At 53.4% G+C, this 136774-nt stretch overlaps 1 protein-coding gene across 3 annotated transcripts; it reads right to left on the bottom strand.

The window, feature by feature from the left end:
* Positions 1-37730: 37730 nt before the first annotated feature.
* Positions 37731-116250, bottom strand: SPSB1 (splA/ryanodine receptor domain and SOCS box containing 1). 3 transcript variants are annotated; one of them, XM_009447858.4, is made up of 3 exons: positions 116053-116250; positions 50698-51540; positions 37731-39811 (listed from the first exon to the last, which is right to left on the bottom strand). In XM_009447858.4, exons 2-3 carry the CDS (start codon positions 51389-51391, stop codon positions 39684-39686), a joined length of 822 nt encoding a protein of 273 aa, XP_009446133.1. In that variant the 5' UTR covers positions 51392-51540; positions 116053-116250; the 3' UTR covers positions 37731-39683. The 3 variants fall into 3 exon arrangements, with proteins under 3 accessions (XP_009446133.1, XP_063642727.1, XP_525174.3); XM_063786657.1 differs by lacking the exon at positions 116053-116250 and adding an exon at positions 92435-115766; XM_525174.9 differs by lacking the exon at positions 116053-116250 and adding an exon at positions 92453-92508.
* Positions 116251-136774: the final 20524 nt, after the last annotated feature.

Raw genomic sequence — 136774 nt, forward strand, 5'->3', positions numbered from 1 at the left:
ATCTTGGGAGCTGGTCCAGGAACCCCAGGTTAACCTGGACTGAACAGGTTGGAAGGGCAGGATCAGGGCCTAGGTGACTTCTTGTGGTTGGGGTCAGGGAGAGGCCTTGAGGAGCACACTCTGAGTGAGCCCAGCCCAGCAGACAAAATTTGAGCTCTGGGTCATTTGCACTGAGTCATTTGTTCATTCGTTCAAACAGCATTCAAGAAGCATCGTTCAAACAGCATTCAAGAAGCATCTGGTCTGCACCAACACTGGGCTGGGTCACACAGCTCATTTATGTTTTTTTTTTTTTTTGAGATGGAGTCTTGCTCTGTCACCCAGGCTGGAGTTCAGTGGTGCCATCTCGGCTCACTACAACCTCCACCTCCCAGGTTCAAGAGATTCCCTTGCCTCAGCCTCCCGAGTAACTGGGACGACAGGTGTGTACCACAAATTTTTGTATTTTTAGTAGAGACGGGGTTTCACCATGTTGGCCAGGTTGGTCTTAAATGCCTGACCCCAGGTGATCCACATGCCTCGGCCTCCCAAAGTGCTGGGATTACAGGTGTGAGCCACCGTGCCTGGCCATTTATCTTTCTTGATACTTAATATAGACTATTGTTACCTTTGCTGATAGTCTGTTGATACTGGAATGGATTGTTATGGATGATTACCATGTTCCAGACCAGGCTCTGTGGTGAACAAGGCTCTCATGGAGCTTGTAGTTTCATGGGAGATAATGAGGTAACCAGGAAATTCCAACATCGACCTGGGGTCTATGAATGGGCTTGGAAGAGGGGTGTCTGTAAATCCTCTGCAGTGGGGATTGTGTGTGTGTGTGTGTGTGTGTGTCTCAGGAGGGGGCTCCCAGGCTAGGACCTTCCCAAAGTCCAGACACAATTGTAATAGAGTGTAATCAGTGTGATGACAGGAAGTTCAGGGTGCAACAGACGGGCTGGGGGTGCGGGAGGGCTCCCAGGAGAAAGGCAGAGTGGAGAGCAAGAGTATTCTTGGCGAAAGAAACAGGCCCTGGAAACTTGAGAGGGCTGCTGGAGTTGGTGGTGGTGGTTGTGGGGTGATAGCAGGTGCAGGAACAGACGGGCCTGATCAGGAAGATATGTAAATAGTGACTCTAAGCGCGGCTCTCTAGTTAAGCACATAAGCACATGTTGGTTGAGTGAAAATGATCAGGAGACAGGAAGCTTGCACCTGAACGTCTACAAGGGAGGAATGAAAGATTCTTGAATATCTGAGGACACCCTTCCTGGGGAATTTCATCCAAACCCCCTTCTTATGCCCCCTCATAGCTGAAATCCCCTCACAGTGTTCTGCACCCCTACCCCTTAGGTAGCTAGATTTAGCAAGTATACAGGTCACTCAGTTAAATTTGAATTTCAGATAATCCATAAATAACTTTTTTTTTTTTGAGATGGAGTCTCCTTCTGTCACCCAGGCTGGAGTGCAGTGGCACAATCTCAGCTCACTGGCACCCCTGCCTTCAGGGTTCAAGTAATTATCCTGCCTCAGCCTCCCAAGTAGCTGGGACTACAAGTATGCACCACCACGCCCTGCTAATTTTTTGTATTTTTGGTAGAGATGGGGTTTCCCCGTGTTGGCCAGGCTGGTCTCAAACTCCTGACCTCGAGTGATCCACCCACCTTGGCCTCCCAAAGTGCTGGGATTACAGGCGAGAGCCACTGCAGCCAGCCCACAAACAACTTTTTAGTGTATGTGCCGTACAACATTTGGCAACTCTACACTGCCAGCGCCTGCCTGAGCTGGTCCCTTGGCCAGCGTTCCCTCTCTCCAGCCATCCCCCTGGGTGGGTTAGCTGCTGAGTGAGATGAGCTGGGCTGAGCTCAGCATGAAAGCAGGAATCTGGGGTCAGAACCAGATGCAAGGAGGAGTCCAGGATCGGGAGGACACAGAGCAATGGAGGTGTCAGGCCAGGCCTATAAGGTTCAGAGCTGGACCTGAACAGGATGGGGCCTCCAACTCTATCACCCCCACCCACCAAAGGGCAAGCTGGACTCTGGCAAGTTGCAGGCTGAGAGTTTGGAAGTACAGGCCCCAGGTCTGAGTTCAAACCCTGACCCTGACATTTATAAGCTGTGATCTTGGGTGGCCACTTACCTTCCTTCTCTGAGCCCCTGTTGTCCCATCTATCAAACGGTAATATTAATACTAAACAGAGGTGGTTGTGAAGATTACAGGGGACATGGGGCACTCAGCACAGTGTCTGGTGTATCCTGAGTGCTCAATAAATGGTAGGCATGATCCTCACGTATGCTATTATGTATCTTTATACGATAATTATTTATGACAGTAAGAAGTTATTATTCCTATAGACTGGACTTTTATTTCTGCTATCTTCCCAGCATCTAGAACGATGCCTAGAACACAGCAGGAGCTCAGCAATTATGTGCTGAAAGGCTACACGATGGCAGAACGGGCTTCGCCTGCAGGGAGCTGGTACGGGACCAGACACCCAGCATTTGGGAGGGTGGCCCATCCCACTCCCACGGACCAAACCACCCAGATTGCCCCAAGGATAAATAAACAAGACACAAGGGGACATAGAAACCCAGGCTGAAATGTGTGGCCTCCTTTCAGTTGAGTTCTGGGCAATCAGCTCCTTTCCAGCCTGTGACAGGAGGTGGGTGGCTGCAGGGGGCAGCTCTGAATCCTGACTCATGTCAAGGGCCTGTGAGGTGAACAGTCTTGATCCGTTCCTCCAAGGCAGACAGAGAGGAGCCAGCAAAACAAATGCAGGATGAGCAAGGCACAACTGGCTGTTCTCACCTGGCCCCACCTCTGTGGCTTCCACCACGCCTGGCTGGTATGGCCACAAGACGTCCCCAACACCCATGCCTGAGGACAGAGTACTGGCTCCATGGTTATTTGGACAAACACACCTTCAAATTCCTGGTACCCCATTGGAGATGCCCCACAGGCCTGGCATGTCTGAAAACCGAGCCCTTGACCTTCTCCCGCTCCAACCCTGGTGCTCCCTGGGTCTTCCACCTCTGTGAGTGGCACCTTCCTTCTCCCGGTTCTCCTGCCAGACAGCATGAGTTCTCTCCCCTCCCATACCCTCTTTCCCCATATCCTGGCTGCTCCTGCAGATTCGACCTCCTAAATACCTCCTAACTCTCTCCACGCCCATGACCACCCTCCGGGTCCAAGTGTGCCTTCCTTGTCGCCTGATTACTCCCTGCCACGACCTGGCCCTGTCCCCCAGCCTCGTCTCCAGCAGCAATTCCTGGGCATGGGCCCTTGCCGGGCCACCCTCGGTCCTTATGCACACTGTTCTCCCTGCTTTGCTAGGCTACTTCCTGCTCAGCCCACAGGAGTCTGCCTTCTGGAAGACCACTGAAATATTCAAAAGTCAGTTGCGGACACAATGACACGTCCCTTCTCAATATTTCAGCAGGTACCTTCCAAAATCAAGGACAGTCTCCTGCATGGCCAAAAGTCCATTTCCATACTCAGGAGTTTAGCTTCGATGCAGGGATATTATGTAACATGCAATCCATGATTAAATTCTCCAAAAGACCCTGAAAGCAGCTGCTTCTTTTGCTTTAATGCACGTTCCACTCAAGAATCACACACTGGGGCCAGGCACGGTGGCTCATGCCTGTAATGCCAGCACCTTGGGAGGCCGAGGCGGGCAGATCGCTTGAGGCCAGGAGTTCGAGACCACTCTGGCCAACATGGTGAAACCCCGTCTCTACTAAAAATACAAAAATTGGCTGGGTGTGGTGGCTCACGCCTATAATCCCAGCACTTTGGGAGGCCAAGGTGGGTGGATCACCTGAGGTCGGGAGTTTGAGACCAGCCTGACCAACACGGAGAAACCCTGCCTCTACTAAGAATACAAAATTAGCCAGGTGTGGAGGCACACACCTGTAATTCCAGCTACTAGGGAGGCTGAGGCAGGAGAATCGCTTGAACCCGGGAGGTGGAGGTTGCAGCGAGCCGAGATCGTGCCATTGCACTCCAGCCTGGGCAACAAGAGTGAAACTCCGTCTAAAAAAAAAATACAAAAATTAGCCAGGCGTGGTGGTGCACACTTGTAGTCCCAGCTACTCGGGAGGCTGAGGCAAGAGAATCACTTGAACCTGGGTGTAGCTGGGAGGCAGAGGTTGCAGTGAGCCAAGATTGTGCCACTGTACTCTAGCCTGGGCGACAGAGGGAAACTCCGTCTCAAAAAAACCCAAAAAACAAAAAACAAAACCCCAAAAAGAATCACACATTGCATTTGGTCGCACGTCCCTTTAGTCCTTGTGAATCTCCCCGCAGCACCCACACTCCTCACTGGGGAGCTGCAGTCGCCTGTGTACAGCGGCTTCCTGCACCACCTGCGTTCCCTCTGGACTGCAAGCTCTTGAGAGCAGAATCAAACCTGTCTTGGGTTTGGTGGCCTCTCCACCGCCCCAGAGTGCTTGATGTATGGAATATTCTTTGAAGTAGAATTGAGGAGATGACACAGATCCTGTGTGCTCATAACCGTTCTTTGCTTTCATGATAAAATCTGTCGTCCAGTAAAGAGGGCTACAGTTGTGGTGTTTTTTTTTTTTTTTTTTTGAGATGGAGTCTTGCTCTGTCGTCCAGGCTGGAGTGCAGCGGCCCCATCTCAGTTCACTGCAACCTCCGCCTCCTAGGTTCAAGCAATCCTCCCACTTCAGCCTCCCAAGTAGCTGGGATTACAAGCATGCATCACCACGCCTGGCTAATTTTTTTAATTTTAGAGACGCGGTTTCACCATGTTGGCCAGGCTGGTCTCAAACTCCTGACCTCAGGTGATCCACTCGTCTCAGCCTCCCAACGTGCTGGGATTGCAGGCGTGAGCCACCATGCCCAGCCGTGCTGTAGTTGGGTTTTAATTCAAACTCTCCCTCAGACTAAACTGTGGAAAGTGTGAAAGTGTGGAAGGAGGAAAAGCAGCTTATCTTTGCCTGGCATGTTGTGTTGGCGTGAGATGCGATGTCCTTTTCTAGCGAGGAGAAAGGACAAGACACCCAGGCAGAGGTGTAGGGGGAAGGGCAGGGGGGGCCAAGGTGGCAGCTCCTTTCTGGCTCTTTCTGAGCCAGGGCCTCTGATGTTGCCCATCCTTCTGCACTCAGGGTCATTCCCAGGAGGTCTGGGGAGTTATGGTGAAAAGGAGCAGGCGAAGCAAGGAGACAGAAAATGCCTTCTGAGTTATCAGCCTGCGGGGGCCATTCGATCCCCAAGGCCCTCTCACTGGCACAGAGCGCTATACGCTGGCTAGAAAAACAACAGCCTGGACGGGGTCTTTGGAGGGGCAGGAAGGCCCACATGGCCCTGCGAGACGGAGAGGTCATTAAAAGTCACCAATATTTATTGACACAGTCATGACTGTTCCTGGGACAGCTGTGAATCAGAGGAACTGCCGGGAATAACATTCAAAGGCCAGACTCACACTGTCTGACCAGCCGCCTGCCGGCCTCCCTCCCTCCCCTTCGCCCCCAGCACCAGGACGGGAACCTCGGCTGGGGCGGGTCCTGCCAGGCCCGAGGAGTCCTGGGTCCTGTATCAGGCATTGCAGACACAAGATGAAAGCAACAGGCCACCTGCTTTCTAGAACTCACTGCATGGGGCTGAAGACAAACTTCATTCCTTCTTGTGTTCGGCACATGGATTGTGAGCCTACTGTGTGCCAGCCAGGTTTCCAAGCACTGAGCTTGGTTATTCACTCTGCATTCTTTGAGCATCTACTGTGTGCTAGGCATTGTCTAGACACTGGGCGTCGGTACTTATTCTTGGTTTATTTTACTTTTATTTTGTTTTATTTTTTTTGAAACAGAGTCTCACTCTGTCGCCCAGGCTGGAGTGCAGTGGCACAATTTCGGCTCACTGCAACCTCCACCCCCTTCGTCAACCTCTGCCTCAGCAATTCTTGTTTCTCAGCTTCCTGAGTAGCTGGGATTACAGGCGCGCACCACCACGCCCGGCTAATTTTGTGTATTTTTAGTAGAGATGGGGTTTCACCATGTTGGCCAGGCTGGTCTCAAACTCTTGACCTCAAGTGATCCGCCCACCTTGGCCGCCCTAAGTGCTGGGATTACAGCCGTGAGCCGCCGCGCCCGGCCTCCTTTTGTTTTAGAATGCTTACTCAGGGCAACCTGAGGTGGTGAGGGGAAGCAAAGACCCAGCCTCCGTCCCCAGTCCCTTTGGGTTCTGGCAGCACTGACCCAGGCTGGGAGAGGGCAGTTTGCCCCATGCTCTAGCAGGGATCTGTGTCCCCCGAGGTCAGTCTGGTAGGGCGGAAGTACCTGGAGGGGACCGCACGCGTGAGCTCAGGCTGAGTGGCTGGCTGCTGCCCACAAGGGCTCCCAGGGCACCCCGCTCCCCATTGGAGTGGCCCCCGTTGCCAGGAGACACTGTGCAAAACAGTGCTGGCTGTTCTACAAACTGGCAAAGCCCCCAGGCCCCTGGGCTGCTACGAGGAGCCCAGTCCCCTAATTAGAACCGGCCGGCTTGGCCTGCACCCTCCTCAGGCCTGAGCTGGACCTCACTGGCCATAAAACCTGCAAACTCTTTCCTGCACGCTCCCCCAGGAGGCAGCCTGCAGGAGCCTCAGAGGCGAGTCACTTCCCCTGGCTGAGGGACGGGCAGGTGCAGCTGCGGCCACCTACCTCCTGGACCACAGACTTAGCAGCTTTGGGGTGCAGAGCTGGCCCTCCCAGGGCCTGGCACTGTGTGGGTGCTAGGAGGGGACTGCTGAAGAAAGAACCCCCACTGCCAGAGACCTGGCCTCCCGCCTCCCAGGCCTCTGCCGCACTTTCACCCACTTCCTGCAAAGCATATCAGCTCAGCTCAGTCCCAGGCTGCTTCTCTGGGCCTCTGCCACGTGGGCACAGACACACTGTGTGGCCGTTATTTTACCTGACTATGAATTCCTCTAGGGTAGGCACTGAGTTTTGTCTATCTCTGCATCTTGGCACCTGCCCTGGGTTTGGCATAGAGCAGGAACCAGGGAGGTTTGCCGGGTAGCTGAATTAAAATCAGCTGGCTCTGGCAGGAGGGCGCCCACCTCCTTTTCTAGGAGCCAGAGATTTCTGAGCTGAGCTTCTTTTCCCTGCAGACCCCATGAAGCTGGTGTGGCCTGGGCCATCAAAGACTCCAGCCAGGTGGACTGGGCTGATTCCAGCTCGTAAGCCAGCTCTGGCTAAGCCCAAGCCGAGGTTTCCACTTGGAGAAGGTCCCCATGGTTGGGCTGGCGGAGGACACAGCTCGGAACCTCTGACTAATCCCAGCTGTCCAACCTCTAGTCCCCAGTGCAGAGGGAACAGCTGCCACTGAACTTCCTCTGCAGCCTCCCCTTAGCCCAGCCTGTGTGAGAGGTGGCCGGGACCTGGCTTCTAGGTTGAGGCCACCCTGATGTCTTCTGGCTCTATTGCTGCACCCAAAGGCCACGTTAGTTTGCAGAAAGCCATGGTCTCAGCCCCAAGAACCATGTGCAGTGGCTTCCAGCAGGGCTGGGCCAGGCTGAATATTTTCAGGAAAGGTGGCTACACTTTTCTGAGCTTTGTGAGTGTTTGTCCATACCAGAGGCAGTGGGATTCCCTGGTGGGAGGCGAGAGGGGAGGGCTGTCAGCTGAGACAGGGACTTCAAAGGGCTCCCTGGGCCCCCTGCTCGGGCCTCCAGCTGCAGGATGGGCTGAGCTGCCAGCCGGCAGCTGGCAAAACACAGCTCTGCTTGCCCAAAGCACCAAATAGCAAACAAGGATGATGCGGAAGCAGTGGCAGCTCTGGATCTCAGTGACAGCGGGGATCCTGCTGGAAGCGGGGGTTTGAGGGCGGCCTCGGACTGCAGCACAGGCAGGGTCTGCAGCAGCACCTCCCTGGGGCAGAGCAGGGCAGGGCCCCCCCGCCCCCCGCCCAGCGTCAAGTGGCCTCAGCTGGTCCTCAGCTGCCTCTTCCAGGGGCGAGCGACTCAGCTTTTGCTGATGATTTAGTTCCTAATTTGGGCCAGGTGTAGTGGCTCACACCCGTAATCCCAGCACTTTGGGAGGCTGAGGCAGGTGGATCACTTGAGGTCAGGAGTTCAAGACCAACCTGACCAATGTGGTGAAACCCATCTCTATTTAAATATACAAAAATTAGCTGGGCATGGTGGTGTGTGCCTGTAATCTCAGCTACTTGGGAGGCTGAGGCAGCAGAATCACTTGACCCCAGGAGGCGGAGGTTGCAGTGAGCTGAGATTGTACCACTGCACTCCAGCCTGGGTGACAGAGTGGGACGCCATCTAAAAATAAATAAATAAACAAGTATATAAATAAGTTGGGCGTGGCAGCTCACATCTGTAATCTCAGCACTATGGGAGGCTGAGGTGGGCAGATCACCTGAGCTCAGGAGTTCGAGACCAGCCTGGCCAACATGGCGAAACCCCATCTCTACTAAAAATACAAAAATGAGCCAAGTGTGGTGGCGGGTGCCTGTAATCCCAGCTACTTGTAATCCCTTTAGGCTGTGGCAGGAGAATCGCTTGAACCTGGGAGGTGGAGGTTGCAGTGAGCCAAGATGGCGCCACCGCACTCCAGCCTGGGTGACAGAACAAGACTCTGTCTCAAAAATAAATAAATATAAAAATAAACAAACAAATAAAATAGTTTCTAATTTGTCCATGTCCTGAGATGAGCCTACCAGGCAAGGTGAGGATCTGAATAATCTCTGTGTGGTGCAGTGGAGGAAGGAAAACTGGCATTTATTAAGCCCTAGCTGTATGCCCAGCTTGTGCGAGGTGTTGAGGACAGGATGGAGGGGGAGGCTATCATCTAGAAGCCACGGGTGAGGGCAGCAGCCCCCACGGGTGGGAGAGCAGAGGGAGGTGAGGCCAGGCCTCATGCTGCCCTGAACTCAGCTGGGGATGGGGAGCCCCAGGCCCCTGCCCTCGTGGGTGGGACCTGGCTGCGTTTCCCGAGGATGAGGTCTTTGGTGGGCCACATGGCTGGAAAGGAGGGAGGGGTGGGAGAGAGGAAGTGGTGTCTGGGCTTGAGGCTGCAGCTGTATCCTCCTCAGCCTCTCTCCAGCTCTCCTCGCCCAGCTCTGGGCCTGTCTCTCCTCCTGCCCCCACTGGGATCCTGGCAGAGGCTGCAAAAAAGCACCCCCCCGTCCAGTCCCCCGACCTGCCTCCTGGTCTCAGACATTCCCGTGTGACTCAGGAGGGTGGAGAAACGCCTGAAAGCTTCTCAGCATCCTCTTTCGTCCCCTGCCCGGCTGCTGGCCAGAATTCCCCACCTTTTCTATGGGACCCGGATAGCCTGCTGGACTCCTCAGTCCTGCAGGGCACATAGGGCCTGAACCCTGCTTCCACTCAGGAAAAACCTGGCCGGTCCAAGGGTGTGGCTGGCGGGCCCAGTGAGAGGCCCCTGCCAACTGAGCTGCTGCTGCTGCACGGCCCGGATTTGTATGCCACGCATAGGGTTGGCTTCTGAGCTCTCTCACGGACTTAATTGAAAAATATTTTAAAAATCGCTCCCATCGCTGGGTCATCCAGGCCTGGACAGGGGACCCTGGGCTCTAGAATCCATCCCAAGGCACACGCCTGCAGGAGCCCACCTCCTCTTCCAGGAGCCAGAGGGATCAGAGCCGAATTTCTTTTCCCTTCCGGCCCCTCGAGGCTGGCGTGGCCTGGACCATCGAAGTCTCTGGCCAGGTGGACTGGGCTGATTCCAGCTCATAAGCCAGCTCTGACCAAGCCCTGGCTGAGGTTTCCACTTGGGGAAGTGGAAGCCCCCGGTCCCATAAGGCCCTTGTTCCTCCCGGAGGAAAGAAACAGCAAGGGCCAGGCCAGGTGCGGTGGCTCACACCTGTAATCCCAGCACGTTGGGAGGCCAAGGTGGGAGGATGGCTTGTGTCCAGGAGTTCGAGACCAGCCTGGGCAACATAGTGAAACCCCATCTCTACAAAAAAATTGAAAATTAGCTGGGTGTGGTGGTGCATGCCTGTGGTCCCAGCTACTCGGGAGGCTGAGGCAGGATGATCGCTTGAGCCTGGGAGGTTGAGGCTGCAGTGAGCCATGATTGCACCACTGCACTCCAGCCTGGGTGACTGAGTGAGATCCCATCAGAAAGAAAGAGGGAAAGAAAGAGAGAGAGAGAGAGAAAGAGAGAGAGAGAGAGAAAAGAAGGAAGGAAGGAAAAAAAGAAGGAAAGGACAGGACAGGACAGGAAAGAAAAGGAAAGGAAAGGGCAAGAGCCATGCCCAAGCCTGGGGACTCAGCTCGTGCGAGGCCTCAGTCCCCGTGGAGTCCGGTTTACCAGGACTCAGGGAGGCCCTAGGCTTTTGTGGGGTAGGCAGCATGGCAGCTGGACTGGGGGCAGCACGCCTGCTGGGCACTGTCTTTGGGCAGCATTTTCCTTCCTCTCCTCTTCCTGGGAGTAGCTGAGAGCATCCCGGGACGTGTTTGGCAGGGCCCAGCCCCTTGTCAACAGTACCTTTGCCAAGGCCCAAACTGTCCAGGGATGGGAAGCCAGAATCCTGCTAACCCCACGATCCCACGTTTCTTGGAATGAGGAGAGGGAGTCGCTCCTGTTGATGTCGGCTCTAGGAAGGGTGACCTGTGTCAGGATTCACCATTCCTTTCGTATCAGAAATCATTTACCATTTTAAAAACAATACGTCTTTTTTTTTCTTTTTATTCTTCTTTTTTTTTTTTTTTTTTTGGTAGAGATGGTGTCTCCCTACGTTGCCCAGGCTGCTCTTTTTTTTTTTTTTTTTTTTTTTTTTTTTTTTGAGACGGGGTCTCGCTCTGTCGTCCAGGCTGGAGTACAGTGGCCAGATCTCGGCTCACTGCAAGCTCCGCCTCCCAGGTTTACGCCATTCTCCTGCCTCAGCCTCCTGAGTAGCTGGGACTACAGGTGCCCGCCACCACGCCTGGCTAATTTTTTGTGTTTTTAGTAGAGAAGGGGTTTCACCGTGTTAGCCAGGATGGTCTCAATCTCCTGACCTCGTGATCCGCCTACCTTGGCCTCCCAAAGTGCTGAGATTACAGGCGTGAGCCACCGCGCCCGGTCCCCAGGCTGCTTTTGAACTCCTTGGCTCAAGTGATCCTTCTGCCTCATCCTTCCAAAGTGTTGGGATTACAGGTGTGAGCCACCACACCCAACCAAAAAATAAATGTGTGTTTGTTTTTTTTCTTGAGTCAGAGTCTTGCTGTGTTGCCCAGGCTAGAGTGCAATGGCACGATCTCAGCTCACTACAAACTCTGCCTCCCGGGTTCAAGTGATTCTCCTGCCTCAGCCTCCTGAGTAGCTGGTATTACAGGTGCGTGCCACCATGCCTGGCTAATTTTTGTATTTTTAGTAGAGATGGGGTTTCACCACGTTGGTCAGGCTGGTCTTGAACTCCTGACCTCAAATGATCTGCCTGCCTCGGCCTCCCAAAGTGTTGAGATTACCGGTGTGAGCCACCACGCCCGGCCTAAAAATAAATCTTAAGGCTCTGTATTGGACCTGGAATTCTGGCCCAAGACCCCAATGCAAGCGGAGGTGAGCAGGCCAGTGGAGTTCTCTCCTCTGCCCAGGGATTCTTCTCCATGATTTTACCTTCCTGTGACTTCCTGGAGAGCTAGGACAGTGACCTGAAAGGACACAGTTCCCCCTGGGTCTGGCCACTGGGCCTCTGACCCTGCAACCCCTGGCGCTTTCTGGGGAAGGTTCTCTGTCTGCCACCGGACCAAGTGCTGGACCCTGTGTGCATAGGTTGAAGGTCAGGGGTAGGCTTCTCCACTGCAGGGGTCTGACCTACCAGACAGCCCTCTGAGGCAGGGATGAATAACTTGCCGTGGGTGAGAGTTAGGGCTTCACCATAAGTATATGCAGATGGAGGTGAGGCTAATTCTCACTGGGACATGGTAGATAGAATAATGACCCTGTGAAGATGTTTACACAGCAAAAGGGATTTTGCAGTCATGATTCAATTAAAGACCTTGAGATGGGATTACCCAAGTGGTCCTAACGTAATGTCAAGGGTCCTTATAAGCTAGAGGCAGGAGGATCAGAAAGAGAGAGGGAGAGAAAGGGAGAGACAGATGAGAGAGACACACACACGCATATAGAAACAGGGTCAGAGAGAGACAGAGACAGAAAGGAATAGAGACCAGAAGATGTTATGCTCTGCTGGCTTTGAAGAGGGAGGATGGGGCCAAGAGCCAAGGAATGCAGGTGGCCTTTAGAAGCTGGAAAGTGGAAGGAAACAGATTCTCCCTTAGAGCTTCCAGAAGGGATCAGCCCAGCTGATGCACTGCTTCCAGCACTTCTGGAGTCCAGAACTGTACGTTAATACATTTGTGTTTTTCAAGCATTGATATGTGTCTGTTTGCTACAGCAGCTGCAAGAACCTCACAGGGGCCGCCGTGGTCCTGCCTGCCCTGCTGGGTATTGGTTTCTCCTCTCCTGGTGACAGCTCCTGGACCTTCTTTTGGGAACCTCCACTCCCTACTCTCAGTCCTGGGTTTGGGTAGAGCTGGCCCATCATGCCCCGGCTCCTCGGTGCATGTGACAGAAAATTAATCAGAAGAGGGCATCTCCCTGGTCACAGTGCAGGTGGCCATGAGTCGACAGGGCTCTGTTCAGGGACATTTGCAGACACCGTGGGGAAGAGAAAATCACTCCTCCCTCAGAGCTGGCTGAGGATCAGTGTAAGCCTGGAGGGGCTAGCAGCTGCCTGAGCACTGTGGTGGGAGAGCCCACCTCTAGACGGACCCCACACAGGGAAACCAGGGGCCCCGAGCTGAGAGAGATGACAGGGTGGGTGCTCCCTGGCCACCCTAGTCGAGCTTCAATCAAACTGATCTTGAGCTTTTCTGATACACAAAACGCTAACACCCCTGTTTTGCTTAACCCTGTTTGAGGTAGGATTCTGTTACTTGCAACTCCAAAAGCCCTACCTGAATGTCACTTCCATCCATTCCTATTCTCAGGTGGGAGAGAGGGTGGAGTTCTGGCCAGCTGTGTGGGACCCTCGGCCCACCTTTATGTCAGTCACTGCCATTTAGTGTTTGTGGGGGTAATTATGAATTACTGTACTGCTCTCTGAACAATTTTATTTTGGGAACTTCCATTAAAATTGGAGTGTACTTCCTGCATGAATGTCTTCCATCTATCATGTCTATTGCATGGGAAAAAATGGAGAACTGCAATTTTGGAGGCCAGAGAGTCGGTGGACACGTTTAGCCTTTTCCTGGCAATTTGTAATCAGGAAACGTGTGCAGAACTCAGTTCCTGGCACTCAGCGGGAGCCACTGGAGCTGGCGATCATGAAACCAATTGGGGGCATGTTCACTGCTCTCCTGGACACTGGCAGGGGGTGGCTGAGGGGCTCGGGGTTTGGTATTTGGTGGAGGAGCTAGCAAAAGATGATTGAAGCAAAACTGTTGCAACTCTCCTCGCTTTGCCCCTTCCTGGTGAACACCTACCTCAGTTCTCTCTCCTGCCAATGGAGACCCTGTTTTCTGATGTTTTGTTCCAAGATGGTCTAGAACAGCATGTGGGCATGGGAGAAGAAAGCAAGGGTGGGTCTCCGGAGAAATCTCGTGGATGCACATGTGATAACCAGCAGGGAGGAAATAGACCAAGGTGCCCACGTTCTCAGCAGCAGCAGCATGACAGCCAGGTAGCCAGACAAGGGGCCATCAGGGTCTCTGTGGATGCAGTAGGAACAGAAGAGCCACAGACCTCCTGTAGACATCTGGGTGGGATGTCACTGCAACAGTAACTCTTCTCTTTTACCTTTCTCTTGTCCCTCCGGATCCTGGCTCTGCCTTCCCCCCTCTCTCTCTGTGTCCTTTCCTCCTCTTTTTTTAGACAGTTTCACTCTGTCGCTCAGTCTGGAGTGCAGTGGTGCAGTCTTGGCTCACTACTCACTACAACCTCTACCTCCCAGGTCCAAGCTATTCTCATGCTTCAGCCTCCCAAAGCTGGGACTAAAGGCATGCACCACCACGCCTGTCTAATTTTTGTATTGTTAGTAGAGATGGGGTTTCCCCACGTTGGCCAGGCTGGTCTCCAACTGCTGACCTCAAGTGATCCGCCCACCTTGACCTCCCAAAGTGCTCAGACATGAGCCACTGCACCTGGCCCTCTCCTCTTCTTATAGGGACACCTGCCATTGGATTTAGGGAACCGCCCTAAAACCGAGATGACTTCATCTCTAGATCCTTAACTAGTTACATCAGCAAAGAACCTATTTTCAAATAAGGTCCCATTCTGAGGTTCTGGGTGGGTGTGAATCTTTGGGGATATGCATCAACCTGATGCAAGGGCCCCTTGGCCTGGCCGTGTCCCTTGACTGAAGGGCACTGCTCCCCTGAGGGTGTCCTGCTGTGCCCGGCTTGCATTCTGGTTTGGGTAATTGCTCCCCACCATCGTTCTTTTGGGCCTAGGAGTGGAGACAGTGCTGCCATCGCCAGCCCTGGGTTCCTTCATGTGCCACTTCTCTTTTGGGGCTCCCCTAGGGCCCCATCTTATAAATAAGCCCTCCTAGAATTATCCCGAAGGTGCTGTCATTTCCTGTTGGGACACTGATGGGTACAGTGACCGGCATGGAGCACCGTCTCCATCTCCTTCCATCCTCACAATTACTGTCATTCCCACTTGAAAGGAAGGGACAGAGGCCCCAGGAGGCCAAGGTGCTTGCCTGAGGCCTTGCAGCTGAGATGGGGCCACAGTTGGCCTCAAGACTTGTGCTCTTGGCCATGGGGCTTCAATGCCATGGGCAACGTCCTCCCTCTCTCAGGGTCCCAGGAAAGCCAGTTCTGCCTCTGGGAGGGGTCCTTCCGGTCCTTCAGGAGGAGGGGGGTCTGACTGCTTGGTTGCTGCAGGTGAGAGAAACCCAGCTCTAACTCGCTTCAGCAAAAGAGAGAATGTATTGGCTCCTGTGCCTCAAGGTCCTGGAGGTGGCCTGGCCTGAGGCACCTCTGGATTCAGGTGTGCACGTGCCGGCCTGGAATAGGCGCATCCCCCGTCTCAATGCCCTGTCTCCCCCAGGAGCTGGTTCCTTTTGCAGCAGTGGGGCTATGATGCCTCCCGGTGTCTCCAGACCCTCATCCTACCAGCTCCAGAGTCTCAGCAGAAAGAGAGTTGCTTTCCCCACAGTGCCTGTGAAGGTCTCAGGGAAGACACTGGTGGACTGGGTCACACGCCTGAAAGGTGGTTTCCCAGAGGACCATCAGGGTACCTCCGAGACTTCTGGGAAGAACAGGTGCAGCCTGGGCTCCAAAGCTCTAGTGTGCCAGGGAAGGCAGACAGAGCTTTAATTGGTCAACTGAGGGGAAGGGAGAGAGTGGACGTGGGAGTGGGGCTTCTTCTTCCATGTTGCAGTGTAACTGTCCAAGGGGTCACCTCGCCCGCTGCCTAGACAGAGCCGATTCCTCAAGACAGGGGATTGCAATAGAGAAAGGGTAATTCACGCAGAGCCGGCTGTGCTGACCAGAGTTTTGTTATTACTCAGATCAGTCTCCCTGAGCATTCAGGGAACAGAGTTTTTAAGGATAACTTGGTGGGTGCGGGAAGCCATTGAGCCAGGAGTGTTGGTTGGCCAGAGATGAAATCACAGGGAGTTAAGGCTGTCCTCTTACGCTGAGTCAGTTCCTGGGTGGGGGCCACAAGATCAGATGAGCCAGCTTATCGATCTGGCTGGTGCCAGCTAATTCATCAAGTGCAGGGTCTGCAAAATATTTCAAGCATTGATGATTTTTTTTTTTTTTTTGAGACAGAGTCTTGCTCTGTTGCCCAGGCTGGAGTGCAGTGGCAAGATCTTTGCTCACTGCAAACTCCAACTCCCAGGTTCAAGCGATTCTCCTGCCTCGGCCTCCCAAATAGCTGGGATTACAGGTGCCTGCCACCATGCTGGGCTAATTTTTGTATATTTAGTAGAGACGGGGTTTCACCGTGTTGGCCAGGCTGGTCTTGACTTCAGGTGATCCAACTGTCTCAGCCTCCCAAAGTACTGGGATTACAGGCATGAGCTACCGTGCCTGGGTTCAAGCGCTGATCTCAGGAGCAGTTTAGGAAGGGACAGAATCTTGTAGACTCCAGGTGCATGACTCCTAAACCATCATTTCTAATCTTGTGGCTAATGTTAGTCCTGCAAAGGCAATCTATTCCCCAGGCAAGAAGGAGGTCTGCTTTGGGAAAGGGCTGTTACCATCTTTGTTTAAACTATAAACTAAATTTCTCTCAACGTTAGTTCAGCCTACGCCCAGGAATGAACAAGGACAGCTTGGAGGCTAGAAGCAAGATGGAGTTGGTTAAGTTAGATCTCTTGCACTGTCTCAGTCATACTTTTGCAAAGGCGGTTTCAGCAGGGGTCCTCCCATGCTGAGGAGGGGTAAGGGGACAGTCAGAAGCTGCTTGGGGAGGGACAGGCAAGCACCTGGATGTTTTGTGTTGGATGGAGAAGACACAGGCTACCACATGGGAATTGTCCCCCTGTTGAAAAAGCCAAACTCTGTAAAATATTTGAAGAGATTTGTTCTGAGCCAAATGTGAGGACCAAGACCAGGACATAGCCCAGGAGGTCCTGAGAACTCGTGCCCAAGGTATTTGGGTTACAGCTTGGTTTTCTGTGTTTTAGGGAGACATAAGAGGCATCAGCAACACACGTGAGGTATGCATTGGTTCAGTCCAGGAAGGTGGACAACTTGGAGGGTGGGAGTGTGGGGCAGTGGGGGCGTGGCTTACAGGTCACAGGTGAATTCAAAGATTTTCTGCTTGGCAATTGGTTGAAAGAGTTATATTATCGAAAAACCTGGAATCAGTAGAAAGGAGTGTCTGGGTCAAGATAAGGGGTTGTGGAGACCAAGCTTCTAATAAAGTCTCCTGGGTGAGTGCCCTTAGAGACAGTAGATGGCAAGTGTTTCCTACTCAGACCCTTAAAATGTGCAAGACTCTCAGTTAATCTCTTCAGGATTGGGAGGGCCTAGAAGGAGGTAAAAATTTAGTTATGTTAATAGAGATTCTTTACAGATGCAAATTTCCCCACTCAGGCTGGAGGGCAGTGGGTGATTAGGGCTCACCGCAGCCTCCACCTCCCAGGCTCAAGCCATCCTCCTACCTCAGCCTCCCCGAGTAGCTGGGACTACAGACATGCTGGGACCACCATGTTGGCTATTTATTTTATTTTTTTTTGTAGAGACAGGGTTTCACCATGCTGCCCAGGTTGGTCTTGAACTCCTGGGCTCAAGCAATCCTCTTGCCTCAGCCTCCCAAAGTGCTGAGATTACAGACATGAGTCATCACGCTTGACGGATTTCCTTCTTTATCTGTTTCTTTATCTGTCATGTGATGTTATGTTGGAGTCAGGTTGAAAAGTAAGCCACATTATATCAGGTTAACTAAAACCCATCTGATGAGATTCTACGGTTTCTAGGGTGTGACTCCTGTAAACCAAAGGGTATCTGAGACAAGTCTTAATTTAGGAAGTTTCTTTTGCCAAGGTTAGGACATGCCTGTGACACAGCTTCAGGAGGTCCTGATGACATGTTTATTATACAAGGGGATCAGGGCACAGCTTGGTTTTATACACTTTAGGGAGACATGAGACATCAGTCAATATATGTAAGATGTACATTGGTTTGGTCTGGAAAGGTGGGACAATTCGAAGTGGGGAGGGGGCTTGCAGGTCACAGGTAGATTAACAGACAAATGGTTGCATTCTTTTGAGTTTCTGATGAGCCTTTCCAAAGGAAGCAATCAGATATGCATTGATCTCACTGAGCAGAGGATGACTGAGTTCGGTCTGTCCTTTGTCCACAAGGAATTTCCTTGTGGACAAATTGTGAGGGAGGTATGTAGCCTTTTTTTTTTTTTTTTTGAGGCAGAGTCTCGCTCTGTTGCCCAGGCTGGAGTGCAGTGGTGCGATCTCGGCTCACTGCAAGCTCCGCCTCCTGGGTTCACACCATTCTCCTGCCTCAGCCTCCCGAGTAGCTGGGACTACAGGTGCCCGCCACCACGCCCGGCTAATTTTTTGTATTTTTAGTAGAGATGGGGTTCCACCATGTTAGCCAGGATGGTCTCGATCTCCTGACTTTGTGATCCACCCGCCTTAGCCTCCTGAAGTGCTGGGATTACAGGCATGAGCCACCGTGCCCGGCCATTTAGTTTTAGTTTTGTTTTTTTTAAATCTTAGTAGCTGTTTTTTTAAGGAATAGAGTGGGAGGCAGGTTTGCCCTAAGCAGTTCCCAGCTTGACTTTTCCCTTTAGCTTAGTGATTTTGGGATCCCAAGATTTATTTTCCTTTCACACTCCCTAGGCCCCTTAGGTAGGAATTTGTGCAAGAGAGAAAAAAGGCCAGAATTTAGTCCTCACCCTCGACCTGGTCCCAAAGACTTCAGCACCATAAACCTTCCCCAGGGACAGATGACTCAGCTCCACCCCAGCTGGCCAAGCTGCAGCTTCAAAGTGTGCCCTTCCAGCTTCAGGCACTGTGGCCCCAGATGCTCCCCACAGAGGCTCTGGAGGAACCCTGCCTACCATAATCAGGCTATGTGACCCTGGACCACCCTTGAACCCTCCGGGCCTCAGCTTCTCCTGCTGTAAAAAGGGGACTTGCTCCCCTTTTTTGAGAGGCTCTAGTGGGACTTCGGATGTGAGCGGATTACCCAGGCCTTGGGAGATATTCAGCAAGTGCCACACCCAAATCTAAAACCCCAGCCTCTGAGCTTCCCCAGGGGTGCAGCGGAGTGGGGCACTCGACACTTATCCTGTCTGTGGACGTCTCCCTTTTGTCACCTCTCAGATCAGCTTGTGCCTGGCCGGACTGGAGGCCCAGGAAGTCAGAGCGGCTGGCCAAATGCTGCCTTTGTCACCCTCAACATCCTCAACAAATGCTTGTTTGAGGGGCTGATGTGCGAGCTGGGAGGGCTTTGTTTATTCCAGATCGTGCATTGAATAAACATGTCTTGAGCTAACACAGTGCCAGGCAGTGCGGGGCACAGAGAGGCTGAGGGGACAAGGCACGGCTCGGAGTCAGAACAGTCTCTGTCTGAAGCCTGGCCCTGCCTCCTGACAGCTGTGAGTCACGCTTTGGTCAAACCTTTCCCCTTTTGTGCCTCAGTTTCCCCCTCTATAAAAAAGAGGACAGAACTGCAACCTCGTAGGAGTGCTGTCAGCATTAAATGAGGTGGAGTGTTCTGGGGGGCTTTGCGTGGGGCTTTCGGAGCTGGTTTATGGAATAGCCTGGAGTCTTTTGATTTTTCCTCCAGTCCCTGCCTGCCAGCTGTGCAAGGTCAAACTACTCTCCCTGTTCTTTGACTCACAGATTTTCCTATCATTTTCATTTTCTTTTCTTTTTTTTTTTTTTGAGACAGAGTCTCACTTTGTCACCCAGGCTGGAGTGCAGTGGTGCAATCTCGGCTCACTGTAACCTCTGTCTCTTGGGTTCAAGCGATTCTTGTGCCTCAGCCTCCCAAGTAACTGGGATTACAGGTGTGTGCCACCACGCCCGGCTAATTTTTTTTGTATTTTTAGTAGAGACGGGGTTTCCCCATGTTGGCCAGGCTGGTCTCGAACCCTTGACCTTAAGTGATCCACTCGCCTCGGCCTCCCGAAGTTCTGGGATTACAGGCGTGAGCCACTGCGCCCGGCCCCCATCATTTTCAAATGTAAAATGCTCAGGCCTGTGTATTGAAATGCTCTGGTCTCTTCTTCAGTCTTCCCTTCTGCTTCTGTTTTAGCTCTTCCCGTGTGTTGGGGAAGGGAGGGTTGGTGACAAGTCAAGAGACCTGCCGGTTTGGTCCTGCCCTGGTCCTGGTCCTTTCTAGAGGGGCCATCTTCACCCCCATTCTTCCCTCCATTCCTGTCCCTGGGGAGGAGGGATGAACGGCTGGTCTTCCCTTCTTTTCTTCCCCCTTCCTTGTTTCGTAACCCACTTGCATCTCCCAGTATTTTCTCCGACTCCCCTCCTCACAGCTGGGACGGGGAGACATTTGGTGGGGCAGGAAGTTGGGGGCGCAGCAAAGCTGGTTCCATGGCCCCCACAGGTGAGGGGACACCTGGCCTGGTGATCAGTCTCTGTGTCATGACGTGGGTAGAAGCTGGGGCCACAGGAGGCTTTCACTCGCTCCTCTTCTGACATCAGTACTATTGAATACTTGGGCAGAGAGGCATTTTCTTCTTGCTTTGTGCACTGTTGGTGTAAGGGGAGAGAGTGAAGGGAAGGAGAAAAGCCTCCAGTGTGGATAGCCCCTTTCATGAAGGCCTGCAGGCACCCCTCCATCTGAAGAGCCCTGTCCTGAGCTGGGGACTGGCAGGATGGCCCCTCCCCATTGCAGATCTGCTTGGTGTGATTTCGGGAATTCCTTACCGAATATTCGGATCTAAAGATTCCATTTAGGCTGGGTGCAGTGGCTCATACATGTAATCCCAGCACTTTGGGAGGCTGAGGTGGGTGGATCACCTGAGGTTAGGAGTTCAAGACAAGCCTGGCCAACATGGCAAAACCTTGACTCTACTAAAAATACAAAAATTAGCTAGGTGTGGTGGCACACCCCTATAGTCCCAGCTACTTGGGAGGCTGAGATGGGACAATCACTTGAACCTAGGAGGTAGAGGTCGCAGTGAGCTGAGATTGCACCACTACAGTCTGGGCAACAGAGCGAGACTCTGTCTCAAAATAAATAACAAATAAATAAGCCATTTAGATAAAGAAGGTCAGCAGAGATCCCGACAGAAGGACGCCTGCGTCTTCCTGGCTGTTCTTGAGCGGGGGAGGGGCTCAGGGCCTTCTCGGGATGTGCTGTGCTGGCGTTGGCCCTCCGAGGGTCAGCCCGTGGCCCCCGTTTTCCTCTGGCTTGGCTCTCAAGGGCTCTGCTCTCTGTGACATGGGGGGCAGGGTTTGGAGAGCCCCAGGGCTGTGGATCAGGGAGTCAGCGTGGTGTTACCAGGTCCCACTCGGGAAGCCTCCCTTCCAGGATGGGCCGGAGCACTGGATTAGAGGCCTGCATGGCAGGGACCTGGTCCCCTGGTCAGTCGTAATGAAAACAGAAGCTCCACCCCATCTGTAGGGCACATACGGTGTGCTGAGTCATATCCACCCCACGGCCCCATTCCCCACCTTCAGCCGGTTCCATCTTACAGAATCCTCTTCGTTCTGTGTAACTCTCCTTCTTCTGCTCACCCACTGTCCCCTGTGGCTCCCCGCACCCATATGAGAGGCCGAAATGAAGACTCTACTGACCCAAAGAGCAGCCAGGACTTTTGTTCACGAGACTCCATCCGAATGGGGAAGGGAGGGAAGGTGGTGCAGGGCTGCCTTGAACAGGTATTCAGGTTGTGTACTGCACGAGGGTATCTCACCCAGCAGGGCGCCATTCTCGGTGTAGATGTAAACTAATCGATTGAGAGCATGTGGGTGAGTGTGGAGACTTGGGCCTGTGCCTGGGGCCTGGAGCAGGAAGCTCCACACTGGCCTGGACACACAGGGAGATGCCAGCACACCCTGCACTCCCTGGCACAACCACATAACGTGTGTAGCAGCACTGTGGCCACTGAGCTCAGGGGACACCCCACTCCCTCTGCCTGTCTACTGCCCTGAGACCTGAGCCCACCCTATCCAGCTCCTCAAGGGCAGGCATTCAGCGTTCAAGGAGCAAATAAAGGAACAGTCAGTGAATGAGCAATGGAGGGAGTGAGGACCATGAGAGGAGGGGCGAGCAACTCAAAATCTCCACTGTGAGCCTTCATTTCTTGGGCTGAGCACCTTTTGTCTTGGGTGTAATCCCAGGCAGTCCCGGGTCTGGGTCCTGCAGCCTATCCCAGGGCAGGCGGGGCCCAGGAACAGTGGGTAACGCCCTGACTTTGGAGTTCAAAGTTAAAGCCCCAAGGCCGGGCGCGGTGGCTCACGTCTGTAATCCCAGCACTTTGGGAGTCTGAAGCAGGTGGATCACTTGAGGCCAGGGGTTCGAGACCAGCCTGGGCAACATGGTAAAGCCCCATCTCTACTAAAAATATAAAAAATTAGCTGGGCATGGTTGTGCACGCCTGTAGTCCCAGCTACGTGGGAGACTGAGGCACGAGAATTGCTTGCACCTGGGAGCCAGAGGCTGCAGTGAGCTGAGATCACGCCTCAGCACTCCAGCCTGGGCAACAGAGTGAGAACAAAAAGAAAAACAAAGTAAAGCCCCAGATGACTGCCTGGGTATCCATTGCCCAAGCAGCTTCCTCAGGCCACGTGGAGTGGGAGCTTCAAGGAGAGATCCGACGGATGCTTCACCAACGCGGCCCCAGTGGGCCATTGCAGGAACACCGCACTCCTCCCTCCTGCCCACAGGTGGTGCGGGCTCTGCCAGGCTCCCCCGGGCATGGGGTGAGGGGCAGAGCCGGGCAGGGAGACTGGGTGAGCTCTGGCACAGCCAGCCTGCAGGGAATGTGCCGGCCCCTCCCAGGCTCTGGCAAGAGACTGGAATACAAAGCTATTTTTATTTATGATAGTGTCAGTGTGCTGGCCTCCGTCTAGACGGCTGGTGTTATCATTCGAGGCCATCCTGGAATGCGCAGCCCCATTTATTGAGAACAGAGGACAGTGTGCAGATTAAACAGCTCGTAAAAATAAGCTGGGAACCGACACTGGGCCAGGAAGACCAAGGTAACATTGGCTAGGTCAATTGTCCTCATTGGTTTTGGACACGGGAATGTTTTCAGAGAAAACAAGGAGAGATGTGGCCCTGGGAAAGCCATCACAGTCCTGCTGGTCACAGTCCTGCTGGTCACAGTCCTGCTGGTGCCCCCTCAGCAGAGACATTGTTGATGTAAGGGGAGGAGCGAGGGGAAGGAGAGAAGCCTCCGGTGTGTATAGCCCCTTCCGTGAAGGCCTGAAGGCACCCCTCCATCTGAAGAGCCCTGTCCTGAGCTGGGGACTGGCGGGATGGCCCCTCCCCATCGCAGATCTGCTTGGCATGGGAGAAGAGGAGGAGGGTGGGATGGAGGGGGCCACCTTGCCTGGGACAGACCATCCAGAACTGCTTAGACTCGATGGGAAGCTCCGTCTCCCCTGGCCTGGAAGCCAGGACAAGCAGCTGCCACCCTCTCCCTGGCTTTCTGCCCTTGGCACGGGGGCCATTGCTGGCTACCCCAGTTATCTGGGCTCCATGGGGGAGCTGGACCCTGGGGATTGATCGAGGAGTCCCGTGTCCTAGTCAACTTACCACTTTGTTCACTTATCCATCCACTTGCTCATTTTTTGGCCCAATCAATCTACAAATGTGTAATGAGTGCTTACTTACAAGGTGCCAGGCAGAGGCTTCCAGACAGACATGGGGAAGAGGGACATGAAAACACAGACTGGCCTGGTGTGGTGGCTCACACCTGTGACCCCAGCCCTTTGGGAGGCTGAGCGGGAGGATTGCTTGAGCCTGGGAAGCAGAGGCTGAAAGGCTGCAGTGAGCCACAGTTGTACCACTGCACTCCAGCCTGGAGACAGAGTGAGACCCTGTCTCAAAAAAAAAAAAAAAAAAAAAGGGCGGGGGAGTCCCAGTGAGAAATACTGGAGATGCCCAAATCTGGGCGTCACTCTTTTAGTTCTTTTTTTTTCTTTTAGCTTTATTGTTTTGGAGACAAAGCCTCACTCTGTCGCTCAGGCTGGAGTGGAGTGGCACGATCTTGGCTCATTTCAACCTCTGCCTCCCAGGCTCAAGTGAGCCTTAGCTTCTCAAGTAGCTGGGACTACAGGCATGCACCACCATGCCCACCTAATTTTTGTATTTTTAGTAGAGATGGGGTTTCACTATGTTGCTCAGGCTGGTCTTGAACCCCTCGGCTCAAGCGATCCTCCTGCCTCGGCCTCCCAAAGTGCTGGGATTACAGGTGTGAGCCACTGCGCCCAGCCTGATTTTTCGTTTTTTTGTAGAGACAGGGTCTCCCCACGTTGCCTAGGCTACACTCTCTTAGTGAAAGAGCAGCCCGATGCCTGTGAGAGAAGGGGGGGACCCCTGGGCCCAGGCTTCCTTGCTGTCAGCCTTCCCCTTGCCAGTTCCCACCCCTCTGGTCTGCAGCCCCAAGCCTGGAGGTGGCTTTCCTCCCTCCCCAGGGCCCATCTTCCCCTCCTTGGAGCCCCCGCGCCATCTGCTCTGCACAAGGTCCCCGCAGGTCCCCCCTGGGAAATCCATCCCAGAGTCCCCCCTCGGGGAAGCCCTGGCAGCTGGCACCCCAGGCCAGGGTCCTGGAAGCCCATGGGCTGTGGCCACTCTATGTCTCCCTCCCTTTCCTGGAATTCCCGGGAGGCGGGGGCTGTGGGGCTGAGCACAGCATGCGTGGGAGCCCAATGGACTTGGGCTTGACCTGTGGCCTCAGTGTGCGTTTAGCTGCCCTGAGCCCCGGTGTCTTCATCTGTAAAGTGGAGATGAGCACAGACCCTCTGTCTCAGGGTGAGGACTGCAGGGATGAGGGGCTAAAGGAGGTTAGGCAGTGCCAGCACACACAAGGGCGTCACTGATGCCAGCCAGTGTGACCCTGCCTTTCCCTCCATCGCGCTGCCTCCTACCTTTAGAGCCTGCCTCCGAGGGTGACCCACGGGGAACGAGCGAAACTGTTCAATGCCTGCATGAGCAACGCGAGAGGGGGAGGTCGGCTGGGAAGATCCCCTTGCTTCTGGCATCCTCAAGGGACCCGTTTCTCAGCTCCAAACAGAAAAGTCAATTCCTGGGAAAGAAAAGGAAGAGAAGGCAGCAAGGATGGCCTTGACCTAGCCCTTCCCAAGGGGCCAAGCAGCTGCAGTGAAGGCTTCTGTGTGGACACTGCCTGGGCAGCACGAAGAGGGACCCAGGTCTGGTCGGGAGACAGCGCTCCCCCCGGGAACCAGCACAGCAGAAGGGGAGCGCTGGGCTGCAGCTCTGTCCTTTAGCAGAAAGTCACGGTGCCCCTCTGAGCCTCTGTTTCTGCTTCTGAGAAACAGGTACAGCAGCAGCTCCCCTGCAAGGTCCCGAGGCTTGCCTGGGGTGGAGTGTGCCTAGTGTCCAGGGAGCGCCGGCTGCGGTCTGAATGCCTGAGTCCTGTCCTGGCTTCTCCTGAGAACAAGAAGACAGGCCAGCAGCAGAGCCCATGCTGGGTGAACTCTGTAGGCATGGCGAGCCCAGCACTCAAAGACAGCCTCTCCTTTGCGCCAAGGGAGAGAGGAATGTGGTCCTTCCGGATACCTGGTGCATGTCCCGTCCCCATCCTCGCCCTGGCCCTGGCTGGAGGTGCCAGTTCATTCTGCATCGCCCGGAAGGCGGCCCTGGCTTTCAGTGTGGAGTCCTCCATCCTAACCTGCCCCCTGGCCTCCTCCCTTGGCCTGGGCCTCCTTAGTCTTCATCTTTGGCAAAGACCAGGGTTTTTTGAGACGGGGTTTTGCTCTTGTTGCCCAGGCTAGAGTACAATAGCGCGATGTCGGCTCACTGCAACCTCCATCTCCCCAGTTCAAGTGATTCTCCTGCTTCAGCCTCCTGAGTAGCTGGGATTACAGGCGCCTGCCACCACGCCTGGCTAATTTTTTGTAATTTTAGTAGAGATGGTGTTTCACCATGTTGGCCAGGCTGGTCTTGAACTCCTGAGCTCAGGTGATCCACCCACCTCAGTCTCCCAAAGTACTGGGATTACAGGCGTGAGCCACTGCGCCCGGCCCAAAGCCCAGGGTTCTTTTCTGAGGTCCTCTAGAGCGAGTTTGCAGCCCTGCCTTCCTCCATTCAGCTGAGCTGCTCCTGTCCCATCCTCTTTTCTTATTTATCCAACATGGTTTTTTTTTTTTTTTTGAGTCGGAGTCTTGCTCTGTTGCCCAGGCTGGAGTGCAGTGGTGTGATCTCAGCTCACTGCAACCTCTGCTTCCCAGGTTCAAGCGATTCTCCCACCTCAGCCTCCTGAGTAGCTGGGACTACAGGTGTTTGCCATCAGGGCCAGCTAATTTTTTTGTATTTTCAGCAGAGACAGGGTTTTGCTATGTTGGCCAGGCTGGTCTCAAACTCCTAACCTCAAGTGATCTGCCTGCCTTGGCCTCCCAAACTGCTGGGATTATAGGCGTGAGCCACGGAGCCCAGCCCATGTGCATTTATTGAACGCCTACTATGTGCCGGGATCAAGCAAGGGACCAGAGGACACAGCACCACCCCTCCCATTCCTGTGGCAGGAAAGCCCCAGGGCAGAGTTCACTCGGTCTCTAGGGGCCACATTCAGAACCCAATACACTGTCCTGCACAGAGCAAGGGTGAGTGAGTGCTGAAGGAATAAGAGCAAGACTTCTGGGTCTCAGGAAGCCCTTGACTGCCTGCAAGCTGCCTGGGATCTGCTGAGGAAGGTGGCGTAGCATAGGGTCAAGACCTCAGGGTTTGATGCCAGTGAAGCCTGGTTTTCAGTTCCATCTGTGTGACCTTGAGCAAGCGAATGAAACTTTCTGAGCCTGTGGGGTCACAGCAGCACCTGCCACGGATAGCTGGTAGGGGATTACATGCATTAATGCATGCAAAGTGCTTTTGCTAGACAGGGTGAGTTCTCAGAATTATGTCATTGGCAAGATGTGAATATTATAATCATGCCTGTTTGGGAGGGCAGGTTCGGAGGCTCAGAGAGGTGCGGTCATTTTCCTAGGCCCACAAATGAGTGGCGGAACTATAGCCCTGTCTTCTACCCGTGTCCTAGGTCTTCTACCTGGATCTCTTTTTCTGAACTTACTACCCTTGGGAGGAGCAAACTCCAGCTCCTCCTGGGATCCTTCCCAGGAAATGAATTCAGGAGGATGGCAGTCTGGGTTTGCTCTTGGCCATTCGGGAGGCTGGGAGGTGCTGAGTCCTGCTCCCATCCACTGCTAATGCTCCATTGTACAGCATCTCTGGGCTGGCCCACCGCACACTCAGAGTGCCTGAGGGGCTCATCTCCAGGCACACACAAGGTCTGGGATCCAGGACACTCTGGGGCTAGCCGCCCCACATGGCATTGAGTGGGCTCCAAGCAGCCACTGTGGCTACTCCCAGAAAAATGAAAAACCAAAGGGAGCCACCCAGAGAGGCCCGCGTTCTTCTTCTTCTTCTTCTTCTTTTTTTTTGAGATGTAGTCTTGCCCTGTCGCCCAGGCTGGAGTGCAGTGGCGCAATCTCCACTCACTGCAACTTCTGCCTCCCGGGTTCAAGCGATTCTTCTACCTCAGCCTTCCGAGTAGCGGGATTATAGGCACCCGCCACTACGCCCAGCTAATTTTCGTATTTTAGTATAGACGGGGTTTCACTATGTTGTTGGCCAGGCTGGTCTCGACTTGCCTTGGTCTCCCAAAATGCTGGGATTACAGGTGTGAGCCAACATGCCTGGCTTCTTTTTTTACATTTTATTTATTTATTTATTTTAAAAAGAAAAAGGTTTTAACCTGTCTTGGTCAGCATGCCTCCAAGAACTCCGACTTTTCTCTCTTTCTCTCTTTCTTTCTTTCTTTCTTTCTTTCTTTCTTTCTTTCTTTCTTTCTTTCTTTCTTTCTTTCCTTCCTTCCTTCCTTCCTTCCTTCCTTCCTTCCTTCCTTCCTTCCTTTCTTTCCTTTTTGAGACAGGGTCTCGCTCTGTTGCTCAGGCTGGAGTGCAATGGCACCATCTCTGCTCACTGCAACCTCCGCCTCCCAGACTCAAGCGATCCTCCTGCCTCAGCCCCCTGAGTAGCTGGGACCACAGGCATGCACCACCACACCCGGAAAAGTTTTTGTTTTTTGGTAGAGACAGGGTGTCGCCATGGTGCTCAGGCTGGCCTCCAACTCCTGAGCTCAAGAGATTCGCATGCCTCGACCTCCCAAAGTGCTGGGATTACAGGCGTGAGCCACCACGCCCAACTCAGGTTCTTCCTATGAGCAGCTGGGGCTGGCCTCTCCAGGGAAAACACTTGGGATATAGACTGCTAGTGGGTTTCACAACTGGAGCACCCAGTGGGAATTCAGAGTCAGGGCCCAGACCAGGAGCTGCCTGGAGGCAGAAGAACCTCTGAACTTAAACAGAATAAATGACCCTGGAGATCTGAAGTTCTGGGTTTCAGGCACCTTCAAGGTGCTGCCCATAGGAGGCAGAGAGGCTGTGGGCTTAGATAGTGTGTTATTACTGCTATCATCATCTTAAATGGCACCATGTGCCAGGCCCTGTTCTCAGTACTTTACAAAAAGCCATCCAGCAAGGTCCCCACTTTACAGAGGAACCTAAACAAATCAGCTCACTTTCCTCCCCTGGCAAACTCCTACTCATCCTTCAAAACCTTGCTAGCACATCCCTGTCCTGATTGCCTGGCAAAGTTTATTGCTCCCTCCTCTGCATCACTTGAGACCCCTTCTCCCATGTTTCCTGGTCTGTGCCCCGCGCTGGACTCCTTGCTCAGAAGCCTGGTTTTCTGAGTCTGAATCTTTTGTTTTTTACTTATTTATGTTTTATATATATTTTTTGAGACAGAGTCTTGCTCTGTGGCCTAGGCTGGAGTGCAGTGGTGCTATCTCAGCTCACTGCAACCTCCGCCTCCTGGGTTCAAGCGATTCTCTGGCCTCAGCCTCCCAAGTAGCTGGGATCACAGGCACATGCCATCAGGCCTGGCTAATTTTTCTATTTTTAGGATAGACGGGGTTTTGCCATGTTGGTCAGGCTGGTCTTGAACTCCCAGTCTCAGGTGATCTGCCCGCCTCGGCCTCCCAAAATGCTGGGATTATAGGCATGAGCCACCACGCCCAGCCCTGAGTCTGAATCTTGATGTCCACATGTATCTGGCACAGAAAAAAGGGTCATGATATGTTTGCCAAACGGGACGATGGAGACTGTGGGTCTGCAGCAGCACCTGTATGCCCCACCCTGACAGGACCTCTCAGACTTGGGGGCTAGGCCCCGAAAGGGAAAGGCGCTTGCTGGCTCGTAAGTGGCCAGGACGTCCTCAAGGTCCGTCCTCCAAAGCGGTGTCTGGGCTGGGCTTCTGCCTCGGCCTGGGGGCTTCCCTCGGGGGAAACGGCATCCCCAGCTCATCCTTCCAGCAAGCTGGGGGTGGGGTTGCTCAGAAGGGCCCCCAGCGTCCAGGGACGGCTGCAGGAGACCCAGGAGGAGAAGCTGCTGGGCCACAAGGAGGGGTCTCTCCAGAAGGCATAGACATGCCTCGGGATGCTTATCTTTCCCTCTTTCCCATAAACAGATGTTATTAGATTAAGACCTTGGGGCCGGGTGCCGTGGCTCACACCTGTAATCCCAGCACTTTGGGAGGCCAAGGCAGGCGGATTGCTTGAGGTCAGGAGTTCGAGACCAGCCTAGCCAACATGGCAAAACCCCATCTCTACTAATAATACAAATACTAGCCGGGCGTTGTGGCGGGCACCTGTAATTCCAGCTACTCAGGAGGACGCAGCACGAGAATCACTTGAACCCGGGAGGCAGAGTTTGCAGTGAGCTGAGATTGCACCACTGCACTCCAGCCTGGGCAACAGAGTGAAATTGTGTCCCCCCCAAAAAACAAAAAAACCCTTGGGCAGTGTGGGCTTTGAAGCCTCCCAAGGCATTGCCCCATACACAGACCTCATTTGATCTTTACAACGCCACAAGCTTGGCTGGAAGGTGTCATTATTCCCACTTGAAGGCAGAGGAAATTGAGGCTCCCTAGTCCAGGGTCCTGGGACCAGCAGTGGCTGGTGTCCTAAGTCCAAACCCCAGATCACCTGGGCCCTGGCCTGCATTTCTGTGCACTCCTGCAGCCTTCACCCCTGCAGCAGGCCAGCCTGGGAGCTTGCTAAGTTCCACCACCATTTCTGGGCTCTTCGGAGAGGGCGTCCTGCTCATGATCTCCTCTCTTTCTGATTCTCAGAAGGATTCAGAAGCAAAAAAAGGGAGCCGGGGCTGGGGCTGGGTAGTGCAGAAAGAGTTCCTTAGGGCTGCCGAAAACACAGGCTGGAGGGGTCTTCTTTGGCCCCAAAGGGAGGCAGGGTGCACGCCCCCTACACCCCGTCCTGCAGCCACTGGCTCGCTGCTCAGATCGGGGCCCTCTGAGGTGTCTCCTGCGAGGGAGAGCCAAATTCGAGCACATAAGCAGAGGATGTTTTCCTTCCTAGTGGACAAAACATTTCTGGCGCTTTCGGGAGGGGACTGAACACTCTGTCCACTTTGGCGAGTTCGGGATTCCTGGACGGACACAAGTGTGCTTTCACATGCAACAAGATTAATGACACAACCTCCTCCCTCCTGGGCCTTGCCCGCCCCACCTCCCGCCCCACCCCCTTCCCTGGTTACCCGCTTTGCACCCGAGCAAATCTTCTGAGACGTCCATTCCAAGTGGCCTCAGGAAGTGAACACTGAGTCATGTGCCTCTCGCCACAGGCCTCCCCAGAGTGAGGAGGGGCTGAGAAACACCCTCCAACTCCAAGTGAACCCCTATAGTCTCTCTCGGAGAAATCCCACCGACCCTGACAGGGTGGGTCTGGCCTGGACACAGTGGCCTCCATCCATAGGTTGGTTCCACTGGTGCCTGCCTGGAGCTTCCCTGGTTCACCGGGATTTCCAGAAGATTGGGATACTTCCAGAAGTCCCTAGTTGAACTGGGACTGAGTTCCCAGCCCTGGTCCCCTGTGACCTTCCATGGTCCAATTAAAGAGGCTGGCATCAGCCAAAGTGAAATGAGGGGGAGGGACCGGGATGGAAGAACCTGCCAGTCTGTGCCACACCTCCCAGGCCATGCTCAAGGGGTTGGGGACGGTCCTGCTATGGAGGATCTGCTCCAAGGGGTGCCTCATTGCAAAGCTGTTTGTGAAATTTCTGCCTCTCCCAGAGGGTCCTGCAGGGAGCTCAGACAGAACATTCCAGAGCATTCTTAGGGTGCCTGAAGGATGTACTGAAATCAGGGCCCCAACACCACCCCAGGAAGGTGGGATGCTTCGGAAACCAGGCACCCACCCCCGCTGCACTCGAGGCAGAATAGGCTCGGGCTGAGTAGGAGGGATCAGGCTGCCGAGCAAAGGCCTGTGGGCCAGTGCCAGGACCCTGAACCCGCCGGGGCAAGCTGAACTCTGGCGGGAGGCAGGCTGCTAACCAGTAAGCAAGTTGTAAAAACCCAATTCAGACACAACATCTGGCAGCTGCTTCAAATAGTTCTCTGTCTGAAGTTGGAGTCACTCGCAGCCCTCCTGTAAATCAAACCGTGTGCACAGAGGAGACCTGTGCCGATCCGAGGCACCCTGGCTTGGCTGGGCCCCCGCCGAGCCCCCAGTCTCCCTGGCTCTTTAAATAGCCTGGGGTTCACATTCCATTTCCTTGTACGATGAATTCAGAGCAGGCCTGGCCGCAGAAGCTGCAGGGATGCAAGCTTCATCCGTCTGTCTCAGTGAAAGATGGGGGGAGGCGATGCTTGGCACTTGGGGCATGATGTCTTGAGCTCAGCCCCTATTTCCAATGACTCCTGGGCAATGCCCACCCTTCGCAGGGCCCAGGACCCACTCACTGTAGCCTGTCAGAGGAGAGATCAAGAGAGTCCAAGTCCTCTATCCAACAAGTTTCTGGTCTGAGCCTGGTCCTGTGGCTTCTTCTGGCCCTTGGTACTCATCTCTTAGAACATCGACCAATTAATTCTAGAGCAAATCTGGTCTCAGGGGACTGGCTGCAAGAGGCCAGGACAGGAGGCAGATGGCATGTCACGAATAAGGATGGGAGTCATGGACTGTTGGGCAGCACCCACCATCGGCCTGGTGCTGAGCTCTTTTCTACCTGCTTGGTTTCATCGGTCTTCATGGCCACTCCAGGAGTGGGTACTATTACGCACTCTGCCCTGAAGGTGTGTGTGGAGGGTTGCATGGTGGCTCCCCAAGTCAGTGGCATGGGGGTAAGAAGAATTTACCAAGACAATTGTAGGTAAAGAAAGGCAAATTTATTAGAGAAAATATGGAAATACGTTGCAAGGGTGCAGATCAGCAAGAGAGGAGTTGATTGCAATGAGACAAAGGCTTGCTGGGATTTTACAGGATGGTGCTTGTGCCATGTGCTGAAGAGGGCTTTGTGAAGTACTTATATGCCAAGGTTGCAGTGAGCTAACCTGTATTTTCCTATCAGCTGAGGGTCTGGTGATAGTTGGGCACGGGAAGATTGAGAGTTATTTGTGCAGGAGGGCACTGTGTCCTGGACCATGAAGAAAGGCAGATTTACAGCTTATCTGCTTTCTCATCTTGCTTCCCCTTGGTCCCGCCAGCCTGACTCCTTTTCCCTAATTAGGACTCCACAGGTATGTCTTGTCCTAATCCTGAAAACTGTGAATGTGACCTTATTTGGGGAAAGGGTTTTAGCAGATGTCACTGATTTAAGAATCTTGAGATGAGATCATCCCGGATTATCTGGGTGGGCCCTAAATCCATGACACGTGTTCTTACAAGACAGACAGAGGCACAGAGGGGAGGAGGCCATGAGAAGATAGAGGCAGAGATTGCAGCCATGCAGCCACAAGCCACAAGCCATGCAGTCAGAAGCTTCGGGAAGCTGGAAGAGGCCAGGATGGATCTTCTTTTTTCTTTTTTAATCACATTTATTGTTATTATTATGATTATTTTGAGACAGAGTCTCACTCTGTTGCCCGGGCTGGAGTGCAGTGGTGCAGTCTCGGCTCACTGAAACCTCTGCCTCCCAGGTTCAAGTGATTCTTGTGCCTCAGCCTCCCGAATGGCTGGGATTACAGGCGCACACCACCACACCTGGCTAATTTTTTGTATTTTTAGCTAAGTTTTTGTATTTTTAACAGAGACGAGGCTTCGCCATGTTGGCCAGGTTGGTCTCGAGCTCCCAGCCTCAAGTGATCCACTCAACTCGGCCTCCCAAAGTGCTGGGATTACAGGTGTGAGCCACTGCGCCTGGCCATAGGCCAGATCTTTTTCTAGAACTTCTGGAGGGAGGGCAGCCCTGCCCACGCCTTGATTTTGGACTTCCAGCCTCCACAGCTGGGACAGAATAAATGTGCATTGTTTTAAGTCACCCAGTGTGTGGTACTTGGTTATAGCAGCCCCAGGAAACAAATATAATTTTGAAACTAGGGATCAGAGGAGCTGCACGAGGCCACAGAGCTCTTAACCACCCAACTCTCTGTTAGCCCTGGTGACCAGACTGATTTTTAGAAAACTGGATCTGATAAACTGAGACCCCTGGGCTCAGGCAATTTCCCTGCAAGATGCCCTCTAGGAAAGGGTCATTCACGGACTAGGTGACTTCGGTGAGTTTAGGAGCATAAACAAGGGTCTCTGGGTGCCCTGGGGGGTGGAGGAGTAATTATACTAGCTATGTTTATTGATTGCTTCCTGCGACCAGCGACCAGCTTCTAAGCACTTTACAGACATGGCTCACTTAATTCTCACAATAACCCTAAGAAGAGGAAATGTTCTCCCATATGATGAAATAAGGAAACAAAGACACAGGGAAGTCATGGGGGAGGGGCCAGGGAGTAGCTCCTTAAAAAGCCAATTGGAAATGAAAGACGCCAGACACAGAGGGTCACCTATTGTTTGAGACCATTGATAAGAAATGTCCAGAATAGGCAAATCGAGACAGAAAGTAGATTAGTGGTTGCCAGGGGCTGGGGGAGGGGAATGGGTAGTGGCTGCCTAATGGGTGTGAGGTCCCCATTGGGGGTGATGATAATGTTTTGAACTAGACAGAAGTGACAGTTGTACAATATTGCGAATGTACTACACGCCACACTGATGTGCATACTTTAGAACAGTGAATTTGATGTTATGTGAATTTCACCTTAATTACAAATAAAAGAGTGAGATAGGAGTACCCTGGGCTCAGGCCCTGATGTGCCCAGCCCTAAGCATGTGGGTCTCAGTGGCCCCGCTGGGGGGCAAGTGCTGTTCCCATTTCACAGATGGAGACGCCAAGGCTCCAGGCTTTAAAGCTACCATCCTGGACAGGAAGTGGGAAGCCAGGCGTCAGTCCTGAAGCCAGGCCCCTTCTCCCCAGTCACTCAGCCTCCACACATGGCCAGCCTGGAAGGTGAGGTTCCTTTTCCACTGGAGTTGATTCCACCTGTGGACATCAGAAACCCTGGCGGCCCCACTTTGCTGAACAGAAATCACTGGCAAAGCTGAACATCTTTCAAAAGGTAGGGCCCAAGGATGTAGGTGGGAGAGGGATTAAAATGTTTGCTTCTTAGGCTGTAAAGAGAGAGGAAGACATGCTCTGAGAGGCACAGTCCTGGGTTGATGAGGCCCTTGTCCCTACATGCTGTGCTGAGGTTGTGGGAAATACCCATGAGCAGCTCCCATGGGGATAGCCCTGCTGGAAGGGTCTTGCATGGGCCGTGGCTTGTAGACCCGAATGTTGTCTCCAAGCTCCTGGTTCAGCTTTCCAGGGTCTAATTTCCTTGGGGAAACTGAGGCTGAAGGCTAGCCCTCAAGGTTTCCCTGCCTGGACTCCAGTATTTCTCCCTTGGACCGACTTTGTTCATTCCTAAGATGAGCACTTTTGTGCCTGGGTGAGAAGTTTTAGTGCCTGGCGTTGATGCCTTGATCGGCAGCTCGGGGAGTGCCTGTGCTCTGAGACACAGAGCAGAGAGAGCTGGGAGGGCCACGCGAACAGAATCTTCTATACCCGTGGTCTCCAAGCTTCTGTGGGTCTCAGCCCCTGGCAGGACTCTGAAGGACCACAGGGATACAGCAGAGAGGTCTGCATAGGTGCAGCTCTGCATGTAACTGCATGCAGCTCTGCATGTAACTGCATGCAGCTCTGCATGTAACTGCATGCAACTCTGCATGGATGCAACTCTGCATGGATGCAACTCTGCATGGATGCAACTCTGCATGTAACGCTGGGACCCCAGCAACCTTCAGGACAATGTTATCTGCATCATCTATGGGTGTTCAAAGATGCCTATTCGCAGGCCCATCCTATTGCATATCAAGCTTACCAGGATTTTGCTTTCACCCCCTAGGTTCCTCCGGGCGATTCAGATGCAGGGAGCATCTGTGAACTTCAGGGTGAAATCCCCAATTAGGTCCTGGTACTCACATGCACTTGTAAGACACATCTTTGGGGACAGCTGTAAGGTTCACCCCCAAACGCCACCAGGGAAGGGAGCTGGAGGAGACCTTTGCCTTTCCTGCCTATAAAGCAGACCCAGTAGAGGCTGCAATTGGGGTGGGGCGGGAAGACAAACCCTGCACAAGGTCAGTGCCACCTCTGTCTAGCTAGCTGCCCTCAGCCTGAGCTTTTCCACGGAGAATATTCCTCTACCCAGGAAAATCATTATCAGCCCGGCAGCAACAGCAGCAGCTGTTCTCTGGCCCAGGAAGAAAGGTTCCAGAGAAGAGTTAGTTTTCTCTTTTCTTACCAAAAAAAAAAAAAAAAAAAAAAAAAAAAAAAATCAGAACCCAGGAGAGAACACCACGGTCTGAGTGCACCAGGGAGATGGTCGGCCCCAGTCCTGCCTGCCAGCAGCTGAGTCTCGAGAAACCCGAGGAGAGCCATGAGCGGCTTCCTCTGCATTTGCTGGGCCAGGACATCATTTGTTGACTCTAGAGCCCAGTCCCTAGCTCACGATTTCCTCCCTGGTTGCCATGGCCCCATACAGAAAACACAGCAAACTCCTGGCCCTGGGCAGCTCATTTATTTCAAATATTCCTTGCAGCTGGAATCCAACCATGTTTGGGTGTCTGGACTGGAGCATGAACTAATTGCTCTGTCTTCGGCCCCCTCCCCAGCTCCCCCGGCATAGTTTATGGTTCAGTAAATTCCACATTCCTCATCTCGTCGAGGAGCGGAGAAGGCGGGAGGGAAGCTTCGTGCTGAAGGGTGGGGACGGGAGGACTCTTCCCATCTATGGCCAAGCCCTGAGAGTCTGCTACCTGCTTGAAGGCAGGGGATTAATTACAACCACATGGGCCAAGTCTGCACAGATGGTTTTATTAATCCCACTCCCTTCGGCACAAAACCCTACTCCCCGAGAAGTCTCCTGGCAGCACAAGGGCCCTGATTTTTCCCTGTGCCTCCCCCTGCCCCCAGCGCCTGACCCCAACCCCACTCCTCCCCTGCTGCCCCCTTCAAAGGAAGCGGAGTTCCAACTGCAACCCAGACATGAACTCCAACCTGAAAATCATTTTAGACCACGCCTTTCATCCAACCGCATCTGGGAAAGGCATCTAGGGGACCCTCTTCCCAATACCCACCTTGACCTTTGGAGACTTTACCTGGGAAGGAAGATCATTATCAGGAAGTTGGTTAAGAATGTCTGGTCCATTCTTTTTTTGGAGGGGACAGAGTCTCGCTCTGTAGCCCGGGCTGGAGTGCAGTGGTGCGATCTCGGCTCACTGCAGCCTCCGCCTCTCAGGTTCATGCCATTCTCCTGCCTTAGCCTCCTGAGCAGCTGGGACTACAGGCACGCGCCACCATGCCCAGCTAATTTTTGTATTTTTAGTACAGACGGGGTTTCACCATGTTGGCCAGGATGGTCTTGATCTCTTGACCTTGTGATCCGCCCGCCTCGGCCTCCCAAAGTGCTGGGATTACAGGTGTAAGCCACCATGCCCGGGCATCTGGTCCGTTCTTAAAGACAAAGTCGCAACCCAGAAACTGCCATTTTCCAGAAATTCAGGAGCTTTTAAAGCATTTGTTTGCACACTCGCTAAGACTCCAGGTCCTGTTCGGAAAGCCTCATCTTACCCTTGCTATCCTCCTGTGAGATAGGTACTACACTACAGTGACTGCTGTTTTCCGGAGGCTCATCCAAGGCCACAAAGCCAGTATTTGAATCCAGGTCTGACTCAGGAGCGCATGCGCTCCTCATTGGGCCAACCCACCAACACCATGGAATAATTTCCCTCTACCCAGCAACTTTGCAAAACAGCTGACACTGTCACAAATAGTGGTGTGCAAACTCTCTTAGGCAAGGTCACCTAGGGAGTTGAGGAAATGCATATACCTGGGCCTGGCCCTAGAAGTGTTGACTTGGTACATCTCAGGTGGGACCCTGGAATCTGCATTTTCACAACCCCCTCCCAGATGCTGCTGCTGTGTGTGGTCTGAGGATAGCTGGTCAGGAGGCTCTTAGAGAAAGGAACATGGGTCTTTGGGCCCAGGGATCTTGGGCCCTCAGGCCAGGCACTTTTCACGGCACTATCAGGTCCCAACACGCCTTCAGAATGAAGTGTCCCCACCGCAAGCTTAATGTGCTCTTGCTAATTCTTTGGAAACTAGCCGTGACACGTGATCACATCTTAGTAAATTTCTTGACTGTCATTTTATCACCCATTGATCCCCTAAATAAGCCAGAGTTTCCTGTCCTTTCTGTTGGGGGCTCTGCCCACGTGGCTAGCAGAACAAGTTCACTCTGCAACAGTTCAGCAAACATCACCGTGCACTCAGCCCCAGGGGACACAAAGACAAATGAAGGATCTGCTCCTTCCCCTAGAGCCTGGACTCTGAGGACGCCCACAATGGCTCACACTCTGCTCCTAAAAAGCCCACGGTCAACTCAAGTTCTACAACCCCACAAACCAACCTGATGCGCTCACGAAGGCGCAGAATCACTGTCTGTTAGACTTGGCAAGTTTCTGCAGCTTGGGCTGCCAGGGTGAGGAACTTCTGAAATGGGGATGAGGCTGTTCTGGGGTCCTCCCTCCAGGACTCTCCTTCTCCTTCTCTGTCTGGGGCTTTGCCTGGCATCCCACCCTCTGCCAAGGGGTAGTAGGGAGTCAGCCCATCATCTGCTGAAAACTGTGGGCCGTGGAGCTGGCTGGACCCAGGAGGGGTCAGCTATGTCTCTTTCCCCTCCCCCGAGGCACAAACGAGGAACTCAAAAATGGTTTGATATTTTAACAAACGTTCCTTTATTAGGTTACTGACTATTATCAACCATCATAAAATAGAACGGGAGTTTCAAAACTGTACAAGCCACAAGGCTCTGGGCTGGTAGGAAAGAAGGGTGGGGTCGAGGGTCCCAGGGCGTCGGGGGGTGGGAGATGCAGAGAGAGCTAGAGGGTCACCCGGCATCTGTGAGGACGGCTGGGTCAAGGCCATAAGCTGGGATCTGTACAAGGGAAACATTCATCAGAATGTGACCCACCTGAAACAGGAGGGAGGAAAATCTTTAAAAGTCTTACAGGTAAGGTCCCCTGCCCCGAAAAAAAAACCGTCAAAATAATAAGGGGGTAATGTACATTTCTCACCCAGTCTTGGCACCAATTTTGTGCTTTAAAAAATATACTCCACTGTAAGATTTACTTAAAAAAAGGTACTCTACAGCAGCTGTTTAAAACATAATTCTTACAGACAAATATATATATATGTATGTATATATATTAAACATTTTAAACAAATAAAGTCATCTATTGTACCTGTGCAGAAATGAACCAAAGTTAGACTCTAAGAGAGTTAACTTCAAGCTCAAAGAAATGGCAAAGGCGGTGGCACGTGCTGGGGTATGCTACGTGGAGGGGTTGCCAGGGATAGGGCACCCCTCTCTTCCGGCAGCCGAGCTACCCCTCTTGAGGCTCTGAGAGGGGTTGGGATGCACTGGGGCTGTTACCCTGGGTCCGGAGCCCCAGCTGGGGTGCTGAGCAGAGACCCGCGCTGGCTTCTGTGAGGCTCGACTCTGCTCCTGGTCTTCCCCATCCCACCCTGCCCCTGGCTTCTCAGGGAATGGAGACCCACTCGCCCTCCCTTCTTAGTTCTGGGGGTCCTCTGGCACACCCAGAGCTTCTGAGGATGCACTTGGGAAATCTCAGCTAGAAAGCAAAATCAAAATCAAACCCACACCAAAAGACCCACAGAAGACTAAAGAAATGCAACCCCGTGCAAGGGTGCCTGAGCCCAAGAGTTAGCTGGTTACCTGGAGACACAGGGGAATTGCTGCAGCCCTTCCAGACGGGCCCCCGAAGACACCCAGATTGCACGTGAGGCTATTTCTCCCTGAGGGGCCCGCTAGGGAACTTGGAGCAGAGCCCCCTGGAAACTGCAGGGCAAGGGACCCAAAGACATACTTGTGCCTGGGCACGTGTGCACATGTGCCCAGGGAGGGCGGGCGAGGCATACATATCCCAGGGAGGGCACAGGTGGAAGGAAAGTAACAGAACAGCCAGAGAGAGGGGACTGAAACAGGGTTTCCTTTCTAGATGGAATAAATAAATGGCTTTTGTTATTGTTAAAAGAATAAATATAGGGTACGGGGCACCGGCAGCCAGGATGGGTGCTGGGTGCTTATTTGCCTGCAGACAGTTCTTGGTTTCTGCCTTGGTGTCCATGGTGAGTTTTTGACGTCCTGAGCTTTATCTGCCATGGCATGGCCCCGCTGGGCACCCTGGGCCGGGCACCAGCCCTTGTCTAAGCACCTCTTAGTACCCCTGGTATCTGCTCTCAGAGCTGTGGTACCACCTGCCACCCCCACCACCCTGGGACCCCCAGGTGGCTGCAGCCTTCTCCCGGAGATGTGGGAAGCACCCGTCCCACCCCGAGCAGATTGGAGCTCAATGTAGGGCTTTCGTAGGAGTTTATTCTGTGTCTTTTTTCAAAGAGGGGTTGTATATGGACGGCATGCAGGGATGTTGCCTTCTGCTGATGTTGGGAAGGGGGAAAGAGGAGCCTGTGTTGGAATTGGTCCTTGTCCCATGGAGGCAGCCACGGAGGATGAGGGAAGGCCAGGGACCTCTGTCCATGGCTATGGATGCCGGTCCAAGGTGCAGGGTGCGGCGGCCCCAGCGGCAGGCGGCTCAGTGAGTTGGCACCAGGTGGCTGTCGCGCTGGCGGTATGATGGCAAACGTCACTGGTAGAGGAGGTAGGCCTTGAGGGAAGCCGGCAGCGGCAGCGTGTGGATCTCCCCCAGGCGCTCCTTCCCCAGGGCCAGGCGCACCGAGCGACGGCACAAATCCATGAGCGGCAGTGGCTCGGCTGGGGAGACAGAGAAACTGCAGGTCAGCGCAGCTTGGGTGGGTGTTCAGCAAACAGCGCTAACCACAGCAGCAATATTATCACTGATTAGTATTCATTCAAATCAGTAAAGAAACAATGAAAAATGCAATGCTTTTTCATTTTAAATTTAGCATGTGAATAGCTGCCACCAGGAGCCCACCCTGGGCTGGGCACCTGGGCGAGCCCTCTGCTAACACTCATTTAATCCTCACAGTGGTTTCTTATGAATGACTTAATAGTCACAGAGACACCATTACCTTCATCCCCATTTTACATATGAGGAAACTGAGGGACAGAGTCTAAATGACTTGCCAGGGGTCGCCCTGCTGGCAGGACATGCAGCTAGGATTCGAACCCAGGCGATCCCTGCTCTTCCCCACTGGTGACTCTGCCTGTCCAGGCAAGCAGCTGCCATTGGGGCCTGTCGGTCGGAGCACATGGGAGCCAGCTCTTCCCGGCACGTACCCCCAGCACTGGCTTCAGGAAGGGAATCATTTTCTGTTACCAGCTGCTCTCAGATACCATTCTCACCTCTGTTTTAAAGCTGAAGACTAGCTGGGCATGGTGGCTCACGCCAGTAATCCCAGCACTTTGGGAGGCCGAGGTGGGTGGATCATTTGAGGCCAGGAGTTCAAGACCAGCCTGGCCAACATGGTGAAACCCCGTCTCTACTAAAAATACAAAAATTAGTTGGGCGTGGTGGCATGTGCCTGTAATCCCAGCTACTCAGGAGTCTGAGGCAGGAGAATCACTTGAACCTGGGAGATGGAGGTTGCAGTGGGCTGAGATCACACCACTGCACTCTAGCTGGGCAACAGAGCAAGACTCTGTCCAAAAAAAAAAAAAAAAAAAAAAAGAACTGAGGACACACACAGGCACAGAGGGGACACCCAGTGTGCCAAGGTTCAGGGCTGGGATCTGAATCCAGGCAGCCTGGGCTCAGCATCCATGCCCTTAGCCACTAACCATGCTGCAAAGGAAGACATGGTAAACCCTGTCCTGAATCATACGTGACAGGCCTGGCTGGCCCCACGGCCTGAAGGTGTCATTTCTGTGCCACATGGAGACAGAGAAACCCCGGGTGTCTGTGCTTCTGTCTGACAGTGAGGCTGAGGGCCCAGGCCAAGCTCAGGACCTGGGAAACTGGAAATGCCAGCCCAGTTTCAGCTGATCCCCCAGAGCTGCCTGGGCCTTCTCCCCGCAACTGCCCCAGGCACATGGGGCTCTCTCACAGCCAGGGGAACTTGGGCAGAGCTGCCTCAGGCCCCAGGGTTACAGAGCGCTTCCAGCTGCAGCCTCCCGGGCACCTCCGTCCTGTGTTCCCAGAGCGCCCAGCCTTGCCTTCCTACAAAGGAGGCTGAGTTCATTCAGCTGCATCTCAGATGAGCCGTCAGCTTCAGATCTCAGGAGTCTGAAACTCATGCCTTCCAAGGCTTCTGAGCGTTGGAAGGCTGCGCGGCCCTGCTCACCCGCTTCGCCAGAGCAGACCCCTCTTTGCTCTCTTTCCTGAAACCAGGTAGGAGTGAGCACACCTGGACCTTCGTGGGGCCGCCCACGCTGTTCCGCAGATGGAAAGCCCTGAAACTAATGGATCTGAGGCTTCATCCACGGTCTCCCCTTGACTTTGAGACTCCTTTGTGAGCAAAATAGTCAGCCCCCAAAACTAAAAGGAACCCACAAAACTCCATCCTACCAGTAAAAAGTGGATTAAAGTTCTTTAATATTCACCAATGTGTCTCAAATATACGAAAATCAATTACTGAAGACCAAACACTACGGGTGGGGCATGGCAGAATGGAGAGAGGCTGCTTATGGGTATAGGGTTTCTTTTTGGGGTGATGAAAATGTTCTAAAATTCTTTCCTAGATCTCACCACGCAAGAGGCCACTGAATTGGATACTTTAATGGGTGAATTGTATGATATGTGAATTATAGCTCAGTAAAGCTGTTACAAAATAAAAGAATGGACCTTAGGCTTGATAATGCATTTACTAAACCCCAAGCTTTAAAAGAAGAGGGACCAGGTCAGGCACAGTGGCCCATACCTGTAATCCCAGCACTTTGGGAGGCCAAGGATAGAAGACTGCTTGAGCCCAGGAGTTTGAGACCAGCCTGAGCAACATAGGGAGACCTCATCGCTACAAAAAATAAAAATCAGCCAGGACTTGGGAGACTGAGGCGAGAGGATCGGTTGGGCCCAGGAGGTCAAGGCTGCAGTAAGCTGTGATTGTGCCACTGTATTCCAGCCTGCGTAACAGAGACCTTGTCTCAAAAATGAAAAAAGGCCAGGTGTGGTGGCTCACGCCTGTAATCCCAGCACTTCGGGAGGCCGAGGCAGGCGCATTACCTGAGGGCAGGAGTTCAAGACCAGCCTGGCCAACATGGTGAACCCTCATCTCTACTAAAATTAGTATACAAAAATGAGCCAGGCATGGTGGCATGGGCCTGTAGTCCCGGCTACTCGGGAGGCTAAGGCAGGAGAATCACTTGAACCTGGGAGGTGGAGGTTGCAGTGAGCCGAGATCACACCATCACACTCCAGCCTGGGGTGACGGAGCAAGACTCTGTCTCAGAAAAACCAACAACAACAACAACAATACAACAAAAAAACCCCAAAACTGAAAAAATAAATAAACAAAAGAAGAGGGACCACCGCTCTTCATCCCCCGTGGACGGTCACAGCCACAGCTCCTGACAAGGAACTGAAATGTTCTGTATTTTTAGTGGAGAATTTTGAAAGGGGGCCTTTCGTGGCCAGCTTAGGATGATTAAGAGGAGCTCTGATTGGAGACAAATGGAGGAATGAAATAACCTTGGGTTCTTTAAGGTCAAGGATCCCACAGACCCCTCGTGATGGGGTGGGACTGGGTTCCACCCACCCGGCTCCTCACAGGGTTGGGTTTCCCTCGGGTAAAACACCCAGCCTGGTGACTCCAGACCCTGCCCCGCAGCCTGACCTGGAGCACATCCCTCCGTCTGCCCGGACTTGTTTCCCCATCTGTAAGACATGGAATCCAGACCAGATTCTCCCCAAAGTCCCATGCAGCCAAGATCCTGAAGGCCAGAAGTGCTTATCGCAGCCTGCGGCCTGGCCTGGCTGTCGGCAGTGGGCCTTCTGCACAGAGGAGTGGGGAATTTGCAGGTGTGTTCTCTTCTCTGCTTGGGAGCGCGCCTGCATCTGGCCTTCATCAGGGCCAAGGGGTCTGGGCTGCCCTGAGCTCCCTCCCGGGAGAATGTGGCTCAGCCCCCGCCGGAAGGTGGAGGGGCTCTCCCTCGTGGCTGGAAAGCACCTGAGAAAGCTCTAAGAGCCACTGAATGTGGCCCAAGAGCCCTGCCAGGCTGCAGCAGTGAGGGCTGAGAGGGAGTTCCGTCACTACCCTCTTGGTGTAATGGGTTTCCAATCAACCCATGAAGAAATGTTTCTAGGCTGGACGCGGTGGTTTATGCCTGTAATCCCAGCACTTTGGGAGGCCGAGGTGGGTGATCACCTGAGGTCAGGAGTTTGAGACCAGCCTGGCCAATGTGGCAAAACCTCATCTCTATTAAAAATACAAAAATTAGCCGGGTGTGGTCGTGCATGCCTGTAGTCCCAGCTACTTGGGAGTTTGAGGCAGGAGGATTGCTTGAACCTGGGAGGCAGAGGTTTGCAGTGAGCTGAGATTGCGCCACTGCACTACAGCCTGGGTGACAGAATGAGACTCCATCTCCAAAAAAAAAAAAAAAATTTCTAAAACTGCAGAGGTCCACATGAGCCCCCAGCTCCATCCAGCGCCTTATTTTGAGTGGCTGACACCGCAGCCCCAGCCCCAGCCATGGCCTGTGGGGCACCAGTCGTGTGCCTGATGGGGACTGTGACCCCAACCTACAGATAGGGAAATGGGCTTGGGGAGGTGAGAGTTACAGGTCCAAGGTCTGAAAGCCATGGACTCCAAAGGGATGAGGCCCTCCAGCTGCCACAATCCATCCCCTGTGAACGCAGCTGTGTGGGGTAGAGGACTTGCCACAGCCTGGCCATCTCTGGATCTCACTGAATAAACCAGTTAGGGATGGGTCATGGGATCCACCAAGACGGGCTACAGAAGTGGCAGTGAATGGCTGCAGTGATGTGTTATGAGCTGAAATAGGACCAGAGTCACCCAGGCATCCTGTGAATGGGTCTATTCTCTGGGTCCTCAAGTACATAAACAGGTCACACCTCCTTGATCTTGCAGGAGGAAACTGATGGCGCATAGGGCCCGGTCTAACTGCTTTCCAAAGGCTGGGCAGAGACCAAGAATGCATGGCCACAGAAACAGACGTGGGCTTCGTGCCGTGAAAAAATGCCCAGCCCCCATTTCAGCTGGTCACTACCAGGACCAGGGAGTTCTCCCCAACCTCCACACTCTTGACTGGGGGCTGCCAGCTTTGCACCCAGCTCCAGCCACAAACCCAGGTGCCTGCTGAAATCTACCGAGGGGGTGGGCACCCGCACTGTGGCCTGGGGCCTCTGGCTGCTATGCCCATCCCCGGGAAGCTTAGGCGCTCATTCATTTAAATAATTTCTGTGAATGAGAGTGCAATGCTGAATGAGCAGCAAAGAAATCAGGAAGTCAATCAGGCGCTATTTCTGGGAGCAGAAGCCTGAGGAACTGGAAGAGACAGTGCACCAGCTTCCACATTTCTGTGAGAAACGGCTACCTGGTGGCCCACGTGAACATGCACAGCCCCAGAGCCCCAACCCACAACTGTCTCGCTGTTCCCCGAGAGATTTCAACCCAACTCAAGCCTCAAGAGTGTGGTGCTGTGCCCAGTTCACGGGCTGAGTGAACGAGCTGCAGAACGGTGAGGTCAAGGAAAAATGTTCCGCATCAGAGAATGCCCCGGCTTCCACAATGTCCTCGCCGACAGCTGTCATGGCTCCTGTGGCTGGCCCTGCAAGCAGCTTGTGGGGACCACGCTCCAGGACATGGATTCTAGAATGTCACGGGTCGGGTGGCCATCATAGGATGTGTGTGTGTTTTCCTCTACACTACGCAGTTCTTACGAAAGAGCACAGCCAAACACAACGTGGAGCCTTTGTCCTTGTCAACTGGGGAAGGACGCCTGAGATCCACCTAGGTGATCAGACACCCTTGGTCCCCTATCCCCCCCAAACTCTGAGAGCCTGCGGTCCTCATATGACCAGACCTTCTGGAGGGCGTGGGGAATAGGGTCTGGAACAACCCCTCCCCGACATGGAAGGAAGGAAGGAAGGGTGGGTGGCCCTGGTGGCGGGGGTATCAGTCTCCCGATGAGTAGCTCCCGGCAGAGTCCAGCTGGAGTGGAGTGCAGGAAGGAGGCACCCGGGAGGAGGCTCTGATCTTGAGGAGACGAGCTGACCTTCCCTGAACCTTCAACCACGACAAACCACACCAAACCCATCTGGGAGCCGTTAAAGAAAATTCGAAAATGCTGAACTGCATGGAAGATGCCTCCTCAGTGGGAGATGTTTTTAAAGCAGTGGGGGTAGAGCCAGAGGACCCACAAGGTCAGGGGCTCTCCCTGGACAGCCTGCCAGCCTGCTGCTTGCAAACAGGCCTTTCCACATCTCCAGGTAGGGTGGCGGGCAGGCCCGGGGTCAGGCCAGGCCCTGTGTCTCCCCACTCAGCAATGGCCATCTCCACTCCTGCCCTCCAGGAGAGAGAGGGAGAGTGACACAGCAGCCTCTCTGGCTGCATCCTCAGCACAAGGCCTTGTGCCTCGAGCCTTGAGGAGGAATCAGAGCACGGGGCCTGTGGCCCCAGCAGGCTGGACAGTGGGGAGGCCGCACAGGGAAACGTCGAGAACTCAGTACCCCTACTTCTGCCCGGCCACGGCCCCAGTGTAGAAGCCGGGACTCTGCTGCGGGGGGGTTCTGCCTGGCATGCAGGAAAGAGGCCGCAGGGGACAGTGGGCTGGGAGACCCCCGGGAAGGCACACACGCAGGGAAACTGCTGGAGCTGCCCTACAAACAGCTGCCCCTCGCGGAAGTCGAACCCAGGGGTAGTGGGGACACTGATGATTCTCCAGATATCCCAGGGAGTGGAACTACCTCCACCTCCAAGACAGAGACAGCAAAGCCCCAGATCAGGTCTGCCACCAAGAAAACAGATCCGGCTGGGCATGGTGGCTCAGGCCTGTAATCCTAGCACTTTGGAAGACCGAGGCAGGAGGACCACTTAGGAGGCCAGGAGTTTGAGACCAGCCTAGGCAACATAGTGAGACCCCATCTCTAAAAAAAAAAAAAAAAAAAAAAAGGAAGATGACAGATCCAGCCAGGCCTGGCCAGAGCCTCCACCTGTCATGCTCTGCTCCCAGGCAGACCCTGGGATTCGATCTCACCAGGACACCCCCATTCTTTAGTTGTATTGGAAGGCAAAGCCAACTCTCCCGGGACGGGGGACTTGGGTGGGCTCTGACCTCACTATGGGCACCCCAGCATCGGTAGGGGTGACGTGAGGGGATGGAGCTCCGGGCTCATCTTTCACCCCCCACAGGTGGCAGCACAGGGAGAGGAAGGCCTCATGGAGATGGTCTACACTGGCTGCCTCCACATCTGAAGCGGGTTGACCAGTGTCCTCCAATTCATGTTTGCCCAGAACTTCAGAGTGGAGCCTTATCTGGAAACAGGGCCTTGCGGATGTACTTCATTATGACGAGGGCATAGTGGATTGGGGTGGGCCCTGAATCCAATGGCTGGTGTCCCTCTAAGAAGAGGAGGGGCCACGGAGAGACACATACACAGGTGGAGCACCCTGGGGAAACAGAGGCTGGGACTCAGGGAGGCATCTACAGACCAAGGGATGCCAAGGATTCCCGGCAGCCCCCAGGGGCGAGGGGAGGCCTGGGGCGGGCTCCCCCTCAGAGCTCGGAGGCAGTCAAGCCCGCTACCATCCTGATCGCAGACACCTGGCCTCCTGAGCGCTTCTGCTGTTTTCAGCTGTCCTGCTTGTGGTAATGTGTTCAGCAGCCCCAGGAGACGAATACCCTGTCTGTCTTCCTCCAGCCACTCCATCAGGCTCCTCCCGTGCCCCCTGACCCAAGTGACTCTCCTCAAGGTCAACTGCCAATTCCTTGTTGCCAAAGCTGATGGACGGTTCTCAGCCGTCCATGTACTTGACCTGCTGCTACTTTGCCCTTCTGAAAGCCCCTTCCTCACTTGGCATCCAGGACACCAAAATCTACTGGGTCCCTTCAGCCCCCACCCTCCTGGCCTCTAAGCAGGGCTCAGCCTCAGCCCTCTTCTCCTCGCTCCCTAGCCCCTACTTCTGGTGACCTCGCCCAGGGTGGCAGCTCTGAAGTCGCCTATGTGCAGACAACTCCCCCACTGACCGCTCTCTGAGACTAGGCTTGCAGGGCCCCCTGGATGTGTCGAAGAAGCGTCTCAAATTTAACACCTGCTCCTCCTTTGGGCTTTCCCATCTCGGGTCAGCAGCCCCCGCCTTCGCCTGCTCAACCTAAACACTGCGAGTCACCTTGCTGCTTCCCTTTCTCGTCACATCCGGTCCATGGATGAGCCCATTCCAAAGAGTCCCGGAACCGGGCCGCCCCCGCCACCCACCCCCCCGGCTTCCATCCTGGCCCAAGCTCCCATCACCTCTCACCGGGACAAGCCTGGCTCATCCCTGGCCTGGCCTCTCAGAGGCCACTCTTGCCTCTGCCATCCATTTCTATAGAGCAGCCAGAATGATACTTTTTTTTTTTTTTTTCCCAGAGTCGGAGTCTTGCTCTGTTGCCCAGGCTAGAGTACAGTGGTGCAATCTCAGCTCACTGCAACCTCCACCTCCCGGGTTCAAGCAATTCTCCTGCCTCAGCCTCCCAAGTAGCTGGGATTACAGGTGCATGCCACCACGCTCGGCTAATTTTTGCATTTTTAATAGAAATGGGGTTTCACCATGTTGGCCAGGCTGGTCTCCAACTACTGACCTCATGATCCACCTGCCTCAGCCTCCCAAAGTGCTGGGATTACAGGCGTGAGCCACCACGCCCAGCCGCAGAACGACACTCCTAAGACACAAGATGCTGCCTCAATAAGCGTCCAGAGGTGTCGGGTTAAGCGGGTTGAGGCTGGCAGCGCTAACACCCGCGCCTCACCCTATCACCACGCTGCAGCGGAGCTGTGACAGTGCCCCCCCTCCAATGTTTTGCTCAGTGTCCCAAGAACGACTGCATCTATTTTCCAATCTGGAACCTCTAAAGTCAACTGACCACGTGGCCCAGGGCCCATTCATGTCTGACCAGGACTTGCCGGGCATCTGATGCTGGTGGAGAGGAAAAAGCATCCTCGTCACTGACTAATAGCGCCCGGCTGTGATGCTCTGAGTGGCCATCTAGATTCCAGCTCACAGATGCGGTTCCCGAATCCTGATTCCCATTCTCGTATCCCCCACTCACCCAACATCTTCAGGATTTTCCAAACAAGGAAAATTATGAAAGCATCCAACCTCCCATCTCATGCAGAGCTAACTAAGCAGGAAATCGCCTATTCACAGGACATGTGTCTGCACCTCCAGGACTGGGTGGGCGGAACCCTCTGTTCAAATAGGCTCCAGTCCCCTCCCAGCCACTCCAGCGGTCTGTGTACTGTACTGGAGCTATGATACATAATCGTGAAGCTGTGCAAACCCAGAGCTCATGACAGCATCAGGGGGCATGTTCCTGGAGGGCACAGGGCTGGAAATCTTCATGGGGCCCCACAGTCTCAGTGGGCAGGCAACAAGAGCAGGTCTGGCAGTCCCCTCATCTGTCTGTCTGCAAAGAATGGACATTAACCTCCCTGGCTCCGTGACCACCCCATGGCTGGGAGGAAGGAGGCAGGGCTGAGGGTCAGGGCTCCTCAAGATTCTAGGTCCTAGGCAGGATAGGCCCAGGGCTCCCAATCTGCAGCCATCCCAGTTTGAGGCAAATTTGGCTGTGGACGTGGTGCCACTCATTTCTGACACCTAGGGAGACAGACACAGTACTCACTCTGCTGGTTCCATTTCCGAGGTGACTTCCCCGGGGAGGCTACCTGCTGGCTGCAGGCCTGGTCACCCACCTCTTCCAGGAGTCCCATGACCTGGGGGCGCCAGGCTGCACAGACGAGGACCAAGCAGCCCTGGGAGCCTGCACCACAGACATCGTGTGTGGCTGTCAACTCACTGCCATCACAGTCAAAGTCACAGCAGAGGACCAAGAGAAAGAGGGGCGGGGAGGCTTCCAAAGAGAAATGTGTAAGCGTTTGCGCATGCCTAACCACCCCGACACTTTCCCCAGTATCTTTCAAAGGCTGACGTGGGGGAGGAGGGGCAGGAGGAGGACCTCCCTCTCCAGGAGGAGAAGCTGCAGGCTTGGAGACTTCAAGACAGAGTCAGCATCTGTAGTCCTGACCTCTGGTGGGGGGCCTCACCCCCCTCTGCCTCTTGCCTGGCCTGCAGGGTGGGGTTAGAGCTCAGGGTGCTGAGCTGAACCTGCCCTTTAAGGACAGTCAACCCATGGGTGGATGGAGCTTTCCAGCCCACTTGCTTCCCGACGTGGGACTTGCAGGCGGTAGAAGGGACTCATGCAGGCAAGGAACTCTGAGAGAGGGCCGTACACGGGGTGAGCCGTTCTGCAACGCCAGGCCCTCCTGCTACCACGGACTCCCAGCTGGGCAGCCATGGAGCCTTCACCTCCCACACCAGCACGGTGCCCCTACACATGGGCTGCATTCACAGTCTGAGAAAGGCCACTCCCCTTCCCAAAGGGACAGGTGGAGTTCGCTGTTGACTCAGTCTGTTTCTGATCTGCATGCTCCTCCCCAACTTCATGACTGAAGAAGTCCCTCAGGACTGTATCTCAAAGGAGCCCACTCAGAAGCCTCCGGCAGAAGAGAAAGACTCTAAGCCTGTCTAATGAGTGAGAGAGGTCACTAGCATTCATTTACCGGAGAGGCCCTAGTATCCCCAAGGTTACAAACCCCAGCTCGATGATATGCTGGCAACTGGGCTAGAATTTGGTCATCTGAGGATCAAACCTGGAGGCAGGTCACCCAGAGAAACAAAGACCACCTACTTATTAATTCATCCATCTATCCATTTACCCATCAATTCATTAGTCTATCTGCTTATCCATCCACTCATCCATCCATTCACTGATCCATCCACCCACTCATCCATCCATCCATCCATCTACCCACTCATCCACCTGTTCATTTATCTATCCATCCATCCATCCATTCACTGATCCATCCACCCATCCACCCATCCACCCATCCACTCATCCATCCACCCATCCATCCATCCACCCATCCATCCATCCATCCATTCACTCATCCATCCATCCATCCATTCACTCATCCATCCATCCATCCATTCACTCATCCATCCATCCATCCATCCACCCACCCACCCATCCATCCACCCACCCACCCACCCATCCATCCATCCGTTCATTTATCCATCCACTCATTCATCCATCCACTTGTTCATCCACTCATCCATCCATCAATCTAAACACTCATCCACCCCCTACCCACCCATCCACCCACATCCATCCGTTTGTTCAACCACTTATCTATCAATCCAAACATCCATCCATTATTCACTCATCTATCCATCTATTCATCATCCATCCATCCAACCAATCATTCATCCATCTATTCATTCATCATCCATCATCCATCCATCTGTCCAGTCATTCATGAGGCACCGTTAGGTAATCTAGCAGACTCTGGGTAGAATTCCTCACTTAACCAGATGCAAAAGTTGCCTCTGAGGGTCTGAATACACTGGAATATTGTCTTCAAAACACTCTAGTTCCAATGACTGTATCAACTTTTGGCCTGAGCCCAGCCAGGACCATGGGGACTGAGGGAGGGCATTGCCTCTGACAGCAGAGGAGACACTTACGATCGAGTCCGTTCAAGTAGCGCATTCGGATCTCACAGTGGCCCCAGACGGCACTCACTACAGGATACAGTTTTTTGCCCTTGAGTCCCCGAAAAGCCACTCCCATGTACTGTCCATCCACAATGAAGCTCAGAGTCCCGTCGTCCATGTCCAGGGCTACCAGGAAGGAGTCAGGGACAATGAATGTCTCATCTGGTTCCAGAAAGGCTGGGTATGTTTTGCTTGGCTGGTTCTTGCCATCGTGGTAGAGCCGGTTGCGCCCCAAGTCCCAGCCCCAGGACTCGTGGTTATTCCCCACGAGGGTTGTGTACCCGACAGAGTGCAGGGGGGCGTCTGCCGTCGCCACCCCCACCACGGCGTGTGTGCCCCGCTGTCTCATGGCCCACGTGATCTGCCACACGTGCAGCCCACGGGTATACCCGACTTTGCCCCTGATAGCGTCCGTGCTCTGGGCCACCGGATGCCGGTGAAAGATGAGCTTGTCGTCCTCCTTCACGAAGACGTTGAGCGATCGGTCGTTGTTGTTCCATGAATGCAGCAGCTGGACATCATAGGACACGGGGGGCATGTCCAGTAGCAGATCCAGCCGGGTGGGCTTGCAGTAATCCAGACCCTGGAGCTCCTGCTTCAGGGGCCTGTACGTGGGGTCCCTCATGTCCACAGTCTTGATCCCTCCAGTGACCTTCTGACCCATGTTCACCCCTGGTTTCACCTTCTTACCGACTCCCAAGGCAAACTCATCAATCTCGTGGTCTCGTCTCCAGTATTCTGATCGGGGCCAGACAGAATTCCTAAGGAGGGCTGCCAGGAGACCTCTGCAAGCTGCGCAGTGTTCAGTATTGCCTAATGGACGGAAAGACAAACAACTGGTGAGCAGGACTGTGGGATGAAGGGGAAAGTTAACCCAGAGGGCAAGACGACCACATCAGCATGTCCCAGCAGCCTGCGCCTGGGCTCCGTCATGCCTGACACGGGCAGGCTGGAGCCTTGGCGCAGAATGAAATCCCCCGTTCCCTGGCTAGCTGTCACAAAGGAAAGGGTCTATCTGTCCACGCGGCCGACTGTGTGGAGAGGTGGGCTTGGGGGCTGGGCATCACCCTCATCTGTGTTGGGTACAGACACATGGCTGATGCCCACCAAATACCTCATCAGGGTTCCACAGGGCGGAAGGCCATGGTGCCACAGAACCAGGACTCAGCCACGACAGTGGGCATTTGCTTGGTCAAAACAGAGGGAGGTGCATGGCCCTTGCCTTGCGGTTCAGAGGGGAAGTGGAGCCCCAGGTAGCAGCAGAGGCTGCTGAGGATGCCAATCCCAGCTCCTCCTCCCTGTCTCTGGCACAGCTACCTCCAGCAGACGCACCACCAGTTCACTGCAGAAAAGGGCCTTCTGGTGCAGCTGGACAGCTCAACTCAGGGGTCTGTGTGCGCTTGGCACGAAAGGCACCAGGAGCCTCCTCCGCCAGCTACATTCTTCTCAAGCAAAGGCCTCGATTCAGACAGCAAGGGGGGCTCATCCCCTGACCCCCGGGATTTCTTAGATGACCAACCACCTTTTTCCTGCCCATACCCTTCAACTAGAAGCCAGGGTTTCGCCCTCTGGGTCTCAACAGCACATCTGGGGAGGAAAGTCCGACACTAGGATGCCTTGTTCCCTCTCTGGCCTCACCATCCCCTGGGTCCTTCAGGAGGGAGAACAGGGACTCTGGGTTGGGGGAGAGATCTCACTGCATCATCTACCCGATCCCTCTCCACTGGTAGCCCAGGAAGAATTCTTTTTTTTTTGAGACGCAGTCTTGCTCTGTCGCCCAGGCTGGAGTGCAGTGGCGTGATCTTGGCTCACTGCAACCTCCACCTCCTGGGTTCAGGTGATTCTCCTGCCTCAGCCTCCCGAGTAGCTACGATTACAGGCACCCACCACCATGCCTGGCTAATTTTTGTATTTTTAGTAGAGACGGGGTTTCACCATGTTGGCCAGGCTGGTCTTGAACTCCTGACCTCAGGTGATCCACCCGGCTTGGCCTCCCAAAGTGCTGGCCAGGAAGAGTTCTATTCAAGGAGAAGGATAAGGCAGCAGAAGATTTGAGCCTCGTTCAAGAGAGAAGTTTCTTTCTGCCATCAAGAACCTCCTTGGCCTCTGGAAGGGACCAGGGAGGCCAAGGAGAGCAGCCTGGTTTGGGGTCAGGCTCCTAGGATCAACTAGGCCAGGGGCAAGGCAGGCTCCCGTTGAAGAAATGGAACTAAAGGAGCCTGTGGGGGCGCCTGGGCGGGAGGCCGTCGGAGCCTTGGCTGCCGGGAGAGAGTCACGCTGGGTCGCTTGTTACTAGGGTGCCCGAGTAAAGGAGACAAAGAGAACCCAAAGGAACCCGGGATAGGGGAGGCTGCAGGCTCCCAGACACACGGAAATCCAGGGACCTCAGAGGGCTGGCCTCCCCCTTCAGTATGGGGCCAACCAGGGCCAGGCTCTGCAGTGGGGCTGGCCTAGAGCTCCCTCTCAGCTGGGAAGAGGCCCCACGAGACCCTGTTCCCGGGGCGGCCAGGTCTCCAGGAAGTTTGGTCCTGGCAGAACCTTCCCATGTGGGAACACTTGGTGCCCCGACCCCCTTATCTCAGGGGCCAGGTCATGCTTCTCGCCCTCCCCTTTCTGATGTGAGACACAGGGTTCCTTTTTTTTTTTTTTTTTTGAGATGGAGTTTTGCTCTTGTTGCCCAGGCTGGAGTGCAATGGCGCTATCTCGTCTCACTGCAACCTCTGCTTCCTGGGTTCAAGCGATTCTCCTGCCTATGCCTCCCAAGTAGCTGGGATTACAGGCGCCCACCACCACGCCCAGCTAATTTTTTCTATTTAGTAGAGGCCGGGTTTCACCATGTTGTCCAGGCTAGTCTCGAACTCCTGACCTCAGGTGATTCACCCACCTCGGCCTGCCAAGTGCTGGGATTACAGGTGGGAACCACTGCGCCCAGCCATAGACAGAGGGTTCTGATCTCAGGGGCACAGTCATCTCTTCAGAGCAGGGCAGGACTCCTTGTGTCCAGTGTCTGCAAAGCCATTACAGAGCTGAGGTGTCCCCTCTGCAGCCTAGAGGGCTGCCCTGGTTCCAGAGAGTTCTGTGAATACTGTGACCTCACATCCATGATCTACCAGGAAAATCCCATTTTCAAGCTTTTAGTTCCATCTCCTCTCCTGGGAGCCACTGAAACCTCTACGACTCCCTCTATGGCGCTGCAGAGGGACACCCTGTGGCCTTGGGGCCTGCGCCTCAAGCTGCGGGAGGGAAGGGGGAGAGCACTGGGTCTGGTGTGGTGCGGGTGTGGCCGTCCCTGAATTCCCCTCTTCCCCAACCCCCACTGGAGCATTTTCTGAGCTGCAGGAAGGCTGGGAGGGCCGAGGCGGCTCTCGAGGGGCCGGGCGGGCTGAGGCGGCTCTCGAGGTCAGAGCTGCATGGAGCGGGGGTGCAGAGTACCACCCTCCCATCTGTCTGGACACCCCCTCCAGCTTGGTGCCCAGGAACCTCTCCATATTCTCAATTTTGCAGGGTCCTGTGGGCACAGAGGTCAGCTCCCTGGGAGGACGGGGCGGGAATTACTTTCTAAGAGAGTTAGTTCATGTCACGCTTCCTGCAGCGTAGCCCCTCCACAGCCCCCCTGCCGCTCAACTGTGGCGGCAGGGAGGACCTTTCTCTCGGGATCTCGTCTGTCATGGAAGATTCACCCTCTCTCCACGTGTGGGAGCAGGTGGGAAGAGTGAGGAGGAGGCTGGGGGAGGGGGGGAGGGTGGGAGAGACAGGTGGCAGGGAGAGGTCCTCCAGCAGGTAATTGAAAATGCCAGGAGGGACCATAACAGGGAGGTTGAGGGGGGAAGAGGCAAGGAGAGCAACACCTCAGAGGGGGAGAAAGGGTGAAGTGGGGTGAGACAGGGAGGGACGGGGAAGGAGGGGGAGGCAGAGGAGGGAGGAGGAGGGAGGAGGAGGGAGGAGGAGGGAGGAGGAGGGAGGAGGAGGGAGGAGGAGGGAGGAGGAGGGAGGAGGAGGGAGCTCTCAGGCTAATAAACCCAGGCCTGAACACACAGAACGCCTGTCTCAGCGAGACCGGAGATCAGCTTTTTCTGAAATGGGCGAGATAGTAAATGCCTGGCTTTGAGGGCCAGACAGTCTCTGCTGTTGTCGCACAAAAGCAGCCACAGACAGGACATAAATAAACGCGCGTGGCTGAGTTCCAGAAAACTTTATTTATAAGGACAGGCTGGCCTGGGGTCCGCCAGCCAGAGCTTAGACAGGGCCCTGCATCGTCTCCACTTAAGACACAGCCTTGTGGGGCTGCAGCAGGCATTAGCCGGATGGTGGGGAGGGGGGGATCCCCAGAGGCTGGGCCAGCCCCGTCCCAGAAAGAGCCACCAGAAAGGACGGCTTCACCCTGATGTGGGACATCCACTGTCTGTCTGTCCAGGTCGGCTCCACAAGCTCTCCTAGTTCTGAGATGTCAGCACCTCAGGTGGCCCAGCAAGTCCTTAACACCAATGCTGGGCTGAGCTCCCTAAACGTAACCTGACCCACAACCCCTCCACCTCCACCCACCTTCCCTCCACCCCCTCACCCCAGCCCAGGCCTTGGACCACATGGCTGTGAGGGATGGGAGTCTGTGGGAGGGAGGGCCTGGGAGGAGGGAGGCTGGGGAAAGAGGGTGGGGCGTTTTTCCTGGGCAGGGCAGGCAGGTAAAGGGGCCTGCAGCACTGTGGGGTGATTCCCTCACAAGGACACCCCAGGGCCTAGCCAGGGAATGTGGCCCACACACCCGGCCACTTCTGCCATCTGAGTCACCTCCCAGGTGGTCAATCACTATGGTGGCCCTAGGGCTACTCTTGACTCATCTGTCACCCACCCTGTGTCCAGGCTATGGTTAAAGATGACAGTGCCTTCCCAACTTCCTGTTGTTCACACCTAGCCACCTCCTTGCTGTGCAGGAACACTGAGGCCATCCATCTGTCCTCTTCCTTCTATTTTAAAATGTGGCCGCACAGATCCACCCTTTCTGCGGGTCCCCAGGAGCTGGACTCGCCACCTCCCCTGGAACTGCAGCCTGCAGGGTGCTTCCCCAGCCCTGCTTCCTGAAGCTTCCAAGCTCATGCGCCGAGACAGTAGCTCCGGCCACCAAGATCCACCCTGAGCTTCTCCAAGCTTCTGCTCGTTCGTCTGTCACACACTTACCCAAAACTCAGTGGAGACAGTGTTCCAGAGAGGGCTGGCGTTATTGCATTTCCACTTTCATTTATTTCCTAGCCTGTGCTCCATTCACTGATCAAAGATCAGTGTTCTCCTGTCTTCCTGGTCACCACATCTGGCCCTACAGAGGGACGCTGCCTTTGGGCCAAGACCCAAGGACTTGGAAGTCTGGGCTAGGGCAGATCAAGTTTAAGGTCCCTTCTAAACCAGGGGTCAGCAAACTTCTTCCATCAGGGGCCAGATAGTAACTATTTAAGGCTCTCCGGACAATATGTAAATCAATGGGCATGGATGTGTTTCAATAAAACTTTATTTACAAAAATAGACAGTGGGCCAGATTTGGCCCAGGAGCTGTAGTTTGCCGACCCCATGCAAAACTGCTAATACCATCATCACAATTCCTGGACATGGCGCTCAGGACAGGGGGTATGTACCACCCACAGGTACCGAGTAACATTCACAGGTGCCTGGATGGCTCCTGTTAACACTGCACCAAGACAGACATCCCTGGGCCAGGAGGGCATCCAGCACCGGGCACTACACTTCAGGCAGGAGCTGGGAGAACAGCACAGCTCTGGGACCACCCCCACTTACTGCTGCTCTGAGAAGCAAATGCAGATGCCTAAGCCTTGTGGGGCCCAAGCAGTGCCACAGAAGCATCAGGGCCTGGGACTGCTGAGCAGTTGGTGAGTTTCCAGGAGGTGGGAGGACTCAGCCTTCATCCCCACCCAGGAGGAGCAGACGCAAAGGGCGTGGTTCGTACTGCCCTGCAGGGCTGGAACGGGAGAGCAGAGGACAGATGTGGCCCTGCTGCTGCCACCGCCACCCACCACACACACGCATGCACGCATGCCTACATGCACACACATGCACACACCCATACACACACGTGTACACTGTGTGCCTACACAGTGAGAGCAAGGGCAGCAGCTGAGACTAACAAGCAGGACAGAGGCGTCATAGTCCAGGCAGTGCCCTGGCCGGCGGCGCCTGCTCTCCATTCCCTTAGTGAAAGTTTTCATCCCCAAAAGCACACTCTTGCATTAGTCACCGTGTCCCCAGGACCGCGCCTGCCTCCTCCTCTGCACAGCTGTCTCAGCCAAGCCCCACAACAAACCAATGCCTGGCCTGTACCCCTCCTGCCCCACCAAACTCTACTCACTCTAAATAATGACAGTTCTCCTGTCCGCAGCCCTCAGGCTGCAAGGCTCAGCTGTCACACGCAGGGGTCCAGTGTCTGGTGCTTCCTGAAGACCAGGTTGTAATCTCATCACAGGCATAAATGCCGTGAGGGTATTTCAACCAGGAGAAAGAATGTGTGTGTGTACCTGTGCGGGTGGTAGGGGTGTGTGTGTGTAGATATGTGAGGCGTGTATGCATCTGTGTGTGTGGTGTGTCTGGATGTGTGTATATGTGTGTGGTGTGTCTTCATGTGTGTATATATGTGCTGTGTGTGCAAGCACGTATGTATGTGTGTGTGCATGTAGGTACAAGTGTGTCGTGTCTGCCTGTGTCTGTGTGTGTGGCGTGTGTCTGTGTGTGTGTATGCATATGTATGTACAGGAGCTCTAACTGCAGGACCCTCCTCCTCATGGGTGACAGGGAGCTCACCAGTCACTCTGGGTTGGGAACTCCTAGCAACATTTTCCCACAAGTAAGATCAGATTAAAGTAAAGATCAAGAAGGGTCAAGAGAGAAAAACAGCCATAAAACGGTGGGTTGGGAACTCCCAAAAGGACCTTCCTCACACAACTGGCCCAGAGGCCGTGAGTCACGGAAGACAGCTGCATCTCATCTGGATCGAAGAGTCGATGCTGGTGGCGGATTGTGTGTGGCACGAGTTCCCTGACACTCGCTCAGGACATGTCCCGTGGAGAGCTTCCTCCTGAGGAAGGCAGGCAAGCCGTCCACCCACCCACGCTCCTGCACGCCTTGTGTCAGAGATCAGCTGTCAAATCTGACACGCATCTACGGCGCTGGTGCCAAGGCCTCGGCCTCTCAAGCTCCACGTCCCTTGGCCTCTCTGGTTGAGCTCAGCTGGGACAGCCCCCTGACCCCACACTCACCTACCCCCAGTCCTGGCCCGGCACAGCTCTGGCCCCATCGTGCCACAAGCAGGTGGGGGATAAAGGGAGAGGACACGTCACCAATATCAAAGTCGAGCACGTGGTGGGAGCGTCTGTCTCATGCACGGGAGGGCTGGGCTCGGGGAAGCAGAGAGGAGCGCAAAACGGGATGGAGGCAGGAACCACGGCCTGGACCCTCAGAGCCGGAGAGCAGCCACGGGCCCTGGAGTCACCTTGGCTTCCCCTGCAGAGGGATACACACCCTGGAGGAGATTCTGCCTTTCCTACAACACAGTGAAGGCCATTAAAAGCTCTGGAGGAGGGGGAGGGGCTACCTGCGGGGACACCAGATGACACGAAGCCCTGGAGTTCGGCTTCAGTGAACTTCTTCCCCCAGCGGGAGGAATACCCCACCACTACACACACACACACGTGCACACACGCACATACACACACACACACACATTCTTGCACGAGTGAAAGGGGATGTCCCTTACATCCTTTGACGGCAAAAGCCCTCAACCCAGTGTTTCCAGAGCAGCCATGGGACGGGGTGGGTTGGGGTTCCAAACACCCATCAGAGCCGCGTGTCCCTACTGGATTTCTCGGTGGCAGCCTGGGCTCTAAGCAGATGAGCTTCTGAAAGCCCCGTACTCCCTCGGCCAGCTTCCAACAGCCATTTAAGGTTGTCTGGGTCCAGGGAAAAGGCCATCTTTGGATTTGCTGGGGGCCCCAGATCTTAGTAGGAAGGAAGAAAAGAACCTCGCAAATCCCTCCAGTTTCGTGGGCTCCTCCAGGTGGGGGCAGCCAGGTCTGCAGATACAGAGGGAAGGAAGCCTGGAAATGAATGCTGATCCCAGGGGATGGGGAGGAGTCAAAATCATCCCCAAAGTGCACTGTTTGGGAGTCCTAGACCCGGGACAGGTGAAGGGCACCTGTCTTCAGCCTTTAATGATCTAGGGCAGCCATTCTCTCTGAAGGCTGAGGGAGCCTGGAGGGGCAGGAGAGGCAAGGCAGGTCCCTGTGGTCAGAGAGCGCCTTCTGGATACAGCCACGGTTTGCTTTCATTATGCAAGGCACAGAGGAATGTGATGCTAGACACAGCACTACCGCCGAGACAGGAGCGAGACAGTGCTGTGGGATGCCCAGGGTTAAAAAAAGTTGCCGCGGTGGCTCACGCCTGTAATCCCAGCACTTTGAGAGGCCGAGGTGGGCAGATCACCTGAGGTCAGGAGTTTGAGACCAGTCTGGCCAACATAGTGAAACCCCATCTCTACTAAAAATACAAAAATAAGCTGGGCCTGGTGGTGAGCACCTGTAATCCCAGCTACTCGGGAGGCTGAGGCAGGAGAATCACTTGAACCCAGGAGGTGGAGGTTGCAGTGAGCCGAGATCGCACCACTGCACTCGAACCTGGGCGACAGTGCGAGATTCTGTTTAAAAAAAAAAAAAAAAAAAAAAAAAGTTGCAGGGAAACTGCAAAGAATGTGGGGAAAGGACACTCCTACACACTGTGGGTGTGTGTTGAAGGGGGACAGACCCTGAACTGGGGCAGCCTTCTAGGTGTGCAGGTACAACGAGGCAGTCCCTGTCCATGTGCAAAACGCCCGACAATCACCCAGCAACAGCCCTTCCAGGGCTCTTGTCTACCAAACCCTATAGGCCCGCACAGGGACATGAGGATGAAGATGCTGGGGACAGCATGAGTCTCACCTCATCTACACCACGGAGCTCCATGCAGCCCCTCCAAAGTGGTGACGCAACAGAAAATGTAACGCGATGCTGTCGCATTTGTAAAGCAAATTGCAGAACAATATGCAGATCATGATGCCGTTTCTGAAAGAACAGAATTTAAAAAGATTCTCTCTGTGCCTATTTATGTTTGTAGGTACAGAGAAAGGTCTAGAAGGATAAACATCAAACCTTTCACAATGGTTAATGATTGTGGGTGGGAGGGAAAAAACGCTTTTTGAATTGAATTTTTTAAAATGCATGTATTCCTTTTCAAACTAAAATGATTTTTAAGCACACAAAAGAGAATCAAAGGCTGAGAAACAATGATTTCACGCACTATGTTTGCAAGAACAAATTATTCCCAAAGCAATTCCTAAAGGTTCTGCACCTGTGTTGCTTTTATAAAGCAAGCACAGCGTAATGTGTAAGCACTATTGTCCTGAATGCTTTATCCATGAAGGTACGTGTTAAGGATCCATAACTGGCAGAAGGGCGTTTAAAACGCTTTTTTTTCTTTTAAAGAGACAGGGTCTCACTATGTTGCCCAGGCTGCTCTCTTAACTACGAGGCTGAAGCAATTCTCCTGTCTTGGCCACCCAAAGTGCTCGGGTAACAGGTGTGAGCCACCATGCCCAGCCTGGCAGAAGGGTATTTAAATAAAGGATGAGAATCCTGGGGAAGCTTTGGGGCCATCCCGAAGAGGGACATTATTTCTACAGTGATCTATCCCGAGACTTCCGATTATACTGTTTCAAAATTACAGATTTTAATTAGCCCCGTAAAAATGGGGCGGCTGTCTCTCTCTACTGACCCAGAACACAAGAAGAGAACAGCTGGTCCGTCCCCATACCCAGCCAGGTGGCAGCTGCACAGCAGCTCTGCATGTGGCAAAGGCCAGGTGAGGTGGCCCCATCAGAAACACCGGTGGCTGTTCCACCCCTGATAGACCAACGCCAGGGAAGAGGAGGAGGTGAGGAGGAATGAGGCACTGAGAGCAGACCCTGGGGGAGGCTGAGACAGGCCAGACTGCACAGCACCTGCCGGCAACCCCCCGATGGTGTTTCAATTAAAGCCACAACCCTGCAGACCCCACCTTCCCCCAAAATGCTTTCAGATCAATTGTTCCCGAGCCTTGCTTCCTCTAAAAATTACCTGTTTGTGGTGGTGTTTTAGGAAGAGGTATGTTGAAGGAGCGGCTACACCCTCTTTTGGGGATGTAGCCAAAGCAACTGGGGACAGACAGACAGAAAGGGCAGGTAAAGGATGCACAGAGGTGGGTCTGTCACCAGCGAGTGGCAGACACTCACCCACCTCCTTACACCCAGTTCCTCCACAGTGTGTCCGACTGACCCCAGAACAGTAAAACCATTGTTTTGCCCCAAGATGGGGACAGAATGAAATTCAGGATGTGGAACAAGGTGACCTATTTATAAAGCCTCCTTTCACCTGAAGATCACGTAAGTTCCCTCCCTCTGCCACCCCGTCTCACACATCAGTGGTGGCAGCCCAGGATTTTGCAAGAGAAACATGCCCCGAGCAATCTGCTATTTTATCAGAATCAATCTCTGCAGCCTGGCTCAGCCGCTGCCTGGGCTCTGCCCGCTCACTGGGGTTCTGTGCTCCCTCCAGCATCCTTAGCATGAGTGGCAGGGACACTCTTGGTGGTGGAAGGGCTCGGGGCATGCTCCGTGCTGGCTGGGCCATGGAGCCCCTGGCAAAGGGGCCACCACCAGCAGGGCTTGTGACACATGGTTACCACCCTCCACCCCTCACCCTGCCAACTGCCAACTTGAGGAGGGACCCCTCAAGCAGGGATATAAAAATAAGTCTGTGCCCCTAGAATCAACAAAAAAGAACAGGATCCTTCTGGAAAGTTCTGACAAGTGATTTTGGAGAGACAATTCCACACGGTCCAGAGCTCTAGTCCCTGACCTCAAAAGACCCAAAATGCACCTGCTGTAAACACCTATGGAAGGGCCCAGATGACTCACAGCACTTTCAGAGGGCTCGAATCAGTGGAGCCATGGCCTGGGAAACCAGCATGATATTCAAACAGACTGAAAATTACAATAAATCGCAGCTGTAGCTTAGTCAGGGTGGCGAGGACAACGGACTGTGCCTGATGCAGACGAGAAGCCAGTTCTTGAGGGACCCCAGGGACACACAGCAACCTTCCCAAAAGGTGACCCAGACAGCAGCAGACATGCCCTCCCACGGCAAGAGGAATAAAACGTGGACTATGGACCACCGACACTTGCCTAGCCTTGGCGGGTAACACACTGGGCCCATCTGGTTCACACAGGAGGTGGGGCGCCCCCAAAGAGTGGAAGCAGAAAGGCAGGCCCAAAGGCAGCCCCACGGCCATCTCCAAGAAAAGAGCCACCAACAGGGTACCCACGGGGACAGGCTCAGAGACGCTGGTGCTCTTTGCCCTCCAACCCCCAGCAGCTCCCCAGAAGGCAGGAGACGGGGGCTTGAGGCAGGGTGGATCAGGTGGGCCCAGTGACTCCCAGGAGGAGGCTCTGCAGAGAAGCTGGTTCTCTGGAAGGGCCTCGCTCCAGCCTAGCCTCCTGTGGGACTCCAGAGTTCAGGGCTGCCTGGCCTGAGAGGAAGAGGCTGGAGTGCATCCAAAGTCTGCCACTTTCCCCCAACAAGGCAGTCTCTTGGACATAGGGGATCCGACCAAACCCAGGCTTTCAGGGTGCCAAGGCCTCAACGGGAGCCAGTGACACTCTGACCTCTCTCCATGGGATGTGCCAGCTGGCAAAGGTCACCTCTGGGAGTGGTCCTTGGGTCACCCTCATGTCCCTCCAGGGATAATGAGCAGCAGGCTGACCAGGAAAGGACCGGGGAAGGCATCTGAGGACTCAGGAAGCATCAACCCAGAGAGATTTCAGGGGCCATCACCCAGCCTACGTGACAGTCAGGGGGCCGGGCATCCACTCATCCGCCCCCTGAGGCCCAGGTGGCTGCCCTCAAACCACCTGGGGGAATAAGAAGGGCAGCGTTCATGATTTCACCATAGAATTGCCTAACTAAAGCTCCAGGCACAAAGTAAGAGCTTCATACATGCTGCTCCCTGCCCTCCTCCTGCCGCCTCTCAACACCTGAGGCTATCAGGGGACACCTGATAGCTTGGAATCGTGAATGCCAAGTGCAGGAGAGCGCTCAGCCAGGGAATGCCATGGCAGGTGCTGGCCCTACAACTCACAGGGGTGACCCAAGTTGCTCGGTCCCGTCACGAGACCCACAGGCCTCCCTCTATCTGGCGGTGAGGAAAGGCAGATGGAAAGGCCCTGTTTTATAGGAGTGGTTCTCAAAGTGGGGTCCCAACCAGCAACATCAGTCAGCGTCACCTGGGAACTCAGAGATGCAAATTCCTGATCCCGTTAGACTTTCTGAATCAGAAACTCCACGGGGCAGCCTGCATTCTAATGAGCCCTCCAGGGAACTAGGATGAGGCCAGAGATTGAGAACCACTGGTTTCAAGGAATTATGGCTCAACAGTTTAGAATCTCAGATGCCTATTAAATGAAAACCATCAGGATTACACTTGTACCATAATTTTTAAAAACTTATCTTGGCCAGGTGCGGTGGCTCACGCCTGTAATCCCAGCACTTTGGGAGGCCGAGGTGGGCGGATCACAAGGTCAGGAGATTGAGACCATCCTGGCTAACACGGTAAAACCCCATCTCTACTTTTAAAAATACAAAAAATTAGCCAGGCGTGGTGGCAGGCGCCTGTAGTCCCAGCTACTTGGGAGGCTGAGGCAGGAGAATGGCGTGAACCCAGGAGGCGGAGCTTTCAGTGAGCCGAGATCGCGCCACTGCACTCCAGCCTGGGCGACAGAGCGAGGCACTGTCTCAAAAAACAAACAAACAAACAAACAAACAAAAACTTATCTTGATATGAGATATTTCAAATGTTAGGCATTCTCATAATCTCAATTACAGAAATGTAAAAAGTATAAAGTGTTTCCTCTCACCCACTGCCCAGGGAAGCACAGAGGTGTGTCCTTCTAGAACATTCTGGTGCATATGAGAATAGTCTGTTTACATCAAAAGATCACACCGCAGACACGAATCCACAGCTTGCTTTTTCCATCACAATATATTAGCTCCTTCATCAATTTTATGTTAGTGGCTCTGTAATATCCCATTGTGTGCTATTATCATAATTTTGGTGACATTCCCTCCTAGATGGACATCTAGGCTGTTTGCTGTAATCACGGTCATGTGTGGGGAGTTAATTATTTCTCCATAACAGGATGGCCTTAGAGCAGCTTCTTTTAATTCAGTTCACGGCCACCTCTCTACTTACCACTCTCAAAATCTCAGGACCATCCGCCCCACTATCCACTTTTAGTAGAAGAAAATCAAGTGTCCAAGTCACCCACCTCCAGGTTCCTGATCTTTGCAACTGACTGAGGCAAGCCCAGGGTGGTGGGGAGTGTCTGTGGAGACAGCCGGACTGGAGGTTTCTCAACTGGACCTCGACTGGATCTTGGCCAATGAACCTGAGAGGATTCTAAAAGGAATTAGGCTGTGTACCTCCTTGTGCAACCCAATCGCCTTTCCCTGTGTGAGATTTCACGGAACTGAGCAGGATGCCAAGGCAGGGGTAAATCCCGGGGCCTCCCAGGCAGGTGGTGAATAAAAAAGGACTTCAACATACTTTTCAGGTCACAGTAACCTTCGGGCACTTCCTCTTATATGCCAGTGGCCTCCTTCCTCCAATTCTGTCAACCTGGAACACGGGTCAACGCTCAAGAGGGGAGGGAGGGTCCCAGCAAGTTCAAAGGCAGTGAATAAATTCATCCTAAACTTCCCAGGCAAGCAGAAGGGCCTGGGGGCCAGAATGGCACGGCACCAGCTCGGCACATATAGGATAAGGCAAAGAGTGTGGAAGTGACTCCCAAGCTAGCATATCAGTGGAGTATTACCCGCCAAAAATGCTAATGGGGGCTGGGCGCTGGGCACTTTGGGAGGCTGGGGTGAGCAGATCTCTTGAGACCAGGAGTTCAAGACCAGCCTGGATAACATAGGGAAACCTCGTCTCTACAAAAAATACAAAAATTAGCTAGGTGTAGTGGTACATGCCTATAGTCTCAGCTACTTGGGAGGCTGAGGTGGGAGGATTGCTTGAGTCCAGAAAGTTGAGGCTGCAGTGAGCCAAGATTGCGCCACTGCACTCCAGCCTAGGCAACAGAGCGAGACTCTGTCTCAAAAAAATAAAAAACAAAAAACCTGCTAATGGGAAGGATCTCTGTACAAGAGCACAAGGGAAAAGGTTTCCCATGTCAAGTGAAAAAAAGGTCACAACTGCATCTGCCCTGAGACTAAAACCTAGAAAAAACTGTATCGGCATACTCAGGAAAGAGGTAGAAAGGAGCCCGGAGAAATGAAAATGTCGCTGTGTTTAGAGTGATGAGCTTATGAATTCCCTGCCTTTTAAACTTCTTTACTGTTGTCTTGTTATTGTTGCAAAAACATAAATGGATGAGCCCAAATGTCCATCAATGGACGCATGGATAAACAAATTGTGGTATACACATTCAGTGGAATATTATTCAGCCATAAAAAGGCATAAAGTACTAGTGCATGATACAATGTGAATGAACCCCCAAAACTTTATATTAATGTGAAGGAAGCCAGATATAAAAGGTCACACATTGTACGATTCCCTTTCGATGAAATGACCAGGAGAGGCAAATCCATAGAAACAGAAAGCAGACTGGCACTTGCCTGGGGCCAGGAAGCAGGGGGATGGGAAGTGACAGAGGTCTCTTTTAGGGGTGATGAAACTGTTTTGGGACTCGAGCCTCTTTTAGGGGTGATGAAACTGTTTTGGAACAAGACAGAGGTGGTAGTATACTATATTGTAAATGTACTCAATGCCATCGAATTGTACTCTTAAAAAGGTGAATGTTATGTGAATTTCACCTCAATAAAAACAAAACACATAAATGGATGAAAGATGTCTACCTCTCCAAGATCTATCTCTATCTCTCCAAGATCCACATGGACAGGGGGTGGGTATGGATGGGGGTGCAGGGCAGAGAGAGGCACAGAGCTTACAGAGACCTGGCTGTTTCAACTGGGCTTATTAGCCAGGGTTACACAAAAGGACACCACTGATGCTCAGATGTGGGGAGTGAAGAGCCTTCGAGAGCAGACTTGCTGCAGTCCAGGCCTCTGCCCCCTCCCCTTTCTGTTCTCCAAAGGAAAAAGTGCAGGGCTGTGGTTTGGCAGCCCTTGCTGCCCCGAGACAGCACCTGTAGATGGAGTTTCTCCGGAGGAGTCTGGGATGTGTGCCTGCATCTCCACCCCTGGGCCCAAACTGTGGTCTGGGGAGGGGATGACCCCGCGGGCTGGCGGGGGATGAGGACATGGGAGAACCGATGTCAGGGCGATCCCTACACTGGGAACGAGGCAGGATGAGGCGGGAGAGGGACGTTTGGATTCCTAGGCGCCTACTTTCTCACTGAGCAGGTCAACACCCTGAGGCAGCTCCAAACTGGCAAAGGCCCTACCTTCTGCTATCAGCGAATTGCCCAGCCACTGGGATCCTCCGTGCTCTCCCACGGTTGACGCTGGGGCCTGACTGCCACTATGAGCTGCACCATGGAGCTTCTGCCCACAGCTAGGGGTGCCCCAGGCTGATGCACACGGTTTCTGGACTTGTCACTATGCAAACCTCTTCTCATGGGTTACATTTCTTCATTCTCGCGGAGGGATCGTCACTCACAGGCCTGGCACAGCCCAGGTGTCTCATGCCGAGTGCTGCCACTGCCCACGGATCCTCTCCTGGCCAGGCTCACTCACATGGAACATGGGAAGTCGGCCGAGAACTCGACCATCTGAGGCCTGTGCTCTGAGTCGCTCGCTCACCCACCCCACAAGTATCTGCTAAGCCCCTAAGACAGGTTAGAATGAGCTTCTCAAGACCTTGCTTTGTTTCTCAGTCCCTGAGTGCCTCAACAAGGTGGCCAATTCAAAACACAGGCCAACTAGGCTGGGTGTGGTGGCTCACGCCTGTAATCCCAGCACTTTGGGACCCTGAGGCGGGCGGATCACCTGAGGTCGGGAGTTCGAGACCAGCCTGACCAACATGGAGAAACCCCATCTCTACTAAAAATACAAAATTAGCTGGGCGTGGTGGTGCACGCCTGTAATTCCAGCTACTCAGGAGGCTGAGGCAGGAGAATCGCTTGAACCCGGGAGGTGGAGATTGCGGTGAGACGAGATCGCGCTATTGCACTCCAGCCTGGGCAACAAAGCGAGACTCCGTCTCAAAAAAACAAACAAAAACACAGGCCAGCGTGGTCACTGTTCAGGAAGGGAGAACAGGCCTTCCCCCGAACTGCCAGAAAACATCTTTCCCAAGAGGAAACTGGAAAGAACAAACAACATGGCAAGATGTCACCGGCAGAAGTGACCCAACCAGAGAGATGGTCTGGCAATGTTCAGCTGGTGAACAGTGGGAAAACACCCAAGTCCAAATAATGTGCCTCAGGGCTGGAATTCATTCCAAAAGTATTAAGCACCTACTGGATACACAGAACAGGCAGAACTTGCTGCCCTCAGGGAGCTCAGTCTAGTGGGGGGAGGCAGGCAACACCCAATCATTTGAACAATGAGTGCAAGCTTCAGGGGAAGGGGCTGCTGGCGGAGGTTCTACCTGCATCTCCGAACTCTCCCCCACTGCCTCCCCCATGCCCTTGGGAAGGGGTGGCAGCTTGGGCATAGGTCTGCAGTGCCCTGGTGGGGAGAGGTGTGTGTACCGTGCTTCTCTGTTCTGAGGCCGGGGGGCCAGGACCTAAGTACTGCGGGAAGTTTCTCAGAAAAGCAACTAGGATCTGGGGTGTGCCTATTCCATTTATCACATTTTGAGAACACAAGGGGAAAAAAGGGAAATTGGCCCAATATCCATTGAATGGGCTAGTCCAGGACAGCAATCAGGGCCCGAGGAGGAAGAGACAAGAACAGAGGCAGTTGCTTGTCCCAGCGGAGTCAGCCCAGTGTTGGAAATTGAAGCCCAGGACTGGCCTTTTGAGCTAGACCAGTCTTCTCCCCTTCCCACTCTGCCTCCCCGCACCGCAGCCAGGTACACATGAGGACTACAAACGTGCGTTTCATGTGCTCGCCTTGCTGGGCAGAGCTGCTCCGCGGCATCAGACAGGCTGCGTTGAGAAAGGTATTTCCTCTGCAAGCTGGACTTTCCATAAAATAAAAAACAGCAGCATGTTACCTTTGCAGGCAGAGGGGCGAGCAGGGGACGGGTGCATCCCACGCCCCTCGGTGGCAGGGAAGGCCGGCCACATCACAGCACAGGCGGCTCAGACCACAGACCCAGGTGCTGCGGGGACCCTCCCCAGCCCCACAGGCTGCCGTCTTCCCGCCAGGCGTGGAGTTGCCACAGCTGGAGGAGGACCAAGGTCCTCTCTGCCGAACACACTATTTCTAACATGGTCCCAAGTTTCCGTTCCCATATCAAAAGCGCCTCTTTTCTGCTGAGGCAGCAAGACCTGCCAACAAAACAAACCTCTGGGACCCACGTTTTCATAACACAACGCCTTGCCTTGACATGCACTACAGTGAATCACTGAGGTTTAATTGTATCGGCAGCTGGGCTGGTGGCAGGAATCCGTGTGAAAGTCAGACCGCGGGGCTCGGGCCAGTCCCCAAACACCAGTGTCCCTGCCTTCCCCCCCAGGCCCCTCCTCTGCTGATTGACAGCACCCCTTCTCTAGGCCCCCAAATGGAAAACCAGACAGGAGAGAAAGCCTGCCCAAGGAGAGTCTGTCTCCTTTCTTGAGAACAGTTCCTACAGGGGCGAGGGAACTGCTCACCCTGCGTGCCCTGCACCCGGTGACCCTAGGGCGGCCCACAGACCATCACCCGGGAGCTTGCTGGAAATGCAGAGTCTCGGGCTACTGCCCCTGAATGGCACTAGCCCCAGACCTCCGGGTGACCTGCATGCCCAGGTGGTTCAGGGCTGTCGGTGGGGGTCCTCCCGAGGTGGGGGGCTGGAGGAAACACACATCAGAAGAGAAAGGTGGAGGGGCTCCCATCCCTCTCCAAGCCAATCCTAAAATACAACTGACCTGAACCAGCCACATCTAGAGGCCGACCTGTGCCACGGAAGGAGCAGGCAGCTTCCCCTGTCCTGCCACCAGGTCCACAAGAATGGGGGGCAGGGCACATAAACAGGCTGCCGATCCCCTTGCCCAGACCCCGTAGAAGCCGTCAGTCACTCGGGGTCTGGGAAGACAGAGGTCAGGGTGACCCTGCTGGAGGCCCCTCCCCTCCTCACAGGGTCCCTGCTCTCCACCCTCCAAGCCCCTGACAGGCCCTCTCAGCTTCTCCAAAGGTCCCTTAGACACCAGTGGCCACACCAGCCCTGCTAGTCCTTAAGAACCACGTGAGTTGTAACGATGTTCTTTTCACGTCAAACAACTCCATCTGACAGGAATCCCATCTGTGTGGGATCTTCCAGGGGCCCCTCCTCCACGGAGCCTTCCCTGGTTGGCCTCCACTGCAGCCGTCTCAGAGCACCTCTCCTTCGCCTCCAAACTCGCCCCGGAATTACCTGAGGACCCTGGGTCCTGCCAGAACCTGGCCTGGCGGTGAGTCACAGCCCTGAGTCCTAGCTGAAGTCCACGCCCCACCCGAGACCACCCACATGTGGCTGGCCAGTGAGCATTCTCAGGGTGTCCCAGATACCTACCGGGGGATCTGGAGTTCTCGAATATTCTAGGCAAGTGCCTGGGAAAAGACCCAGGAGAAAAGCCCCACAGGTCCTCACCGCTGGGGGGAGAATGACAGAAGAGGGGTGAGGGCAGCACCTCCGGAGCCCCCGCAGTAGGAGGGGCCTCCCTGCCGGGTCCCCAGGCCTGCCTTGCCTGGGCTGGATCAGCCCTGGCCGGAGCAAGCTCCACTGTCTCCAAGGGGAAGCGGCCCTTGGTTACCACTGGCCTGGAGAACCAGAAGGCAAAACAAACACTGGAGGCCGCTCCCGGGCCCAGACTCGCTCCTCACTGCTGGGAACAATTACAAGGTAATCGGCCGGGTTTTCCAGAGTCCTCCAGAATGGGGCCAGGGTGTCCACGCTCCTGTTCTGTGGCTGCTGCACCCTCCCCAAGACCCAGAGACCCCCTCAACCCATTCAGGAAAGCACAGCAGAGCAAGGCGGGAGCGCCCCCAGGAAGCTGGGACAAAGGCAGAATCGTGGCCCACGCCACCCACGTTTCACAGCTACGAAGTCATATGGGGGAGGTGACGCCCCCTCAGACCTCAAAAGGCGGCACTGAAGACCCCAGCCCTGCCTGCAAGGCCAGACTCAAAGGTGAAGCCAGCACGATTCCCTTCCCAGACCCTTTTCCAGCCGTGACCCACTCTCTGGTTCCCAGGCAACTTGTCCTGAAATGAACAGACACTCACCAGCAAAGAGGAAAGTATACTTCCTCCTGGGCGAGGCCGGAGCTGGCAAGAGAGTGGCCAGGGCAGCATCTGGCTGTGCCCCCTGCCCTCCCCAGCAAGTGCTGTCCTGGGTGGCCTTAGGTACACTGACCCCCACAAGTGCTGTCCTGGAGGGGCCTTAGGCGCAGGCAATAGCCCAGGCACGGATCCCCAACTGCCTCCTGTCACAGCACACCCGGAGCCCCCAGACAGTCACGAACTTCCTCCCTGGGGACAGGGTCTCCCCTGGGCAGGGGCACCCCACAAAGGGGTCCTGGGGAGCCCACGGCCAGGGCCTTGGCTGTCTCCCAGGTCTCCATGAGCAGAAGCCTGAAGAAATGGGGTAGGGGAGAGCTGAGTGGCACCCCCCAACCGCCAACCTCCATGTCTCCAGGTCTGGGGGGAGGAGGGAGGGGACAGGGGACCTGCAGGGAGAGATGTTGGCCCCTCCCCCATCTGAGCACTCAATGTCTTCCAGGAACCAATTCAAACCTGCTCTCTTCCCTGCACCCCAGCTGAGGAGGTGGGGACATCTCCATCCCTGCCTTTTTTCAGAGACAGGCTGCTGACCTTGGCCAGAGCGTTGGCAGCAGACACACATCCCTTCCTCACCGGAAGAGCCACCGGGTCACTCTCTTAAGTTACCCCTCCCGCCCCTGAAGGTGCTCTTGGGTCTGTTTTTCCCCACGCTGGTCTTCGGCTAGAGCAGCTGCCCTGGCTTCACGGGGCCTCCCAGGAGAGAGAGAGACAGAGTGAGGGAGCAAGAGAATGAACGGAGGCAGGGAGCAGGGAGGTTCATCCTTGCCAGCGGCTCTGCAGCCTCCACGGATATTGGCTCAGGGCCCCGGTGGCCAGGAGGTCCCCATCAGGAGGGTGGCCTGAGGCTCTGAGCGGGTGCCACCCCCAGAGAGGCACCTAACTGGTGATCCCACCTCAGCAAGGCTGGAGGCGCTGCACTCACAGCTGAAGGGGAGAAAAGCCCGCAGAGGGCTGGGGTGTGAGGTTAGGGTGCACCCCTCCCCTACCCCCAGCCTCGCCCTGTTCTCCCATCCCCCCAAAGAGGGCTTCCTGTCCCCAAACCATGGAGGCCTTAAAGTTAAAACGAGTGAACAATCTCACTGGCTAGGTGGGCAGGTGGCTGGCCAGGTGTGAGGTGCCTGCCCTGGCCACACTCCTCCCCTGAGTGTCAGGAGCCCTCTCCTCTTTCCCCCACTGAGCCCCCGTCCTTGGCCTCTTAGAGGGACTTCAGGGCCAACTCTTGTCCTCCACTCTGCCTTGGAGGGGGAAGGCCATTGAGCAGGAGCTAATCCCAGGGGTTAGAGGCTCAGATCCTGACTCTGATGTGCTGGTAACATAAATGGACCGTTTCTAGGACAACCAGATGGAAACGACCAGAAAGCACCCCTTCCCCTCTCATGTAGGCCCCTTGTCATCTCTTCTCATTGGGACAAGCAGAACTGATGGAGGAGTTTCTTAGAATGCCAGGAGCATTTGGGGCAATGATGCCAGAGAGAGCTAGAAACATGGTCTGCAGCCAGATGCCAAGGGCCTTGAATGCCACGATAGGGAGTCAGGCCCCAGCACTGTGAAGCGGCCCCTCAGTGGGGACCAGCAGGCACCAGAAGGGGAGGTGGCAGGTCAGAAGGCTCCTTCCCCAAACTCACCCGTACCCGCCTGGGTCTCTGGACAGGGACTATAGAAAGAACTATAAATGGAGATGGAGGGCTAGTGTCCCCCTCTTTCCAGGGAGCAGTGCAGTTTCATCACCGAATGAAAGGCAGCAAAGGGCAGTGGCTCCCTGAACACAGCAACTATGCCCTTTTATTGTCTCAGAGTGAGGGACCTGCCCGAGCCAGCCAGGAGTTGCGTCCTCACTAGCCCAGCGCCACGGGTGAACTCAGGCAGCAGCCTCCTGCCCCTGCCTCTGCCCCAGACTCTTCCTTGAATGCACGCGGGCAGAGGATCCCCCTCTCCTCTTTCTTCCTTTTGCTTTGGGGGAAGCAGTAAAGAACCAGGAGGAGGAGCCGGACGTGGTGGCTCACGCCTGTAATCCCAGCACTTTGGGAGGCCGAGGCAGGTGGATCACCTGAGGTCAGGAGTTCGAGACCAGCCTGACCAACGTGGAGAAACCCCGTCTCTACTAAAAATACAAAATTAGCCGGGCGTGGTGGTGCGTGCCTGTAATCCCAGCTACTCAGGAGGCTGAGGGAGGAGAATCACTCGAACTCGGGAGGCGGAGGTTGCAGTGAGCCGAGATCACACCATTGCACTCCAGCCTGGGCAACAAGAGTGAAACTCCATCTCAAAAAAAAAAGAACCAGGAGGAAAAATTAGAAAATTTGTTTTAAGTAAACAGAAAATTCAAAGTGAGTTACCAACCCGAGAAATAACATTTCAAACCAACAACATGAGAGAGCACTGCTCACTTTCCACCTACAGAGACGAGAACAATAAATGCCTACCCTGGAAGCCTGCAGAGAGCCTCAGAGAAGAAAATGGACAGACACGAAGAGTCTTACGGTTCCCAGCACACACTAGGTCCTCAAACAGTGCTGGATGCTTACACAGCTCTGCATGGGGCATCTCTGAGTACCTTGTACTTGATACGTATGAATGCATTAGGTGGTAGCTATCATTATTACTGTGCACATGACATTCGGAGGGTAAAAACTCCAAAGATCATCTTCCAGCCACTGACCAAGGGACCAGAGAACCACAACATTCTTTCTTTCTTTTTTTTCACAGACAGGGTCCTGCCCTGTCGCCCAGGCTGGAGTGCAGTGGCACGATCATGGCTCAGTGCAGCCTCAACCTTCTGGGCTCAAGTGCTCAAGTGATCTTCCTGCCTCAGCCTCCCAAGTACCTGGGACTACAGGCATGCGCCACCATGCTCAGCTAATTTTTTAGTTTTTGTAGAGATGGGATCTCCCCCAGGCTGGTCTTGAACTCCTGGGCTAAAGTAACCCTCCCACCTTGGAATCCCGAAGTGCTGGGATTACAGGCATGAGCCACTGCACCCGACCCCACAACGATCTTTTTTTTTTTTTTGAGACAGAGACTCGCTCTGTCACCCAGGCTGGAGTGCAGTGGTGTGATCTCAGCTCACTGCAACCTTCACCTCCTGGGTTCAAGTGATTCTCCTGTCTAAGCCTCCTGAGTAACTGGGATTACAGGTGCTCACCACCACACCTGGTTAATTTTTGTATTTTTAGTAGAGACGGGGTTTCGCCATGTTGGCCAGGCTGGTCTCAAACTCCTGACCTCAAGTGATCTGCCCACCTCAGCCTCCCAAAGTGCAAGAATTACAGGCGTGAGCCACTGTGCCTAACCCCACAACATTCTTTTAAAGCACAAAGATACCTTAAAGATCACCCAACGAAAATGCACCATTTTACAAAATGGTGCATTTTACAGGCCCTGTAGAAAACAATATGGCGATTCCTCAAAAAACTCAAAATAGAATTACCATATGACCTAGAAAATCCACTTCTGGGTGTTCACTCAAATAAATGCAAAGCAGGGCCTTGAACAGATGTTTGTACACCCATGTTCATAGCAGCATCGTTCACAAGGGCCAAAAGGTGCAAGCAACCCGCGTCCACGGACAGATGAACAGAGAAGCAAAATGGGGCCCATCCCCACGATGAAATATTACTCAGCCTTAACACGGAAGGACATTTTGATACATGCTATACGAGTGAATCTTGAACACATTATATGAAGTAAAATAAGCCAGTAACAAAAAGACAAATACTATATGATTGCACTTACATGAGGTACCTAAGACAATCGGATCCATAGAGACAGAAAGTTGAATGGTGGTTGCCAGGATCTCCGGGGAGCAGGAATGGGGAGTCAGTGCCAGGAGCTCCAGGGAGCAGGAATGGGGGGTCAGTGACTAATGGGCACAGAGTTTCCGTTGGGGAAGATAAGAAAGTTCTGGAGATGGACAACGGTGATGGTTGTACAACAATATGAAGGTACCTAATGCCACTGAACTCTTAAAAATGGTTTTAAAATGGTAAATTTGGCCAGGCACGGTGGCTCACGCCTGTAATTCCAGCACTTTGGGAGGCCAAGGCAGGCGGATCACTTGAGGCCAGAAGTTCGAGACCAGCCTGGTCAACATGGCGAAATCCTGTCTCTACTAAAAATACAAAAATTGACCAGGCACGGTGGCTCATGCCTGTAATCCCAGCACTTTTGACAGGTTGAGGCGGGCGGATCACCTGAGGTCAAGAGTTCGAGAGCAGCCTGGCCAACATGGTGAAATCCCATCTCTACTAAAAATACAAAAATTAGACAGGTGTGGTGGTGGGCGCCTGTAATCCCAGCTACTCGGGAGGCTGAGGCAGGAGAATTGCTTGAGCCCGGGAAGCGGAAGTTGCAACGAGCCGAGATCGCACCACCACACTCCAGCCTGGGCAACAGAACAAGACTCTGCCTCAAAGAATAAATAAAATAAAATCTTAATTTTATGTTATATGTATTTGCTACAATTGAAAAATGCTTTGGTTTATATAAAAATAAACAGAAACCTGAGGCATGGAGATTAGGTGATGAATGGAGTCCCTCTGTCCTGATGCTACTGGGACAAAAGCGAAAAAATGAGAAGGAATGTGGCAGAGCATCCCTGGCCAGGCCCCACCTGCCTCTAAGCCAGCCAACAGCCAGGTCCTCTCTACCTTGAGCTGTTTTCCCCGGAGCCGCGCTGGAGAGGAAAGCCAGCTGGGCAGAGGGAGAATGTTGCTATTTATTTGGCCCGTGGGCTCCTTGGGCCTCTTTGGCAACCTCCTTTCCTTTCCATTGGAATAAAAAAATGACTGTGCTCTTCCCCGGGCCGCTCTGGGGTCAGCCTACACTGGATGAGGCTGTTCACAGTAGGCTCACACCGCAGGCGCTTCAGGAAGCTGACAAGGAGGGCTGGGCATGGTGGCTCACGCTTGTAATCCCAGCACTTTGGGAGGCCGAGGTGGGCGGATCACCTGAGGTCAAGAGTTCGAGACCAGCCTGCCCAACATGGCGAAACCCCGTCTCTACTAAAAATACAAAAATTAGCCAGGCATAGTGGCATGCGCCTGTAGTCCCACTTACTCAGGAAGCTGAGGCAGAAGAATCGCCTGAACCTGGGAGGCGGAGGTTGCAGTGAGCCGAGATCACACCATTGCACTCCAGCCTGGGCAACAGAGTGAGACTCTGCCTTAAAAAAAAAAGAAGCTGACAAGAAGACAGAACTGACAGGAAGTAGAAGTGGACTTGAAAGAGGAGATAAATGCATATAAGACCAGGCCCTAAATGGCTAAGAATTAGGGACAGGCTGCTGTCCAGGAAGTGACACATGGCTGTGCTGGTCCCTCTGGGAGCAGACACTGAACGGGGCAGACCAAGGTTCTCACCGAAGAAGGTGGGTTCCATGTTTCTGGCCATTTTCCCGTGGAGTGTGCACCTGGGAGGCTGATTCCTGGACCCTGGGGGTTTGCTGGGTGCCTGACGCAGCCCACGAGGGCAGGAGCTCAGTCAGCACTTGCTGGTGGAGAGCACTGAAACCAAGTCTCAGCCACGGAGCCCAGGATGGGGCCCAGGCCAGAACCACCCGCGGCCGATGCCCTCTCCTGCTGCCACCACACTTCCTGTGGTCTCCGTCACCCTCTACGCACTCAGGCTGCAGAAGCAGCAGGCTGACCTCAGGCCTAGACCCTGCAGGGAAAATGCTCTTCCAAGATCATGACCTCCTAATCGATAAATTGAACGGGCCCAAAAAACAAGCATCCTCTCTCTACCTCTCAACTGTATCTGAAAATACCACCATGCCCTTGACCTGAAACGCTCCTAGTTTTGTGACAGTATCTGACTCTCTCTCTAAGGTTCTGTCCCAGCTCCTCCGCCTGTTCTTCCTGCTCCTTACACACAGATGTTTTTGAGGGTCTCTCCCTCCACAGGACCTCCCTCCGTGGGATCCTTTGCTCTCATGGCTCCAGGGAGTGTCTGCCTGTGAACCTGATGTGTCCACCAAATATCATCTCCCCAGCAGTGACCCTGCCCCCACTCATACATCCCTTGTAGACTCAAATGGCCCCCTCCTGGCCTCTACAATGCTGCCAATTTCTATCATCAACCTCTAGTTCACCCAGATTCAAACCCCTCATCTCCCTCAATTCCTCATCTTCTTGGCTTCCCACATTAGCGCCAAACATTGTAAATTGCTGCCCCCATAGTTGCTGAATCCCACCTTCACTCTCACTGTTTAAGTCATCACTTGCAAGGCCACTGCAAGAGTCTCCAAGTCCCTTAGATCTCAGCCCACTCAAACAAATCTTCCTAAAACGCTCTGAGATTTTTTTTTTTTTTGGTAGAGATGGGATCTCACTATGTTGCCCAGGCTATTCTCAAACTTCTGCCCTCAAGCAATCCTCCCACCTTGGCCTCCCAAAGTGCTGGGATTTATAGGCATCAGCCACCTCGTCTGGCCAAGGCTTTTTTAAATTTTGAAAATCTGTAATTCAAACACGTACAAAAGAGTCACATATTTTCAACACTCAAACTGTCAACAGTTTGGCACATTTGTTTTTGGTCCTTTTATTACACAATAGTCAAATAGCCAGAGGATTGGAACACACAATGCAAAGAAAAAGGAAATGCAAACAGTAAGTAAACTTGTAGGAAAAGAAGCTCAACCTCCCAAGGAGACAAAAGGACATAAAAGAAAAGCAGTAATGAGATCGCACGTTGCACCCTCCAGATTGCTACAGAGTCAATACAGAGATGGTGCCTCCTGTCTACATACAGGAAGCGGAGAGCAAGTACCAACGTGGCTGGTGGGATCTGAATCCGGCAGCTTCGGGTAAATGAATGGCAACTGATCCAACAATTCCACCCCTGGTGCGTGAGCCCATAAGAATGAGTGCCGGCTGGGCACGGTGACTCACGCCTGTAATCCCAGCAGTTTGGGAGGCTAAGGCAGTAGATCAACTGAGGTCAGGAGTTCAAGACCAGCCTGGCCAACATGATGAAACCCCGTTTCTACTAAAAATACAAAAAATTAGTCGGGCATGGTGGCGCATGCCTGTAATCCCAGCTACTCAGGAGGCAGAGGCAGGAGAATCGCTTGAGCCCAGGAGGCAGAGGTTACAGTGAGCCAAGATCGTACCACTGTACTTCAGCCTGGGCAACAAGAGTGAAACTCCACCTCAAAAAAAAAACAAAAAAAACAAAAAAAACAAGAGCACCAGTAGCAGAAGGAGATCCATAAACGGGTATTTATGACAGAGGTGCGGCCACTTCCTGCCACTCCAAATCGAGTGCACAGTCATTGACAAAGGTCACTTAGGCAGACCGCTCTGATATGTTTGCACCATGAACCGTTGTTACACAGCAATTAAAAAGACGAGGTAGAACCACATCAGTGAGCCTGGAGACACTTCCACAAGCATTCAGCGGGGAGAGCACGACAGAATATGAAAGGAGAGCCCATCCTAATAAAATAATGGCATCCCCAAAGATGCAGACATACAGGTCAGTGCAGGCAGGGAGGTATGGAACTACTCTGGGTATATCATCCTTCAATAAAAGATTTAGGATTTTTTTTTAAGTATGTAAAAAAAAAGACGCAGAAAATTACAAGTGTTGACAAGGATGTGGAGAAACTGGAACCCTTGTGTATCACTGATGGAAATGCAAAATGGCGCAGCCACTGGACACAGTAGGGTGGTTCCTCAAACTCAAAATGATCGTATGATCCAGTGATGTACTCAACGCTACTGAACTGCACGTCTTAAATGGTTAAGATGGTAAATTTCAGGTTTTTGTATGTTTTACCACGATTAAAAAAAAAAGTTCAGAAAGAACATGCTCCAGTCTAACATCAGTTTGGGAAGGGAGAGAAAAAGGAGGGGAGGAAAGGAAGAGGACAGGCAAACCCAAAATACTCCCCCAAACGTGTCGGGTGAAGTTAGGGATACATGTGTCTGCATCACAAGGTCAGCTGGCAGGATGTTACTGTGGTTCCCTTGGGGTGGTAGAAGTAAGGAGACTGGCAAATCTTTATTATTATTATTATTATTATTATTATTATTATTATTATTATTATTTTGAGACAGAATTTAGCTCTTGTTGCCCAGGCTGGAGCGCAGTGACACAATCTTGGCTCACTGCAACCTCCGCCTCCCGGGTTCAAGCGATTCTCCTGCCTCAGCCTCCTGAGTAGTAGAGATGCACCACCACGCCCGACTAATTTTGTATTTTGTATTTTTAGTAGAGACGGGGTTTCACCGTGTTGCCCAGGCTGGTCTTAAACTCCTGACCTCAGGTGATCCACCCGCCTCAGTCTCCCAAAGTGCTGGGATTACAGGCGTGAGCCACTGTGCCCAGCCTGGTACATCTTTATGTGTACATATCAGGTGTCATTCAGATTCTTCTCGATGAGCAAGCACCTAGCAATTATTTACGCCACTGATCTTTGACAAACTACAGTGAGAAGAGATGCCTTGTGTCCTCAGAATGGAGGTAAGAGACCCATGCAGATGGTCAGGTTTCCCTTTTCTTCTTTGCAAAAATGTGCAGTCACCTGCTCCTGGGCCACTCTGAACCCGCTGTCCTGTCATCCACAGCAATTTTCTCCCTGGACTCTAGGAATGAGTCCCAGAAAAGATTCCAAAGGCCTCATAGTATCCAAGTTTTGAGAAGAAATGTCTGCAGAGTCACGTTACCCACAGAACGCTCTCTTCTACCTCCACACCCAAGCCTACCATCCCCACGGCCCCACCGCCATTTGTCTGATGCCGAGATCTGGGAAGTCTCCTGGACTCCAGCACTAACTTCTTTCTTTCTTTTCTCTTTTTTTTTTTTTTTTGTTGTTGTTTTTGAAATGAGGTCTCACTCTGTCACCCAGGCTGGAGTGCAGTGGTGTGATCTCGGCTCACTGCAACCTCCCCATCCTGGTTTAAGGGATTCTCCTGCCTCAGCCTCCTGAGTAGCTGGGACTACAGGCGCATGCCACTGTGCCTAATTTTTGCATTTTTTGTAGAGACGGGGTTTCATTGTGTTGGCCAGGCTGTCCAGCACTAACTTCTGATGGGTGGCCATGCCCATCTTCCCAAAGGCTCTCTTCCCTACTCCCTTCCTCGGATCCTCTCACCTGACCTACCTGCCACCGGGTGTCACCTCCCCTGACCTCTCCATCACTGCCCTCCAGCCCTTGGCATGAAGTTCCTGGACTGAGACACTCACACACGTCCACCCATCCACCCATCCGGGATCTCACCTTTCCTCCCTCTCCAGCTGCATTTCCCCCCACCCACAAACCCTCAACCGGCTGTGCTCGGGCCCCATGCAGACTGAACCACCTGCAGTGCCCCTCACACTGCTTCATACAACTGCCCTTAGGTGTCTTCAATTCTCCCCCTTGGGAGGCCGTCCCCGCCACCCTGTCCCCCAAGCGAACTCCTACACATCTGCCAGAGCTCCAGCAAGTCTTTCTGCCCTTTACTGGCAAATTCCAGCAAATGCAGGGCCCACCCCTAGTAGGACAGAGCAGTGGTTTTCAACCCGGGTGATTTTACTACCCTCCTTCCTTCATCCCAGTGTACCCTGGGAGATTTGGCAATGTCTGGAGACACATGTGGGGCTCACAAGTTGGGGTGGCATCTGGTGGGTGGGGGCCAGGGATGTTGCTAAACACCCAGCCATGCCCGACACAAGCCTCACATCGACAATTCCCCTGCCCTATGTCAATAGTGCCATGTTGGGAAGCCCCAGCACAGAGTGAGCTTCAGGTGAAAAGATGCAGGGTATTCCTGGGACAAAACCATCTTCACGTGCCCAGAAGCACCACCTAGGACCCAACACCTGTGACCCTGTGTCAACTCCATGGCTCTCCCAGGCCAGAGGGAGGTAGTGGGTGGGGGCTTGGTGCTCACCCCAACACACTCATCAGCCTCTGGGTTACCCCGAACGAGATGTTTACCTCTCTGGGCCTTAGAGTCCCTGTTTATAAAACGAAGCATTGAAAGAAATCAGCTCTTCCCCCGAAGTGGCCTTGACGGATTCTTAAGGCATTTGAAATCATGTCTGAGCTGGGTTAGGAAACATCATCTCCCCTCCTAGAGAGTCACAAACGCATCAGCATCTTAAAGGCTCTGAGAAGTCCCGCAGGACAGAAACGCAAGGTTCTGCTGAACTCTAGCAGTTCCCAAACTTGAAGAAAAGGGACATTCTTCCTGGAGTGCATCTTTGCACAGCATCATGAGGGATGACAGTTTGGAGGACCTCCGAATGTCTTTGGGCTCAGCTGTTTCAAGATTCCATTGATGGGCCAGGCCCTGCCTCCTCCCTCAGCCCCTGTACTGAATCCTCCACACAGCCACGTTCGTCTGGCTCTATAGGAGGGGGTGTAAAGGTGTGTGGCAGAGCTGAGATGTTTACTGTGTGAGGTAAGGGGCTGTTCATCACCTGCTCCAGCTAAGCGAACTCTCTGAAAAGTCCACACCATGGCCCTCGAAATCCTCCCAAAGCATAAGTGTGATTGCAGCACTCCATTCACCATCCAAGGTCAGCGGCTTGCACTTTGGTGAGAAACTGAGGCAGGTCCTGGGCCCCGTTAGGGCCCGTCCTCTTAAATCTAGACCAGAGTTGGGCAAATTATGCCCAGGGGCCAAATATGGCCCACTATCTACTTCTGGAAGTGAAGCTTGATTGGCACACAGCCAGGCTCACCAGTTTACATGTTGTCTGTGGCTGCTTTCATGCTACAGAGTCGAGTAGTTGCGGCAGACACCATATGGTCTACAAAGCCTAAATCATTACCATCAGGCCCTTAAAGTTTGCTGACCCTTGGTTGAGACCTTAGGAAATGGTGAAGAAACAGGGGTCAAATTTCTCCCCCACACTCCCCCAAGACTCTGTCCTACTGGCTCAGGTGCTTGCATCCTGGTGCACTGGAGTGGCCAGCTGCTCCCCAAGCACAGACAAGTGCTCAGATCCTGCTGTCTGCCCAGCTCGTGCCCAACCCTACACTCCCAGTCTGCCTGCTCTGCCTCGTAAGGTGCATTCCCCATGGCACAGCCTTTCCTGGACCCCCGATGACACCCCCTTCCCTTTACACCCCAGAACCTCATTTCCAGCAGCTACTATCCTGTTTTAGTTATGCACTGGCCTGGCGATCGACTTTTAAGCATGTACCTGCCAAAGACATACATATCCACGCATACGTGCTACTCACATGCTTCTGTATCAATAGATTATATACATTATGAAACACACATCCCAAAAATAGAAATGAAACTGGATGAGATAAAAATAGCTACCAATTTCTGCCCATACTCAGGGGGATCATCGTATGAGTGGCCACTGTGGAGGCCGTGGGCTTAGAGGACCATCCTGGGACCCCCGGAAGCGCTGCAAGTGGGCACTGGGGGTTGTGCTAGTCTCTTCCCCAGGAAATGACGGCAGATGCATCTAAGAATGAGGAACCATCCCAGTGCCCTGCCCTGAGCACCTGCCCCTAAGCCAAGACCCCCAGGTGCAAGGAGGCTGGGGTTCTCGGGATCCAGGTGCCTCTCCAATCTGGAAGTCTGGAAAAGGGCAGCAAGCAGGAAAGAAGGGGTTAGGGTCCCCGCCTCCACCTAAAAAAGGCGCCAGCTGCTCCCTTGGCAGCAAACACCCTGCTGCATCCACGGGGATTTTTGTGTTTTGACTCAGAGGCAATAAGCCTTTCCAATTAAACCAACACAGACTAAACTGCAGGAATGAGGAAGGCCCCTCAGAAGCAGCGGGCTTACCATTTCTGCTCCGCCAGTGGGAGGGAAGACGGCTGATGATCAGGCTGCTGTTTTTCTCTGGAAGCAGCTGACCAAGGGTGGCTTAGCCTCAGTGGTTTCCTTCTGGGACGGGGCACAGGAGCCACAGCAAGGCCTCTGGTCCCCCAGCTTCTTGGGGCTCTCAGACTCACACCCCACGTCCCACTCAGAGCCCACCCAGCCCTCCCCCACCAGTCCACCAGGGAGAACATTCAGCCACATGCAGACAGTGACTCTGGTGGTCTCGAGGTGAACCTCCTGCCTCCCTGTTCCCTCTGGTCATACCTTTGGCCACTGTGCCCAGGCAGTGTGAGGTGACTCCTCCGACACCACCCACTGACTTTTCTGTGGCCCCTTCAGAGACTCCAAGAGCTTCCACGGGGCCCAGTCTGAGTGGCCCCTGGGTGTCTCTACCTCCAGTGCGCAGGGAGACTGAGGATCAGAAAAGCAACCTGCCCAGCCCTTGGGGTGGTGCTGGGAATAAACGCAGATCGGAAAGGGTCCCAGGGGCTGGTTCTTTGTTATTGAAGAAGTCTTCTCATGAGCACCAAAACCTCAACCAATGAAAGGCAGGGAAGACTAAATTCAGCCCCACCAAGAGCATGCCACCCGACCTCCCCACGTGTCGGCAGCCCAGCCACCCTCCTGGGGACAGATGAACTAAGGGACATGCAGGGGTGGAGTGGGACAGGTCACTCTGACCTCATGGAGCCCACACTCCTCCTGGCCAGGACCCAGGACACTCTGTCACCTCCTTCCCCCATTCTCTCCTGCCTGCCCCACTGGTCTTCTGGCTGTTCCTGGTACCTGCCAAGCTCCTGCCTCAGGATCTCTGTACTTCCCAAGTCCTCTGCCTGGCTCTGGGCACACCGGGCCTGAGGCCCCAGGTGGCTGTTCCCCCACTTCCCTCAGTGCTCTGCTCTGAGGTCACCACGTCACTGAGGCCTTTCTCAGCCATCCTGCCCAAATGGCAAACGTCCTTTGCCCCTGTGCCATGCTCTGAGCTTCCCCATGGAACTTCACAATGACGTTCACTTGGTTATCTGCTTAAGACCCGTCCCCTGTGAGAACACAGGGGCTGGAACTCAGTCTTGTTCACACTGTGCCTCAGGGGCTGGCACAGTGCCTGGCACAGAGTAAGTGCTCAATACATGCCTGCTGAGTGACTGCCTGTTCCACGGTGCCACCTGCTCACACCACCATGCTCTGCAGAAATGCCGCTCCCATAGAAGTAGGGCCTAGGGTCTCCCACACCACCTTCCTGAAGAGGTGGGCAGGCATCCATCTCTCTGTCCCAGACCTGCTATGGAACCTTCCCCACTGGATCCAAAGCTCTCCTGCCCCAGGTCTGCCTTCCAGGCCCCTCATTCATTGAGAACTCACTCCCCTAAGGTGGCAAGAGCTCAATCCCACACAGCCCAGACTGTCCCTAGTGTGCAGGGCTGGTGAGGACCCAAGGAGCGGGGACAGCTCTCCATCTGCACCGGTGGAGGCAGGGGGTGGTGGGAGGCATTGGCTCAGGCTGGAGGGCGGAGTACAGGTCTTCTTGGATGCCCAGCGCCCCGGCTGGGGGAAGCCCAGTCTACAGTGAGAGCACAGGAAGCTTCATCCAACTCCACGTGCTGAGCTCTGGAGTCCCAGCTTCCAGCGAGTGCAGCCACTGCATCCACACCAGCTGCCCATTCAGGAGGCAGCAGCCAGCGAGTGGCTGTGGCTCCCAATGGGGCTGCCTACCCAGTACAGACCCGCTCACAGGCGCCTCCGATCCACCAGCCCGCCAGGCCGGGTGTCCCTGCTCCCCCACCCCACTCGCTTTTCCAAGAAAGCATTTGTCTGGTCTGGATCCGACAAGACCGTGCTGGCTCCATGGCCAGGCGAACAGACTTGTCGCAAACACGACTGTCTGGCCCAGTGTCGGCTCTAAGAAGTCCAGGGCCACAAGCGTTTTTGTCAGAGTGAGCTGTGGCTCGGAGGTGGCTGCGCTCATTCCCAGAGAGAGTCTGGGCTCCGGGAGATGCTGGCTGGCCGCTGCCTCCTGCCAGGAGCCACACACAAAGTGCCCTTTATAGGAACAAGACAGGCTGGCCACTGGCAGTTTCAGCCTCAGGGAAACCCAGGTTTGGGTTTTCTCCCAGGGCACAACCAGGCTTTTGTCTTGACTCCCCCTCCCCACCCAAGCTGGTTTCCTCATCGGACACACCGAGTCCCGGGCCCACAGCCCTCCGAGCCGACCCTCCAGAGGCTGGGCACAGAGAGACACCATGGAGGACAGCCAGGGACGTGCACCCAGGCACCAGACGCCCCCACGCTCATCACAGCCTCACTGAAGACCTACCACGTGCTGAGCCACAGGATCGCAGCAGAACTCACCAGAGCAGAGCCACAGATGGCACACCACCAACAGCTAATCGGGACATGATTCATCGATGCCATGAAGAGCTATGAGTCCCACTATGTGCCGGCTCCACGTGGTAGTAAAGACAAAGTCCCTCCCACCTAGGCCCATTCCAGCTGCGTCAGAGGCGTCCACTTGCCGGATGAGAAAAACCAGTGATTATCTACCAGAAATATGGTTCCCCACTTTGGCACACAAAAAAAGATACGGACTTAAAAAACCTAGGAAAAAAGGTGGGGCCATGACGGAGCAACCAGGCTCAGAGCAACCAGGCTGGCCTGAGGAGGGGTTCTGCGGCCCGAGTTTGGGCCATCAAGGACAGCTGTGGGTAGTCACCTGCAAGTGGCCCACCTCCTCCGGGTCTGCACCCTGGCTCTCCTTCCTGCAGGAAAAGACCCCCTGAATTTCCCATGGGCCACAGAGAGGGCAGATATAAGAGGAAGGGATGGGAGAAGGCTCGGGTTCCAAGGTCCCACATGGCACAGCCCCTGCCGTCCATGGGCAACAGCAGAAGAAATGTATTCCTCATCACCCTGGAAACTAGCAGCAAAATGACATAGCACTGTCTCACTGAGGCCTGTAGGACCAGCCACCTTGAGGACCTCCAAAGGCTGAATCCCCAGAATCTGCCCAACATGGGCTCTCGGTGCCTGGAGACGCGCGGGCAGCCATGTGTGCGAGACCATCTCTATGCAGGGAGGCGCGTCTGCTATTCTCCCTTCTCCGCTTTGTTTACATCTGGATTCCACGAAGACTAAACATTGAGCTCCAATGAAGCCCCTGCTTGTGGACAGGGCTCCAGACCCCCATGAGGGCAGCACAGTCCACCACTGACTTCTGACCTTCAAGGTCAGCCTTGGTACCCAGTGCCAGGCTGAGCACCCTCTGACATCCCCTGAGATCTCTGCCAACGGGCCGCGAGGGAAGCTCCACAGACAGCCAGGGGGAGACGTGGAAAGTCCCCAGTGACTCCACGGAGGGCACATCCACTGCTGAGTGCCCCACCAAGGGGCTGGGGCCAGAGAGGGGCCCAGTGGAGCCACAGCCCCCCTCGGCTCGGCGGGAACTAGAATGTTTCATCCAGACGCTCAAAGCCGCCAGCCCAGCCAGGGCACTTCGTGAGAGCGAAAAGGCTGAGTGCTGGGACAGAGGCCCCGTGGATACCCCCCTCCAACATGGCAGCAGGAAGGAATGTCCGGCAGGTGGCTGCAGAGGCCGCAAAGTCCTCGAAGGCCGGAGCTGGGGAGGGGCGGCCGCCTGGCCTGTCCACCACCAGCATCAAAGAGTGACAGCCAGACACTGTCACCGTGGGGAAGGTCACATCTGGGTCAGTGCTGGCGGCACGGGAAGGGAGTGACCTATTTCCAAGGCCCATTCAGGAACCTCCTTGCGAGCCCAGACGTCTGACGCAGCCAGACAACAAAAAAAGGGGCTGAGAAGAGCGTCCGGGCGGGTGGGGTGGGTGCGGGCTGGAGGTGCCTGGTGACCTAACGCAGCGCTTCCCTACACGTCAGGGCTGCCTGCCCCCGCTGACCATCAGACCGGCCAGAACAAGACCCAAGCTCCAAGTCACCATCCCTCTCCGACACCTGCCACCTTGTGTGCTGGCTCTCCTCAGCCTCCAGAATATTCCAGCCACAGTGGAACCTGCAGGTGGTCCTGGCCTCCCCAGAATCTGGCCCAAGATTCTCCCCACCCCACCTCCCACCTCTGTCCGCAACGATGCCACTTCTCAGGGGCTTGAAAGAAAACTCATCAGCTACGAACCCTGAGCCCTCATCATGATTGCCATCCCTCCTCAATTAACCATCAGATTAGGGCTTTAAATGCCTCTGGCCAAGGGCCCAGTAGGTGACAGATCGTGCAGGTGAGCAGGCGCCTTTTGGGACAGGAATAACAAAAGAGAATCTGCTGAAAACATGCACAAATGAGAGCGAGGCACGGACTCTGGAGCTGACAACCCTGCGTTCTAATCCCAGCTCTGCCCTTACCCGGCTATAACCTGAGAGACTTTCCGAACCTCAGTTTCCCCACCTGCAAACCGAGGCTAATAGCCCTGTCTCACTGGGATGATGTGGGGATTAGAGGAGACGATGCTGGGACCCTACTCAGCCTGATGCATTTTTAAGTGCTGATTAAAGAGAAGCCACAGAGATGAGTCCAAGACGAAGACGGAGCCAGCCTCAACCACCAGGAGCTAAGTCCCGGGAATGTGGGTCGTTAATAAAGAGCCATTCAAGCCCCTTGCGGGATGGGTGCTCGGGGAGTGCACGTATTTACATCACCTGCCCAGTGTGATTCCCAGGTACACATCACCTGGAGATGGTTGTGGCCCATCTATAAAACAGACATTGTGGTTGTCCCCCACAGGGTTAGAGGTGACTGGAGAGCCCAGAGCAGGATCACTCATCAGTGGCACCTACGGGTATTAATCTTGCTGCTGTCATATTCCCCACCCCACTCTGCCCATAAAACACCACCCAAGATACTTCTGCCACTGAAGAGCCTCTCCCGTGGTCTCTGCGGTGCCCCGGCCAGTCTCCCAGCCTCTCAGAGTCCTCCTCCTCCACCGACTCAGAGTCATGTGATTCACATCTTAAGATCTCTGCCATCAGGCTGGTCCTGGAGTCAAGGGCACATCACAGTGACAATCAGCAGCATTTTTTTTTTTTTTTAAAGGTGAAGCTCACGGTCGACGGGTCTCAGATGTGATGAAATACAGCATTAGCGAGCTGCCTATGCATCCGCCTCCCTCACTGACTCATCAGTCTCTCAAACACCCTCTTCCCCGTTCTGAGCTGAATCCTTGGCACGCAGTAAGTGTTCGGTAAAGGTCTGGAGAACAGAACTGCTGAGACACTTCTCTATCGGGCACCAAGGTGACGAATAACGGGTCAGGACAAGTTTCGTAAAATCACACAGGATCCGCTCTCTCCCAAGAATGGGCCCTGGAGCTCGGAGCCCACCCCCTGCCATCGGGCTGTCTAGAGCTCCACCACACACACGGGCTTTCTCTGTAAGGAGTTCTTCCTTCACCCTGGATGTGCCATCAACCCAGAAACTCGACGCTCGAAGGAGTCAGCTAAGCCCCAAGAATGTAAATGTTTAAGGCCCACCGCCTGAGACGCCTCTGCAGACTAAACTAAGAAGGTTTAAGAGCTTTTTCCAGCTTTGTGTTTTTGGGGGATTTTTTGGTTGTTGTTTTCTTTTCGGGGGAGGGGTAGAAGGAAAAGGCTGAAAGGGAAACAGGACTATTTCCAGTACCTGTAATTACATGGCTGCCTTTTCCAGCCAGAATCCCCCGCACAGCAACTCCCACTGCCTTGGCCTGGAGAGTGGCAGCCACGGACTCAGGAGCATTTTAAGCAGGGGAGGGGGATCTTCCACTGGAGCCTGGGCGGGGCGGGGGGGGGGGGGGGTTGGCCCTTCCCCATCAGGCCAGCCTTTCGTGGCCAGAGCTCACTCCAACTCCATCCTGCTAAACCCAGCGCAGGACGTTGTGGCTTCCAAACCACCAGTGACATAAATTTAAAATCCCCCACGAGGAAACAAGAAACACGGAGTCACCCTCCAGGCACCTTCAAAAGGAAGGTCGTGGCCAGCCAGAGCCGAGAGAGGCGAGCCCGGGGTGCAGTCACGACCCTAAGTCACCAGGGTAGGGCAATGTCTAGAAAATGATCAGAGATTTGGGGCAAGTCAGTTTCTCCTGCTCCATTGCTCCAAATACTTGCAAAATGGAAGAGAGGGCTGCGTGCTTCCTCTGTGTATCAAGGAACAACTTAGATGCACGGAGCGAGGCCACTATATACAAAACATCTCAATAGCAGCGTGCTATGGAATGCCAAGGGAAACGGCTTCTCCCAGCCCTTGAGAGGCCTCCCAAATGGCGGAGATGGGGCCACCCCATATCTGCACACACGTGGGGCAGGGCAGGGGGAGGAAAGGTGAAAGGAGGCAAAGTCCCCGGGAGCTTTCAGCCATCTGGCTGGGATGGAGGAGGCGACACAGACACAGAGGACAGTCCTGGCCCAAGAGGCAATAATGGCTGATGACCGCCCTGCAGTCTGTCTTGGTCGAGCTGCAACCCCCTGCCTAGAACAATGCTTGGCCCACAGTGGGTGCTCCGCAAATATCTGTAGAAGGAAGTTTCTGCCACGCAAATTGAGGAGGAAGGCAAAGAGAAACTATAGTGGGGGGTGGGGCCGGTGAGAAGCAGACGCCTGGACACCTGGGGTCCCTGGCGGCCTGCCCTGAGCAGGTGAGTCTAGCTGCACACACAGCAAGAGTCACCTGGCCCAGGGGGTTCGAAGCACAGACTCCCCTCCACCCCTCTGAGAAGTCGAGGGTCCTGCCTCTGACCCCAGGGACCAGGCCTGCAGGTGGCCAGCTCAGGGGCCAGCTATGGTCCTCCCAGCAGGTCTGGGGCTAGATAGGCGGGGAGGCTGCTTCCCACCTGAAGCCAGGTGGAGACTGGCTGGGCCAGCAGCTCCAGTGGTCACAGAAACAGCGGGTGTGGATGTGAGGGCTCACTCAAAGGCTCATGGAACCAGTCACCCCGCCACCCCAGGCCAACTTCCCTGTAGTACCCTCCCTTCACTACAGCGGACCTTTGGGGGCTGCTCTGCACTGCAGATCTGGCCGGGCCAGATGAGCAGGCTTGGCCTCCCGCAGCATCCTCTGCACCAGCCGGAACGGAATACCAGCCCGGTATGGAACATCAGCCACCGTGAGACACGGCATGCGCAGGCCAGAGGGCCTGACCCAAGCGCTCCCCACCTCCTCCACTCGACTTCAGCGGGGAGCACAGTGGCCCAGGAGTCCCACAAGGAAGACATGGGGACAGCAGGGCCCTGGGGCCTCTCCTCCCACCCCCGTACTTTGAGATCCTAGAGGGAGGAGAAGGAGGAAGAGGAGGGAGGAAGGCGGAGGGAGGAGGGAGGAGAAGCAAAGCACCTGAACTGTGGGGGCTGGGTGTGTTCCCCGCCTTGGTGAGCAACATGCCACGGCCAGGGCAGCGCACACATGTCCACACGCTGACCCGCAGCCCACAGTGCTGCCTGCCTTGGTGCCCTCCCTGTGCCACACCCCGGTTCCCCCACTTCCCAGTTCCTACCTCCTCTTTTGTTGTTGTTACTGTTGTTTTGTTTTTTTTTTTTGAGATGGAGTCTCACTCTGTTGCCCAGGCTAGAGTGCAGTGGTGTGATCTCGGCTCACTGCAACCTCTGCCTCTTCCCAGGTTCAAGCAATTCTCCCACCTCAGCCTCTGGAGCAGCTGGGATTACAGGGGTGCGCCACCATGCCCGGCTAATTTTTTTGTATTTTTAGTAGAGACAGGTTTTGCCATGTTGCCCAGGCTGGTCTTGAACTCATGACCTCAGGTGATGTGCCCGCCTCAGCCTCCCAAAGTACGGGATTACAGGTGTGAGCCACTGCGCCCGGCCCTACCACGCCTTTAGGACTCACTGCAGGACACCACAGGCTGGACTCCTCTTTTGTCACCCTGTGTTACAATCACCAGCTCATGTGACTGTCCCCCACTATATGCAGTGAGTCCTTGGAGACAGGGATCCTGTCCTGCTGTACATCCAGAGCCTGACAGAGGCCCTGATCTGAGTGAGCTGCCCGAATTGCTGAATGGACAGAAGAACAACCCTCTGAATGGTGGAAACAGCTGCCTCCGAGGCACTAGCCACACGGTCTGGCTTTGGTCAATCCTGCACGATTCCGCAAGGTAAGTCTCACACCCATTCTTACAGATGTGGAAACCAAGGCTCAAAGAGGCTGAGTAACTTGTCCAGGATCCAGGTTGGAAGCCAGATTCCAAACTCAGGGTCTTCCTTGGATGCTGGAAACCTGGGAGTGGAGGAAGGAGGGTGGTCTTGGGGACAAAGAGGAACATGGCAGGGGGGCTTCGTGGGCGATAGGAGAGGACGCTGTCCCCATTCCCTGTCTGTCCCCAAGGCAGCCTGGAAATGCTGTGCCTCAGGCAGGGTCCTACACTGTCAGCCAAGAAAGCAAGGAGGCAGAGGCCGGAGAGAACAACCAGCCAGGGAGGCATGGGTGGGCAGAGACCCAAGCGGGCAAAGGACCCGTCACTGTTCTGCTGCCGGCTGCATTCGTGGTGGAGGATCTGGGGGCATCATGGGCCTCCGGGTGCCCACACCCACCTTCCCCCACTGCCTGCTGTCAGCCCAGACCCCAGGGCCCCACCCTCACTGGGCCACAGGGAACGTCATCTCTCCCCAAGCTGCAGCTTCCCAGAACAATCGCTGCGTTTCCCCAACCTGCCCGGAAAGGGGAATGAGCGCAGCTGCTTCCTCTCCCCACCTGGCACGTCACCAAACCTGCGACTGTCCACCCAGCTTCCTCTGGTTCCACAGATGCTTGGGCCGAGCCTGGCACACAGGGGCCCTTAACAAACTCGCGGAGCGAATGGTGTGCCAAGGAAGCAAGAAACTCCCACCAAAGCGACCCGCCAATCTGCAGGGTCTCAAAAAAAAAAAAAAAAAAAAAATTGGTTCCCTCGCCACCGGAAATCACCTACATAAGGCTCTGAAACTGTCTTTTCTGGCCAGGCAAGGTGACTCACGCCTGTAATCCCAACACTCTGGGAGGCCAAGGAGGGTGGACTGCTTCAGCTCAGGAGTTTGAGACCAGCCTGGCAATAGGGTGAAACCCCAACTCTACAAAAAATACAAAATACAAAAATATATATATATCTGGGCGTGGTAGTGCATACCTGAGGTCCCAGCTACTCAAGAGGCTGAGGTGTGAGGATCCCCGAGCCTGGGAGGCAGAAGCCGCAGTGAGCTTTGTCCCCAGCCTGGGTGACAAAGCAAGACTCTGTCTCAAAAACAAACGACAAAAAACCTGTCTGTTCTCACCTGGTGGTCTGAAAATCTCTACCACACGCCCCCACACCCCTTCTCCCAGATACCTAAACCAAATCCTGGAGCCAGATTGATTTTGGTGATGACTTTTATCAAGCACTTACTATATACCGGGTATCATCAAAGCTCCCAGTGGTTTTGCACACACATGCCACCTTCCGCCAGTGACATTTATTCCCTTCTTCCCTTCCTCCTCCCTCTCCAGTGCTTATACATCCCAAGGCCCAGTTTCAGCATCACCTCCTCCAGGAAGCCTTCCCAGATTCACCTGCTGAGAGTAAACCCTGATCCCCAAGGCCAGAACCTTGCTGGCCTCTAAGCACCTTTCTCACCCTCTGCCTAGTATAATATATTATTTGTGAGTTCTCTCTTTCCTTCGCGAGAGCACCGGAAGCAAACCCTCACAGGCCAGGTTAAGGATTCTAAATTCCACAGTGTGTTTCCACTTGGAAGCAGGAAGGTGCATCCAAGGTGAGGCCTGGCCCTGCTACGGGCCTGGGATCTCTGCGATCAGAAGGAGAGCACGAGGCAGCTCCCTCTACCCGGGGGCACTCTTATACCCGCATTTCACAGATGGAAACTGAAGCTCAGAGAGGTCACAAGGTCCGGCCAGGTAATAGGAGCAGGGAGAACCGAGGTGGAAAGCCAGCCACCTGCCAAGCTGGGCTCGAAGCTGCTGCGGCCCCCAGACCCAGACCCAATGCCGCTTCCGGGGCGGTCTCCTCTGGAGAAGCAGCCGTGGTCCTGACGAAGGCCCGTGCCGCGCCACAGGAATCCGGGAGTCACGGCTGACCACCTGCGCCTGTGCCCCAAGATGGCGGGAACAGGTGGGCTCTAAGGTAGCAAAACGCTCCCAGCCTTTCGTAAATGGCAGCCCCTGAACCCGCTTCGATCAGCCCCCACCTCCTCGCCATCCAGCACCTCAAGGCGTGATGCCCGGCCCAGCAGCAGCCCCCTAGGACCCTGCCCTACGTGCCCATCAAAGTCTGCTCTGCTTGCTGAGTACCAGTATCACCTGGTTGAGCCCGTGTGGGGACACACACACAGACACACACACAAGCACATATGCACACACATAAATACACGTGCACACATGCCCCTCCCTTGTCCCCCAGGGGCTGTCTCTCACCTCTGCCCTAGCACAGTCTAGCATGCCAAGGGACACCCCCATCTCCAACTCACCCGAAGCAGGTGACTCACCCACAGGGAGGGTCTCCTTCCCAGGCCAGGTCTCCTGGGGGTGCCGGAGCCCCAGGATCAGGGAGGCCGGCTGTCTGACCTGGCACCTTCCTCTTCACCCAGGTCCCCACCCCCCGATAGCCCAGGGCAAGGCTGAGTCAGGAAGAACACAGGACCACCGTGGTTCCCTCAGCAGGACCCGGAGACCACTGTGCCGCTGCAGCCCCACCACCTCCCTGACCTTGGGCACCTGGTCCCAGCTTGCAAATGACTAAGCAATTTCCACCTCTGAACCCGTCTGCCAAGAGGCCCCGCTGGCTGCAGAACTGCACCAGGATGCCCGGAGCTGCACGCGTGAAACCCGTAATTGGCGAGCCCTCTTCTTGGGAAAGAAAACTCCATGTTTTGTTTTGTTTTGTTTTGTTTTGTTTTCCCCTTAAATGAAACAAATCCACCCACATAGTTACTGGAAACTCAAGCATGTGAAACTGAACCGTTTGCAAAGAGAATTAGTCAGCAACCTTGTGAGCAGTGCGGTCCCTCCGTAGGTGGGGCTGCCTGTGCTCCTGAGGCCCCCCACCAACTCCCCACTCAGTGTTCTTTGCTGCACGTGATGCCCTGGTAGAGGGTTGAAACGAGGCTGCATCACACAGGTGGAGGGCAAGGTCACTGGCATCAGGCCAAGGGTGCCATGCACATGTCACTGTGGGCCTCAGAGTGTGCATCACTCGATGGTTAGAAGCTGCAGCTCAGGAGTCACATTCACATTCAACTCCCACCCCGTCATGTGACTCAAACCTCTCCAGGTCTCGGTTTCCTCATCTGTAAAACGGGGAGAGCAGAAACCACAAGGTGTGTGTGTTGTATTGTAAAGACTTGCATGAGACAACGACACAAGATGCTTTGTGCCTGGTACCCAAAAGGCAGCCACAAAGTCCTGACTGCTGCTGTGATGCCCTCCTGCGGGAGAGCTAACGTGGGTGGGCAACACTGGCATGGGGCTGTGTCCCTTGGAGCCAGTACGGGGTCTTTTGTCGCAGTGGAATCTGCTGAGCTGGTTCCCAGCCCTACTGCTTTGTCTGTGATGCAGCATGGGGAGGCAGGCAGAGGGCCAGGCTGGGTGCCGGCAGGTGCAGCTCTTGTCCCAGCCCCGCTGAGCTTCTCAGCCTTGCCCTCCTCACCTCTACAGAGAGGGGAGATTCATCCCACAAGATGTTGTATTTTAAACCAGTGCAATGCTCTGTCTTTAAAAACAAACAAACAAAAATCCCACTGAATTATTTGCCAACATCTTAAAAAGTCTGGATTCTTGACTTCAAAAGGAATACTACAGTGCCAAGGACTCCACTCCCTCAGGTAAGAGAGGCCACTCCTGTGTGCAGGACATGCTGTTCTCCTTTGCCGCAGTCCTCTCCCTGCCCTGGAGCCTCCCACTGGCTGCCTCCCTCATTTGTGCCTCCTTCCTGACCCCTGGGGGCATGTGAGTTTGTGACCCAGTTTAAAACCCTACTTTTATTTAGGGGTACAACCTCAGCCACTTGCCACTAGAAATGGCCACAGGAAGTGTCCCCTGGGAATAAGGTAATTCAAGTCTGACACTCAAGGCTGATTCTTCCCGGAGAAAAACAAGACGATGTAAGAAGACCTATGCCCCAGTCTGGCTGAGGGACACTCAGGGATGAGGCTGCCACTTTCTGCAATTCTTTGTGTTATTTACTAGATGAAGAGCAGAGGCAAATATCTAGGGTCTTGCTCTCCCTTTCGCTAACCTGCCTCTCTCTCCATTTGGTGATGAACGGCCTTGTTGTGTAGATCTCAGCCCTCTGGGTCCGCAGAAGGTGGGTTGGCAGTCGGGGTCTAGATGCTCACAAGTGGGCAGCCCGGTGCCCATCTTCCCATCAGGAAGGTACCAGGATAGCTGCTCGCAGAACAGGGAGCCCTCTAGCTTTCCAAGCCAGACAGCTGCCTTGTATATTTAGGAGTGGGAGGGAGGAAGGATTCAGTGGGGCATGGCCAGATCTACTCCCGGCCCAGCAGAGACACTGAAAATGTCAGGTGGATATTTGGGGGTATTTTCCAGCTGTCCCATTCACTGTTTTTTTTTTTTTTTTTTTTTTTTTTTGAGATAGAGTCTCAATCTGTTGCCCAGGCTGGAGTGCAGTAGTGCGATCTCAGCTCACTGCAACCTCTGCCTCCTTGGTTCAAGCAATTCTCCTGCCTCAGCCTCCCAGGTAGCTGGGATAACAAGTGCCCGCCACCACACCTGGCTAATTTTTGTATTTTTAGTGGAAAAGGGATTTCACCATGTTGGCCAGGCTGGTCTCAAGCTCCTGACCTCAAATGATCCGCCCGCCTAGGCCTCCCAAAATGTTGGGATTACAGGCGTGAGCCACAGCGCCTGGCCAGTTGTCTTGTTCACTCCTATAGGGAAAAGCAGGAGATTCGAGATCCCCAGCCATCTCGCCTCTCCAATAACACTCCTCCATTCACTCAGCCTTCACTGAGCACCTGCTAAGGGCCAGCCACTGAAGCACAGCGGGCAGGCTGGACTGGCCAGGCCTTGGCCCCTGCTGCAGCTTCCTGGGAATGTTCAATCTTACCTTCCTGCCTGTGCTCACTCGACCCCTCCCCGGGAGCACCCTCCCATGCCCTCTCCTTTGCCTGGCTAAGGCTTCTCTCCATCAGAAATTTCTCCCCCAGCAGCCCGGGCCCACCCCTCCCAGAATTCACATCCCAGAATCCTCCCACCCCAGATCAGGAGCCTGTTCCCACTCAGAGGTCATGTGGGCAGCAGTTCGGAGCACAGACTGCCTGGGTCTGCGTCCAGCTTGAGTTCTTGGCTGTGCAGCCCTGGGCAAGTTATTTTATTTTATTTTATTTCATTTTATTTTAGAGACGGTGTTTCACTCTTGTTGCCCAGGCTGGAGTGCAGTGGTGCAATCTTGGCTCACTGCAGCCTCTGCCTCCCGGGTCCAAGCGATTTTCCTGCCTCAGCCTCCTAAGTAGCTGGGATTATAGGTGCCCGGCACCACGTCTGGCTAATTTTTTGTATTTTTTTTAGTAGAGACAGGGTTTCATCATGTTGGTCAGGCTGGTCTCGAACTCCAAACCTTGAGTGATCCACCCGCCTCAGCCTCCCAAAGTGCTGGGATTACAGGCGTGAGCCACCGCGCCCGGCCTTGACTTTTTTTAAACTTTGGTTTTCCTATCTGTAAAATGGGTAATCCCCATTCCACAGGGTTCTGTGCAGCAGTCAGTAAGTTAATGTGTGGAAAGTGCCCAGAACAGTGCCAGGCACAGAGCAAGCACTCAGTAAACATCAAGCAAACTGGTCTTGTTCTAAAGCCAGAGGTAAAAGGTGTGTCTGCAGGGGACACATGTTCTTGGGCCTGGCTTTGGACAATCGGCACTCACTGCCTCTGGCCACCTCACCTCCACTCCTTCCACACAGTTCCAAATGCCAACCAAGTAGCCTTCCCTGGGTGCCTTCCAAAACTGCGCCACTTGCAATAAGACTGACCAGGTTGAAAAAATCAAATAATAATAATAATAAAACCCAAAGAAAACCAAAACCACGCCAATTTAATGAGATGAGTCCATGCACAATCATCCAATCATTGCAAAATTCAGCTCATGAGCTGCTCGTCCAACAAAACTCCGTGCTGGCACCTGACTGTGTTACCATCAGCACTCAGGAAACTTGGGAGAATGCGGCCCTCCCCCAGTCCCCGCCGCACAGCATGCTGAGGTAGGGAGAAAAAATGAATTCTAGGACGGTGTCCACGGCTGCCTGACCACATGTGTGCACTAATAATCATCAATGTGTACATTTACAATAGGCGAACTGCGTGGCGTGTGCATAATACCTCCACAGCACGAAAGAACCCTGTGTTAGCGCTCACTGCCTACAATATTCAGGAAAGTCAGGGACTCCCTGCTTTGTCTCATAAAAAACCAGACAGACCGGACACAATGGCTCGTGCCTGTAATCCCAGAGCTTTGGGAGGCCAAGTTGGGAAGACTGCTTGAGCCCAGGACGGGTTCGAGACCAACCTGAGCAACATAGCACTGCAGCCTGGGTGACAGAGCGAGATTCTGCCTCGAAAAAAATTAAAAAATTAAAATAAAATAAAAATTAGCCAAGCGTGGTGGCATGTGTCTGTGGTCCCAGCTACTCAGGAGGCTGAGGAGGGAGGATGACTTGAGGAGTTTGAGGTGCAGTGAGCTATGATCACGCCACTGCACTCCAGCCTGGGTGACAGAGACAGGCAGGGCCAACGGCTACACCAAGACAAAAACATCATCTGCATGAGGTCTCCTGTATCTCAATACTTAGCCACTGGCTTAAGGAGAGAAAACCAGTCCCATTTTCCTGCTTTGTCTGAGCATAGCTATTTCATCTGGCAGAGGATGAAACAGGGCTCAGTGCCACCAAGAAAATTCATACCCCCCAGGGATGCACCAAACCCACCTTTTCAGGGAGAAAATAGAGGTCCCATCCCAAACACACAAAACGTTGTGGATAAAGCCACGTTTCACGTCTACCACTCGGCAACCCCGGCAGAAACATCCTGGGTGCTGACCCTTATCTATTCCTGCTCTTTGCCAGAAGTAGCGGGAGTTAAATCTTCTACAGAATGCTCCCCCGCCCCGCAAAAAAAAGCCTAGAGATAAGAGTGAGACTGCTCTGGCTCAAGCGTTGGTTCAAGTCTGATCCTTTTCCAGGACTTTGATGCTATTTCTAAGCCCGATCGGTCTTTCCAGAAAAGAAGATGTCCCATGCATGGTGAAGAGACCAGTGAATATTTGTTGGTGCTGGGTGGTGTGGGTATGGGGTTCAGGACACCAGTCTCTCTACTCTGTCCTGTGTTTGAAATTTTCCATTATAAAAATCTCCATAAATGCAGACAGCAAAGCAAAACCTCAGCCACGCCGAGACCCATCAGGGGGAAGACAGAAACCCCAGTCATGGGTCAGGACTCAGCTCAGACGCAGCCTCCTGGGTCGGCCCTGTCTGGGCATGGCTCTCTCAGCATAGGCACTGTGACAGCCAGGACAGAGCGGGCATTCAGGGAATACTGGCTGCATGATGAAGGCATTAAAAAAAAAAAAAAAAAACCCTTTATCCCGCGCTGTCTAGACACCCCTGAGAGTGGCGTGGGGGTGAGGACTTGGCTTTCAGGGAGCCTGGGAGGCTAGAGGCGGGAGAAGAAAGGATCTGTTCACACTGACCAGCTCAAAATTGGCCCGATAGGATACAATTAGAAGAAGGGGGGAACATATTTATCTTTTTGAACATTCCATTTTTCCAAAGATGGCGAAGTGTTTTTAGAAGAACCCTGACATGTACGTATAATTTATATATTACGGAATTGGAATAAATTAAGCACGCTGTGGCCCCCTTAGGATGACTTCCCCAAGCTTCACAAATGCAAGGCAACCTTTCTCATTAGCACTTTCTTCAAATCTCCAAATGAGAAGACCCTCAGACAGGAGAAACACTTGAGAATCTCCCCCAACCCCCATCTGCAGAGGAATGAGGTGACAAAGTCCTGCTGCCCAGGTCTCTCTTTTTTTTTTTTTTTTAAGACAAGGTCTAACTCCCATTGCCCAGGCTGTAGTGCAGTGATGCAATCACAACTCACTGCAGCCTCGACCTCCCAAACTCAAGTGATCCTCCTACCTCAGCCGCCAGAGTAGCTGGGATCACAGGCATGCACCATCACATCCAGCTAATTTTTCTGTATTTTTAGTAGAGATGGGGTTTCACCATGTTGCCCAGGCTGGTCATGAACTCCAGGCCTCAAGTGATCTGCCTGCCTCGGCCTCCCAAAGTGCTGGGATTACAGGCGTGAGCCACTGCGCCCGGCCCTTTAGGTCTTCTTGATCTATCCAGGAGCTTATCCCTTAGAAATCCAGGAAGGCGCCCCAAGAACCTCACATGAGATGCCTTGCCCCTCACAGAAATTACCGTTGTCTGAATCCTGTGAATCTTGAGTTTGCTTGAAGCTTCCTGGGATCAACCCAAGAGGCAAGTCCCACCAGCACAGGCCCTAGACTCTGTGGCCTTCCCACGGCAGGTGCAGGAGCATCATCACAGATGGCCCCTAGACTCTGCGGCCTTCCCACGGCAGGTGCAGGAGCATCATCACAGATGGCCTCTAGACTCTGTGACCTTCCCACGGCAGGTGCAGGAGCATCATCACAGATGGCCTCTAGACTCTGCGACCTTCCCACGGCAGGTGCAGGAGCATCATCACAGATGGCCCCTAGACTCTGCGGCCTTCCCACGGCAGGTGCAGGAGCATCATCACAGATGGCCTCTAGACTCTGTGGCCTTCCCACGGCAGGTGCAGAGGCATCATCACAGGCCCCTCACCATCCCCCACCTGAGGAGAGCTTTAGGGCAACAGGCAACACTACCCCAGCCAGAAGCCCAGGACCTCGGGCAGACCCACAGCCAAACCCCCAAGAAGACAGATAAGAGCTCCAGGCACAGCCAAACAAAAGGACCAGGAAGTTGAATTGGGTCTCCCAAGGGAGACTGGTCAGGGCCCCCAGTTACCACTATTTTATTCTACTCTACTCTACTGTATTTATTTGAGACAAAGTCACACACTATTGCCCAGGCTGGAGTGCAATGGTGCAGTCTTGGCTCACTGCAAACTCTGCCTCCTGGGTTCAAGCGATTCTCCTGCCTCAGCCTCCCAAGTAGTGGGATTATGGGCATGCACCACCATCCCCGGCTAATTTTTGTATTTTTAGTAGAGACGGGGTTTCACTATGTTGGTCAGGCTGGTCTCGAACTCCTGACCTCGGGTGATCCACCCGTCTCGGCCTCCCAAAGTGCTGGGATTACAGGCGTGAGCCACTGTGCCTGGCCTGATTACCATGTTTTAAATGCAAGGGAGAGCCTGGGCAACATGGTGAGACCCCATCTCTACAAAAACTTTTAAAAATTAGCCAGGTATGGTGACACATACCTATAATCCCCGCTACTCAGGACGCTGAGGTGGGAAGATCGCTTAAGCCCAGGAGTTCGAGGCTGCAGTGGGCTGTGACCGCACCACTGCACTCCAGCCTGGGTGACAGAGAGAGATCTGTCACACACACACACACACACACACACACTCACACTCTCTCTCTGCAGGGGAGCACACAGGAATTGAGGGGGGAGTCTAGCTTATCTGCACATCTCAGGAACAACTTTGGAGGTGAATGGCATGGAAGTGCAAGGACACCCCATGCCCACCGACGACCCCTGGGCCTGGCATTTGATGCCCTCCCTGCTACACAGCTCTGCGGCCTTCTCCCGGTCCTCCTCATGGCAGTCAATCTCCTGGTCCCCTACCATGAAGCCCCCCAGCCTAGAACAAACCCTCCTGACAGTCTCAGGAGGCCCTCTGTACCCACGCAGGCCTGGTGCCCGCCCAGCCCCTGGCAGGGAGCTCATGTTTCCTGCATACACCTGCTGGGCCACAGGCTCTCAGGGGCCTGGAGGTGCATCACACGCCTCCCAAGCTGTGCTTGGCAATAGCAGGTGCCCAATCAACAGGACTGGCACGTTCCACTGTCGCAGTAGAAAAAAACACAGGCTGTGGGGTCAGGCCCACCTTCCAGCATCCAGGGAGTCATGCCACTTCCTGCAACGCAGAAAACCTCTCTAAAAAAAGAGTCCTCCTTTCTCATCTGTAAACCGGGAGGTAACATCTAACTCACAGGACTGTTTAAGGGGTTAAAAACCCATCTACAGTGGCAAGCATAGCGCCTGGCTCATGGCACACATTCAATCAATACATGTGAAGACTATTTCAGGCAGAATCACACTCACAGCAGATGGGATCTGAGACACCCTAAACTAAATGCCGGCCCCAGCATGGGAGGGAAAAGGCAGGAACAAGTTGTCAGGAGCTCCAACAAGGAAGGGGCCAGTGGTCCCCCAGTTGATGACAGCTTAGGTTTTCTCTCGTGCCTGAGGCAACCCCACCCATCTGCTTTCTAGAAACTGTCCCCCGACCCACAGTCAGGGCACCGCGGCTCCGGGGGCCCTGGGTATGCAGGACCTACTGCTGGGTATGCAGGACCTGGGTATCCATGACCCCACCAAGGATGGGCCCAGGGCAAATGGCCCCCTTGCTAGGTGCCACCAGTCAGGGCAACTGCAGCACTGCCCCAACAGCACTGGCAAGAAGCTCCTAAGCACACTTCTGTCATCCTCTCTGTCAAATGAGAGGCAGTCCACCCCCTTTGGGCCTGATATGTCTTGGAAAACACTGGAAGGAATGGAATTAAGACAGCAACTTGCTAAAGCTGAAGTTCTGGTCCCAGACGGGTTAACAGGATTTGGAAGGGGCACCAAATTGCAATACTGTCAGCAACCAATCCTGGAAACAGCTCCTGCCCCCCAGGAGGAGGAGCACCATGAGTTACAGACCCCCAGCCTCAGGGTCGGTCCCCATGGGGCACCTCTGGCATCACAGTTGAGGGGGACCATGGCGAGGAGGGAGTGACACAGGGTAAGCCTGGGAGGGGCCACGCGCACCCCGAAGACCACATCACGGATTTACAAATTCACCGTAATAGCAACGGGAACTGCTGATGGGCTCAAGAAGGGAGCTGACAACAGGTGTCATTTTTAATAGATCAACGGGAAAAGATACAAATAAGTAACAAGATCGCTGGCTGCAAGAGGATGGTGGCTGAGTCTCTGGTGATGAGGGATATGGAAAGAAAGACAGGTGTTCCTATTTCCCAGCCAACCTCTTAGACAAGCTGTTTGGATCGGACTCTTCCATCCCACCTTCACGTGGCCTCTACAACTGAGCCAGGACGGGAAATCCAGCTTCCACTTAGGAAATGCTTCAATCTTCCATGCAAAATTTAATTAGCCAGAAGTCAGACGCAGAAGGCCATGCAACGTATGGTTCCATTTATATGAACTGTCCAGCACAGGCAAACCCGTCAAATCAGAATACAGATTGGTTCCCAGGGGCTGGGGAGGGAGGATGGGAGGTGACGCCTAATGTGGATGGGGTTTCCTTCCGGCGGGGTGAAGATGGTTTGGAACTAGACAGAGGGGATAGTTGCACGACATTGTGAATATACCAAATGCCACTGACCTGTTCACTTTAAAATGGCTCATTTTACATTATGTGAATTTCACCTCAACTGAGAAAAGACGGCCAGGCACAGTGGCTCATGCCTGTAATCCCAGCACTTTGGGAGGCCAAAGCGGGCAGATCACCTGAGGTCAGGAGTTCGAGACCGGCCTGGCCAACATGGTGAAACCCCATCTCTACTAAAAATACAAAAATTAGCCAGGCGTGGTGGCACGTGCCTGTAATCCCAGCTACCCAGGAGGCTAAGGAGGGAGAATCACTGGAACCTGGGAGGCGGAGGCTGCAGTGAGCTGAGACTGTGCCGCTGCACCCTAGCCGGAATGACAGAGCGAGATTCCACTTAAAAAAAAAAAAGAAGAAAAGTAAAAGAAAAAAGACACCCTAATTAGCCAATGTCACAGAACACATCTGCATGTCCAGGACATCTTGCTTGGGGCTGACTTTACTTTCTCTCCTTAGCTCAGACACCAATCCCCATTACCTGGGACCACTTCTGACTCTCATCAGCCCCCTGCAGCCTATTTACCCAGCCACAGTGACATTCACTCTGCTGACCTATCTCTCGGATCGCTCATTTCTTCCTCGCTCCTCTTTTGTGGCAAATGGTGCTGAAGAGTAAGACTGAGAGCCTGGCTGCTGGGGCTCAGCTCCCAGCTCTTCCCCTGGGTGGCAGGGAGGCCCAGAGTTGCCCTGGTTTTTCTCATCTGTAAAATGGGTAGTACCTACCCTATAGGTATCACGGACATTATGACGACTGAATGACTTGATGCATGCACAGCACCTGGAAGTGTGCTCAGATATGCCACATCGTTGATGGCTATTGTCACTGACCCCACTATAGACAGACCCCAGTCCATGCACCTCCCACAGCCCCCTCCACTCCATCCATCTTCCACCTCCTCCAGGCTGGGCATCACAAAGGAAAACTGGTTATCCCTCCCACTCCAGCTCTGCTGTGCTCCAAATGCTCTCCGTGGTGGAAACCACAGAGCAGAAAAGCCGACTGCTGCAGGACGCGGCTAGGAAGGCCCAGAGCTCGGCCATCCCTCGGCACACCCGAAAGGATGAAGGCAGTTGATGGCAACAGGCAATCGCCTGAGGTGCCCTCAGTCCCTGCCCTGTGGGGTCAAGGGTGAGGCTCGCCCTCTAGCAACCCCCATGTCTCGGTTCCTCCCGCTGCAGGAGCATGGCTGGGACTCAGCCTGCTGGCTGATTCTCAAAAACCACTGCTCTGTCCCCAACACGCCTTCGTTCCCTAAAGCACGAACCCCTCTCCCACGTTACTCGCAATTGCACAAATGTCCCCAGGTCTGTGGGCCCTCCTGCCTCTCTGCACTCATTTCGGCCACACATGGGCACCCTTCCCGCCTTTCCAACCTGGCCACCCCTGCCACCAGTGTCCTCTGATACCCTGAGCGCTATCATCAGCAGAGACGGGCCTGTCTCACCCACTAGACAGAGAAAGCTTCCTCATTCTTTGTATCCTCGGCCCCAGCAGACTGGCTGCATACAGTAGGTGCTCAGCAAATGTTTGAATAAAAGCATGAATGACAAGTGGTCCACTAACAGCTCCTGAGAACAGAGGCTTATTCGGAGTTCCTGACCTCCCACGGGGCATGGAAGGAAGTCTGGTCTGAGAACGGAACACCTGGCAGTTTAGTTCCGTGACGGGGAGTCCCCACCCCCAGCACCCACACCCTGGGCCCACATCGAGCTCTCCCAGACCCTGCTAGGATCCACTACGCCACCGGTCTTACCGTTACTCCTTCATCCGACAGGTGTCCAAGAACCTACTGTGGACCTAACTACTGGGGACTCAGCCGTGAACAACAGCCATGTGGCCGGCCGGGTCCTGCCCTCCTGGAGCCCACAGGTCACCGGGCTGCCCACAACAGCAGCTGTCCCTGGCATGGCTGAGGGTGCATGTGTCTGGGTGACAGGGTGGACCGTGGATGGCAGGGCTACCTGCTGAAGGGGACATCCCTGGGAAGAGGGGAGGAGTGAGGGGATCCGGTTTTGGAAAGTGAAGCGAGAGGGTATGGGCCAGCCGGTAGGAACGGGCCAGCCGAGGCGGGACCAGGCAGCATGAAGAGTGTGAGACGGGGTCAGCAGAATATAGGTGACAGTGGCTGAGGCTATAAGGGAGGAGAGGGACTCTCCTGAGGGGGCAGATGGGCCACAAGGGCGAGAGGGAGAAGTGGGAGAGGCCCCTGTAGGGAAGGCAATGCCAGATGGGTCTGGGCACAGGAGGCAGGTGAAGCCCAGGGAATGGCCAGAGCTTTCTAAGCCAGGATGGGGCAATGGCACCCAAGCAGCAGAGGGTGAGCGCTGTGGCTCATGCCCATGATCCTAGCACTTTGGGAGGATTGCTTGAACCCAGGAGTTCGAGACCAGCCTGGGCAACATAGGGAGACACCGTCTTTGTGAGGAATTTAAAAATTAGCTGGGGGTGGTGGTGTGTACCGATAGTCCCAGCTACTGGGGGGCTGAGGTGGGAGGATTGCTTGCGCGTTGAGCCCAGTTGCCATCTGGACACGTCCACTCGGACCACTTCCACTTAGGACAGGTTCAAAGCACCTCCATGGACCTAGTCCCCCAGCCTGTAGGTCATTATTCACGATGACCCCCAAACTAGCTGGGAACCCGAGGCACCTGCAATTCTTCACCCTTCTCTACACCCCACATTCAACTAGTTACCGAAGCCTACCCATGCCACCTTGGAGATGCCACAAGCTTCCATCCCAACTGGCAGGTCAGGGATATGAACCGCCATCTCCCTGGCCTTCCAGCTCCAGCTTCCTCTCCACCAGATTCTTAAGGCGACCATAACTGCATTAGCCAGGATTCTCCAGAGATGCAAAACCCATAGGATCGAGAGGGAGAGACAGATGAGAAAGGATGGGTTAGGGGAACTGGCTCATCGGTTATGGAGGCTGGGTCCCACTACAGGCCATCTGCAAGCTGGAGACCCAGGGGAGCCAGGAGTGTGGCTCAGCCAAGTCTGAAGGCCTCAGAACCAGGGAGACCAATGGGGTCATTCTCAGCCCCGGGCCAAAGACCCCGGGGACCAATGGTATGAGTCCCAGAGTCTAAATGCCAGAGAACCTGGAGTTGTGACATCTGAGCGCAGGAGAAGGAGGATGTCCCAGCTCCGGGACAGAGAGCCAGGATTTGCCCTTCTTCCAGCTTTTTGTTCCATCCAGGCCACCAGCTGATTGGACGGTGGCTGACCCCATGGAGGGCAGATCCTCCCTGCCCAGTCCAGTGACTCCAATGCCAAAAACACCCTCACAGACACACCTGGGGCAGCCCAATCATTCTACACAAATGCCAAACCACTGGGCTTCCCTGTCAGCAGAAAAGGGATGGGCTCAGTGTGTGCTGAAGCATTGAGAATCATCAATGCTTTACCATCTATCCAGGTATTCCTTAGTCTAGTCAAGTTGACATCTGAAATCAATCATCACAGGTTCGCCCCTTATCAACTGGCACCCAGAGGCACCCACTGGCATCTCCTTAAACCATACTTAATCTCCAAGGACAGTATCAAGGTCATAGTTCCACCTAACGTGACACTACTATCCTGCATACCAAAGACACATTAATCCCTTCTCCAGAGAGGAGGTACAGTCCTTGAGTGCTATTCACTCCTCTCTCCTCTGATACTCAATAACTTAAATACTATGATGTAAAATTAATACTTAAATACTGCTATAGACTCAACACATGTTCTAAGAATAAGGAGTAAGAGAGGAAAGAAAACAGATATTTGCCTAATATACATGTAAATGCATACAACCGTATTCTGAACAAAATAGGGAGGAAATACTCCCAGCAATTCTGGCCCTTGTTTCTGTAACTGGTCACGTGGTTGGAGCTGGTATTTATTATAACTACCTCCCTCTGTCCTGTTCTGTGTTCCTTTCGTCTGCAACAAGCACCTCAGCTGGCTGTGGTTCTTTAAGTGGCAGAGTGACCCAAACATTCATTCCTGAAGGGTCTGAGTCATTCACAGTCCTGCCTGGATTGTATCCTTGTAATTTCCCATTGACTTAATCACAGGGCATGGTAATACTAACAGATGCCCTAAGGAGTATCCTGTACTCCAGACACACTCTTCCTTGCCTCATTGTGGAGCAGTCCAGATCAATCTCCCCTTGGTAGTCCAGATCAATCTCCACAGCCAACACCATCACTCCCCTCTCAGCCTGCTGACCCAGAGGCACAGGGAGCCCAAAGTAGCCAGGTGGCAGCCTTACCCCCCGTTCAATGGAATCACTGTTGTGTCTCCTGGTAGGAGCATTCCTCTCTCTGGAACCAAGACCTCCAGGCCAGCAGAGCATAAAGTCACAGGAACAGGAAGCAACAATTTCGCTAGTGGGTCCCTAGGGGATATGATGCGCAGTGCCACTCCCATTTCCTCCCCTTGATTCCTGGACCCGTGAATCCTGGCTACGGGAGAAACCAGCACCATATATTGGATGCTGATACAGAGTACATAGAGCCTTTTGAAGACCCCTGACCCAGCCCTACAAAGTATTGTCACCTAGCTGGCATTGTAATTGCAACTTCAAAAGACTCTACTGCCCTTCTTTCAAGTCAGCTGCTTCAGGATGGTGGGGAACGTGGTCATTCCCAGTCCCAGGTCAAAGACTCCGGAGACCACTCGTATGAGTCCCAGAGTCTAAAGGCCAGAGAACCTGGAGTTCTGACATCCAAGCGCAGGAGAAGAGCATCCCAGCTCCGGGACAGAGAGCCAGGATTCACCCTTCTTCCAGCTTTTTGTTTCATCCAGGCCCCCGGCTGACTGGATGGTGCCTGCCCACATGGAGGGCAGATCCTCCCCACCCAGTTGAGTGACTCCATTGCCAGTGTCCTCCAAAAACACCCTCACAGACACATCTGGGGCAGCCCGATCATTCTACACAATGTCAAACCACTGGGCTTCCCTGTCAGCAGAAAAGGGACAGTCTCAGTGTGTACTGAAGCATAGAGAATAATCAATGCTTTACCATCTACCTGGGTATTCCTTAATCTAGTCAAGTTGACATCCAAAATCAATCATCACAGGTCCACCCCTTACCAACTGGCACCCATAGGCACCCACTGGCATCTTCTTAAACCACAATTAATTTCCAAATAAAGGCAATAACAAGACCGTAGTTTCACTTAGCATGATAGGCGAAACCAGTGGGCTCGTGCTCACCGGCCAATTCCCTGCACATGATCCCAGTGCCACACTTCCTTGGTTGTGAAGTGAGCTCCCTGGAAGCAGTGCTACATGGACAGCATGACAGTGGGAAAGGTGTTCTGTCAATCAATGGATGGTGACTTTGGCAGAAGCACTGCATGCAGGGAAGACGAATCTGTATCCAGAATAAGTGCCTGCTCCAGTAAGGACAAAACGCTGCCCCTTCCAAAACAGAAGTGGTCCAATGTGCCTTCCACCAGGTGCAGTGATCATCCCGGGGAATGGGGCCATACTGGAGCTCAGTGTTAGTCTCCGCTTCTGGCAGACTAGCAGCCAGTGGTAGCCATAGCCAGGTCGGCTTTGGTGAGTGGCAGTCCATGTTGCTGAGCCCATGCATCACCTCCATCTCTGCCACCATGACCACTTTGTTCCTGAGCCCACCAGGCGATGACAGGGGTGGCCAGGGAAAGAGGCTGACGAGAATCCACCTAGGTCATCCTACCCACATACCTCATGTCCTGTGCGCACTCGGGAGGTCTATCCACATACATCTTCCCCCAATTGCTTTTTTGTTTGGTTGGGTTTTTTGATACAGGGTCTCATTCTGTTGCCCAGGCTGGAGCAATCACAGCTCACTGCAGCCTCAACCTCCTAGGCTCAAGTGATCCTCCCACCTCAGCCTCCCAAGTAGCTGGGACTGCAGGCATGAGCTACCACGCCCAGCTAATTTTTTATTTTTGTAGAGATGGCAGGGGCGGGGAGTCTCACTATGTTGCTCAGGCTGGTCTCGAACTCCTTGGGCTCAAGCAATCCTCCCACCTTGGCCTCCCAAAGTGCTGGGATTACAGGTGTGAGCCACTATGCCAGGCCCCCAGATTTCTTTGTCACCAATCTTCCAATCATATTCTTTCCAAGTCCCCAAATCTCTGACCATCCAGCCAAATCATCAGGCACAGCCCATGAATCAGTATATAATCACTCATCTGGCCATCTCTCCTTCGAAGCAAGGTGCACAACCAGGTGCACTGCCCGAAGCTCTGCCAGGGAGGATTTCCCTTCACCCCCATCCTTCAGAGGTGTCCCAGCAAGGGGCTATAGTGCTGCAGCTGTCCACTTTCGGGTTGTGCCTTCATATAGTGCAGAGCCATCTGTAGCCATCTGCAAACCAGGCTGACTAAGTCTTCTCTTCCACTGTCAACCGATCAGAGGGAACTCCCCAGGAGACCATAGATACAGGCTGGAGAGAGAAGGCAGTGGGCAAAGTAAGAACCATGGGCCTTTGGACCACTTCCTCATGTCACTTACTTGTGCCTTCAGGACCTGCTCAGACCTGATCCCATATATACCACTTCCTCTCGATGGCAGCGTTCTGCCACACATGCCCAATGTCTGGTTTGGTCGGTCAGATCATAGATAACACCCACTTCATGATGGGCAGCTCAGGTCACACGGCAACTTCGTGGCTGATGGTCAAACATTAAGTCTCTACTAGGGTCCAGTATTAGGCCAAGAGCTGTCTCTCAAAAGGAATGAAGTTATTTGTGGATGATGGCAGGGCCTTGCTCCAGAACCCCAAGGCCTGTACTGCGATTCATCTACAGGGGCCTGCCAAAGGCTTTAAGCAGCCTCCCTGTCTGCCGCTGACCTCAACCACCACTGGATCTGCTGGTGGCCCAAGCGGCAAAGCAGGTTGCACAGCAGCCTGGACCTGTTGCAGTCTTCTGCTACGGGCCCCACTCAAAACTAGAAGCGTTAGGGCGACTTAGCAAATGGGCTGGAGTAACACACCCAAATGAGGAATGTGTTGCCTCCAAAGTCCAAACAGGCCCACGAGGCATTGTGCCTCTTTCTTGGTTGCAGGAGGAAAGCTGTAACAACTTATTCTTCACCTTAGAGGGGATACCTTCACAGGCCTGACACTACTGGACCCCGAGAAATTTCACTAAGGGAGAAGGTCCCCGAATTTCAGTAGAATTTATTTCCCATCGCTTGACATGTAAATGTCCTACCAATAAGGCTACAGTGGTTGCGACTTCTTGCTCACTAGGTCCAATGAAGCATAATGACATCAATGTAATGGACCAGCATGAGACCCTATTTTTTTTTTTTTTGAGACAGGGTCTTGCTCTGTTGCCCAGGTTGGAGTAAAGTAACACAATCACTGCTCACTGCAAGTCTTGACCTCCTAGGCTCAAGCAATCCTCCCACCTCAGCCACCCAAGTAGCTGGGACCACAGGAATGCACCATCATGTCTGGCTAATTTTTTTAAAAGGTTTTTGTAAAGACGATAATGGTGAAACCCCATCTCTACTGAAAAAAAAAAAAAATTGGCTGGGCGTGGTGGTGCGCACTTGTAGCCCAGCTACTCGGGAGGCTGAAGCACGAGAATCACTTAAGTCCAGGAGGCAGAGGATGCAGTGAACCAAGCTCAAGTGAGACTCTGCCTAAAAAAAAAAAAATTTTTTTAATTGAAAAATTGTAGAGATAATGTCTCACTATGTTGCCCAGGCTGGTCTCAAACTCCTGAGCTCAAGCAATCCTCCCACCTCAGCCACCCAAGTAGCTGGGACCACAGGCACACACCATCATGCCTGGCTAATTAAAAAAAAAAAAAAATTATAGAGATGATTTCGGCCCGGGCGCAGTGGCTCATGCCTGTAATCCCAGAACTTTGGGAGGCCAAGGCGGGTGAATCACTTGATGTCAGGAGTTCAAGACCAGCCTGACCAACATAGTGAAACCCTGTCTCTACTAAATACAAAAAATTAGCTGGGTGTGGTGGCGCATGCCTGTAATCCCAGCTACTCAGGAGGCTGAAGCAGGAGAATTGCTTGAACCTGGGAGGCGGAGGTTGCAGTGAGCCGAGATTGCACCATTGCACTCCAGCCTAGGCAACAGGAGCAAAAAATCCATCTCAAAGAGAGAGAGAGAGAGAGAGAGAGAGAGAGATGACGTCTCACTGTGTTGCCCAGGCTGGTCTCAAACTCCTAAGTTCAAGCGATCCTCCTGCCTCGGCCTCCTGAAGTGCTAGGATTACAGGAGTGAGCCACCGCACCCAGCCCCAGCATGATATTTGTGGAAGGGAAAGGTGATCAAGATGACTGTGAACTAAACTGTGACATAGGGCTAGAGAGCTGATATACCCATCAGCCCAGACCGCCAAGGGGCATTGCCGGCCTTACCAGCTGGATGCAAACTGCTTCTGCTGGGCCTTATGGACAGGTATAAAGAGAAGGGCATTCGTCAGATCAACAGCTGCATGCAGTAGCAGGGACCAGAGATGTGTGAATTTTGCAGTCACCACTTGGTTAAGTTTACAATAATCCACTATCAGTTTCCAAAGTCCATCTGTCTTCTGCACAGGCCAAATCGGAGAGTTGAATGGGGATGTGGTGGGGGTCACCACCCCCGCCTCCTCCAAGTCCTTGATGGTGGTGCTAATCTCTGCAGCCCCACCCCAGGGATGCAATGTTGCTTTTGATGTACTATTTTCCTAGGCAGAGGCAACGCTAATGGTTTCCACTAGGCCTTTCCCACCATAATAGCCCTCACCGCACAAGGCAGGGAATCAGTGCGTGGATTCTGCTAGGCGCTAAGTATGTCAACTTTGAATCTGGAACCAGGAAATAACCCCAGGATGGGTTCAGGGATCCACGGGAGCCACCAGGAGTCAAACCTAAGCTAAAACTCCATTGATCACCTGACCTCCATAAGCCCCTTCTCTGACTAGTGGGCCACAGTGAGTGATATTTTTGGTTTCCTGGAATCAGTATCAGTTCAGTAACCAGCTATCCCTGAACAGTCTAATTATTTCCCTTTCCTCAATACATATTCACTCTGGTAAAAGGTCACAGGTCCCTTTGAGGAAGGCTAGGAGAAAAATTAATAGCATAAACTTTCTCTAGTGTACTGAGGTCCTTCTTCAAAGGGACCCAGCTTCCAATTCATTCATTCATTCATTCACTCATTCATTCACTTATTCATTCATTCATTCACTCATTCATTCATTCATTCATGGGGGCTTAGTTGTGTAAACTGGGTTAAGTCTGGGAAGTTGATTGAGGGCTGTGATTTTCTGTTGTAATTATTTTTCTGTTTTAATTATTCAAGTTAGACTTTTTTTCATTTGACCTGTAAGTTTCTGCTTATACAGAAAACTTAAAAGAATCAAGTAACTTACAAGATCAAGTAAGAATTTCACAGGTTTCCTGTCTATTTCACTTCTAGGAACACCATGATTAACTATCCAATGCCATAGATCCACACAAGTCAGACTATTCTGACGGCAGCTTTGCCTCTGCCATCCATTAGGTAACCACACTCACCTTGCCTTGGATGGCTGAGTACTGCCACTTGGCCCCTGCACTCCAAATGCAATTACTCCCGTTGCATTTAAGTTTTCCATTTGAGTGACTGCGGCTCCCACTGTAAGGGCTGGATCATGGAGCTCTTCAGGGATGCTGGGGCCCCCCTCACAAATCTATTTCTCAACGTATGGGTGAAAGATCTGTCTTCTGAATCTTCCCAGTGTGGGTGAGTAGCTTTTAAGAGACAAATCCACTCCAGCATTCCAATGTCCCTAAGCCTTTGAATCCCTAACTCTACATGAAACCCAAGCCTATGAATCCCTAACTCTATATTAAACCAAAGGAGACCCAGAAACTCCAACTCACTCACAGTGGGTCATCCTTTGATCCATGTTCCAGTCAGCCAACCAAACAGATCTCTTCTTAACCCCCTGAGCTACAACACCAAGTGCAGAATCTCCGCTTAGTTGGCCCATATCCATAAATTCGGCCGGATCCAACTTCATGTTCATTCCACATCCTAATATCCACTCCCACTCATGCTCCCTTGGTGTCTGCTTATATAAATAAGAAAACTCAAGTGGTTCTCTTGGCGTGGAGTACAGCTCCTCACTCTGACCTTGGAAAGGGTGTGACCAGATCGGCCACACTCAGACTGTCTGGCAAGGTGTGTTCACAACTGGGGCACCTGTCAAGCCCTTCTCACAGGTAGGTTTTTCCAACCCTAGAATCCTATATTCCTACTCAGCAGTCATTTCTCAAGTGTGGAGTTTGCATCCTGATACTTTCTTCATCTTGTGCTCAAATCACCCAATGCCTCCCTACTTTTCCAAGAGACGCCCAAGGGTGGCAGAGGTTCTTGGATTCCTCCACCCATCGCCTACGCAGTAAACTCAAGAGGGTCAGGCTAAGCTTCAGGTCAGATTCAGAGCTTGTTGACAAACCATTCTCACAGTCACATCTCCTGACACCCAGCCCTGCCACAAATCCCATGCCTGCATTGCACAAGGTCTGGACCTCAATGGCAGGCAAGGCTGGGCTGTGCCTTGGCGGATTCTCTTCCCCATCTCCAAGAAAGGCCCCGAGAGCCTAAGCCTGTTGTTGATGTGGTCTGTCTCATGACCACTGGACTCATTTATTTTTAACGTTGGGCAATGAACAGAACTTTTAAAACACAAAGCAAACAGGCAGCTTCCCAAAGGTTTCAGGGGGTTGGCAGCAGGACAGATCCCCCAATGTGCTGTTGGGTTTTGCCATCCTCCCTTTGTCCAAGCAAGGAAGGAGCCTCAAGCCCAAGTCAGAAAGGACGTACATCTCCCGACTCTTGCCCCGCATAGAGTAACAGTCAACCTCTTTGAGACGTGATGCTTCCTTTAAATGCTTCTTAGGAAGAAGCTACAGATGACCTGACATCTTGTATTTGCTTCAAAATAATCCAGCGTGTGTGTGTATGTGTGCATATATGTGTGTGCATATGTATGTGTGCATGCACACGTTTGTATATGTGTGTGTACACATGTGCACATCTTCTGTGAGCATAAGTATGCATGTGCATATGTGAGTATGTGTATGTGTGTGCATGCGAGGTGAGGAAACCTGATCGCTCATTATACTCTGCCTCTAACTTTGGTGTGTTTGACATTTTCCATAATAACAAAAAATTTCACTAAAAAATGAGCCCATGCTTCTTGAAGAAAAGGCTCAGGTGGTGGAGGTGACAAACTTACTGGTGAAGGGCTTGGGTGCCAAATCTGGATTCGAGTTTTGGCTCCACCATTCCCTTGCCGCGAGACCTTAGCCAAGTTACCTGCAATCCTCAGCAGAATGGACATGGAGGCAAAACCCACTTCTCAGGGTCCTCAGGAAGCCCATGAGTCAATGCGTCAAGGACTCAGATCAGAGCCAGTACTCGCGCACACCGTGAAACCATGAAACCATTTCCCGCTATTATTATGCTTAGGATTCAAACAAAGTCACGTCCATAAAGCACTCTGTAGCACAGAGCCGGGCACCTGGCTGCCAGTGGAACTTTAGACTGGGGGAGATGTTATCAGGCAACTGGGGGAGGGGAGAGCACTCACTGAAAGTCCAAAATCAAAGTCCCTTAGAGTCTGGATTTCACTGATCTAGTGTTGAGGGCTGGGGAGAGGATAACACACCCCTGGGCAGACTGAGGCACACCTGTACCTGACCTTGTGCTTTCGTCTGATAAAATTTTTCAGAACAAAAAGATATACTGAGTCATGCACACCAGCTAAAACCTATGTCTCGAGAAGAATTGATACAAAATGCTCAGACGAACTCATGAACACCATAAGAATCAGAGGTTTCGCCAAATTTGAAAATGCGTCTGCAGGCAAGTTTCCATCCACCCAGGAGGAGGGGCAGGTGCAGGAAGGGAGCACGGCACATACCATGGGGGTGGGAGGGCAGCGCTGGCTTCCACGGGCTAGGCCCCCACCCCATTCCCCAGCTCTGGTGAAGAAATTAAACATCTGTGATGATTCCAAGGGGGTGAGATTTTGCAGCAGCCCAGAGGAACCCACTGAAGGGTGGATCCAGCCTTACTACAGCAGCCCAAGAAACGGCCTCACCCAGCTCCAAAGTGACATCACCAGGGCCCCAGGCAGGACCACTCCTTCCTAAGAGCCCTGAAACCCACTGATTCTTCCCAGGGCCAGGCCTCTCTGAAGCCGGCATGGCACCCGCCTTGCTCCCTGCTCGGGGCTGTCTGAGCCACTGGGGCCAACGTGCTACTGCTTTTGTTTTCTCTGCTGCTAGGGTGGTAGCCAGACTGGAAAAGGAAGACTTGTAAAGTGATTGCCTTAGTCCACTCCACACCTCCCCAACCGCAAACACACACACACACTCACACTCCATCTACTGGGTAAAGTGCTCCCTGCAGAAGAAAAGCAGCTGTAAGAGAGCAGGAGTGCTTTAAATGATCTAATCCAGCCCATCACTTCACAGCTGGGGAGACACCAAGTGCCTGGCCCATGACCTCAGTGCTGGGGACAGTAACCAACAGCAACAGTTTCAGGACTGGGGAGTCTTGGTCCACAGCCCTGGCTGTGCAGTCTGGGTAAGTGAACCACCCTCTCTGGGCCTCTCTAGGACAGGCTGGCCTAGACAGTAAGACAGGACTTCCCTGACTCCAAAATTCCTCAGTGGGGAGAGACCACCTGTGTCGCCCATGCTTAGCCCAGGGCTTTCCACCACTGGGAGGGGGGTCTGAGGAGGGGGACAGGGCAGAAGGGAGAGGCCCCCATCCCCTTCTTTGCTTGCTGTTCTCCTCACACCCCACGATGAGAAATGAAGTTGTGGGCCCAGCCCCCTCAACGAGAAAATTCTTCCAAGGACACCAAACCTTAGTCACCAGGGATGGCGCTTTTACCATGAACACCTGTTAAAACTCAACTCATGACCAGTTTCTGATGCTACAGACTGGAGTGTTTAATTAAATATTACTCACTCAGGAAGCAGCCCCTGCCAACTCACCCCCAAACTGTGTAGTTCATTTTCAGAGAAATGGAGAGAGGAAGAGCCTGCGCTCTCCTCGGGGGCACCAGCAGGGCTTGCCTAGTGGGGTGTCTGTGGCCCAGCATGCCCGGCTATCCAGAACCAAGCAAAGAAATCACCATGAGGAGCAGTACCTAGGAACCAGAGGGCCCCCTGGATGGTCCCCACACACACTCACAGAGAAACACACACAAAGACACACAGACACACACTTGGAGACACACAGACACCCACACATACACAGACGCACTCAGAGACACAGACACAGAGACAGACACTCACAGAGACACACGTGTGGACACACAAAGACACACAGAGACACAAAGACACACACTCGCACACAAAGACACACACAGACACAAAGACACAGAGACACACATTTGCAGAGACAGACACTCAGAGACACAAACTTGCAGAGACACACACCCAAAGATATATACACACTCACACACAGACACACACTCACAAAGACACACACATACACAGAGAGGCACACACAAATACACAAAGACGCACTCAGAGACACACACACACAGTCACTTAGAGTCTCAGGCACACATTGACAGACACACAGACTCATACACACACTCAAAGGCACATAAATACACAGATGCACTTAAGAGACACACACACCCCCACATGAACACACAGACACTCCTACGCAGGCACATATTCACAAGGACACGCACAAACACACACGCAGATGCACTCTCAGAGACACCCGCTCTTCCTGCAGACCCGCACCCTCCCCTCGGGGCCGTCCCGTCCTCACCGGAGCCTGGACGCCACCGAGCCCAGTACACGCCCGGGGACTGTGACCCATCCGCGGTTCCTCCCGCGGGCCCAGGCCGCCCTTGTTTTTCTGATTTAATCGATTTCCTGACAACCCTCCGGCTCTCCCTCCGCTGCTGGGAGAAGCCGCGGCGGCTCCGCGGCGGCAGGGAGGGCGGCGCTCGGGTGTCCCCGGCAGGCTCCCTGGGGGAGGCGCTGCGGGAGGGTGGGGGCGCCCCGACGGGGGACCGGGCCGCGCCGCCAATCCCGACTCGGACTGGCGGGAAAAGCGAAACTAACTCAGCCGAGCGGGGTCCCGCTTTCCCCGGGCTAAGGGGGGGACGGGTCGGCGGCCCCGGAGCGCCCCAGCCCCTACTCGGGACCGCAACTCGTTGCGACGGTCCCCGCGCCCCGAGACCCCCGCCGCGCCTCGACCCGGGACCCCCTGCCCTGCAGCGGCGGCAGCGCGGGGCGGGCCTGGGCCCCTCTCCCAGGAGCCGCGGCGAGGGAGGCGCCCCCGGAGCCACCGCGGGAGGGGCCGCGCCCCGAGTCCCCATCCCGTACTCCACCCGCTCCCCCGCGCCCGGCCCCGCGCCACCCACTCGGTCCCCCAGCGGCGCGATCCCCGCGTCCGCCCCCGCCCGGCCCCCCGCGCCTCCCCCTCCCGGGCCGGACGCCCACCCATCGGGTCCCAGGTGCCCCGCGCCGCCTACCGCGCCCGCGGTGCGGCCGCCGCCGCTGCTCTCCAAGGCCGAGGAGGCTCGGGCGCCCGGGCCGCGCCCGCCGCAGGGAGCGAAGTCGCCTCCTCCCCGCGGCCCCGGCGCCGGCGCCTGGAGCCTGGTTCCTGCTGCGAGCGCGCAGGCTGCCCGAGCGCGACTTCTGTGCAGAGGAGAAAAAGCAACCGACGGCTTTAAAGTGAAAAAAAAGAGAAAAGCGCCGGTGGGCGGGGCCGTCCCTGCCCCGCCCCGCCCCGCCCCGCCCCCGACCTCGGGCGCATGGACCACTCAGCACTGCAGGGAAGGCCGGGGGCGCGGGGCGCGGGGCGCGTCAGCCCGGCGCTGGTTCGGCCGCCCCCTCCGCCCCCTTAGTCCGCAGCCCTCTCCCGAGCCGCCGCCCTGTTGTTGCCGGCCCGAAGCTCCGGTCCCTCCGGAGGCGTCTTTGGGAAACGCGTGGCGCAGGGCCTGGGTTGCAGCCGTGGGAGGCTGGAGTGGGGGCGGGGGTCTTACGAGGAGAAATCTTCGCGGAGAGTGGGGTTGTCCCAGGAACCCCGAGCAAGGCCTCGCCGGCCTCCTCTGAAGTGCCCAGCGGGGACGAGTGGGCAGCCGCCGGGGGTCCAGGGAGCTTCCTGCAGCGCTGTTTCGGCCGCTCACGTTTCGGTGCCCACGGGGACGGGGGCCTCGGACCTCGAGACCCTGAGGGCGCGGGCACCTGGCATCCGCAGGGCCGCTCCCTGAACAGGTCCCAGCCTCTGGGGACTTGTCCTGTGGCTCTAGCTCGTTCAAGGAATTTTCCTCCCCCTTCCCCGAACAGAGCAGTCACTTGGGACTGGGAAGATTTTTTAAAGACTTTGCTGTTTTAAGAGCAAAATCTCCTGGCATTCCCCACCCCTCGCTGTGTAGTGTCCATTGAAAACGGTGAGGAGTTAGCCTTTCTGGGGGAGCCGAAACAAATAGCGGGGCTTCCGTAGTTACTGTGTCTTTACCATAACCCAGTACAGTGAGGGTGGGACTAATGACACACTCACTGTAAAGGCGAGGAAACAGTGCCTGGCCCGAGGCCAGCTGTCCAGAGCTTGGAACCCAGTTGAACTGTGAGATTACAAAGTTTGATGTCTCTCATTTTACGGTGCTGAAAATCAGTTTGGTTTAGCTTTGTTTGAACTCAGAATAGGATTACGGAGACTCAGCCAACTGCCCTGGGCTGGGCGGACCTGAGTGGGCATTCTGACTTTCCAGGTGCCAGCGGTTTAGGAATGTTGAACCCAGACTAGTCAGGTGGGCAGCCATGGCCAGCAGCTTAGGGGTGCTTCCCATTTAAAAGATCACTTGAGGCTGGAGGTGGTGGCTCTCACGCCCTTAATCCCCACACTTTGGGTGGCTGAGGCAGGCAGATCACTTAAGCCCAGGAGTTCAAGACCAGCCCGGGCAACAGAGCAAGACACAGACTCTGCACAAAAATTAAATAATAATAATAATAATTGGCCGGGCATGATGGCTCACACCTGTAATCCCAGCGCTTTGGGAGGCTGAGGCAGGTGGATCACCTGAGGTCAGAAGTTCAGGACCAGGCTGGGCTTGGTGACTCATGCCTGTAATCCCAGCACTTTGGGAGGTCGAGGCGGGCGGATCACGAGGTCAGGAGATGGAGACCATCCTGGCGAACACGATGAAACCCCGTCACTACTACAAATATAAAAAATTAGCTGGGCGTGGTGGCGGGCACCTGTAAGTCCCAGCTACTTGGGAGGCTGAGGCAGGAGAATGGTGTGAACCCGGGAGGCAGAGATTGCAGTGAGCCGAGATTGCGCCACTGCACTCCAGCCCAGGTGACAGAGCGAGACTCCGTCTCACACACACAAAAAAAAAAAAAAAAAAAAAGAAGTTCAGGACCAGCCTGGCCAACATGGCAACACTCCATCTCTACTGAAAATGCAAAAATTAGCTGGGTGTGGTGGTACGTGCCTGCGATCCCAGCTACTCAGGAAGCTGAGGCAGGAGAATCTCTTGAACCCAGGAGGCGGAGGTTGCAGTGAGCCGACATCGCACCACTGCACTCCAGCCTGGGCAACAGAGCGAGACTCCATCTCAAAAAAAAGAAAAAAAAGGTAATAATAATTTTAAAAGAGCATATGACCCCCTCCAGCCACTCTGCAGTTTGAGAACTGTTGTTTACTTGGGAGACTGGTGAGAGCCTCTGGGACAGGCCCATGGGGTGCAGCCCATGTCAGTCATTGCTGAAAATCACAGCTGCCTCTGATGGGTTCATTTCTCCTTGGGAGAGTAGCCCTGTTTGGTGGGTTCTTCACTGTGTGTGTGGCATCTACCAGACACTGTCATCTCATGGGGCTGGTGCTACGGCCACGTGGCCTGGGGCCATGGTGTTGTCAGCTTTCCTAAGAGGAACTCCACCAAGCCTCACCTCTTAACATCTGGGAAGCTTCCAGGGCAGACTGGGGCACTTTGGAGCTAGAGACCCAGCTTTGATGTTTAAGGCCCTGAAAGAGAGTTCCTGATGAAAAGTCTTCAGCACCCCCACCCCACCCCCCTTTGGCGTTAATCTGGAAATCTCAGCTCTTGATCCAGTTGAATAATTAGACCCTGCTGACCTAAATTTCCCAGAAGAACCCCTGGGGAGTGGGCCTCCTCTCCTCCAGGACGCTGGGCAGGTTGGCCGGATGATGGAAAGCTGGTCAGCCGGCAGTGACTGCTGCAGCATGGGGCAATGTTGAGCAATCCTGGAAGCCAGTTTATGTGTCAGAAGGGCTCAGAATCACCCTAGCATGCTGATACTATTGTTTGTTAAAAAAAGGTACATAATCTTGCAACATTGTGACATAAGCTGATAGATACTATCCAAAAATTTGAAGGGTGACTCAGGACTTATACAAGGATCTGTGTACTGCAGGGGTGAGTCGGGAGGGAGGTGGCTCTGGGCTCCCAGTGGTGTCATCCCCAACCTCCTCCCCAACTCCACCCCACCCCCACACACATTTTATCACTTGCATCAGCACAATTTGTTCATGTCTTTAATCTGTCTCCGGGAAATGGTGAAGAGAAACTGTTAGATGGTGAATTAGCATCAGCTGCTCTTTCTGATGATGGTTCTGAGCCTTGAGCTCTTAGCACAGAATCCTGCTGCCCTCACAAGTGTTAACGGCTGCCATCTTCTCTGAGTCCCTTTTGCTGATTGGAGCAAATATGCAAAGGATTTGGTAATAGACAAACCCAGTGCAACCCCCAGCTCTGCCATTCATCAGCTGTGTGACCTTGAGCAAGTTACTTAACCTTTCTGAGATTTCCTGTTCTCATCTGTAGAACTGCTCTACACATTTCCCCAGAAATTGGGGAGGTGGTGCAATCATTCAACCAACATTAACTGAGCACAATTAATTGTGCTAGAATGAAATCAAGGATTTTGAGAATTTTCAAGGTAATAGGTTTTTTTTTAAAGAAAAGCTTGGTATCCACAACACAGAATTGTAGCAAGATCCACCAGAACATGAAGAACACTGAAGCATATTAATAAAATCTACATCTATTATGCATCCTTAGCATAAGATGTGTACTTATCTCATGATGCAAAACAGAAGTAGAGTGTTTATATGTTAATTAAAAAAAAAAAATAGAGGCAGGGTCTTACCATATTGCCCAGGCTGGTCTTGAACTTCTGGGCTCAAGTGATCTTCCTGCCTTGGCCTCCGGAAGTACTGGGATTATAGGCATGAGCCATCACAGCTGACTTCTTACAGAATTTTGATCTCATGATATTCCCTAATTTAGTACATTGATTCATTTTGTAGATCATTTGGTCATAAATTACTGTAGTACTCACACTGGATCACATCTTGTCAGACAGCGACGCCTGCTGGCAAAGCATGATATTGCACTATAGCTCTATCAGACTTTGTTAATCACGAATAAAGGAAAAGACTTAGAGCAAAGTTTTGGGGAGATTTAAATGAGACATTAGATGATAAACAGGCTTGGAAAGAGTTCCTATGACTTTGAGAAAAAAATAATAAGGAGATGATATTGGGTTTGGGACAATAACTATTGCAAAGTTCTTCAAAAACACAGTGAAGTAACAGCAGACTGTGATATTGGTGCCTATCTTAAATCTTCACCAGTTGCTTTTAACAGTATTTCAGTTTATTTCTATTCATGGGACATCTTGAATATACATTATAATATAATTAATTAATTTTAGTAGTATTAATGTAGTAAAACTCCATTAAACAATCAAAGTGAAACCGCCTCCAAGTATTTATTATTTGGCCCTTCAGTATTTATTTTTATTAAAAATTTAGGAACCTAATGAATAAATATGGAACAGTGCTGTTCTGCATGCTGGAGAGTGATAAACAACATGGACCAGGCTCTGGGCCTTAGAGAATTTCCATTTCAGTGGGAGAGACCAATAGTAAACAATAAATGAGATCATTCCAGATGGTAACAGTGTTAACAAATAATCATTTTATATAAGTTTGCTCTGTGATCTTTTTTTTTAAACTTAGAGAGGGAGAAAGACCTGTATTCAGTGGCTTCAGTTCAAATTTTAAGACTCTATATAAATATTATAGAAAAGGTCACCTTTCTGTCTCAAATAACAGATCAGAGACTTCCAATAGTCAGGGACACATCTCACCCTCCTGTTCCCCACCACAGGGCTTGCTGTGTTTGGTCAACACCCTGACAAAGAGTCCAAACCAACAGGTCCAGCTTCTCTGCTCCATCCTCATCTCAGGATGCCCCTGTCCCCAGCCAGAGGATCAACTGCCTCATTCATTCAGCAAGCATTTATTGGATGTAAGTTGTATGCCTTGCTCTGTGCTGGGAGGTTTTAAAGTTAGTGTTGATCCCGTGAGGGACCAGATTGGAGAATGAGAGTGAATCAGCTCCCATTCTGCCTCATTCCTGGAAAAATACGCCCAGGAGCTTGGAGTGTCAGTCCTGCCACCCTTCTTTTTTCTCAGAGGAAGTCTCACTCTGTTGACCAGGCTAGAGTGTAGTGGCATGATCTTGGCTCACTGCAACCTCCACCTCCCAGGTTCAAGGGATTCTCCTGCCTCAGCCTCCCTAGTAGCTGGAGCTACAGGCACCCGTCACCATGCCTGGCTAATTTTTGTATTTTTTAGTAGAGATGGGGTTTCACCATGTTGGCCAGGCTGGTCTCGAACCCCTGAGCTCAAGTGATCTGCCTGCCTCAGCCTCCCAAAGTGTTGGGATTACGGGTGTGAGCCACCACACCCAGTCTGTCCTGCCACCCTTCTGCATAGAGCTTGGCACATTCCAGCTGAAAACTCAGTGATGCCGGCTCTGGGAGGGCTGTTTCAGTTGGGATGTCCTGGATCTTTCTCTTCAGGAGATATCAGGTTGGAAGAAGAAATAATTAAGGGACCCAAACCCATAGAATGACAATAGATGTTTTCAAAGCTAAAATTTATTGAGTGCTATGTGCCAGGCACCGTGCTCTGTATGGTACAGGGAGCATCTCATGTGACCCTCCTAGGAGGTGGGTTCTATGATTATCTCCGCTCTATGGTGGGGAAGCTGAGATACAAAGTGGTTACATAGATCTCCCAGAGTCGCCAAGCCAGTAAGTGGTAGGGCCAGGACTTGAACCCCTGAACTCAAAAGCCAAGCTGCACGTTGGCCCAGGTCAGACTGACAGTGACTCTTCTGAACCCAGAGCACTGGGAGTACCAAGTGGCAAAGAAAAGGGTAGGTGCTGCCTTCGCAGCCCCAGTAAGGATCGTAAGCAGAACAATAGCCACATAAAGGATCTGTGCAAGTCAGGGACAAGCCTGACCACATGACAAAGAAATGAGCAGACGTCGGCTCTAAGGAGTGGCTCCGTGGCCAGACAGAAGGGTCAGAAGGTGGTCAAGAAAACAATAGGGCACCAGATGGCCCACCGGTGGCCCCCTCCCACATTCCATTCATTCCCCCCCCCAAGTAACCCCCAACACTGTCCACCCTGTCACATCCTCTGCCCCCACCCCATGCCACTCTGTGCTGGGTTAAAGAGTGTGCCCCCAAAATTCATGTCCACCTGGAACCTGTGAATACGACCTTATTTGGAAATAGGGTATTTGCAGACATAACCAAGTTAAGATGAGACCATACTGGATTAGGACAGGCCTTAATCTAATGACAGGTGTCCTTTTCACAAGAGGAGGGAGATTTGAACACAGAAACACAGAGAAGAGAAGCAGAGATTGGAGTGATGCGTTACAAGCCAAAGAATGCCAATGATTGCCCACAACCATCAGAAGCTGAAAGTGGCAAGGAAGGATCCTCCCCCAGAGCCTTCAGAGAGAGCACAGCCTGGCCCACACCTTGATCGTGACCTTGACAGCCACGTGCCACCATCGCTTCTCACCTGGTTGACTGCCGAGCCTCCTCACCCACCTCCTGGCATTCGTAGCCCCTCCCAATCTGTTTCCCACTCAGCAGCAGAAATGATCTTTGCAAAGTGCACATTTCAGACCCCCACTCACTGCTTTTAAAATAGAGTCCAAAAACCTTACATGGCCACAGACTCTCTGTGGTCTGACTTGCTCACTGCTCCTATGGCACACGCTCCCATGAAACCCCTCATTGCACTTGTCACGGGGGCGATTTTCACACTTACTTGTCTGATTCTAATCTACATCTCGCCAGACTGTTCATTTCATGAGGGTCTGCCTTTGCTTCCCACTGAACTCCCAAGGCTTATGTGGGTGGGACCTTGAGCCGTGGTAGTCCCTTGTATCAGTCATCCATTGCTGTGGAACAAACCACCCCCAAACTCAGTGGCTTCAAACTATTTGTTCTCATTCTCATTTCTGCAGGGTGGCTGGAGGGGGCTCAGCGGGTCCCCCTGGGCTTGACTGGGTGACTGCTTTGGCATGTAGGCTGCCTGGACTTGGCCCACAGAGCAGCTCTGCATGCGTTCATCCTGGGGTTTGGGCTGAAGGGCAGTGGGAGGCCTGAAAGTTCTCCTGGCGATGGTAGAGGAGGAGGAGGAAAGCCTGTCGGAACGAGTGCATTTCAATTCGGCTTCAGTCCCATCCACTCACTTCCAGTGGCTTTGCAAAACAAGTCCTATGGTCGAGCCCCAGGCCATGGGAAAGGATGCTGCTTCACTGGGTGGGGGGACAGTAAACATTTGAACACTAATGTAATCTTCTACCGTCCTCAAACAATGTTTGTTGAACAAATGGAGACATTTGCTTGAGCAAAACTGAGTCAAGTGGAAACAAAGAGACAGCAGGAGAAGAACCGAAGGAGGACCTTGGGAGTCTGTAGGTCTAACGGGCTACAGCCCCCGCCTCTTGAGGTGGCCTTCGGGAAACCTTCTCCAGGGGACCCTGCCAAGGTTAGCATTAGGCTCCTGTGGAAGGACATACGCATACCTGCCCACCTTCACCATGGGGTGACACACGCTGGCCCTGCCATGGCCACAGAAGAGGACTCTGGGACAGGACCCTCTGCTGCTTACTTTTCTCATGGCTCCCATGGGCCCCCCTCTGATCACACCGAGTCACACACCTTTCTACCATTGTACCCTCTGATCCCCGGTTGATCCTTCATACCATACTGCTTTCATATATTGCTTTCTTTTTCCTCTGTATTTAGACTCTGTACCACCTTCTAACCTGGATAATTTCTACTCACTGAGGTCACAGCTTAAATATCACTTCTTCAAGTAACTTTTGCTGATCTGCCCTTTGCCCTAGTAAGATTAGGTTCCCTGTCAAACACTCTTGCTTTTCCTGTATTGCACTTACCACAATTGTTAATACTTATTTCTTTTACTGATTTGTTTAATGTCTATCTCATTTACAAAAATATGTTAGGCCGGGCGCGGTGGCTCACGCCTGTAATCCCAGCACTTTGGGAGGCCGAAGCAGGCGGATCACGAGGTCAGGAGTTCAAGACCAGCCTGACCAACATGGTGAAACCCTGTCTCTACTAAAAATACAAACATTAGGTGGCACATGCTTGTAGTCCCAGCTACTCAGGAGGCTGAGGCAGGAGAATCGCTTGAACCCTGGAGACGGAGGTTGCAGTGAGGAGGAGGAGGCCAACAGGCTCCAGAAGTGGAATCAATGAGTGACCTTACATATTGGTTATATTGACAGAAAAGTCACAATTCTGTCAGTGATTTGGAGGGGAAAATCTCATGTTAGGAAACTAAAAGACAAGGCGATAATTACATACAGGAAAAATAGAGCAAAAAATAAACTATAAAGGAAATTTAATCATAGTACACTACATGGCTCAGCTGTAAACAATATTTATATAGTGATAATAATATGATGAATATTGATTAACCAAAAGTTGTAATACAACCATACCATGAAGTTGGAAGAAGAGTGTGACTCCTCATCTCTCATACCTGGAAGTTAATAGTGATAATAATAATAGTGCCAACACTTAATTGAGAGCTTATTATGTTCCAAGCACAGAATAAATCCTTACATGTGTAAACTCCTTTAATCCTCACATGAGCCCTATGGTGTAGGTACTATGATCCCATGTCATAGATAAGGAAACTGAGGCACAGATTAGTGACTTGTTCAGGGTTGCACAGCTAGTAAGTGGCAGCACCTGGAATTGAACCCAGGTAATGCCAAAAATGAAAAGATTATAAAACAGAAGCATAAGCAGGCTATTGAGAAATACGGCAGTAAATATCAGAACAGCTAAAAAGAATAGTAAGTTGTCACCTCTTGGGTGTAGCAGTTGGGCGTGGGAAGGGGTGGGGTAGGAAGTGGTTGGGTTTTTTTTTTGTTTGTTTTACTTGTCGCACTCTGACATTTTAAAAACTATTTGCATGTGTCTTAGTCCATCCAGACTGCTGTAACAAAGTACTGTAAACTGGGTAGCTTATAAGCAAAAGAGAAATATACAACAGAAATTTTATTTCTCACAGTTCTGGAGGCTGGGAAGTCCAAGATGAAGGTGCTGGCAGATTTGGTGTTCCTTGAGGGCTGGCTTCTTTTTGTGTGACCCCGTGTGGTGGAGGAGTAAGGGAGCTCCCTGGGGCCACATTCGCAAGAGCACTAAATCTCATCCTAAGGGCTCCACCGTCATGACCTCATCACCTCCCAAAGCTCCTACCTCCTAATACCACCACCTTGGGGGTTAGGATTTCAGCAGAGGAATTTGGGGGTTGAGGGGAACACAAACATTCAGAACTGAGCAGCATGCATTATTGGATGAAAACGCAAACCAAATCGAGAAAAGGGGATTCCGACAGTAAAAGGAATCCCCATTCCCCTCTCCAGTGGTCACCCACTGGTCAGCTTCCTGGGCATCGCCCAGAGCTTTCAGACCCATCTGTGCTCTCCAAGGTGGGTACCGCACACCACACACGGGGCTCCCTCTTTCCTCTTTCCCCCAACAGCCTTATTTGGAGATGGCTTCCATCAGTGCGTCAGGGTCTCTCCCTAGTTCCCATCGCATGGCTGTGCCTCATTATCAAGGAGGGGCTCCCAGCTGCAGGGGCCTGTGTGAGCTCAAGAGCCCTCATGAGGCCAGCCACAGATGCAGGAGTAGAGCCACCGGGCCCAGGGGCCTCTACTCTCAGGCAGAGCTCACAGCCTTGGCACCCAACTCAGAAGGAGATGCTCCTGCCCTGGCCACTGTCCACCAACTTGCTTTTCAGACAGGCCCAAGTGGGGATCTGGGGTGGGGTAAGCTCAGTAAGCCCAGGAGATCTGGGTGAGGCCTGGCTGCTTGAGGCATCAGAGCCTCCCTGTCACCCCCTTCCTTTTCTTTTCTTTTCTTTTTTTTTTAGAGTCAGGCTGCAGTGCAGTGGCATGATCCTAGCTCACTGCAGCCTCAAGTGATCCTCCCACCTCAGCCTCCCAATTATTGCCTGTAGACTACAGGCACATGCCACAATGCCCAGCTAGCTTTTTTTTTTTTTTGTAGAGACAGGGTCTTTCTATGTCGCCCAGGCTGGTTTCAAACTCCTGGCCTCAAGTGATCCTTCAGCCTTGGCCTACCAAAGTGTTGGGATTCCAGGCATGAGCCACTGTGCCTGGCCCTTGTCACTCTTCTTGCTTTATGGATCATCTGGTAACTGTGACCACCTCATCCTCTGATTTATGTGTGCCACAGAGACACCCCATTCCTTGATCAAAGGCCATCCCTCTCTGGATGAATGGGGCTTTGAGATATCCTGGTCAGCCCCACTCCCACCCTGCCCCAGGAGACCTTTCTCAGGAGCAGGCAAGCCCCACTCCCTCCTCCATCCTGAATGGCTCCATCCCTCCGAACCGAGGTGGCTCAGTGAGGGGGCGGCTGAGTCTGGGTGAGGTCCCAGGGTGCCCACTCGAATCCAGAAAGAGGAGCACTGGGGTGGAGTGAGCTGAGTTTCCTTTCTATTTAAAGAAAAGCACAAGTCAATATTTTTAGGTGCCAGCTAAGTTGTTTCCTTTGCAGAGGGTCTGTTGTGTGGCCAGAGGTCGTGGTTGACCTGGTTGCAGAGTTGGAAGGGGGAGAGGAGGAGGACAAGGAGGGGGAGGGGGAAGGAGGAGGGGGAAGGGGGAGGAGGAGGAGGGGGAGGAGGGGGAAGAGGAGGGGGAGGAGGGGGAAGAGGAGGAGGAGGACAATGAGGGGGAGGGGGAAAGGGGAGGGGGGAGGGGGAAGGGGGAGAGGGAGGGAGGAGACAAGGAGGAGGGGGAGGAGGGGGAGGAAGAGGAGGAAGAGGAGGAAAAAGAGGGGGAGGAGGAGGAGGAAAAGGGGGGAGCAGGGGCCTCTGTCTCCCTGGGCTGGTTCAAGACAGATGCTGACATCTGGTTTTAAGTGAGGGGTCTGTTATTTTCCGCAATCAACTGGTGGGTTTGCCCGGAGCTCTAGAGGAACTTTCAGGAAATTGGTGGCAATTTGAACCCTGGGCTCCTTCTGGCCTCTGGATTTCATTCCGATACCAGACCACCCAGGCAGCTGGCACCTCCCAAGAGTGGGCTGAGCTCTGTCTGGAAGCCACATCAGGCCATCAGCCTGTGCTCCTCAGGTCCCAGGCTGGGGACTGCAGGAAGGTGCACGGTGATCTGCAGCTCGGCAGGGTCCCATCTGGCTCCTGGGCCGGCTGGGGAGGGTGCGGAGCTGCAGCAAAGGCCAAGAGAGAAGCTCTGCCTCCTCTCAGAGGGCCCTGGGGCTCGAGCTGGGAGGTGGAGTGTGCAGTTGTGGCAGGACCCGGGCATGCAGGCAATGCCAGTGCAGAGGAGGCGTGCTGAGCAGGCCCCAGCCCGGGGCTGGACTGCTGCTAATCTGCCTCCACAGCCTTGATTCCTACATTGACAGAGCCCTAAGCTTTCACGGCCTTCCAGGTTATCAAGTAGCAGGAGATCCTCTCGGCTCCTGGGAATGTCATGGGCGTCACATCCCATCAGAGCCACCGGAACCTGAGAGAGCAGAGCTCCAAGTCCCTCTGCTTGTGGGTGAGGAGACCGAGGCTCAGAGAGGGGAAGCAGCTGGCCCCATGCCACACAGCAGCGCTTTCCTCATCTTTCTGCTCCCAGCCGAAACGTCTTTTCCATCAGGATGGAATCACGTTCTGCGCTGATCCCCAGGGTGGACAGATGCCCCTGCCAGGCAGTCCCACGGCACCCTCCGCATGGCCCAGCTTGGCCCTGCCCCTTGGGGCTGCCATCCCTTGGGCCCTTGTCTGTGTCCCTGCCTGGCCAGGAGCCCTGGGCAGTGTCTTCCTTTGTGCTACCACCCCGTGTATCCCAGCACCAGGCACAGTGCCTATTACACAATAGGTGCTCAATAAATACTTGTGGTGGGATGTGAAATCAGTCTGTGGCACTTGCTGAACTTCTAATTCGAGGCCCCCACATGAGGGAGATCTTTCCTGACTCCCTAACCGCCTTCTCTCAACACAGAACCGCAGTCTCTGCCCAGAGCCCTGTGGCTCCGACCCAAGTGCTCTCGCTACATCTGCCACCCCTGAGAACGCTCCTTGCGTTCTGAGTGCAGGGCCATGTCTTGGTCATCCTTGCAGAAGACAAAGCCCTGGTACGTGAGAGCCTGCGGTGGGCAGATGAACAGGTGCACATGCAGACACACGGCCCTGCCCCCACCAAGTGGTGCTGCGGGTCTCTCGCTCGGACCCCGGGAGCTCATCGTGGGCCCTATGATAAAGTCCTCTCTGTGCGCCTCTTTTCTGGAAAGCAGGGTTTATTATTCAGTTCACAGAGGAGGAACAAGCTCACAGTGGTGAAACTGCCCTGTGCCACTCTCTCAGCAGCAGGGCTGGGATTTAAACTCAGACCTTTCTGACTCCAGAGTCCAGCTCTTAGCCTCACAGGGTGCTGTCTCCTCCCAGGTGTCCTGGAAAGGCCAAGGACAACAGGGCTGCCTCCATGTGCTTGCTCTTTCCCGCCTACAGAGGGTAGAAAATGTGCCACAGGGAAAGCCCAGCACCCATGTGTGTTTGGACAGGACTGGGGCTCAAAGGAAACCGCTCCATCTGCGAGTTGGATGGAGCAGGGTTGTGGGCAGAGCGTGGGGCAGAGTGAGCACGCAGAGGCAACCCCTGGGCACGGGGACCCTGCAGCCGCTGCATGAGGAGGAAACGCCCACAGGCAGCAGCGCTCAGTCCAGCTGAGCCCTGACAACCGCGGCTGATTCAGTCGTTGACTCAGTCGACAAGCACTTACCCAGAGGGAGGCCATGGGATGAGTCGTGGGTCCTTGCCCGCTGCCAGCGGCGGGGCGGGGAGTGGGGGTGGGGCGGGGAGTGGGGTGGGGCGGGGAGGGGAGCACGGATCAATCACAGTCTGGAATGGAAAGGGAGGGCCTTGACTGCCATGTGCATGGCTGCCTACCCCACGGCTGCCATTTGCTGAATGAATGAATGAAAGGTTGACTCCAGGAGGAGACGGCGCCCATCGCCCAGCCCTGCCTCACTGACCATCCCCGTGAAGCCAGGCCTGACTGGACCCCTCCCGAGGGAGACACCCTCTGATGATTGCCCAGTGCCCAGGATGCGACTCTCAAACTTTTCCCCAAAAGCACCCTCACCCACCTCAAGTGGGAATAGCTTGTGTTTTCTATTTGAAAGGGATGGAATTTTGCATTCTGCTCCAGAACGTTTCAGAGTAAAAATAATATTTCCCTTCAATTCTTGGGGTACAGTTTTTGTTCTGGGGAGATGGTGCCCCACTGGCCCTGCGGCTCCAAGTCTCAGGACTTCTTGGCTTGGTCAACTTCTTGGCTGACCTTCAAGGCCTTAGGGTCTGGCCTTGGGGAGTCAGGCCTCCAACAAGCCTTCATGCTAGCTTTCTCTCTCTCTCGCTTTGTCTCTCTCTCTCTCTCTCTCTCTCTCTCTCGCCCTCTCTCTCCAGGGTTCAACACAGCCCTCGGTGGGGAGGCTGCCGCTGGGACCCCGGCCCACAGTTGCCCTCTGCATGACCTCAGGCCCAACCCCTGGCACTTTCCGCCTCCTGTGAGCAACCTTTCGGCGTCTGCAGAGCTCGTGGCGTACGAGTGGGCCAGGAATGTCACTTGCTTCCTCTTCCCTGGAGCGTCTACACTGCATTTTAGGACTTGGTGAAAATCCACGCAGGAGCACATGAAGTCTTAATATTTATGAGGAATCGAACCATGGCTGAGAGGGGAGAGGCTGCGGTGGCCCTGAGATTTCTGAGGCACTCGGGGTCATTTTAGCAGCCTGCGGTGGGGGAGCTGAGGAAGGGAAGCACTGTGACCCATGCTGATTCTTGAGAGCAGGAAGAGGCTTCTTCCCCTCCCACCTCAGTCTTCTGTGAACTTTGCTCTCCAATGCAGGTGGGCGTTGGAGCCGACTGCCTGTAAGCCTCTGGTTATAAACACACCCCTCGGCGTGGTTTTCTTGGGGCATGACTTGCTTCTGAAATAACTTTATGATTAGAAAAACTTTTGGGTGGATGTTCCCTTCCCTGGAACATGGAATCACAACTGCTAAAGTTGTTTTTTCTGTTCACTAGGCCGTCCTGATTTCTATGGCCTGGTAGACGCTTAGTGACAAGTTCCGGGATCCCTTGGAACTTTCACCTCCAGCCCCTGCACAGATCTGTGTGGTTCTGTGCTCAGCATTTCCTTCTGGGAGCATCCCACCCAGGGCTGTGCAACACCCCAGGGATGGACAACCGGCCCCCATCCCAATCCAGCAAGTGATCGATTCAGACGTGAACCCTACCAGAATCCCCATGGGGAGGGGCTCTGGGCAGAATCCGATTGGAAGAGAGAGCACAGCCAGGCTTGAAACTGCCTTGGCACTGCCCTTGACAAAGACTGAGAAACTCTCAACCAGTCCTACCCAAGAACTGGTAGAGGAGGGAGGAAGCTGCTGGTGTTGGGGGAAGTGAGAAGGCACCCCAGGGGCTTCCCAATGCTGCAGCCACGGCATCCACGACAGACCCAGCCAGGGCTTCCCTAGATGTACAAGGTGCAGCCATGCAGCTCGATGGCCTCTCTTCCTCTGGCATCTTGGGCCATCAAGACGCTGAGAGCTACTTGGAGCCGTTTTCCCTTACAAGAAAAGCCAAATGCAGGAGGCAAGAAAATGGCTGATACATACGGTGGAACTGCCAGATAAAACAGAGGACATCTAGGCACATTTGGATTTCAAATAAACAGCAGATAACTTTTAGTATAAGTATGTCGCAAATGTTGCAAGGGACATACTTATATTAAAACTGTATTTGTTCTTTATCTGAAATTCAGACTTAACTAGGCATCTTGAAGATTGACTTGCTCAATCTGGCAACGCAAATGCAAAGGGAGCTGAACTCACAGTTTCCTGGCGACGTTGCTTAACGGCCCTGGACCCAGCTCTGCTGAAGCTGTTTCCACCCCTGGGGCCTTCCAAGGAGAAGGGCCAGGACATTTCCTTTTATTTTTATTTTTTCATTTTTAAATTTAGTTCGAGTTGGGTTGCTGTCCCTTGCAACCAAAGGAGTCCTGGGAAATATAGCAAGTGATGGCCAAAATTCAGGATCAAAGTGAGGTGTGGCATGGAAATCTAGTGGCTTGGAAAGGGAGAGTTTAGAACCAGGCTGATACAGTTTGGCTCTGTCCCCACCCAAATCTCATCTTGCATTGTAGCTCCCAGAATTCCCAAGTGTTGTGGGAGAGACCCGGTGGGAAGTCATTGAATCATGGGCGCGGTTTTCCCAGTACTGTTCTCCCGGTAGTGAATAAGTCTCACGAGATCTGACGATTTTATAAGGGGTTTCCCCTTTCACTAGGCTCTCATTCTCTGCTTGCCTGCCACCATGTAAGATGTGCCTCTCACCTTCTGCCATGATTGTGAGGCCTCCCCGGCCACATAGAACTGTGAGTTCATTAAACCTTTTTTGCTTTATAAATTACTCAGTCTGGGCCGGGTGGGGTGGCTCACACCTGTAATCCCAGCACTTTGGGAGGCCGAGGTGGGCCAATCACTTGAGGTCAGGAGTTTGAGACCAGCCTGACCAACATGGTGAAACCCTGTCTTTACTAAAAACACAAAAATTAGGCTGGGCGCGATGGCTCATGCCTGTAATCCCAGCTCTTTGGGAGGCCGAGGCAGGCGGATCACGAGGAGATCGAGACCATCCTGGCTAACACGGTGAAACCCTGTCTCTACAAAAATACAAAAAAAAATTAGCTGGGCGTGGTGGTGGGCGCCTGTAGTCCCAGCTACTGGGGAGGCTGAGGCAGGATAATGGCATGAACCCGGGAGGTGGAGCTTGCAGTGAGCCGAGATTGTGCCACTGCACTCCAGCCTGGGTGGCAGACCGAGACTCCATCTCAAAAAAAAAAAAAAAAAAATTAGCTGGGCATGGTGGTGCACACCTGTAGTCCCAGCTACTCTACTGGGGAGGCTGAGACAGGAGAATTGCTTGAACCCTGGAGGCACAGGTTGCAGTGAGCCAAGATCGTACCCTGCGCTCCAGCTTATGTGACAGAGCGAGACTCCATCTCAATAAAATAAAACAAAACAAAATAAAATACCCAATCTCGGGTATGTCTTTATCAGCAGCGTGAAAACAGACTAATACACAGGGGCTCAAGACCTCTTAAAGGACGATTTTGGGGTCTGGTGTTGTGGCCTCCAGCCCAGGGCAGCCTTTTCTCTCTCTCACTGTGGGTGCCCTGCATCCCTGCAGCTGCCTACATAGCAAGTGACCTGGGGTTTACGCCTTTCTCCTGACCTAAAGCTTTTCTGGGCCTCCACCTGTGCCTGGGCTATCTCGAGAGTCTTCTAAACCCTCCCTTCCTTTCTTTCTTAGGCCATTGGCTGTTATTGTGATTTAAATTATATCAGCATTTGTCTTCTATTACAAAGAAATTTGTACTTACTGGGTCATTTTATTTTTGTATTTTTTCATTAGAATATTATATATACATATATATTTTATTTCAATCGCCAACAAGTGGTTTTTCGTTACATGATGAATTTTTTTGTTTGTTTGAGACAGAGTCTCACTCTGTCACCCAGGTTGGAGTGCAGTGGCGCAATCTTGGCTCACTGCAACCTCCGCCTCCGGGATTCAAGCAATTCTCCCACCTCAGCTTCCCAAGTAGCTGGGATTACAGGCGTGCACTACCACGCCCAGCTAATGTTTTGTATTTTTAGTAGAGACGGGGTTTCACCATGTTAGTCAGGTTGGTCTCAAACTCCTGACCTCAAGTGATCCTCCTGCCTCGGCCTCCCAAAGTGCTGGGATTACAGGCGTGAGCCACTGCACCCGGCCCAAGGTAGTTTTTATACATAAATAGAAATCCAAGGGGAGAAAATTCACCCTTAACAAACTGCCTTCCCTTTGGGGTAGAAGCGAGAAGGTAGACAAACCTCGGCTATGTGCCCCCCATAATTAAATTCACAAAGAGAATAAAGGAAGAGGACGATAGAGCAGCCCAGGCAATAAAGATAAAAGTTACCCGTCTGGACCTGCTCTCAGGATTGGGAGACATTGTTCTAGTCTCCTAGATTTGGTGGCAGCCAGCAGGCCTTGGTGACAACTCCTGCCCCAAGTGAATGATGTTCTCTGCTGTGGCTCAGTAGGAAGACACTTCCCCAGGGATAAGCCAGAGCTGAGCAAACTGGATCCCAATCTTGGTTGGAGTCCTGACCTGGGGGCCCTGGGGGCCCTGGGGGCCTGATACAGACTGGAGATGTAACACAGTGTCTGGCAATGGGTCGGCTGCTGGTGGCTGGAGCTGCTGGTTTGCCCAGTGTCAGCTCTTCCTCTCCCTGGAGCAGTGGCTCCTAGTGTGACCTGCTGGTTACGGGAGTGCACTAAGGGCTCGGGCAGACTCTAGCAGCGTTGCCACTTGGCAGCTGTCATCTCGGGCAAGATAGGTGACTTCAAGCCTTGGTTTCGCATCTGCAAACTGGGAGCCTCTTACCCGAGCTGTGAGTCAGCTGTTGTGGGGGTGGTGGCCTCTTACCCTCTTGTGGTGGCAACCTCCAAGCTGTGCATTTGTCCTGCAGGAGGGCAGTGGTGGCCTTCGAGATAGTGCCTTTATCGTCTTTAAAGTCTTTGGGTTAAAATGGTGAGAGCTGACAGGGGCAGCAGAGGGTAAGGAAGACTCTTTTGAAGATGGATGGGTGAAACCCAAATAAGGGAGCAATGAAAGACTCAAGAGAACAAAAAACATACGGCCCAGGAAGACGGGGTCTTGGTTCCTTGGTATCCCCTGGAACAGTGCCCAGCCCTGAGCCAGCAGTCAGCAGTTGTTAGGACCTGAGCCCCGCGTGCTGGGCGGTGCAAGGCTGTGTGGTCAGCCTGCCTGTCCACATGCGTGAGGGACAGATGGACACAGCCAGAATATGGGGCAGCCCTGGCCCCAGTAAGAGAAGGACACAGAGAAGAAGGGTGCTCCACAGGCAGGAAGACAAATGAGACGTGGTCATACCTCCATCCTCCCGGACAGCAGACGGTGCCTGGAGTTTGGGCATTAGAAGTGGGAGGCAGCCAGGTGGGAGCCCACAGGAGGCAAATCGGACAGAGCCAGCAAGGAAGGAACAATGAAGGACCCTGGAGAATAGCGAGAAAAAATAATGTGCCTACAAAAATCCAGAGTTGGGGCCGGGAGCAGTGGCTCACGCCTGTTAATTCCAGCACTTTGGGAGGCCAAGATAGGTGGATCACATGAGGTCAGGAGTGCGAGACCAGCCTGGCCAATATGGCTAAACCCCATCTCTACTAAAAATACAAAACAAAACTTAGCCAAGTATGGTGGTGCACATCTGTAGTCCCAGCTACTTGGGAGGCTGAGGCAGGAGAATCACTTGAACCCAGGAGGCAGAGGTTGCAGTGAACCGAGATCGCGCCACTGCTCTCCAGCCTAGGTGACAGAGTGAGTAATCAACCGAGATCGCGCCACTGCTCTCCAGCCTAGGTGACAGAGTGAGTAATCTCAAAAAAAAAAAAAATAATAATAATCCAGAGTTGGAAGCCAGGAAATGGGAAGTGATGGAGAATCAATGTCTGTATTTGTCAAAGTCAGTAGATACCCCCAATCAAAACTGATTCAGGGAGTTAAAAATCACATTAAAATTCATTAAGGACTTCAGACTTGATGTTTTTCCATAAACTACTTTTTTTTTTGAGACAGAGTCTCGCTCTGTCCCCCCAGGCTGGAGTGCAGTGGCGTGATTAGAGCTCATTGCAACCCCCACCTCCTGGGTTCAAGCGATTCTCCTGTCTCAGCCTCCCCAGCAGCTGGGATTACAGGCATCTGCCACCACACCCAGCTAATTTTTGTATTTTTAGTAGAGACGAGGTTTCGCCATGTTGGTCAGGCTAATCTCGAACTCCTGACCTCAGATAATCTGCCTGCCTCGGTCTCCCAAAGTGTTGGGATTACAGGAGTGAGCCACCGCACCTGGCTTTTCATACACTTCTAATGTTAGAGACCTTTTGGGAAATGATATTGATTGTGTGACAAAATATATTTCTGAATGGAATGAAATTCCTTCAGTTTCTAGTAAAATTATTAATGCACTATTATTTATTAAGTATTAAGATTAAAATTAGCATCAAGAGGAGGATCCCATTTTTACGAAATATTTTGAATCTTCTATTTGCATCCGTGTCTTGAAGGATGTGCACCCGTTGTTACTGTTGTTCGTTTCTGGAGGGCTGGACGACAGTGATTTTCTTTACACACATTTGTGTACTGTTCTGCACTGTTTCAATGCATTTGTAACAAGCATGTGTGATTTTTGCAAAAATATGTGTGTCCAGGTTTTTGCCATCAAAAAAAATATATATTTTTTTTCTTTTAAAAAAGCAAATATAAAAAGGCCTCATACAGTGAATGCTGAAGGGGGCAATCTCCATGGATTAATATTCTCATCCGAGTGCTTACTGTATTTTATTTTTTTCAGTAAAAAAATAAAGACATACGGAGTAGGAGGAGGGCCTGACTGATAGCATGAGCTTAGTTTGATAATTTTTCCTCCCAACGATACTTCTTCAGACAAACAGAACTCATGAGGCTGGGTTTCCGCAGCCAGTGAGTGGGGATGGGGGAAAGGAAAGGGCTGTAGTGAGACCTCTCCAGGGGGGCAGAGCAGCCCTAAGCTGTTGGGGGCCCCCCTGGCTGCCATCCCTGCTGCAGCGTCCAGCAGTGGGCGCTGACCCTGGCTTTGCTCTCCATCAGCAGCCAGTGGGAGCTGTCAGGAGTGGGGGTCAGACCTTGCCCTGCTTCTGCGTGGCCCTCCTATCCCACGGTGCCAACAAGCGTGGTGGCCTGCCATGGCTGGACCACATCCATTGCACCCCTAGGCCCTGGCCCACTCTGGGCACAGGAGACCCATGTGCTTAGACCCTCCCTCCCCTAGAGAGGATGACACATGCCAGGCTCACCGCTGGCCCCACACCCGCTCAGGCCTCCACCCCTCCAGCCGCCTTGCTGACCACTCTCTTTCATTATTGCCATTCACTCATTCATTCACTCACACATTCACTGCAGGGCGGCGTGTAAAGTGCCAGAAACATGAAAAGGAGCAGAATGTGTGGAGTCTCTGCCTTCGTGGTCCTCAGCCCGACAGGTGAGTGGGAAGATGGGGGTAATAGAGGGCGTGGGTGGAGCTGGGTGGCGAGGGGCAGCTGGCTGACCCCACCCGGGCTCTGGCTGTCTGTAAAGAGCTTGTAAGAGACCCTGGAGAAGGTGGACTCTGGCTGGCAGCTCCTGAGCTTGTCTTCACCACGGCTTCTTTTATGATTTGCGCAACTCTTCCCCTCCTGCCCTTCCATCTGTCCCTGCATCTCCAAAACTATGGTCTATCAGGAAAACAGTTCCAATTAAGCAAGAAGAAACTGATGCTGCACAGCAGGGGCCACCCAACTGGTGTTGCCACACTGGACTGCTGAAACCCTGACCCCAAACAGAAGGATCTGTCCTCTTGGTTCATGAGAATCACCTTCTTACTTAGGTCAGTGTGGGGTTTCTGCTGGGCTTCCGGAAATACGTAACAAAGCTACTAGCTCCAGTATCTATTAAGTTCTGCTGCTACAAGGTAGTTTAGGCACCCAGAAACGAGGCCCGCAGGCTGACTTCAGGAGACTGGAATCAGGTCCCAGAGACAGCCCCCGAAGTGGGATCCTGGGGCTCTCCTCTCCTCCATGCCAGCCTTGTCCTTAGGCCTCCGTGGTGCCGAGATGGCTGCTGCAGCTCACCAAGGCCTGAATCCAGAGAAATGGTGCCGCTTCAGCCTGAGTCCTCGGGGTCACTCT

Source organism: Pan troglodytes, chromosome 1, assembly GCF_028858775.2.
Source record: "Pan troglodytes isolate AG18354 chromosome 1, NHGRI_mPanTro3-v2.0_pri, whole genome shotgun sequence".
NCBI lineage: Eukaryota > Metazoa > Chordata > Mammalia > Primates > Hominidae > Pan > Pan troglodytes.

What these genes read in the sequence shown, in the direction of transcription:
- SPSB1 (XM_009447858.4), bottom strand. Translation starts at nt 51,391, where the DNA reads ATGGGTCAGAAGGTCACTGGAGGGATCAAGACTGTGGACATGAGGGAC. An exon ending in CTACTTGAACGGACTCGATC is followed by an intron (nt 39,812 to 50,697) that starts GTAAGTGTCTCC and finishes CTGTCTCCCCAG; the next exon opens with CCGAGCCACTGCCGCTCATG.